The sequence below is a fragment of the Falco rusticolus genome, chromosome 5, assembly GCF_015220075.1.
Source record: "Falco rusticolus isolate bFalRus1 chromosome 5, bFalRus1.pri, whole genome shotgun sequence".
Classification (NCBI taxonomy): Eukaryota; Metazoa; Chordata; class Aves; order Falconiformes; family Falconidae; genus Falco; species Falco rusticolus.
The window spans coordinates 65,199,166-65,343,344 of NC_051191.1; the positions used below are offsets into that span (position 1 = coordinate 65,199,166).

Consider the following 144,179-nt stretch of genomic DNA (forward strand, 5'->3'; position numbering starts at 1 on the left):
GTGCTAGCCAAAACCTGTATTCTCTGCATTCCCAGGTCACACACTCTGGAGTACATTATTCATTCATTGATCCCTGAAAAGGTGTTGAATTAGTAACAGACATTTCTTCAAGGTTCCTGTCCAAGTACTGTTGCAGTCCATGGCTGCTTAACCTGTGAGAATTGATGGATTTGCAGCACAGGGTGAGACAACTTGCAAGCCATCTTACTAACTTCTATGACTGCATTTTTTTTAATGTGCTGCTACAAAAGTCTTTGCTGCTGCAATTGAGTCAATTAAAATTTATCTGAAAAGTCCTGGGCTCAGACTGATGAATTTTACCATGCTGCACATGCTCAGGGAGCCTGGCAATGTCATCAGTCTGGCCTTAAAATGTTAATCATTGACCAGGGCAAAAATGAGCCATTCAAAACCAGGGAAAGCTTCTTGGGTCCGGTTTATGAATTACACTCCCAATCTCCTTAGATCCCAAAGTCACTACATTACTAAATGTGAATGATGTTTACTGCAAATATAGCCTCCAAGAAACCATCCTCAGCCTTCCAAAGCAATTTTACAGCCTCTGGTTTTTGGTATAAAATCATTACATGTTTCTTCTCCTGTATGCAGTAATTTGAATGGAGTGTGGCTGCTGCAGGGAATTAATCAGAGGACATGGCTGAACTTCACTTCCAAATCATTAGCTGAGACTGATAGAATCCGTCACAGGGGTCAGTGCAGCGAGTAAGCCAGAGCTGTACAGCTGTGAGCCCCAAGGACAGGAATCCACTTTCAAAGTTGTTTGGGTTTTGTTTTTAAAAGGGCTGATAAGAGATTCAGAGGGTTTCAGAGTCCTGGCTTAATGTTTGATGCCCACAGACACTAGCAGCATAATTCTTCGCTGTGCTTTATCACTGATTATATTGCAGATGATCTCAGGAGTAAAGACCTGTCCATCACCTGCCAATAGTAGCCTGATGGCCTGAACTCTATTTTCTCTGATTCGTGTAATATTCAGAGTAAAGATACTTCAGCACATTATCACCTTTCTTTCTCCTGTGATTGAAATACAGGGCTAATAGATATATATATATAAAAATATATAGATATAGATATAGATATGTGCACACAAGCACACCGACATCATGGAAGAGCATGAGAACAAACTGTAAAGTACTGGTGAAGCTGCACCTCAAATACTGGGTTCAGTTTTTCACTACAAGACAGACAGTGAGGTGCTGGAGCGTGTCCAGAGACGGGCAACGGAGCTGGTGAAGGGTCTGGAGCACAAGTGTTATGAGGAGCGGCTGAGGGAGCCGGGGTTGTTTAGCCTGGAGAGAAGGAGGCTGAGGGGAGACCTTATCGCTCTCTACAGCTGCCTGAAAGGAGGTTGTAGGCAGGTGGGAGTATTGGTCTCTTCTCCCAGAAAACAAGCAACAGGACGAGGGGAAATGGTTTCAAGGTGCTCCACGGGAGGTTTAGATTGGATATCAGGAGAAATTTCTTCACTGAAAGGGTGTTGAAGCATTGGAACAGACTGCCCAGGGAGGCAGTGGAATCACCATCCCTGGAGGTGTTTGGAAAATGTGTAGATGTGATGCTCAGGGACATGGTTTAGTGCTTGGATTTGGCAGTCCTGGGTTAATGGTTGGACTTGATGATCTCAAAGTTTTTTCCCAACCTAAATGATTCTATGATTCTACCTATGATACTGGAAAAATGTCTCTTTTGAGCTGCAGTCAAAAGAGCTAAACTGAAATTTCAAAAGTACACTTGAAGATTGAGATTGTTGAAAATTTTTCTAGTCACCCAATCAAACCCAAGTCATCAATACGCCATCCTATGAACATGCCCTTTCTTGAAGTTTGTGTCATATAACACAAATCAAAGCTTATATTTTTCAAGAACCTTCACCAGTAACTTTTAAATTTCTGTGTTGAAATCAGTATATGTAGGGCAATGATACCAGTGGGACTGTCAGGTCAATGTTAATGCTTTGTGAAATGTTGCTGATGAGATGCACTTTAGGTAATGGCAAGTTCCTAATTTATAAACAAAATATAAGATTCTACATTTGAAGCTTCACCTGGAAAAAATTAGCTTTGCCACACCAAAAATGGTGTTACAACCTTTCTAGCTGTTGAACCATTTTATTTTCTTTACAAAATATTATTTCAGATCTACACAGACTGGCTTTTCTTTCTGAAGTCTTCTATATCTTGGTTGCTTAATTATGGATGTATTTCTAAGGTTACTAAACTCAGTTGCCCCTTGCCCACTGCCTTTAAAGTGAAAGGAACACATGACAGCCTAGAGCTCCTTTCTGATATATAGGGGTGTCTGCAGATGTTAACCACCAGCACATATGATTTTTATACTAAATGACCCATTTTAAATGTGCCCTATCTTCAACTTTCCTTTTTTCCTTTTTCTGCTACAATACAGTCTATAAAAAGATGAAAAAACTTGCAAAATGTGTGAAATTGTTCCTCTGCAAGTAGCATATATTTAAGTTAAACATCAAAGGGATTTGTACCTCTACTTAGCTAAATAACATTAAATTGCCATACAGCAAGTCAAAAATACATTCATTCTCTTGATTTGTTGTGTTTTCTGTACACATGGGAAAGAGTATTTTTTCTTTTTTTGTTATATTTTTGGGAAGAAGAGGGGAAGGATTTCTGGGCTTTTTTCAGAACATGGGCCAGAGAAGTCCCTGCTGTTGCAGTTTAGTATACTCTTTCTGCAATCCCAAGAAAAGCTGCTATATATATATTTTTTTTTCTTTTTTAAATCATTAGGGGACACTGAAGTTCACATATTGCTATTAAAACTGATGTTAAACTTCTTTTTCAGATCACTGCACAGTGACTAATTCAGTCTTGCTTGGTTCAGTTTGGCTTGGTCATTCAAACCAACCTCTTGAAAACAGACATATCCTGGTAAGCAATATGGATTTGTCTTATGATGCTGTTCCAACAGAAACCAAATTAAGACTCAAGTTCTGTTTGAAGTCCCCATAAAAGATAGCAGCTTTCACTCACCCAGCAACAAGAAAAGATTATATACACTAGAACTGGATAACAAGAGTTTAACACAGAAAATTTAGTTGGAAAAAAGAATGAGGGGAAACAAATTCCTATGACAATCTGGGTGGAATTCAATATAGTTTTGGTTAAAAGCGGAAAGAATATACTTCTAATGAACATTAGAATTTTCTTTAGGAGATTAAATATTTTGAAGAAGTCTTCATTATTTTAAAAAGAAAAACCACAGTTAAATAAGAAGGGAAAAAAGGCTTAGAAGTAAAATATTTAGGTTAACTAAATTGATATATCTTTATAAGTTCATCCAAGACAAAGCATTTCAGAAGTCTTTTCTTTTTCAAGATTTTCTGGGCAGGAGTGAGGGTAGTCATTTATTGCAGATCATTATTCTGTCAATGCTGGAGTCAAGGCAAAACAATTCCTACAGACCTATGCAGGTTTAGTACACACACCAAGAGGAACAGAGCTGCAGCAGCAGGGAGCTCTGGCTACACTGCAAAAGCTGTTGGAATGGGAAGGTGGATTACAGAGCCCACGCTAAGCGCCACACTGCTGCAGGGCTTTGTGGCATTCAGTGCTGCACTCCAGGTTAGCTGCAGCACAGGAACAGGGCTAACAGATGAACAGGAGTGTTTGCTTTTACCTAAGACAGCAGCCTGACAGCAAGAATATATTCTCTAACAAGCCTAATTACAAAAGATTTATGCAGATTTTTTTCCCCTTTGCTTGGGCTCTGAACAGTCTTTTTTCATCCTAATCACCATTTATATTAGTTTTCTTTCCTAGCTTCTTACCTTCTAGACTGCTTTTCATGATTCTACTCATTGCCTGCTAATAAATAAACAATAAACTTGTATGAGAGGCACACTATATTTAAAGGGAGGCTCACAGCTGTTTCTCTTTAGGCACCTGAATTAACCTGCTTAAATTAGGATACTAGATGCCATCAGTTTCTTCTGTAATAGGTGTGGAGAGCTGGAGTCTTCTAGGGCATAATTCAGCACATGCAGGTAAGGATCCCTTACCTAGTTACAGTGAAAGTCTGGAAACCGAAGTTGGGTGTTCTAGTTACTTTTTCTATCTCCTTGGTCACCTTAATTATTTTACTTCTTATGTTTGTGTTATTTTTTTACTTAATAAGGGCTCTCAGAGAGGAAATTACAGTTTTTCAGTTTATAGCTGGGTAGTGGAAGAGTTCAAACTCATAATCTGGGCTACAACAGAGTGATTTCTTTCTCTATAGAAGAAGGACTATGAGTCAAGCCTGATACAATTTTCTGACACCAACAGGATGTGGTCAGGTGCTGTTCCTACAGAGGTGAAAGGCGTTAACTGAGGCAGTCAAACCATAGCTGGGCTCCTGTAACAGGCTGCTAAATAATGAAATGTATTTCAGTTAAAGAGTCATTATTCAAGGAGTGTTAGCCTGTAGTGTGTGGAATAAAACTTTACTTGGGGATTTGATGAAGAACAAAGTAACATATAATAGCAATTTTTGTGTGGCAATAAGATAAGGTAGACAAATAGATGTTACTGAGGTCCTTTGAATGCTCTCCATTATAGTAATACTCATAAAATAACCATGGAGTTTCCTCAAATGGATTGCAGAACTTACATGTCATTGACTTAGTTATAATTAAACCCCTTTAAGGCAACAAGAAGGGGTTTATCACTGTAATTTTTTTAATGTAAATAATTGCTACAACTGCCTAACATCTATTTTTTCTTATTTTTATGGTTTATATGGTTGGCAGGTACATGATGAAATCTGTAATAGAAAAAGACAATATTATTTTTATATGCTTCAATGTAAACCTTGTATATTGGCTTATGTGTAAATCTTCCCAGACAACTCTGAAAGTAAATTCTGATTGCTGAGAGGTAGCAATAACAGATTGCCAAAGCAGTCTGAGATTAAAACTAGCACAGATTATGGTGGTTTATAGCGTACCTCCCACTTGCACGTGTCATGAAGAAAAAATTAAGACTTTTATTATGAGTCTCTCCTGGGACATGCAAAGGCAGTTCAGTGTTGGTGACAGAGGAAGAGGCTGTAGCACAGGTAAAAAGGAAACTGTTTGGGTGGCGTCTTGTGACCACCCATTCACAGGTATGTTAGTTGATGTAATAAATGTTGTAGCTCATGCAATCTTCACAAGGGAAGCCAATGCCTTTTTGTTTTACTTCTGGTGTTGTTTGTGTGGGTTTTTTGGGGTTTGTGTTTTTTTTATTCCAATGCCCATTTGAAATTGTAAAAGCTTCTATGGATCCTAGAACCAATTACAAATTCATTGTCCTATAGCTTTGAAGAAAACGAGCTGAATAAGCTTTAAAGGATTGTGAATTGTTCACTTGCTTTCCCAAACAGCTCTAATAAATACCTGTAGTTAACAAGACGTAGACAACTTTTTTTCTCTGGGTCATACTACCTTTTCGTAGATCTGTCTGATGATGGAATGTTCTCTGACATTCCAGGAATTTCTTTCAACTTCATAATTCTCTAAGGTCTCCTAAGCCTTCCTAACTCTTCCTCTTCTTTCCTAATATTCTTTTGCTTTAGGATGTACAGCAAATTTGAAGAGTGCAAGTCAGAGTGAGAGGAAGCCTTACACTGGGCAAGAAAGGGCTCCCCATGTTTCTGGGAACCAAGATGTCTATTGACTTTACAAGGAAGGACCTGGCTGCAGTTGGACTTCGTTATTGCATAAGCTTGAGAATGAAAGGGTAAAATTTACTGCCACCAATTTTGAAAATGTATACAGTGCTCTAAAAAGATGTATTGAAGATATGACAGCTACTCTTTTCTGTAACTTTTCCCAATCATGTATGCACTGTGGAGTGCTAACAGCAATGTATAGCAAAGAAACAAATTACTGAAGCCCTGATGTTACTGTGGAGTCATTCCAGAGCTATATGGAATGCAGGTCAAGCCACTAGCTGGAGAAAACATCAGAATCTTCATAGGTGAAGGCTATGTTGTTGTTGTTGGGGGGGGGTGTTCCACTTGTTTTCACATAACTGGTGAAAGCTCTTGCAGCAGAGTAGAACTGGCTTTCCTCCTTGATTAATTTTTTTACTCTTAAGTCTGTGTGATGCTAGGAAGCATCGGGGAATGGCCTTGCTTTGCAGATGTAATGAGAAAGTAACTATGTACTTGCAAGGATTAACATTTACTGCCACAAAAAACCTCATGTGGACAACTCAGGAAAATGAAAAAGAAAATATTTCCAGTGAGTCAGAGTTTTTTCTTATGTTATTGGGCTTAATGCCCAGCGATGCCAGCTTGTACCAGCAGAAGACAGCATCAGTTTGTGGTATCAGACAGTTATGTTTCTGCTCAACTGGTAGTTCACCATCCTGCTACCCTCTGTTTGCATATTTTTGCCAGGAAAGATGAATGCAAAATGTTTTCCAAATTGGTGATATCTGCTCCTGCTAAGTGAAAAGATGACACAGGTTACATAGTCATGGTAAATCTAAATCACTGCCTTTAAAGTTAACTTTTTCATTCTAAATTTTTTCAAGTTGGCAAATCAATCTCTAATAATTTTTCAGTTATTTTTCCCCAAACCTCATATTTCTCCTATCTAAATCTCCAGTCTGGCTTCCTGATAACTAGTAAGTTATGACAAATAATTTAAAGCATCATGCTCTTCATGTACAATATGTCTGAGAAGGGTATTCATAATCTCTTGGGCTACATATATTTTAGAATCTCAATTTAAATGCAGATTTTAAAGTTCCCAGTTAAGCATTCATGAGGGACATCTCTCACTTGATTAAAATACCAATAGTGAAAATATTTTGGATTTAACATTTTCTTCCACAGAGTGAACATAGTTAATAGGGAGTCCCAAAGAGGATAAAATTTAATGGACTTTTTTTTTTTTTCAGGTAATGCAGTAATTCTCCAAGTAGGCTCATTTCAATATAACAGAATTCCAATGTACGTACTCACAAAGGAGTCAATACATTTCAGCTAATGCCTAATTCATTGTTCCTTTTGTCATCTAAATTAATATTTACCTGTACAATAATTCTTAACCAACAAGAGCTCCTGCTGGAAATAAAAAGCCCCAAACTGCAGTTTCCTGTATTGCACTCTTTCACACAGCCATGGAGCTAAAGAAGGTACTTGTATTGACAAATTAAGGTGTTTTATTCGTCTGGCTAAGTATAAATGCTAGTTTTTACAGGTCTACTCTACAATTCATTGGCAATTGTAGCCTCTTTCAGAGTACTAACCAATTTTAGGAAGCTTTGTCAGGCCAGCCAGGTAATTTAACTGGGTAAGATGGGTTCCTCTGACACTTGAGACAGCATCTTTCAGGCATGCCTTCACTGCATTGAATCATAGAATCACTTAGGCTGGAAAAAACCTTTTAGGTCGTCAGGTCCAACTGTTAACCCAGGACTGTCAAATCTGATGGCTAAGCCGTGTCCCTAAGCACCACATGGACACATTTTTTCCAAACACCTCCAGTTACGGTGATTTCACCACCTCCCTGGGCAGCCTGTTCCAATGCTTCAACACCCTTTCAGTGAAGAAAATTCTCCTGATATCCAATCTAAACCTCCCCTGGTGCAACTTGAGGCCATTTCCTCTTGTCCTATTGCTTGTTATCTGGGAGAAGAGACCAATACTCCCACCTGTCAACAACCTCCTTTCAGGTAGCTGTAGAGATAATAAGGTCCCCCCTCAGCCTCCTTTTCTTCAGGCTAAACAACCCCAGCTCCCTCAGCTGCTCCGTGTAAGCCTTGTGCTCTGGACACCTCTCACCAGCTTTGTTGCCCGTCTCTGGCCATGCTCCAGCACCTCACTGTCTGTCTTGTAGTGAGGGGCCCAGAACTGAACACAGCATTTGAGGAGTAGCTTTACCAGTGTCTAGTACAGGGGGATGATTGCTTCCCTAGTCCTGCTGGCCACACTGTTTTGGATACAAGCCAGGATGCTGTTGGCCTTCTTGGCCACCTGGGCACACTGCTGGCTCATGTTCAGCCAGCACCCCTGGGGTCCTTTTCTGCCAGGCAGCTTTCCAGCCACATTTCCCCAAGCCTGTAGTATTGCAAGGGGTTGTTGTGACCCAAGTGCAGCACCTGACACTTCTCTTTGTTGAACCTTCTATAATCTTGACCCATCGGCCCAGCCTGTCCAGATCCCTCTGCAGACCCTTCCTGCCCTCAAGCAGATCAATGCTCCCACCCAGCCTGGTGTCACCTGCAAACTTAGTGAGGGTGCACTTGATCCCCTAAATGAATATATGTGTTACCAGTGATAATGACTGACTCCCATAAGGCAAGTAATTTGTTAACTGTTTACAGGTTTGAGGGCTTGGATTTTTAAAAAATCACCGAAAAATATTTAATAGAAACTGGAGTTAAATACAGCTTTGTTTCAGAAAGCTGTATAAGTTACAAGAACCCAAGGTAAGACTCTCTAGTAAGACTGAAAATTTATCACTGTTAATTCTTAGTTTATCAATTGTATTACTCTCTAAAACACATTGAAGTCAAGTGTCTTTCATACAGTGGATTGCCTAAGCTGATCTACAGAGCATGCAGAGAAGCCAAGCTGATGTGGATTTTCTTTTTAAAGCCTAACAAAGGAACACACTGAAAATAACAAAAATTGGTCTTTTAGCACATGTTTCTCTGAAGCCTTCATAAGTGGGCTGATAAGAAACAGAGGGCTTTTGCATGATGACCTGAGCATGCCACAAGCTATATAGATGTGTCTCAGAACAGGGAGGTTTCCTTCCCTTTCCACGTGGCTGTGTTCAGTCTCAAAGCAGCCCACTGAAGGACTGCTGCCCTCGTACAGTAAAGGCAAAGGCTCAGTGGCAGTGATGGACCCAGATCACTGTGCAAAGCCAATTATTCAGGCAACATGAATTTGCTCCTGGCCCCAGAGATATGAATTTAAGGCAAGATAGGAGAAATGACTGCTGACAGACATGGATGCATAGCATATAAGGAAATATCACTCAGCATAATGATCAAAAGGGAAGGCATGCCAGCAGCCAAACGTTCCTCTAGTCTTCCTGAGGCCAGAAGCATTTCAGTGAGGAGGCTGAAGGAGATAATGAGACACTCTGAGATGCTTACAAAGAGCTCCTCTTGAAACTGATTGGCTCTGCTAGTCCTCTTAAAACATTGTGTTTGCTCAGTGTAGTTCCCTAGTTGTTCGGGTTTTTTCAGTCTTAAGTGGATGTTATTTAAATGTTATTGTTTTAGAAAGAATAAAATCCCTTCAACATCATAAACTTTACCTCAAACACAGTTCCAGGGAAATTTAGATCATAGCAATGAATATGACATGCAGCCCTACTTATTCCTTTTGAGGATGAGTCATATGTCCATCCTGGACTCTATCTCAAATGACTCATCAGCAATGGAAGTTCTCATTGACATTAATTGCAAGATGCCCAGACTTCCTCTGTCTCTCACTGTCACTAACTCTATTTCTGTCCATCTGGGGTAGCTACCTAATACATTTAACCTCTTGCATCTGTGGTAGAGAATATGTTTTGGTTTACTTTTTTAACCCCACTGATGATGATGACGACCAGTAATGTCATAAATGTCACAACAGTCAGAGCCACATGCAGCCATCCTATCTTGGTTCATATTTTCCTGCTTCCTAAATATTTCTTGATACATCATGCACTTTTTTCAGAAGTGTTCTGGAATTTGTTTTTTTTCCTTCTCGTACAGTGATTCATTTCTCTGTACAACTGTCAAGCTTATTCTTTCATATGTCCACATTATTTAATTGCTAGGCTTGTCAGAAATATTTTTCCTTGTAAGCTCTAGTCCATTCTTCAGAATTGTTTTCAACTTCCAGATTCAATCTCATACCATTGTAATAGAAATATTGTTGTAATAAAAGTAATAACCTCTAGCATTCTCCTACACGTCAGCTCCTGGCACAAAACTAAGAATTAAACTAAAAAAAAAAAAAAAGTGTCTGTCTTCACTTCTAACCTTACCTAAACCCCATTCCCAAATGTCTCAGTTCAGCCTCAGTATCATACTACCTAAGAGTAACGTGTCGTTACAAGGACAGCTTGTGTGGGAAGCAACATCAGCCTTGTTTAATCTTGTTTGCTGTAGTGTAAGCTAGTCCCCAGGAAGTGTTGAGCACATCTGGATTCCACTGCAGTCACCCACAAATGCAGGCGCCCTGCAGTTACTCTGATTTTTAGGATCTGATTCCGCTGTAGCATTAATGCTTCCTTTCCTTGAGACAGAAGAAAGGATGTTTTCAAATCCTGCTGTAAGACTTCATCCTGCTCAGTTGTTTGCCTGTGATTTTTCATTCCTATTACCAATAATCTTTTCTTTCTCTATTCTCCAACTTCATCTGAAACATGTAATGATTTTAATTGAAATCACCAGGTACAGTGGATTTGGATGACTAGAACGTTTTCATGATGCAGTACCTCAATCTTCTTTGAAAAGAGCAATTGGGGCTCAATACAACGATGGAACTGTGGAAAAACAAAGCAGGAAGGAGGAGTTTAATCACACTGCAGAGAATTATTATACAGTGCAGCGTGTTGTTTTTAAACTGTAATAATAGGAATATATAAAAGTGGAGATCAATTTTTTTCCCTCAGTTGTGTCAATTCCATTAGATTTTCTTTAACCTTTTTTATTAGATTTTCTTTAATTAATTACTTAATTTTAAATAATTGTGGATTGGTGATGGTGGTGATTATTTTGAGACTAACAAGAGTCTCCACCTTATTCTTAGCTCAGAAACTCCATAGGAGCCAGTTGACATACACTGCTGTGTGGCTTATGTTTGTGTGGACATGGACAATCAGAAAGAATAAATTTTATCAGATCATCCTCTAAACCTTGTTTGAAAGTCGGTTTTTGTTTAGTTTTCATGGTGGGAGACTGGATAGCAGAATGGTTTCTCCAGATGCTGAGGGGGTGTGGGGGAATAGCAATACTCTATTAATACTGCTGACGTGTCTTTCAGCTGAGTGCTACTCATCTTGAAAAACCTTTGGAGCGGTCAGCAAGACCAGGTAAAAAACTAACACTAGTTACAGATAAGGAAGGAAACGCACAACACCTCAAGTCCTTTTTTCAATCCAGTCCCTGAATCCCTCAATATTTTTGAGTAATTTTGAAACAATTTCATCTCTGCTCTTGTGAGAGTAAGGGATGATTTTATTGGGGTTATTTTATGTGCAACATCGTCTTTTCGACCACAAGCATTCAAGCTCTTCTACCTGCCTAAGGTCCACTGAAGTCCTGCAGACTGAAATTAGCTCTACATAAAGAATCGGCTGGGAAGGCAGCCCTTTCTCCTTTTCTTTATTGTGACTTTCCTAATATTTTTTATTTCTGTAGCACTCAAATTCTAACACAAACTAGGAAATGCGTATGTATCTTCTGTGTGGTTTCTGGTATTCCAACGTTACTTTACTCTGTCCTGTCACTTGAGTTACTGAAGCTTGCTGCCAAGGGCAAAGATGAGATGTATGGCAAATGCTCTGTTCCCAGAAGCCTTCTGGATTTTCCAGCCTGCCTGCCAAGCAAAGTGGTTTGTGTAAACTGACTTCGTACTGGATTCAAACTGCAATAAAACCTCCAAGTTTCAAAACTCCCTGGAAAGTGAGACTGCAACACTTCTCTGAAATGCTCCTTTCCAAGAATCTTTAAAACAAAAGCCAACATCTTCATATAATCACAAAAGCCACCCTCATTTTCAGTAAGTTATAAGCCCATCATTTGTCATTGACTCAGAAAATGCTGGAAGTGTGGTTCCTAATGATGGAAAAAAAGGGGACTGCAAATGTACTCAAGAAGTATTTACTTATTAGAAAAATTCCAGGAGTGTGAATACCTTAGATACTTGAATCTTCTACAGTTTTCAATTGTTCGGGCTGTAAACACAAAGATTTCACCTTCTGGTGACTTTTACATCAGTCCATCATTGTGCAATGATTAGGTGACCCAGCTGGAATTCAGGAGAACTAGTATTACTTTTTCCCTGATACATCCGTGGTCCCAGAGCAAGCCCTTTAGTTTTACATGCAAAAGGATAATAGCATCTGAATTTGACATAACTGCTTCTGTTAATACTCCTTTGCAACACATGGATTTTTAAAAGCCCCTTCAGCTGCCACCTAGATTAGGAATTATCTAAATTGTTATGCTTTTTTCCAACAAGCGTCCAAGGTATCTGAACAGCTTCTTATATCCTACATGCTTATTGCTCTTCCCCTGTTTTTTCACATGATCAACTGCCCAAAATTATAGCTCTGCCCAGAGCCCATGTACAGGATTGGCCCTCAGCACACATAGACAGCATACGGCAGCAGGGAGGTGTGCTCTCCTCCTCAGCAGCCTCCTTTCCACCTTCCTTGTTCTGCTGCTCCTAGGGAAAGGTCTGATCCGATCTGTGAATAGTCCACATGTTCCAGGCCATCAGCCATCAGATGACCTGAGGTTGGTCCTTATCCCTTTTGAAAATGCTCCAGATGGAAGAATATCTAATCATTCGCTGGTATTTTAAAGCAAGCCAATGACCCCGTAGCCTGTTAATACAGCCTCAAGTGCAGCAACAAGAGAGCTCTGTGTGGTGACCCTGTGACAGCATTGAGGCATTACTCAGTAGCATGTTAATTTTCTAACAGTCAAAAAGGCAAGCATCATGAATTTGAATTGACTTGGATTTAATTTGGGATAAAAAAGAAAAATCACTGAAACTACTTGGATGGCTGGAGAATTTGCCAGGAACTCAGAGGCCTTGGTTTCAGTGCATTTTCCAGTATGTCCCTAATTAAAGGAAATGTTGTTATATCAAGGACTGAGACTTATGTTTCAGAAATACTAGACCATTTTGACTGTCTTCCACACAGTTGTCCCATCTTGTTTTCCAAAACCCTGAAGAAGATTTAGGACTTCCATGGAAAGCAGTTTTTCTGCATTGCAACATGTGCTATAACTTTAAGAGTATCTACTCAAAGAGCGGCCACTATGCACAGAACAGTTGAGGTAGGAAGGGATCTAATGAGATCATTCAGTCTAACCACACTGCTAAAGAGCATCACCTACAGCATGCTGCCTGGGGTCATGTCCAGTTGGAGTTTTAATATCTCTACCGATGAGGTTCCACATCCTCTGTTTGACCACTTTCATGGTAAAAACACATTTGCTTGTGTTCAGATTGAATTTCCTGGTTCGTAATTTGTGTCCATTGCCTGTTGTCCTGTCACCGGGCACTACAGAGGAGTCTGACTGCCTCATCTTCCTTCCCTCCCATCAGATATTTATATACATTGACAAGAACCTCCCACAAACCTTCTCTGCTCCAGGTTGCTGTTAGATTAACGCTCAGTCTGCTGAGCTACCAGGGAAAAATCTGCTTCTGGTTTTGCTTCCATTTTCTGAGGAGTCTGGATGCTCCTGCAAATCCCAGAAAAACTCCTTGAACATTTGATAAGCAGACTTAAAGAAAACTGCTGGGTTTTGTTAGTCTATGAAACTCTCCAAGCGCTTTGCTGGTACTTTGAATCTTGTTCTCAGTCAGCTCTTCTCCGAGATCAACCTGCAACTGAAATGTGGTTTCTAATACATCTAATAAACCTCTGCGTGCGTGTATCCTTATTTATATATTCACAATCATCCTGATAGAAAAAGGCTATAATTCCACTAAAAAAAATGTAATTACATTTCCTAACTGTTCCATGAACTAAAACAAAACCCAGAAGATGTTTGCCATAAATATTTAATCTGTCTCTACATGGTTGAGAAATCAGAAATAGTAAGAAGTGCTGAAAGAAGGGTATTTCGTATTATTTAAAGCATCAATACGTGCTGCAGTGCTACGCAGCAGATGGCACACAGCTAGAAAGAGAGCAAAGAAAATGTACTTTTAGAGTTTGCTAAATTTGTGGCAAAATCAATCACAGTAAGCTCAGAATTTGATCCTGCGGTTAGAGCAGGAGTTGGCGTCACTCACACATACACTGTCATGGTCTGCTGGATCACCGATCTCTTGATCCAGAACCACTAACACGCTCTCACTGACTTCAGTTAGCTCTGGGAATAAACAATTCTGTTGAGCAGCTCAGAAGTGGAATAATCACAAAATATCATCTGCAACTGATGAAAGGGAGAACGTGAGAACATGTTCCGAAAGTAAAAAGGGATTGCGATGGCTTTGTCCATACTGGGCACATTTGCTACTGGAAAGTTGGAAAAGAAGTTCTTCAACTATCGTAAACTGACTTTCACTCTCAGTTATAGAATATAATTTTGAAGTAATTGGACAGGAGCCATGTTTTTGTTATCCATGTGTCTGATGCTAGAATCTCACCCATTTTGTTGCTAGGCAGGCTGCAATTGTGCTGTCCCTTAGAGGTGCGGTGTGGTCTATGCTGTTGCTCATTGAGTCACTAAAATACATGGTTTAATGTTTCTGCTTTCCAGGTATCTGACATGGTTTGAGACACTGTAAATTAATACCTAGTTAAAGCCAGGGCTATATTTATTCCTCAGCAAAACTGTGATTGAATTCCATTACAATTATAACCTCAGTGTCAGCATGGGTGTAACTTGTGAGAGACCTTCATTGTGTTGGAGGCTGTAGTCTCTAGGAGGCTGACATTGAAAAGGTTAAGTGACTAAGAACAGAGTGAATAGAAGGGCAGGTAGCAGGGATAAAAGGGATAATTGAGTAGCACTATATTTTATGTTTAAATCAGCAGGAAAAACTGTAAATGAAGCAGCTGTGCTGGGAAGTAAACACAAGCTGGGGAGCAGCAGAGGAAAAAAAAATGGACATGGATCAAAATATTTTGTTTTCATAAAAGAGAAGTTTTTGTTGTTTTATCCTGGTGTCAAGCCTTTTATGTAGAACAACTATGTATATCATTTCCAAATTTCTATTTTGGACGAAAGAGCCCCAAATATTCCAACAGCATCAAACCAAAAAATTACAACGTTACTAGAGTGTATAATTTGGGAAGAGAGGAGGTTCCAATTGAAATGTCAGCAAAACTGACAGCTTTTAAACATGTTTCAAGCAAAAAGAAGAAAATCAGTTCCAGTATATCCACTAGCTAAAAAAATCCTGCCAATCTAGGGTTTAGTCTAAGTCTTCATCTGTAAAGGATGTTTATTAACACCAAAGTATTTAGAACAAAAGCAAAGAAACTCAAAACATCTGAAGCTTTTCTATTTTTTGGCAAGGTGAGAAAAGAGTATATACAAGTACCCTTGAGTTTTATATTTCAATTCTTAAAACTGAGCTGAAAGTGTTGCTATGTGTGTTCTCCAGGAGGCAGTAATACAAATTGATATCTGGTCCCTTATGTGCCTTGCCTGGTAGCTGTAATTCATAAGAGCCTGTAGACTTGTGGAACTATGATCCAAATTTTTAAAGACATTTCCACATCTAACACTCAGGGAATTGGAATGAGGCATCTAAAAGTCTTTGAAATGTGTCCCATATCCTTTTTTTGCTCATACATAGCCCAGGCTTGCATTGTAAGTGCTCCATTATGCAAGTTCATGTTTAAGTTTTGCCTATGAAAAAGCCTCATGTTTGTCAACATAAACCCACAGCATTCCTCAAAATTGCAGGCATTGAACTTGTACTTACTAAATGTTATAGAAATACTTCATATTGATCTAGAAAATGTAGGGAGAGGAGCCCTCATGTTGGACTCGATGATCTTAAAGGTCTTTTCCAACCTAAATGATTCTAAGATTTTATGTGTATCAGAGCCACAAGATACCTGCGCTTGCACAGATTTCTCCAAGGATTTGTAGACCGGAATTCAAGGAGCTGGATTTCCAACTGTATTGCATTCCCCTCTCACAAATCCTGCCTGTACAGATATAGAAGTGTGGCTTACCTACTGAAAGCAAAAGCAGAGCTCACCATCCTTCAAGCAGGCTGGAAGGTTTTACGTTTTCTCCCCAGGACACAGAGGCAGGTGAAGGCTCTGTGAGTGTGGGGCCAGCAGGAAGAGCCCCAAAGGTTGAACCTCCATCACGTGGCTGAGCAACCTTGACCTTCACAAATGTTAACATGGAAAACATTCTGGATTAGGATGACAATTATAAAATTAAATAGGTAAAATGGAAAAGCAATGCTTTTCCTTTTCGAAGTGCCCCCTTCTCAGCCTTCACTCCTGGCAGCACTCAACACAATGCCTGAAAACCCCTTCAAAACAAAGGATTTCCCAGTGAGATTGTGGCCCAGTGGTAGCAGTGAACATCACCATCAAATAAGTTGTTCACATAACAGACAAAAAGAGAGTTCGGTTATGGGAGAATCAGCGTTTGGTGTGGGCCCTGGGGCAAAGTGAAGCAGTGCAGAGCCCCAGCTGCCGGTGCTGCAGACAAGGATGGAGCAGTGGCTTCACTCATCACTTGCCAGGATGCTTAATCACACTCACCAAGCCACTGCTGCCAACTGGAGGTTAAAACCACAGTGAGTCTTAAATATAACAGTGAGCAGGTTTACAAATGTGCAAAGCTGTCAGAGAAGGAGAAAGTGCTGTTGGTCTTTTTTAATACCCAAGCTCAAATGGTTTGAAGTACAACTTTGGGAGGAATTGGGTTTCAGCCCAGACTTCACAAGGTTCTGGTTATCCTCTTACTTCAGCAGAAGAGAAGGAGGAACCCAGTTTGATGCCATGCTTAATAGTGAAGTTGTGGTCCTTGTTTCCTTCCATAGGCTGGCCTATACATGCCATATTCCGTGTGTTGCTTTCCTGCACTCGCATCCTTTTGGATGATCCTTTACACTCGCAGTCCCCTGCTCCTTCTTTTCTTCCTTTTTTTCCCATCCCATTTCTCTGCCTGCTATCCCCATCCCCAGGTCTTACATGCTAACTGCTCTGTTGCTGCCTTCTGATATACACTTGCCCTTTCTGCAGCATGGCCAAGAAACCATGTCCACTAACTGACTGACACAAAAGTGCTGCATTTACTGCTCCTCATCACAAGAGCTGTCAGAATGTGAAAAATGTGTACAGGTCAAATAGGGAGAGCAATGATGCTTCTCCTAGTCCACCAACAAAATAATTCATCTGATATGTGTTCTGCCTTTCTTTAGTGAATTAAAACAAATTAAAACAAAATATTAATTATTTCAGTCTCTGTTCTCAGCAAGGCCAAGGTGTGTGGAAAGGGATGGTATTGTGAGAAAAGCCAGAACTAGAAAAGGATGACATGCATCCCTAGTCATGACTGTAGTTAAAGCATAGCTCAAGTTGAATATATGTTAGGGCTTTCACAGAGTTTGGAACTGAGACATGGTGGTGGATACATCAAGTATGTGCTTTGGTATAAACTTTCCACAGAGTTAAGATCCTCTTTTAATTAAGTGTACCTAATTTACGTAAACAGGAGATTTCAGGCTACAGAGTTTATTTGCTGCACTGAGGCAAAAACAACCAAAGCCTTCGCACTAACACTGCACAGCAATGTACAGATCCCAGGTCAGCTGCTCCAACATTTTTGCAGACATATTCATAATTCGATCTCTGTGTGTCAGGCCAGGTTTGGAGGAAAATGGGAGTACATCAGAGTGGAGGACAGGAAAGAGGTGTAGTCTATTCCTTTGCAAGGGGCAGACAGTCAGCATTAAACAAAGGGGAAATCAATTCTGCTGGAAAATGGCTTGTGACATTTCCTTTCCTGTGGGAAATGAAGAAGTGTTAAATGCTGTAGTAGTGGTAAAAACTGTTTCACCTACTAAACCATACATCATTTCCTCAGAGAATCAGACATTTGTCTTAATCTGATGTTACCACAAACATTATTTTGGCAACATCTACAAAGAAAGAACGAAAAAAGCATTGGCAGAAAGTAAGAACAAGGCTACAAACCGACATATAAACATTCTTCTGTTTTTTCAAATCTTCCAGATTTTAGGGGACATTTTAAACATGCTGCTATCAGGACATTAGGATATGGAAATAGGAGGTAAGCAGTAGTAAGACTTTTAATGAATGGTGATCTACCTTTGCTGGGAAAAGCCTTGCTCACTTCATCGCCCTCCACTGCTACTCCACAGGCAACAGCCTGAGAACTGCTCTATAGCAACAGCCATAACCTGAGCCGTGAAAGGAAAGGAGAGCATATGGGGCTTAAAAGATATTGTTGCCTGCTCTCCATTCCTTCCCACATTTCTTACTGTTCCCATGGCCAGCTGCATTTGTCCCTTGTGCAATTTGTCCTTTGCTTCAGCCTTTAAATATTTCCCTGGTGACAGAAAGGACTGAGGTGGGGGCTCTGGGCAGCCTGGGTAGGTTGAAAAGAGCAGGTGGAGAAAAGCTCCGAGGAGAGAAATGTCCTGAAAGTGCTAAAGATACTGATTTCATCCATGCCTTAAATGAATTAATGACTGAGGGGTTTAATCCCTCCACCTCAGTTCCAGATGTGCATAACAAATGCTCCTCAACTTGCTGAGATGTCACACAGCTAAATTCATGAAGGAATGTATAAACTTAAGTTAATGGAGTGAGTGCATCGTAAAAATTCCCCAAGGAAATTAATAATTCTGTATATATTGAAGGAAGGGAGGGAAGAACTCAAAGTATCCCATCAGGCAACAAACTATAAAAAGTAAAAACTGAATTAGTATTAGGTCCAGTCACTGAGCAGCTCTTTTCTTCTTTAGGATTTCCCATGGAAACAAACCTTACTGCAAGTACCAAAACTGATAAAGCCTTCTTTCTTCTGGATTCATGTCTCTCTTGATTGACATTTTAACTGAATTATAGCAACATTTTCTTTTATCTCCTGTTACGAAGCTGAGGTAACCTGTTTTCCCTTCTCTTCCCCCTCCAACTGTCCTCCTGTCCTCTGGCAAAGAAGAAAAGAAAATCTCTTTGTCTACTCAAGCATTTCAAGTATTAGGCCAAAGTAATCTATTTCCCCTACATTATCTCTCACTACCTGCATGTATATGAGTAGTGACAGCCAAGGGAATGGAAATCTACCCAGGACAAAGTTACGTGTGTTTATAAGTAAATGTTTCTTATACTCCACCATCCATTCTTCAGCAAATCTAGCAGAACAGAGTTACTTTTGAAACCTCTATATGCAGAAGCTGATTGAAATTCCCCACTGGATATGGAAGTTTTCAGGAGGTGATATCACACCCTGGTAGATTTTCTAAGCTTTGTTTCCATCAAAATTAGCATAAAAATAGTGAGCAATTACATAAGAAGGCATGATGTAATAATGCATGCACACAAAGAAAAGAAAAATAAGCTAAAGCAGGAAGTTTTTTTGCTTTTGAGTCTTTGAAGTCTTTGCAACTTTAATATTTAGTTAATATAATTTTGACTCTATCTCTTTCTCTCTAAATATATTTAAAATGTACATAATCATATGTTAAGTGTGTATGTTTAATATATACACACATATATATGCAAGGCAATGCAGTCATTTATATATTTACAAACGTGCAGTTATATACCACTGGATTATAATATTTGATTTTATTATTATTTATGCAGCTGGAGTAACTGTTCTTCAAAAACTATTAATTCCCAGCAATGATCTATAATTTTTCTCCAGGAAAAACTGCAGCACAAATGAAGAGGCTTAGGCTTTACTACTGTTGCCTGCTGTAACAGAAGTCCTGTTAATTGCATACTGGGGATTCCACTATTCAGATTTCAGTAATTGTTATATCACTCGAGAAGTAAGTAATAAATCTTCTTTGCCAAAGCAGCTTAAGTGACAATTGTTCATCTTTACATATAGAAAAGATATCTGCATGACATCAAGTAGAGTGTTATTGCAGTTAAAAAGCGTTCTGAAGAAAGCTTATTTATTTTAGCCTGTGAAGAAAACACAAGTAGATGACTATAATGATCACAATCCATTATTTAAATGATTTAGGTGCAAGCTGCACTGCTCAGACATTTATGAAGATAAACCTGTCTTTGCCCCAGAGTATATACAATTATCAGTCTTAACTGAAATAGATGAAAAGGTTCTGATGGATATTGGACTGGGATGCATGAGCAGGAAAGGGCAGAACTGAAGTTCCATGCAGCTATCAAAATATGCACCAACTATTCAGAACTGTAAAAGCAGAACTGGACAAAAGCAGGATTTTTCACTGCTTGCTGACCCAGACTGCTATCTTTTCCACTTAGGCGCTGGGTGTTTTTTTTCTTCCCTCATTGAAACGGTTAAACAAAATACTGCTTCCAAATACTTGAAACAAAAGCCGATGAAACAAAAGGACAAAATCACAGAACTCCTGGAGAGCTTACATCTAGACTCCCACTTTTAGGCACATTTTTCTACTTCTATAACTGAGTAGGTAGAATCCTATGCACCACTGCAGACCCATTCAAGTTCGTTTTTAAGGGCTTTGGTGTAATTAACCTGCATTTTGCTTCACTTTCCTCCAGGTACATTTTATCAACAGTAATATAAGAGTGAACAATCCTCTTCTGTCTCTGTGAAATCTTTTTATCCTTTTCAGGGGTTAGGGATAGGAAAGGGGGGAAAGACTAATAAAATAAACATAAGGGCTCAAATTTTTATAGGCTACATACTGAATGCAATGCACAATTTGTCCTGATGACTTGTAGTGACTTCTAGTATTTCCAATAAGAAGGTTAAGTCCAAATGTTAGATTTTATTTTCATCTTAGTACATCATGGAAAAATATCATGTAAGTCACAACAGTGCCTACAATAGCAAATTAAAATTTTTAAAATCTTATAATAGGTCAATGAATATTTAAGTAGTTTTTTCTCTAATTTGCGGTAGATATGTTGTTCTATTTTTTATGAGGTGCATCCAAATTAATACTAAATAAGGTTATGTAGGTGAAATAACAAAACTAGTAAATTTAAAAAGCCTTTTCCTTTAGCACAATGTTTTTCTGGCTGCACTGTGGGTACTGGGGACAAAAACAAACCTGCAAACCAGATCAGCTCCAAACTGGGAGGATAGGCAGGTGTCTCAAAGTCTTAGCCATTCCTCTTTCTACTTGTGCTTCTGAGTGAGAAATTCTGACAGACTTCTTCAGTACAATTTCTTACAGCCTGACTTTAGTATAGACATTGGTTATCCTAAATCACATACTTATTTTTAGGCTTCAGTTAAGCTCATCTTTTCAATTAACCAAACATGTAATGGGATTCAGGCTTGCTTTTAAAGTAAAGCATATGTTTGTTTTCCCCAAATTTATTGTTTAAGAAAGACTATTAATTCCTAGGAAATTTGAATTACTTTTATTCATAGAACAGAAACTAGATTAATACACTGATGACCAGATCCAGAGATGTGTTTAGGCACCAAAATAAGAGATAGGATAGAATGGGATAGAATAGGATGGGATAGAATAGGATGAGATAGAATAGGATGAGATAGAATAGAATGGAATGGAATGGAATGGAATGGAATGGAATGGAATAGAATAGAATAGAATAGAATAGAATAGAATAGAATAGAATAGAATAGAATAGAATAGAATAGAATAGAATAGAATAGAATAGAATAGAATAGAATAGAATAGAATAGAATGGAATAGAATGGAATAGAATAGAATAGAATAGAATAGAATAGAATAGAATAGAATAGAATAGAATAGAATAGAATAGAATAGAATAGAATAGAATAGAATAGAATAGAATAGAATAGAATAGAATAGAATAGAATAGAATAGAATAGAATAGAATAGAATAGAATAGAATAGAATAGAATAGAATAGAATAGAATAGAATAGAATGGAATAGAATAGAATAGAATGGAATAGAATAGAATAGAATAGAATAGAATAGAATAGAATAGAATAGAATAGAATGGAATGGAATAGAATGGAATGGAATAGAATGGAATGGAATGGAATGGAATGGAATGGAATGGAATGGAATGGAATGGAATGGAATGGAATGGGATAGAATGGGATAGGATAGGATAGGATAGGATAGGATAAGATAGGATAGGATAGGATAGGATAGGATAGGATAGGATAGGATAGGATAGGATAGGATAGGATAGGATAGGATAGGATAGGATAGGATAGGATAGGATAGGATAGGATAGGATAGGATAGGATAGGATAGGATAGGATAGGATAGGATAGGATGAAGCTGAGCACCTATAACTTTTCACGGGTCTAGGCCACTCTAAAGGGTTTTATATCTGAGTTAATATCTGCCCCCAAATTAAATTCAGCAAACTGAGCATCTTAAGCCATTTTTAAATGAATATTTTGGAGATATTTGTTATGCATTTTAAGATTACATAGAGGTAAACCAAAGCTGATAAGGTGGATTGTTAAATCATTCTTTACCTCATTTTTACATTTCTTTATTGCTTGCTTCTAAACACAGTGGAAAAGTATATTTAACAAGGCAAACACATCCATCTTTCATTATTATATTTCAAAGTTTTTCTTGCAGCTACTAGGATAAAGGGTTAAAATGAGTTTCTGGCTGCCCTTTTCATTACCTTTTTATTAGAAATTACCACTGTGGGCACAGTTATTTATACATGTCTGTTTTTCGTGCAATAGAAATAGTACTCAAGAATATGTTGTCCCTGAGAAAGAAGAAGAAGAAAAGAAAAATTATGGAGATTAATACGTGGCAGCATTTCTGATGCTGAAGCTAAAGGGATGCTGTTCAGTTGATTAGGCCACAAAATTGATTTACCTTTAAAGATGTTTCATATTATAGCTTTTTACTTCCAGACTCCCAAACGTGGTTCTTTTGAAAATCAGTCTTCATTGACAAATGTTTATGACAAAGCAATAACAAATGGGGAAGGGAATGGCTCCAAAGGGTATGCTTATTGCATTCTTCTCGGAACACCCAAAGGCACTCTTAAGACCTGCTTCATTGTCTTTGCTGATAGTAAACTTGTCAGCCCAACTCCCTACTGCAGTTTCAAAAGCATCTTCAGGAGCACTCAGGACTCAAATTTAAAGCCATCACTGTTGGTTTAATGCAGCTTGCGGAGACATAAAATCCTGCCAAGCATTCCTGGTCAGGCCACCCATGAGATAACCATTTTTGTGGGGAGTTACTGAAGGCTCCTGGGAGCTCTTTTTATAAATACAGTAGACTTAGCCAAACAATTGATGAGGAGCAATAAGAGCAGAAAAGTTATTCAAAGGCAGGAATGACAACTGTATATCTCACTCCCATTTACTTTCTGTGGAAATTAGGCATGTAAATGACATCTGAGGCTTTGAAAAGCTCCACTAGATAATTTTAAAGCATGGGATGGTAGCATGTTGTAATAAATTACAAAGCATGTCATTCTGAACAAAAGACATCTTGGACTACTAATCTGCTGCAAGCTCATCAAAGAAAAATGTCATTGGAAAAGCATTCATTGAGTTAGTGCATAGGCTTAGTTCTGTTGTCTTGTAAAAGCTGTGGTTTCTGCTGATTGGTGAAAAAAATAAGAAATACATCCCCTAAAGCCATAGGAAAAAACCATTAGGCAGGACTCTTCATGTGCATAAAGGCATAAATGGGCATAATTTACAGCTGCTATGTGAGACATCTGGGCATTTCGAAGAGTTTCTGCAACAGGCTATTGCATTTTAGAGCAAAGATTTTCCCCGTGATCACAGGCTTGCTCACCTTACCTCTTTATCCCCATAAAGCAGGAGTGACTTACACTAACCATTGTAAAGCTGCCTATGAGGGTTAGCATATTACATCAAAATGTGTTCTCTCTGCATAATCTGACATGTGCTGGGAAAATTACATGACAGCATGATGAATTAGGTGCACCTGTTGTACGAACTGGAATACATGTACTCATGGAAGTCTTCAAATGAAGCTAAAATGACAGCTGCGATCCTGCGCATCTTGGCATTTACAAACCTATACTTCACTTGTTCTAAAAAGGAAAGCAGCTATAAAAGTTGAATTTCTATAGATAGTAATGTTAAAGGCAAAAATTAAACTCCACAGAATAACAGAACTGGGAGTACAGTCTGGAACATGGCTCCTAACTCAAAGGTGTTGTGCTCAGTTTTCAGTATATTATATAACAGGAGAATTAGTATGACATTACATAGACATGATTTCATTTTCTTTGCCTCCATGGAAAGAAGTGAGGATAAGTGTAGTTCCTTTTGTGCTGAATTTTCTAGCAGTTGTGTTAAATCAGACATGCTGAGGCCTGCACAAAAGTATGTTCTTGAAAAGACATGGCATATGTGCCTTCCCATCTGCTTTTGCATTTCTGCAGCCAGTAAGAAAATGCTAGTTTTGTAGGCAACCTGGGAACTGAGAACACATTTCTTTCTGATGGAACACCGTATGTTGTTTTTAGAGATTTGCAAGCAGTCAGATGACACGTCAATAGTGCAGAACTCCTAAAGAACTTCATAAAATAGAGTGACAGTATACAAAAGTGTTTTGCAGGAGTCTAGATATGTGTTTTGCAATGAATGTAAGGCAATGAACCTAGGAAAAGAGTAACCTGAGCCATGGTTACAGGGTACCAAACTGAGAACTGCCAGACAGTTCACTGAAAAGATCACAGAAACAGCTGAGGCCATCAATTCAATATGTAACAACTGTCAACAAATCAAAAAAGCAAAAATTGACGTAATTTGGAAAGATACTGAGAACAAGACAAAGGGCATTATTTTATTGCTATTTAAAACACACATCTTGAGTCCTGTGTGATGTTCTGGTCCCTGCAAGTCAAGAAAGATGTAGTAGAGAAAGAGAAGGTACAGAGGAGGGAAGGTAAGATGATTACGGTGATGAGCAGCTACTTCATGAGAAAACACTAATAAGGCTGGAAGCCTTCAATTTGGAGAAGAAAAAGATGACAGAAGGTGAGATAAAGATTTAAAAAATAATTAAAGCAGTGGATAAAGTGAATGAAGAACTATTATTCACCATACCACAATACAGGAGCTAGAGGATACCCATCAAAACTATTCAGAAATCAATTTAAAATGGATAAAGGAAAGTAATTCTTAACATAGAGGGTAATGAGCTTCTGGAATTTGTCATCAAAGGAACTTGTGATTTTAGATAGTGTATCAGCAGGTTAAAAAATGGTTAGGCAAAGTCATGGATAACAGGTCTCTAAGCAGATACCTCTAAAAACCCTAGTACCATAATCCTGGATGGGTAGAGTATAAAGCGAACGTACTGAAGCAAGCATTAAGGCTGACAAACCCTCTCCAAACAACACCTCCTAGTGCCAACCATCAGTCTGAGTTAGCAGGACATTTTTCACGTCCTTATAGTCTCAAATATGGAACTTCTGGGTAATAATATAGGACTACCTATATGCAGTCATGGCATAAATATTGTAGGTTACAGTAGGGATATTGCCCAGGTGGTTAGTCACTGTACACTTACAGTGAGGTATCACTGTGCCCTACAGGAACTTACTGACTGAAAACTGATTTGAGGTTTCAGGAATGCATGCAGAAAAGCTACACAACATATCTAGAGGAGACAGGGGACACACAGCACACTCTCCAGTGAGAAAGTGGCAGGCATGTTGCTAGCTTCAAGCACCCTAGCTCCAGCAGATAACAATTACTCGCCTGACAAAGCTGGCAGACTGCAGATCAAAAGAACTTCTGAAGAAGAGAAGGAAGGTCAGTTATGGTTGAGGCTGCTCCTTGAATACTGTGTTCAGTTTTGGACCTCTCACTTCAAGAGGAACATTGAGGTGCTGGAGCGTGTCCAGAGAAGGGCAGCGAAGCTGGTGAAGGGTCTGGAGCACAAGGCTTATGAACAGCAACTGAGGGAGCTGGGGTTGTTTAGCCTGGAGAGGAGAATGTTCAGGGGAAATCTTACTGCTCTCTGTGGCTACCTGAAAGAAGGTTGCAGGCATGTGGGGGTAGGTCTCATCTCCAATATAACTAGCAACAGGACAAGAGGAAACAGCCTCAAGTTCTACAAGGGGAGGCTTAGATTGGATATTAGGAAAAAAATCTTCACTGAAAGGTTGGTCAAGCATTGGAACAGGCTGCCCCGGGAGGTGGCAGAATCACCGTCCCTGGAAAGTATTCAATAAACCTGTAGATGTGGTGCTTAGTGATACGCTTTTGTGGTGGACTTGGCAGTCCTGGGTTAATAGTTGGACTTGATGATCTCAAAGGTCTTTTCCAACCTAAATGATTCTATGATTCTACCAGAACTGATGCCAGGCTGACAGGCAGAGTCTGTGGAGAGATCCTCAGGATATTCAGCCTTCTTGGATCCAGGAAACATTAGGAAAATGGACTTAGGAAAAAGAGCAAGTATATACACATTCTGGGTTTACTGGTTTTGTAATATACTTCCCTTAAAAACATTTTGTTCCAAGTAAATATTACATGATTTTTAGAAGAGACCTTGATCACTGTACAGGTTATTGTCATTGCCCCAGATGGGCGAGTGCCAGGATCTCTGCTTGCCGAGGAACTCAGTCGGGGAGTGAAAGCTAGATCTGATTTGAGGGTGGGAGATGATCATGATCCCATGGAGAACCAGGTGATGGTGAGAAGCCAGAGGCAGTAGGGTGGGGAAAGTTGTGCCCTTCCTGAATTGAAGGTGGCTATGGGTGCTTTTCAGCTGGCACTGCTGACAGGCACCCTTTGAATATAAGGCCTGATGTCTGCTACTAAGTAATTAACTTTACCCACAACTCTGACTGTTAAAACAATCAGCTTCTGCTAGAAACAGTTTCTACCCATGAGGAATGCAGAAAACACAGGTATGGTAGCAGGTAACCCATTTTACACATGGAGAAGACAAACACAAGGAAGACTTGTCTAAAACAGCACAGGTGTCTCAGCCAGAACTAGGGACTGAGCCCCAGATTTCCAATTCCTTATTTGAACCCTCAAACCCAGCACCTCTTTCCTGTTAACAGTAATACTGTCATATTAGGCAGGCATACACCCAGCAGGACAAGTTACTGCATTGTGTTAGAATGACTCTATTCTATCAATCAGCTGCAAGTGAGCATCTGGCATAAGATCTTCTTGCTTTCCTTTCCTTCTGTTCCTTTGCTTGTTTCCCTGGCTGGTGATTCCTTCCTTTGTAGAAAAGCTTCATCATTCTATCTCCAAGTATTAGCTGACACAGAAAATTAAAACAGGAGCTTGCTAGTGCTATGATGTAATCTCTTTTTACAGAAAAAGCTTTAATAAGCTAGCCTTTCCATGCCTTCCTCAGCTGTCACACATATGCAACCCCTTTATGTTACCACAAGAACAGAACAAATGAGTGCAAGAAAAATACCTACTGAAGCTCATTCATAGTTGTAATGAAATTCACTTCAGTAATGCTTGTGCATCTTCTTGTTTTTGTGTTACAGAAGGACTTCAGCCAGCCGGTTTACTGGCACTGATGACTGGGGGTGAGGAGGGGGAGAGAGAAAGAAAAAAAAAAAAAAAGGGGGGGGGGGGAGGAAAAATAGAGAGATTGACAGACAGAAAAGATATCTTCAAAACAGGATAATTAAATATAAGCTACCAGGCAGGTGGATAGGATACCCAGAAACTCAAATCAGCCTTCTCTCAACAATTGTCTCACTCATCCCTCTGGTAATTTTCATACCCATATAATTTCTTTTTTTTTTCCTCATGTTTTCTTCATATATATACACCAGTATTCACATTTAGTCTACTTAGTTTAAAAAGGCAGGGAATGGAGGAGGAATTGTAGGGGAGAAATCCTAAAGCTCTAGGCATGCTGAGTGCCCCATCACATTTAGAATGAGATAATGGAGGCAAAAGAGCATCCCAAGGGTCAGAAAACACAAAAATGCCTACACTTGTATGACCAATTACAACACAGTCTGTGTTTAAAGCACTTCTGTCAATCACAAGCTTAAAAGAGAAAAATTCCAAAATGCATTCTTCAAACTGAAAAAATGGGTACATGTAAGGAAGCTACAATTTGCTCACAGATATTTCATGATCTAAGAAAAATGCCAAGCTCATCAGATAAATTGTTTGCTATGAATTATTCAGTTGGGTCTAAATTGCTACTCTTTCAGGCAAATACAATGGAAACCTGTGACTCTGGCATCAGATTTGCTACTCGGGAGCTGTATCACATTCACTGCTCTTAGCTAAAAGGGTTTTGTATGACAGTTAGCAATATAACAGTAACAAAAGGATTTTGTTACCTTTTCCTCCTGTTGTTAAATTACCTTCCTCCATATTCATATTCATATTCATATTACGACTTTACCTTCACATACAGACCCTGATTCAACACAAGGTTTCAACTTCCTTGCTTGTAGTTAAGCAAAGCTGAAGAAAGATCTTAAAATAACAGAAGAAAGAATGTATGGCAAAGGACACACTTATTTCCCCTGCTGAACTGACACATTGGCATGTTTTCTAACTGGTCTGAACTTTACATTCCAAAGGCAAATATTTTTGTCAGTTAATCTAGGCACAGCCAGCATCTGACAAAGGTCCTGTTTTTGCTGCCCTTTAAGCTGCAGAAACCTCAGAGCCCACCAGAGCGCAGCCCTTTCTCCTCGCATATAAATATTTGGCATTGCATAAAGAAATGGTTGTGCTCTTCAAAGAAATATTGTAAGCAAGCAAAACAAAAGACTACACAAAATAACCTTATTACTAACAACAAAATGTAGAGAAGCGGTAAAAAAAATATACATTAAATGTCTACAATACATTCACTCAAAAAACTTAGGTTCAAAATTTGAACCACCTTCTCTGCTTGACCCATCCAGAAACAAACAGCTCATTGTTTTCAGTTTAAGAACTCTGGCTTCCTCTCCTGCCCGTTATATATGAACACACCCACACGAGGCAGTTTTTTTCCCTTCTCAGCTCACTCCATTATGATGAATAATGAACTTAAATTCCATTGCCATATCCTTGCCAATCTCCTTCAGCATTTTTGAAAAGGGATTATTTAAGTTGCAGAGTGCTTAGAATGGTACTTATATTTTTATTTTGTCCTGCTTCAGTCCTTTGTCTTGAGATGGATGACTCAAACATAAAGCAGTTACCATAAAACAGTGTACAGCTGATGCACTATAAATCTGCACATCTCACTGTGATGAATAGAGATAGGGGTTTTAGCCAGTGATTGTACTAGAGCTGTTGGTGGAAAGGGAGGAAGAAAAAGAGAATCAAGAAACCATAGCGAAGAATAAATTGTGCTGGCAAAAATTGCAATAGATATATATTAAAATGTTAATTATCTGCATAAGATAAATAGCAGGTCAACATTAAGAGAATGCCATATGCAATAGTGAAAAACAGGACAGTCCTTTCTTACCAGGTAGGAAAAGCACAGGGTGTCTTTGGCCAAAACAATAGTACAGAAGTGCCTGAAAGTGTTGTGGTTTTGGACTGTTTCCTCAGATAAGTACCTTACTTTCCCCAGGCCCCTACCTCCTGACAGGCAGGAGGCTGAAGGAGTAATAGCACTTGAGGAGCAAGAGTGCTCTCTTATAAATTAAAATCACAGGTGTAAGTCTCTGGATACATCAAGATATAATTAGGGTCATATCCTGCATATGGAATCTTCTCAGGCTGTTTCATCCCAAGTTGCTTGAAAAACTACCATTGATTTCTGGGCCTTCGATTCTAGTCATACAGCATGAGCCTGCAGCTGCTGGAGTCTGGGGGAAAGTCCTCACTAGGTACAGTGAGGAAGAATCCCCTGGAGACACTGTCCTTTAGCTGCCTTGTCCTTCCCCAGCTCAGCGCTAGCCCTGCAACACCTTGTCATCTCTGGAGTGAGATATGGAGACTGAAAAACTTTCACTGAATCACTGTAGCATCAGATGCAACAAACTCTGCTGCTGAGCTAATGACCCACTATAAAGGAACATTTCTTACCTAAGTAAGAAGGATTACTATTTTTAAAAACTCTGAAGTATATCAGGTAAGAAACAAATCATCAAGCATGTAAGTTTATCTTTTGGTTGAGAAATTCAGCTCAAGATAAAACTAAATGTCATGGATCACTTCGAATTTAAGAAAAAAACCCCAAACTTAGTGTGGCTTTTAAAGGTCTGAAGAAGGGTTTTAAAAAGGTGACCTCCACTAGCCAGTGAAGAGAGTACTGGACTGTTAACAATGATCTGCACAGAGGAAAGAGAAGCCATTCCTGCCTCTCACATGTTCTTTCATGTACAGTGAAAAAGAGAGCGCTATCACTGCCCCAGAGCACCAAAGTATTCCTTCAGAAAGTTACCAAATAACATTCCAGCAAAGCATGTAATGGTAACTTAGAGAAGCTACCATGAAACTAGATAACTTTTCAAATCCGTTTATCAAAATAGTTACATTTCTCATTTCAAGGCAACTGGCAGATAGTAAATATAGATCAAAGGAAGCTAGTCTATATAAAATGTTGTATTAAATGAAAAATTTATTTGCAAAATAATAACATATATTTTATAGCCTCTTCACAGCTCTTATTTATAAACCAAACTTTGTTTTCTACATTGAACTTTTAACAGCTATCATGTCACATAGCTATAACATTTGGGGGAAAAAATCCCCACAGATTAAAGTTCTATAGACACTAGAGACGGTTCCAACCACAGTCCAGAGGGGAGATGTGAATCCTTTCAGATCCTGAGGACACCTAAAGCGAGACCCCAGGTTGGAAGCAGACAAATGCTTTTGTCAAGCAAATGCACACTAGAAACCAGGTTCAGTAAACACCTTCAGCTATTCTGCTGCTGAGCACATGCACACCTCCCAGACTTCTTTTTCTGGGGATCAAGAGGGAATGCTGCCTCTTCCCATCAAGTGAGACACATTTCTGGTGCTTCAGGTCATGCAGCTGGGAAAAGCCACAGCTCTGGGCTGTGGCTGCAGATTGTGCTGCTCAATGGGACAACATTACATGCCAGGTCTGACCAGTAACCAGCTCCTTGGCAGCAACATGGTATCTCTGTTTCTTCTCCATGTCATGACCTCAGCCTATGACCTCATAGGCATCTCCTTCACAGTTGCCCTTAACAGGGGTATCGGGTCGATATGCCAAAGCCAAGCCTTGCCAATATGGGAGACACAAGCTCTGGCAGTGGGGAGGAGTGAAGGAGGCACCAGGTGAATGAAGCTCATGCTAAGTGGCCGAGACTTGACAGATGTGTAGACGTACTCATCATTCCTGCTCTTGGGACAAAATAAACCGTGGTGTCAATAAAACCTTCATACTCACCCTGCATGTCAATCCTTTGCAGTCCACAAGAAGTGACAGTGACAACACAAGGTGTTATTTTCAACTTCCCCAACTAGTTTTAGTGAATTGGGTCCCTTCATGTACAAAAACTCCTCTTTTTGTACTTGACAGCAAATATGTATTTTTCTAGAGAGCAGAAGTCTGCCTTTTAATGAAAAAAATTGCCCATTATTGTAGATTTCATAATGTACCTTGTCACTGCTGGCTATTTGATCTCCTTCCATTCCTATAGTAAGAATTGAAATGTTACCACAAAATTGTGGAAACTCACGCAGGGATGTTGCATTCCCTAACAGCTTGGGGACGTTCAACTGTCAAATTTGCACACAATTTATTTGATTACCTAGCATTATTTTAATAGACTTATTTTTTAAATGTCAGATGTCACTTTTTCATTTTTCAGGATAATTAACTCCTTGCACATGAGTACATTACAGAGAAAATTTTAAATGTTCTATCCATTCAAAAGCTTACACCTGAAATTTTGTTTAGAGTTTATTTGTAGTGCATGGAGTGAAATCCTAGCTTCTGATCTGGAAATAACATGAAAACTGTATACAAAACTGCATGAAAATCCTATAGCTTTTCAGATCTAAAGGGCTTAATGCAAATGCATAATTTCCACAGATCTCAGCACTGCCTCCTGCATTTGAAAGGCTCAGTTAGGAAAACATGTTTTAGACACAGTTTAAATAGGAAATACTTAAATAAAGCAAAGCCAGGCAACAGCAAAAAATGTGCATTTGTATGTGAAGTAAATGAAAATTTCCTAACTGGAATGCCAGGAGAAAAACAGGGAAAGAAATGAGAATACTATGGGGTTAGTTACTCAGTCTTTGTGCTAGCAAAGCTCTGCATAAAGCCATGTTGATTTGTCTGTGGTCCCTGCAGAGGGATGCAAGTCAAAAAAGACAGTGCATTACTGAGAAATTCAACCTGCTTTTTTCCGCTCTTCTGAATTGGTCCTGACCAAGAAACCGCTGCATGTTTGGGAGCCAGCGATCCACATGACAGCTAACCTGCACAGGCACTAACCAGCCTGTGCTGTGCTTCATGTCCAGCCCGGCCCTCAGGCCCGTTGTGCTGCAGAGCATCCTCAGCCATAGGACAACCTCAGCCAGATCGTTACAGATCCTTCTGCAGCTTGATACTGATGCTGGCACCACCTGCCTGGCCTTGCCTCTGTCGAAAAGTGCAGCGAGTTCTCATAAAAACAACCTGTAGGAGCAATTGTTTTCTTGTAGGGAAATGATACATTAGCTCAAATGACAAAAAGGGAGAGCTTCTCTCCACAGTGTGCTGTGAGAAAATATACCCAAGCTCCTCCCCACAAACGTAGCGTGCCCAGCATCTGAAGGGACCTAAGATTTACTTTCTATGTATAGTCTTATTATTATTCTGTCTTATTAAAGCAGTTCTCTTATTACAACATTTGTTGTTGTGTTTCTTATTGAGGTTCAGACAGGACCCTATAACATTCCTCTCTTCCCTCATTTCCCCACCCTGGTGCAGAACAGCTTCCAGCTGAACTCAATCACCACCTCATTAAAAAAGGTACAAAATCACTATGCCATTCCCCAAAAATATCTCCAAGCATTCCTCCCAGTAATGGCTCCTCCAAAATGAACACTCTAACATTTCGTTAAGGACGGGAGTATGAGATAACTGCTGCCTCCATCCACTCTGATGGGAAGGCGATGCTGACCTTGATCTATTTGAAGATGGCCCAGGCAGTTTACTGGCAGGATAGCGATAAAACCCTTCATCTGTAATCCATTACAGGTACTGTGATGACATCCATAAATTAACTCTTTCTGTTTCCTTCAATTGGAATCAGTCCATGAAGGACAGCAGTGAAAAATGCATGATTCCCAAATAAAGTGTCCTTTATCTTTCAATGAACGAAGGGCAAGGGAATAACATGTTTTATTTGAAGTTTACTAGTAAAATAAGCAACTATTTAAAAACATCAGTGTAGGTTAAATCCCATTCTTAGAAAGTGAATTTACAGTACCATCAAACCCAACTGTTTGGATACCCACTTCTGCTAGCAAGGCTAAAACTGATTTTATCCTTTTCCAGTATCTAATTCTTTACCTCAGAGGAACTGTGAGTGATGATTTTAATTAAGGCTGCCTGCTCATCATCCCAATTACTCCTAATTTTGCTGAATTTTAGCCACTGGTAAATGGCTAAAGTGGACAATAATCAGTCTGGTACATCCTAATTTAGAAGTGCTTGACCTTGGCAATCTTAATCTACTTTCATTAATAATGATCTTGAGCAGGTAAAGCCTGCTTATCATGGTCAAAACTCTGCACAGATACTATATACTTAAATCACATAATTTCCTGGTTCAGAAATTTTTGACAGAACATGTTTTAAATTACTAGCCTAAGGCTATAGAAGTAAATAATATCAAAACTGCCAATGGATGAGAGAAGTTTCTTGCCTCCAATCTCATGGTTAAATCCACTAATATTTTTTATTAAATAGTTTTAATTCAGATTCTATTATTTTGATATTCTATTATACTGACTTGAAATACTAGTTATAGCTCTTATTTTTATGTCAGATGATCACAGAGTAAATTCCCCTAACCATAAGCACATAGAACTGTTACTTGGTGATGGTAGTATGGAATATTCCACAGGACTTTCAGTTCAGCTCCAAAACTGCAGTTTACTAAGCTATGCTTCAAATACCATGGCTGGTTCATTGATCACACAAGGTGCAGTAACAGCAAATTTAATTTAAAATTTAATCTATTAAAGCAGTAGTTAGTACAACAGTGACAGGCTTCAGAGAGAAACAAAACAAAATAAAAAATCTGTTTACTGTTACTTAGAGTACATTCCTACACTTTCTCCTGTTTACTTTTGCCACTTGCATAGAAAGCTCTCAGGTGATCTCACATTTGTGCACTGAGATTTTATATCATTACCCAGTCTGGTGAGTCTTTTCATCAGAACCCCTTCCTGAAATACAGGAATGCTTCTCCTACCAGTTTTAGTATCTGTAATACAGACAGCAAACATTAATATCAGGCTAAAAAAAAAATCTGTAATGTCAACATTTTGAAGCAGAACTGCTTACGTTAAAATCATTACCAAGAGAAATTGGCATATGCACTGACATTAAGCATTCTAAAGGCACATTCATTCTTCTAGGAGCAAAGCTATATATAGTGGATCATTTTTTAGAAGTAGATACACATTTAACAACAAGATTGTTTTTCTATTAGCACAGCAAATGTAGCCAAAAAGATTCTGGATGGAAAAGTGCAGCATCATCTGGGAATTTGGTGGAGCTGAGCTGCTGAGATACAAGTCACTGCAACAGTAGTGTGATTATGTGCCCATTCATTTCTCAGGTAACTTGGTTATTTCCATGTCTGTTCCAGTGATTATGAATGATTTATGTTTCATCCATAGTTTGTTATTGCAATTGTTAAGTAAGCAGACAGTTACGTTTAATACAAATATGACTAATGCTCAATGGAAAAACAGGTTTGGGGACAACAGATTGATTTTGCACCCACTGAAATAGCTTTACAGCATACAGAAATCTGCATGCAGATTCAGCATGCTAAAATATGTACACATGTCTGCATAATCTACATGTACATGCATGCATATAGGCATGCTTCATAATTACCTGCAAAGAGGTAAGATATATGACTACAATGATGTCTTCATTTGATTTTACACGCAATAGAGATAACCTTTGAGTATATAGGCATGAGTATATGATGAATACAATGCACTGAGAGTACACATACCCTTACATAGATGCAGAAGATGTCACTGCTTCTTGATAACATCGGGGCAGGATAGCATCTCTTTTGTGCCCTACCTCTCACCACTGGTAGATCAAGTCTACCTAAATTCATGAAAAACTTAGCCATAGATCTCAAAGCAATTTATGAAGTTAGCTAGGTATTATTTCAACACGGATGTGCAGAAGATATGCCTAAGCTCATGCAGTGATTCTTCAATCGTGCAACTAATTATACCATCCTTCATGCAACGACTTTAATTGATGCCTGGTCCTGGAATCCCATTTAGTTTCTCTGTGTGTTGCACCCTCTTAAAGCTGAGGTAGTCTTAAATCTGTGCTCACCCTTTCCCTTGACTGCCAAACTAAGTGAACTTCATCAGTTAGACTCAATTCATGAAGATAACCACCAGAGGTCAGGCAGGATATAATTCATGGACACAGCGAGACGAGATTTTTCGGAGCGCAGTTAGCAAGAGAAATGAGTGATCAGACTGACTTACATAAGATTCAAATACTTGCTACTTTTCACATCAGAAAGCAAAACTACTCTTGAAAACGGATGTATCCAAGGCAGATCATACAGACCGGTACGAAGGTAATGGTGAGGAAATAGCTGCGCAGTTAAATGTGGGTGTCTACATAAATAGAAGTTGGTCACAGTAAACATCTCAGCAAGTATTCAAATCTACCCACAGTTTGCTTGCTTACTGGATCAGTTGCCACCTGAAGCAGTTTTTCCACATTGCTTTCATTATATAATGGTGGGGGGAGACTATGAAGTAGAAAAACACTATAATACTCTGTTTTTCTTGGCTGAATGAGAAACACAGTTCCAGCCTTCAAATACATGCAGAATATCATACTGAAACGTGCAAAATAGTTCAGCACCTACTCGCCTGACTAAGTTGTCGCTGTGTTGGTGAGCTCCTCAGGAACATCTCTTCCTTCAGTGGAAACAGATGAGTTAAGGTCAGTGGCTGCAAGGTGACCACTTCTTGTTACAAACCCAGTGGCACCAGTCAGCGGCAGAGCCGACCTGCAGCTGCCAGCGTCTCCTTTGCCTCACAGGCTTTTATGTCCACAAAAGTGCTACTTCAGATCACAGTGTTTCTGCCCTTCAGTGTACATGCCCATACTCCCTTGCAGCCAATACAGGGCTATAAGCTCAAAGGTTAGGTAGCAATTTGTACTTCACAGAGTATGTTTTAGAGAACTCCCTCAAACAATCATGTTTTTTTACCCCTGTACCCCTTCACTACCTGGTGCACTCATCATCCTGCCTAATTTACAGCTGAGTGCTCTGACAGCACTTCTGTACTTCTTGGAAGTTGATTTTCTTGGAAGCATTTAAACTAATTCCACCACCACTGACATTAAGGTAGGCTCAGTTATCCAAAACCAAGGCTACAGTGGTTTTGTTTTTCTTACTTACTTGTAGATAGCTATGTTTTATCAGGTACCGTACCCAGGGTGAACAGATGACTGAAAATTTGGTAACATTTACTAAGCTTCGCATCTAACTGTATCTCCTACATTCCTAATTCAGTATAGATCTGTAAATCTATACTTAGAGATCCTGTCTCTGATAGTTCTGTCAAAACAGCACATCAATCAGAAATATCACTTTATTCAAATTAGCCAAAATCTGTATAGGTACTTGACATCTGCTGGACTGTGAGAGAGTTCTAAGTATCTAAGTCCTTAGAAGTATTAGGCAAAAAGAGATACAAAAAATTTAGACCTACTTGCCACAATATGTCAGGAAATAAAAAAAGGAAAGACATGCGTAATATGTGTTAGTAGTTAAAAGAGAATCTGCTAATTTGTAATACTTGTTGATTTCTGATAAACCTTTTCCTCATATGACAGCTATCATCTTTAACTGATATTTAAAAATAAGTCCTACATCTTCTATGCAGCTGCTTCAATGTCAGAATTGGCCTCACACAAAATGAGAAGAACTGGGAACCCTTCTGTTCTGGATTTGTATCTGAACTGATTAACAAAAATTAATGTCTAATTGCTACCTGTAATGGTGTAAATTTGTTTCTGCAACTGTGGCTCATACTAACTTGCTTATTTTAGTAGGAGTGATCTACCTCTAATCACTATGAATAGGGACTCGAGAAGTAACTGAAAAGTGGTACAAGTCTTCTGTTTCTTGTGTCCCTATGTATTTTACATATGTGGCATTGCTGTTTTAATAAATCTGTACCATATGCATAGACAAATACCCATGTATCCTTCAGTTTACTTAGACTCCTTAGAGAGAAGGGGGGTGGGGGAGTGGGGGCTAAGTGCTCATCAGTTTCCATGGAGAGGAACAAGGAAAGATAAAGACAGGAAAACTCACTGTTTGTCTCTTGTTTTTATTTCAACCTCCACTGCAAAGCCCTGAATTTCACATGACATAGCAGTTAGGAATTGGAGAGTAACACCTGGTGGGTGGAGAGAGAAATAAATGTCACAGCTCTGTGCACAGGACAGTTCAACCTTTATTATTAGCATGTACACAATGTAATCTGCAATTGCCTTTCCAATGGGAATTGTGAGAAAACACTCTAAACGCTCAATAAGGTGCTATTAGTGATTCTGCAAGTTAACAAAGACCATACCAGAAACAGAGGACAGGCATGGAATGAGGCATACACAGTATGTGGTCGGTTTGTAACCATTTATCCAGAGAGGCTGTATTGACCCGCTGCTGCTGTACTCCATCCCCTTTGGCAGAAGCAGAGGAGATAGCATCACAAGAATTGTGACAGAGCTCCTGAGCATATTGGCTGAATGTAACAAAGCATGGATAACGAGTAGCTATGCAAACTCATGGTGGATGAGCACAAAGCCTTATAAATAGCTATAACTGCAGAAATATTCCGGGTGTGGGACTATTGCTCTCCTTTTCTGTGTTATTTTAGACTTCAGAATCTCATGAATCTGCTAAGAAATTAAACAGAAGTGTTCATTAGTGCATGCATGGTTAATTGAAAGTACGAATAGACTGAAAGTGGCAGAATCAGGAGGGGCTACAACAGTCTTCCATTATCAAGGGTGATGCAGACACTTTGGGAGGCACTGGACGGTGTGGTGCAGGGGCACCTGAGCTGGTTCCCCTGCTCCAGCAAAGCAGAAACTAGGATGACAAAGAGCAATGCAGATGTCTCTGTGTAAAGGCTATATGGGCAATGGAAGTGCTACAGCCTGTTAACAGTAGTGACGGCTGTATACTATGTCACTGTACCTATCATCACAAACATTAGCAGCTATGTTTCTGAAGTGTGACATATACAGGACATAAACAATCTGACAGAATACACTGAGCATTAATTAGCTACCCAGTTGAGACTACTGTAAGGCTCTTACAGTATTCCCACACACAGTGTTGGAATAATGCATGTTACAGGTTTGCCAAGCCTTCAATAACTGCACTATTAAGGTGAAAGATATAATTTTAAGCTGTTTAAAGTTAGGAAGTCATTTATTCCTCCCACTGCCTACTAAGACTATGGAGAATACAGCAAAAACATAGCTTGGGAGGATGGAAGGGACAGCATCGAACATAACATTGCTCCAAACTTCTTTACTGGAGACCCTCACCAAATGGAAAGCAAAATGTTTCATAATCCATATAATCCATATGATCCATGTAACTAGAAGAGATATACACCCACTCATGGAAGCTATTCCCTTCTGGAAAAGAAGAGCCTAGCCCAAAATGTTACATAAATAGATTATGGTAAGAGCATTACCACAGTTCTGCCTCTGTTAATATGAAGGGATAATGAATGTATTAAATAGCAAAAGGACAAGAGAAAGAGAAAAAATATGGAAACAAATAAATAAATCAAGAATGAAAAGGACAAAATTAAAAGAACCTTTGAACTAGCGAAATGGTTGCTGATGGAACACCAAGTCACATGGGTATCTGAAAAACACTGAAAAGAGATCTCAAGAACAGCATTTTTAGTTGTTATATCCTGTGTGCATTTCTACAAGACACAACTGGAGATACGTTTGCAATATAAATGATGTAAGAATATGGATAATTATTCTGAAAGGAGAGCATTAACAAAAATGCAGAAAGCCAAACTTTTTCAATGCTATACTGGGAACAAATATCTGCAGTGGGGTTAAGGCCTTTCTTACATCTATTTCCAAACATAATTATTTTTTTGACACAAACAGTCTGCAAAAGCAGGGTATGTTCCATTTTTCTAAAAAAAAATCACCTTTGAACAAAATTTCCTAACTCTTCTCTGCTTTAAAATTCTTCTCCAAAGATGAGTTGTAACAATCATAACTGATTCCTTACACTTAACTATTCTGCAATTTGGCCTATGATTGTCAGGAACAACGAGACATTTGTAATATTTTTGCACTCTGAAACTCTCAAGACTCTTTACAATTGTAGAAAAGTATTAGATTATGTATGGGAAACTGAAGGCATAGGAAGTGATGGTTTGGACAACAGTGTCTCCCTGTGGCACTGTAACTGTTATTGCTTGTTGTTTGTTAAATGTCACTAGTAAACAATGTAAAACCCAAGAAAAAAAAGTTATTCTCCTTGCCCTTATATTTATAAGGAGAGATTCAGTTTATGAAGCACATTAGAATATACAAAATACTCCTCAAAGTATTAGAATATTTAAATCAGCACAAATGTACATAAGTGTGAATGGGTTTTGCTAGATTATATTTATAGTCTTGTTTATCCTCTGATGGTGACAGGACAACCAACATACTGGTGAACAACCTACATAAAGCCAGGACCGTAGTGGTCTGAAATGGTATGTGTCAGCGTGGAACCAGTGGTCCCAATTTTATTATGGTACTGAATAGAATATTAATATACATGTTTCATCAGTGTTTTTAAATATTCAAACACTAAATTTCCTATATAAAATCTGTTTGATTAATTTGAACATTCTAAACTTGAAAACCATGGTTTTCATTAAAGAAGATTTATTCCATACTTCATAATCACAACATATGCACTTCCTAGCTTACAGTAAACACACAAGCTATATACACTGTAAAATCTGCATACAATACTTAGGCAGTTGCATTTGTTTCTACTGCTTACAGCTAGATCCATAACTATTGTTCCATAAAACATTCAAAGAGCAGAAATACAGCATATTTCAGCTTTTTTATGTGGGTGATATAAATGTTCATGTTTAAATTTCGTTTTGTAAATTGGGATGCTGAACTAAGGTTGTTCATTTTGTGATTTGGGTTGAAAGTGGAGGGTTTCAGACAGTGCCTAAAGAACTAAAAAAAAACTATGACTGTTCAAAAATGAACAAGAATTGGAAGGCAGCAGTCAATGACTCTCCTGGTTGCAAAATCTTGCCACCGTGAAAAAAGAGGGTCCCAGGAAATTCTTAGCTGAGTAAGGGTAAGGAAACCCTCACACATGCTGAAGTACACAGTCCATATGTGGAAAACTGCAGATGTAACAAGCAAAAGCTCCAAAAGCAGCTTTCTCTGCTCTGTAGGAACCAGAAGGTTCCACAACGTCTTTGTAGATTTTTCAGATAGAGCTCTTTCCTACGAAAAGCAGACCTATGACTATTCTCTAAATAGAAAACTGGAAGATTGCTCACAAGTGTCTGCTATCTCAAGGCACCGACCTGGATGGAAATGCCAATGGCAGCAAAGAAAAGTTTAAGTATAAAATGCTTTATTCTGGCTTCTCTTGAAACCTCTAAACATGTTTTGCTTGTCTGTCTGCTCTACTTCTGGTATTATGCAACGTCTCCACTCATTCATTCACCCAACCAACATATAAGTTACATCAAGTTACACTCACTTTCCAAACTGTAACTTTCACACAGACATCTTCTCTGAATTAGGGTAAAAATGCATGAATAGATGTAAAGTTTTTTTTTCTCAGTGGCTGTCATTTCTACAAAAGGCAGAATTTTGCGATCTGCAATTCTTCCCTATAGAGATGGGCAACTTCAGTTTTCTAACTTTTTCTAAAATCCTAGCATTCCACCTACAGTATTATAATTTAGAGTTATCTCTATACAGCTGAGCAAGTTCAATAATAATTTATTTTCATTTAACTGGAAAATCACATTACTATCACTTCTAGTAGTCAGTTGTTTATTGCTTTAACGAGTACTGTGAGAAAAATGTTGCTTATGTTTCCTTTTTGTTAGTATCAGTCCTTAATGCACTCAACTGTCATTTGCTTACTAGCAAAAGATTTCACCTTTGTCAGCACTGCAAAGCCAATACTGTTGTGAAAAAGCAAACTGCAACCTATTCAGATTCTTGCACCATCAGCAAAGCTTTGGGCTAAGTTCTCCTGATTGTGATGCTCAGCTACACTGAACAGTCCCTTGCTTTGGAACAGAGACTGTGTTGTCACTCAGACCAGCATGAGCTCTCTGGTGTTTAACCCTTCATTGCAGCAGTTCGCTTGAAGGCAATTTCAGCTTTCAAAGGAATAACCAGTAATGATTGATTGACCCTTTCCAGTCATTACTTGTGAGGCTGCAGATAGAGCACCGCTTCCAGTTTTGGGGTCCCCAGAGTAAAAAGGACATTGACATACTGGCATGAGCCCATCAGAAGACAACCAGGATGATAAGCTGATTTAAGTACATGACATACGACAACAAGCTGAAAGAAAGTGGCTTGTTCAGTCCTGAGATGACAAGGTTAACGTATGGGGAGGGAGACTTACTGCTGTCTTCAACTACCTCATGAGAATACAGAGAGAATCATAAAAGCATTTAGGTTGGAAAAAACCTTTGAGATCATCAAGCCCAACCTTTAACCCAGGACTGCCAAGTCCACCACTAAACCCTGTCACTAACCACCACATCTACAGGTTTATTGAACACTTTCCAAGGATGATGATTCTACCACCTCCCTGGGCAGCCTGTTCCAATGCCTGACCACCTTTTCAGTGAAGAAATTTTTTCTGATACACAATCTAAGCCTCCCCTGGTGCAACTTGAGGCTATTTCCCCTTGTCCTATCACTTGTTACCTGAGAGAAGACAGAGGCAAACTCTTCTTGAAGAGGTAGGTATAAGATAAGAGGTAACAAATACAAAGTTATAACAGGGAAATTTTCATTAGAGGTAAGGAATTTTTATTTGGTTGGTTTGTGAAAGCAGTCAAGCATCAGAACAAGTTGCCAAGAAAAGTTGTGGTTTCATCACACTTTGAGACATTCAGAACTTGACTGGAAAAGGCCCTGAGCAACTTCATTCAAGTTAGCCCTGCTTTGGGCAGGGATTACATCAGATGACTTCCAGAGTTTCCTTCCAACCCAAATTATTTTATGTTTCTATAATTTTATTCTTTTAATACAGAGAAATAACTAACATTATAAAAAGATGATTTCTTGAACTTCCATTTCCTATATACTACTTCTAAAAAGAGAAATAATGTTATAGAAAAAAGTATCTTCTGTTGCGTGAAGACACAAAGATTTTAGTTCATTTTACTCATGGAGACAGTAATAATGACTTATACTCATATTCTTTTAAATAAAAGAAGAGAAGGTAAAGAACTTAAATGTGAAATAAACAAAGAAAACAACAAAATCTACTGGCATCTACAAATGATACTGAAAGAGAGAAGGCCTACAGCCAAAAGGAGATTTGTACTCTGTATTAATAAATAAGTCCAGCCTGATTATTTATGGGTCAAACCTCCAAACTGTTATTCACCTTCTGATCTTGCTGAGAGTATTTGTCAACACTGATACACTCCTTGCTTCAGTTTTCAGAGTCAACCCCTTGTTTAGCAATTGCTAAACTGACAGCTAGGTTGTGTTTACTGAAGTGTCCAGGGAAAAGGCATTTCCACTCCATGGGAAGATGCATCTCCACAGAATGACTTCCTTCTTCACTACCAAAGGCTGGCACCCAAGTTACTGCATTACTTTCCAAGGCCCAGCCTCATTGGGATTCATGAGCATGTACCAACAGACTGGAGCTATATGTCTGATTTTGTCTGCTTCCCCTGCTGTTTCAGGTACCATGATGAATACAGTCAATAATTGCTGGGTTCCCTGTCTGCAAGCCTTGCTTGACCTTGGGAGAGAAAAAATAACTCATTTCCCTTTCCTTTCCACTCCCTTTTCCTTCAGACACTTCATATCACAGACACACAAAGCAAAACCTGGTCCTCTCTGTGTATTTACCTCTCAAACATTTACACAGATTTTCTAAAGGTTCAGAAGAAAATTATTTGCAGTAATGTCAGCAAATACTAAACTATTTCACCAAAGATTCACACAGCTAAAGAAAGAACTCCGAGAAAGAGGAGATACTTGTCTTTCATATCCTGTACAATAAGGTTTGAGATACTGTCATGTTAAGAAGGTGGGGTTTCCTCAGACCTTTGTGTCCGACCAGCCTGTCCACAACCTGCATTTTGACAGCCTACTGTATCAGAGGGTGATTTGACTAACCTGTTCAGGGACCTTCGCTGACAGTGTCAAATCCCTTAACACAACTACTCAGATCTCCAGACTTATACCAAATGAACTTCAGCTGAAGATTTTTATTATGAAAAATACAAGTTTGTGACAGACTAAGGTTCAAAGATTGCTGGTGATAATACACTGACTGCAAAACAAGCTTAAAACAACACTTAATAACAGCTAGCATGAATTAGTCATAGAATAAAGTTCTTACCCAACAGGCGTCCCTATGGGGAAGAAGACAGGTTCAGCCTGTCAAATGATCCCAGAAGTTATGATGGAGTCTTCCCTAACTTCTCTCATTCATAACAGCTTTAGAGAGTGGCTCAGCTTGACCTAACTTCTTGCATGGATGTGTTTAACATATAGTTAAACACTAAATCAGTGTGGTAATTCAGGAGTCTAGACAATTCCCCCACACAACCCCCTCACCTTTGGACTTATTTCAGTCCAGGACCAGTTCATTTTCTTAACATCTAGGTGGAGCCTGACTGACTCTAGTCATACATATTTTTGTTACTGACTGGTATCACATGCCCAGTGAGGGTGTACCTTGGAGGCAGGTAACTTTGGGAAGGAGGTATGCGTCTGTATTATAATGAGATTATTTCATCTGAGGAAAGTAATTTTGCCACAGCAGCTGGCTCAGTGGTGGACATCTCATATATTCTTCATGTGACAATTGCTATACAGCTTATTGGCTGCATGGTACAACCGAATTCCCATTCCTGCAGGGAGTACAACAGAGCTTGGCCAGGGGGTCTCCACTCTGCTCCACCCCCCGTTACTCCTGTCAGTAGGTGCTGAGCTGGCAGGAGGTGTTGAGTAGCGAGCTGTGGTAAAGCAGATTCCGTGCATGTCAATCAACCTGAAAATGCTAGCTGTATTTTACCCTGAAAGGCTTTTTGTAATACTATGCTTCTCTAATTCCACCCCCCATCCCCCAAGTAATTTTCCCACAGATGCATAGAACAAAACCTGAAACTTTTTTGGCTAAGATGAAGTAAAACTGTTGCTGGATTCAAAAAGTAAGAAGAAGATATTAGTGTTTCTTCTCTGGTAATCTCCATGGCAGGCAAACTTCATCAAATACTATATGACCAACTAATAAACAGAAAGCAAACCAATTCTCCAATTTTCACCTGTTATTCCTAGATCTCTTGTGTCAGTTCCATAATTTTATTTAGTCTGCTGTTAACTTTATTATTTTCTCCTCAGTAGACTGAGTTCTATAGGATGATATTTTGTGCTTGGCTGTTGTTGCTGAATATAACAGCTGTTGTGTACAAACTCTTCGGCATTACCAAAAGGCAATATACTAAATATGAGATCAAGCACACATTTTTTAATAAAACCTGCAAGGGTAGGCGTATGTATTCAAGTCTCTTTCTTGGGTTTTCATGTCATTCTTTTTTTTAAAGTTTGGATAGCTAAATTCATTGGACTGTCTTGTATTCTAGGCTGTGTACTGCGTTTATGATTTATACAGACATATGCATTATATTATAGAAACATTGCATAGCTGAATACAACAATGAATTACCATTTATTTGTTGAAACAGATAAATGAAAAACTACATTTATATACAAACATATATAGGCAAATATATGAAGATATATGCAAAAAAATAATGTTTATACTCCGTAAGTCAGATTCACTTACAGAAGTGAAGCTCTGGTCAGCAGAGCATGATGAGTCTATGGGACACTTTAGCAGTTATGTAGGTCTTCAAAACAAGGCTTAACCAGTAAATAGCTAGATGAATTTTATCTCAATGGGAATAACTGGGCTAGAGAAGGCTAGTTTGTTGATCTAGCAGTCTTCCTACACCTTAACTCATTATCATTCCCTGTCTCCTCCACCCATTCAAATGATGGAGATATGCACCTCGTGCTTCTCAAATTTTCTGGAGGATGCAGAACAGAAATAACCAGTTTTTAATCAAAAAATGCAGCACAGATTCCTAGAGAACATACAAAGATACGCTATGCTGACTGGAATAATGTTTGTTCTTGCTTGTAATACATTTGGATTATATCTCTATCACAATACAAATGGCACTTTAGTTAGGGGTCACCTTTATACTATAACTCTTCTGGACTGTGACTTGCATGTTGCAGTGAAACTTCTGCTGATGAGACTAAAATAGTGTTTTGAAGTGGGGGACGTTACCAGGTGAAGGCCTATATTCCAGAAGACAGTGTAAACTCTATGGCTAACCATTAGGACTCCCTCCCAATGATGCATTAATTCTCCAGTGAAATTGCAGCTGGCCTAGAGCTTTTCCTAGTATGGTTAAAGACAGTACAAAGAGGAGATACTTTCCACAAGTGGAAAGTGAATCTACTACCGCTTACAAAACAGACAAGGTAAGCAGAGAGGTGTGTAAAATTCCCTAGTTTATGAATTATAATCAAATTCAGGTATCACAGGCTTTATATGTTTAGTACTGCATTTCTGTTCAATCATCTGTAACCTTATCATGCTTTCAAGAGAAAAAATTGTTTAAGGAATTTCTTTGCCAAACATTTATTCACTGCATTTCTTACACTTTTTTTCCAGATTCATACGTTTAAGAACCAAAAACTCTTAACTGCAAACAGACTTCTAGGAGTTGGAACTAATCTCAAAAAAAGGACAAGATAAAGAAAGAGGGCTAAGGCAGTGCATGCAGCTTTGAAGGCACATGTGACAACATCCCGCAGTTAGAAAATGGGTATGGGTTTTTATTTCTGGATGCATGCCTGAGAGATCCAGTATTAGTCATTAAGCAGACAAAAGCCATTTAGAATTTGGGCCTGAAGCTAACTGATGAGGATTCCTCTAGAAAAGGCATCTATCGGGTAGGAGGGGGGGAAATGCCTGACTAAACCATGTACTTAAGGTAACAGAACTTGTAGAGAGAAAGGGAAGTGTGAAAGTTTTTCTGCTTTAGTGATGGGATAGGATTAAGGATAACAGGCAAATTGTTGATAAAATGGGAAGATTAGATGCATAGGCTAGTGAGCACAAATATGGCAACAGAAGCATGCAACATTTTAAAAAATGTGGTCACAACTTGGCTCCTTGAAATTTGATTCAATTTATTAAAAAAATCCATGCTCCCTTACAATTTCTTCAGACTGAAAATTTAAGCACTGAAATATGTGTATTTATGCATGCGCTGGGAGTATTTACAAAACAATGCAAAGGCACTTGACAGTTTGTCTTTCACAGTTTTTTTGTATTCTTTTTCTTTAATGACATTAGGAAAACGAACAAGGACAAAACCCCTGTGTTCTGAAACTTCACAGTTTGTAAGTGAAATCAGTAATTAACCCAGCTTGAGAGGTTGTAGATTTTTACTTCCTTGCAAGTAACATTCTAGGTATTTCAATTAAATACCATTTAATCCCTGACAAAAATCTGCAAATCCCTACATATTTAACATTTCTGTGGTTCAGAAATACAAAGAAAACCCAGAAAAATCACGAGTTGCGTGGTAGCACCACCCCTCCTCACAAATTTTCTTTGGCTGTACGTGGAGCGCTCCCTCTGCCTCATTAATGAGGGATTGTTGCCCTTAAAGTCTCTGTAGTGGCCCCTCCGCCTCATTAATGAGGGTTTGTTGCCCTTAAAGAGTTATTTGTGCTTTTTCAAACTGTTGTCAGCCTGGGTGCAGCCCCGGCGGAGCAGCTCTAGCTCCAGGGGTGTTGAGGGCGATGTTTGCCGGAGGGGGTTACGAGCGGCGGCTGCCTGCCAGCACTCTGGCATGATTCACGGAACAGGCCGCATGTTCCTTACGCAAAACATGTGGTTTCGAAAACCAGATGCAACCACCGAGTGCCAACATATTAATTAATTATCACATACTTCCTTTTATGTCTCCCTGCTCATGTTTGGGAAGCATGATGGTAATTATTCACAGCACGTTCAGTGCCCCAGGTTTTGTGGAACAGCTATTTAGACACTGGGTTGCCTCAGTGGGAAAAGATGCCTAAACCGGCAGTTCCTCAGCCGCTTCGGAGGAGGGAGCCGGCGGCCCGCCGCCCCACCGAGCCCCGCACGACCTGCTGCGCCCCGGGCCGAGGAGCAAAGTCCCACGCAAATCGACTACAGGGTGCCGGGCACCGGGCGAGGCTGTTCCGCAGGGCTCGCCCCGCAGCCCCAGCGGCCCCGCCGGCCATCAGTCGAGACGGCTGATGGGGCCGGGCGCAGGCCACGTCACCATGGCAACCCCGGGCAACCGGGGGCGGGGCCGCCGGCGGGGCGAGGCCGTGGGAACATAGAGCGCATGCGCCGCCATCCCCCCCTTCCCCCCTTCCCCCCTCCCCCCCCTCCCCCCCCCCCCCCCCCTCCCCCCCTCCCCCCCCCTCCCCCCCCTCCCCTCCCCGTGGTATCTCCGGGAACCCGGGACGCTTTACCGCGGGCGCATGCGCCGCCCACCGCCCCCCCCCCTCTCCCGCGCATGCGCCCCGCTTCCCCTTCTCCCGCGTGGGTGTCTCGGTGGGGTGGGCAGCGGGTGGCGGGGGAGGGGAGCTGAATGGGAACCGGAAGCGGAAGCGCCGCGCGCAAGTAAACCGCTTTTCCCTTCAGTCAGGCGGCTTCTCCCGTGCTGCGCCCCGCTCGCGTGTCCGGCCTCGCTGCGCGGTGCCGAGCTCCCCCGCGCCGCCCGCCGCCGCCCGCCGCCGCCCGCGGCCCCGCCCAGCCGCCCGCCGCCGGCAGCCGGGGGAGGGGTCCCGCCCTCCGCGCCGCCGCCCTCGCTCCGTGGAGGTGCTGCCGGCCCCTCGCCGCCTCGCCCGCCCGCGCCTGTGCTAGGCGGCCGCGATGTCTGACAAGGAATTCATGTGGGCCCTCAAAAACGGGGACTTGGATGAGGTGAAGGATTATGTGGCCAAGGTAGGAGGCGCCGGGGGCCCGGGGTGGGCGAGGCGGCGCTGAGGAGGGAGGGACGTGCGCGGGGCCCGCTTCGGGGCCCTCCGTTCGGGGGTCCGCCGCCTGGGGCCGGGGGGCAGGACCCGCCGCCTGCCGGGGTGCGGGCTGCGAGCCTCCGCGGCGCTGCGGGTCCTCCCCTCCCCCTCCTCGCGGCCCGCTTGGGTCCTGGGCTCCCTCCCTGCCCCTCCAGCCCCACGGTCGACCCTTGTGCTTGCTGCTGAAGTTATTATATGTCAATACGCGAAACTTCCTGAATTAACAGCCTGTGTCCTAGTACTGCCCCGCTGATCTTATGTGTGTGTGTGTGTATATGTATGTGGCCTTGGTTTGGTTATCCTTCCCCGCAGTGCCTCAGGGCTCATCCTTAATAGGGTGCTACTAAGCTGCCGGGTGTGTTGAGGCTTAATTCATTAACCTTCTGTGAAGTGTTTTGATACCTTCTTAGGGCAAGCGCTACAGGAACAGTAGATACCTGTGTAAGGGGTGAAAAGTATTCAGGTACACTGTAGTATTTGGAGGTTGGTTTATGTCCTTATTTGCCATGGCTTGTCAATGAGGTTTGTGGGTAAAGTGCATGTACATAAGGGCAAGATGCTGCTTCGGTGAATCCTTAGTGTTGTCTAGAAACTGTTACATCAGAGCAGAAGTTTGCATGTAATTTAGCTGTAATTACTTAGATCTCTGAACAAGTTAATGATTGTCTTTGGGAGCTTGACACATGCTGACATATCTTGCTGTGATGACTTAAGTTCTTCCTACTCTAGTTGTCGACTTCGGTTGAAAGTTACACAAACTTGTAGCACTCTTGGCAGAAAGAAATGTGTGTGAGTACTTAACAGCTGCTTTAGTACAAAGTCCAACAGTTTAGCTTTAATAGTCTTCTCTGACAGTTTCAGCTAAGCTACTGAACTTTGCATCAAAGTGGCTGTGGACTCGCATGCTGTGCTCTGCCTGTAAAGTGCTAGTGGTCCTAATAAGTAGGCATAATATAATTATCCCACTTAAGCAGTCTGTTAAGGGTCACATATCTATGTCTGTGTAATACAGTTGAGTATTGCATTGACGTATCTTATTTCTTCTCAGCTTTGGGGCCTCCAGAGTGTTTCAGCAGCAGATTTGGATTCTTGATACACCTTTTACAAGAATGCCATATTTATCTAGACAACTCACTGCACACTAGTGAGTAGTGGATCCTTGTGTATCTATTGCTGAGGCAAAAACTTTGGCAGTAACTATCTTCAGTCAGTTTATATCTACAAGATCACTGCAGTACTAATTACAAAGCTTTTCTATATTCCCACTCTTCCTGAGTGGCACTGCAACTCATGTGGCAAATGGTTTTATGTGATCACTCTTCATCCACTTCAGCATAAAGTCAAATACTTCGTTCCATCTGCTGCTGAAAGAGGCTTGAGCCAGCCAGGGTGGTGCTGTAGTAAAGAGGCTGAAGGGCACCATCTAACTGCACTAATGAGGTAGAAATCCTTAAAAGAGAGATACTGTCTGTGGTTAGGTGATTACAGTAAAAGAAGCCTGCAATCCTTGAACAAGCTTACATTTTAGCACTGGCAATTGTAGAAGATGAATAAAGTGTGGGAATTTTCTGCTTATTTGTGACCTTATCTTGTCCATTCTTTTCCCCCACTTGCAAATGCGCTTTCTGTCATCAGCTCTTAAGCATCCTACTTGCCAGTAACACAAGAAGTCTAATGTTTTCTTTCCAGTTGTCCATTATGTTTTCTTGACAAATTGTGGGCTAGTACCCAGGCTACCCTGGTTTCATGTAGAGACAAAGCTTATATGAGCAAATTTTGACTGACACCCTTCCTAATGGTTTGTTAACTTGTTTGGCTAATTTTTGGTAAGTTTTACAGTGATAAACTGGTGGGTTTTATGAAACAAAATGGAGGGAGGTACCTTCAGGGAAGAAGAGTACAGGAATGAGCTTATGTTTATAACAGGAAATGTGCATTGAGGAGGGGCAAGAGAACAATATGAAACCTCTGACTGTAGGAGAAGCCTCCGTTGGAACTTCACATTCTTGGTTCCTAAATTAATTCTGTGAAGGCAAATCATACTTTGATAGTTACAGTTCTCAGGAAAGTGTCTTTTCTGGACTGCCTGTTCTCTTTTGACTGCCTTCCTTATCAGTTGTATGGCTTTCTTGTCCTAAGTTTACTTATATGAACTTTGCAGTAGTAGAAATTTCCTCTCCCTGTAATGTGGGAGGCAGTGTTACATATCTTAGTCTGCATCTTCATAAAATTCTTTTTTGTCTGCCTTCCTGAAACATTTGATTTCCAGCTTCTCATTTGTGTTGTTCCTTGTTCTAGTCTTGTTTCTTCAATTGATTGGAAACAGTACAGCTTTTAACTATAATCTTGTAGTTTTGCTGCCAATTACAACATAAAGTGTTTGACCTCTGATTTTGTTTCCTATCTAAATAGCAGAGTTTGAAATGCTAACTAGATGACCCTGGGCACTTCAAAAATAATAGTGTAAATGGATGTCATCAGTGAGACTGTAAGAGTTGAACTCTGACAATGTCAGTCCTGGCTTTTCTTCACCTGTGTGAAATAAGCTGTAGAAGTTCTGTCTTTGGAGTCACTAGTATTTATTATTATTATTATTATTTAATCTCAGATTTGGCTAGTAGGTACCAAAAGGAAGGTAGCTTAGTAGCACTCAGACTTTGATTCAAACAGCAGGTGAAAAAGTATAACGTGAAAACCTTTCTTTTCGATGACAGTTTATTTTCTTTAAGTAGAGAAAGCTTCTGCCACTTCAGCAGTTCTTGGACAAGGGATACAGAGGCAGAAGGAAGGGTCTCCATTTGTACTTTATTTATGTCTGTGTAAAGAGGTTTTTCATTCTACTGAAAATACTTTTTCAGAAAGAATCTTTCATGGAAATAGTAGTTCTGAGGGGTGGCAATGAAACAAACAAATGTCAAATGATACTATTTTGTTGCTTAAGAAAAGAGATCTTAGTGCTGCCAGTGTGTGCATTCAGAAGACTTCTACTTGACTTCTACTTGATAAAAAGTTGAAAGATTATCTGTATAGTTTGAATAGTCCTGTAAAACTTAATACTTTTTTTGCAAGAAACATCTTATTAGTCTCCTTTTCTTGACTTCTAATCCTGTCAACTTTTTCTTTAAGTTAAATTATAAGTTCTACTGAACTACTGTCGTTAGTGTGTTATGCTAGCAGTTAAGTATGGTGTCATCTATTTTTATGACTAGATTAAGAAGTAATTTTTACCATTCGCTTTCTTTGATGTTGTCTATTTGAATATAGCCAGCATATGTTAGCTTCAGAGGTGTCTTTGCACGAATTGAAGGGACTGAAGGAATTCTGCACTCTTCCTACATACATCCACTCAAATTTTTAAAATTCCCCAAGAAAACAGAAGCTTTCATGGGAAGAGATGAATCAAATGTGCATTTAAATGGGTGAGGAGGACCCACGCAGATTAATTTGCTTCCCTCGAGGAAGGGAACAGGGGGCTAAAAAGTTTCAGTTAGAAGAAGAGCAGGGTATATTAAGCCTGCAGAACTTCTTAATGTGAATGGCGTTTGCTCTTTTACCTTCTCTTTATACTCATTCACCAGTGGAATGAGATAGGCTGTACAGTTGCTTCAAAAGACCATCAACATGTACATGTAATGTTTCCAGTCAGCAGTAGTTTTCTCAGGTGAAGTATAACATCTGTTCAGTCACCAGACACAAAGTTTTTGGCCAGATAAACTTGGATTGGTAAGAAAGAGGTTACAATAAATCTTTTTCTAATGTAATTTCACCTCACATAGCTTAACTGAGAAGTCCTCACTTCAGGAGCTGCTGTAGTCCCCTACATCATTGCTTCCTAAACATACCACTGCTTAGTTATGTTCAATAAGTCAACCAACCTACCGCCATAAGAAGATAGGACAATCAACCAAACTGGAAGCACCAGATTTTTACTGCTGAGAGGACTGGGAGTTTGAGGTGATGGTACGCTGTGAAACTAACGCTTTCAGAAAGTATGCATATGCTATGCTTGCCTAGTAGGCATTTCTGGTGTGGATTTTTAAAATATTTTTTTAAATAACAAAATAAACAAAACCAAATTCCTAGAGGACCTTCAATAACTCTGCTAGAAAACAGCAACTACCTATGCATCCTTCACAAAATTGTGATATGACAAAGTCTTGCAGTTCTTTGGGATATAATGACATTTGAATACATGTCTTGAGAAATGCAGAAAACATGACTACTGCAAAACTAACTGGAGAGACTAAACCAGAAACATTGTTTAGAAATACCTTTTTGAAATGGAGGGAGCAGTCAGGGGTATAGTTAAGGTTTAAGTGTTGTGAAAAAGAGAAAACACTTAAATATGTCTGTGAGAAGATTGATTAGAATGGAGAAATAATAGGTTACCCCTCAAAAGTTTAAACCTCTATTCTTTTGTGTGTCCATTGAAATGACTTATTCAGGAACAAACTAAATGAAAATAAACACTTAATTAAGTGACCATTATATATGGGTGGATTACTTTTAGTTACAGATTAACCATACCATGGTTAATTGAAACCATTGAAATTTACCTTGTCTCACTATGTTGAATACTGAAGTGCACTTCAGTGTTACAGCTACATTGATAGCTGGATTGCCTCTGGGTTGGAAAATGTTTTCTTGCTTTTCAGTGACAGGGAGCCTGAAAGCCTAGCTGGATTACAGTGCAGTGTAAGTATACCTCAGTAGTTTGTCTAGAGGCATATCAAGTCTGGCACTGACCTGGGAGCTACTGGACTGAAGTTTATCCCCATGAGAGCCTCTTGGATATCTCTGTACTGTAACTCCTTGGTGTTATGCCAATACTTGTACTGTGTGGGTTTTTCTTTATCTGGAGATTCTAGGCCTTCTGTTATTTTCTCTTGATTACTGTTGAGCGTGTTGGAATGTGATTCCTAAAGATACAGTTTTGTTTTACTTCTTAGTTCTACTTAAACTTGGTGTTCAATTTATATTTTGTAAATTTGAACATGATGACCTAAACCTTTACTTTATGAAATGAGACAGTTGCTTGCTACTGGAACCTGCTGCTAGCAGGTTCCATGTTCATGGTAGAATTACTCTTAACTATAATGACATGAACAAACTAGAAGAACTTTCAGAAGTACACAACGTGGCAGCTAGTTTTTAGTAGTGCGTACAATAAGATGTATGAGGTTGATGAACAACACCTTTTCAGGATGGCTAATTAATTTCCCCAGTCTGATCCAAAAGAGTCTGAGTACATGTGGTAAAGAATTGCTCACAGATATTTACAGTTTGTGCACCAGTTTTTTAAGTAGTTTATAGGAACAGCGTGGAGTAACAATCTTGCCTGTAAACCTGGCATTATGGTGGAAAGTGTGAAGTTGCTAGCTGAATGGACAAATCCTCAAATCTGTTCTTTTGGTGAAGGTACAGATATAACTGGTTTTGAAGCCATTTTTGTCTGAATTGTAAATGAAAGTCATGACAAGACTGATCACAAATCTGGAACTGCTAAACATAGTAGTATCTTTCTGAAATGTTGATGTCAGGCCTATGATCGTTTTGTTGGTTCACTTGACTTCTGTGCTCTGAAACTCTTGGTGGCTTTAAGAGACTGCCCAAGTCTGTGATTTGTGTTTGACTTTTTCACGCTTAAATAAAAAATTAAGTATTTATTTGTTTGGGCTGTTCTTATGCTGATTTGTCCTGTGTCTAATTGATGTTTGCTGCAAAAAGTAAAGAGAGTGTGATCAAAATCAGATTTTAATAAAACATTAAGTTTAAACTTTTGTTGCCGAAAGATTTACTAATTATAACATTTCTTAAACTGAAAGGAAATTTTATTTCTGCTGCAAATATATCCTGTTTTGTCTGAGTTTCTGGTCTTTAGTGTATGCATTACTAAGTATAACAGCACAAAGTTAGGAATAAGTTATGAATAACAGGCAGAGAATCCAGTGGTATGAGGAAAACACATCTAGTACTGTTCCTTTTCTTCCCACCCTCCCTTATTCTAACCTCAATTTTTCCTCTTGTATCTGTTTTATCTTTACTAAATCCTTGTTCTTCAAGCCTAGCTCTTGTCTTCCAACTCAGTTAGGTAATTTTGATTTCCACAGGAAGGCATACGGAAGATGAGCTAAGCTTTCTAAAATTCCAAGAGAACAGTTCTTCAGTGGTTTGTATTCTGTCTCCATTTGGAATAATATGTGGAAAGTGGTGCTAGTTGTGAAGGCTGTGCAATGAACGTTGACTTGGGTACCATGGAATTGGTGAGTCATGCAGGCCACGTGAGTAAAAATACTGAATGAATAGATCTTGTAGCAGTGTCAAAATGCATAAATAAGGAATCCCTAGATAGGTCACAATAGACCAAACAACTTCTTTATGCTTGTTCTGAAGGAGCATATGCTTAGCTGTTAAGATATCAGGACCTGAAGGTCAAATATCCTACCCAAATTTAAGCAGAACATAGTGGACTCAGAAATGCGGGGTTCTCAAGGCCGAAAATTTTCGAGACTGAAAGGCACTTAAAACATGTAGGTGAAAGGTTGGAAGAGAAAATTTAGGAAAGATAAAGAAAGCCAGGGGAATGTATAAAATTTTATTGCTTCAGTCCTGTACTCATTTTTTTCTTTATATGGATCCCCAGCCAAGTGTTCTTAGCTTTTTGAGGTTTTTTTATGGCTTTATGTTTATGCTTATTTGAACTTGAATATGTGTCCAGACAAAAGTGCAAACAAAGTCACTTCTTTGTAACTAATTTGCACACTTGAGAAATGGAAGGTTTATATTAAGTTGTTACTAGTTTTAATTCCCCCCTAGCAAAAGCTCCACATTGAATGTTGTGTTTACCAGCCAATACAGTTCTGTGGAAAGAGGCAGTTGTCATTTGTGTAGACAGATCTTCTATTGCTAGAACAAAAGCGTTGACTGGAATTAATAAGTCCCAATAACTGACCAGTTGGTTATACAACAATTGTTTTTCTTAAAAGTTGCAGTTTCAGCAGTTTTGAACAATTAGATATTTTTCTGCTTTAGCTTGTTATCAGAAGGGTTGGGAACAAATTAGCACAGTTCGTAGTAAAGAGTTTGAAATCTTTATTGGGTGCTGGATATGCTATTAGTTGTTTTTATTGCAAATTGATGCTAAAGCTTATGTTGATTGCAACCACCAATGGCAAATTCGGCAATCATGTGCCAGAAACGGGGAGGGATACAGTAGCTTTCTTTAAATGTTTAAGGGACTAGTGTCTGTGTTGCTTTCTGACTTGGGAAGTAATTAGTATTAGTAAGTCCTATTGAACAAGCTACAGTTCTTAATTCTTAGTTTGACTGGAATGTACTTGTGTGTGGGTTGTTGGGGTTTTTTTTCGTGGTGCTTTTAAAACAAAACAAAACCAAACCAAGAAAAGGACAGAAAATAAATTGGTATTATCCTGAAAGGAACTGAAGTCCTGGTGAGAGAAAGTGGGAAAGGACAGAGAAACATGGTCTTGTAAACTCGTAATGCATCTGCACATAAATATGGCTTTGAGGTAGTTTGGGGGTTTTGGTGCTTTTTTGCACTTTGCCCGTTTTTATGGTCTTTAGTCTTTTGTCTGTAGTATAGTTCATAGTTCAGTACAGACTCATAATATACTAAGCATTATTGCATTTCTCCAAAGAAAGAATTTTTGTAACTTTCTTGCTGCAACAAGGATTAGAGTATGGTCTAGATTTTTGTCTTTTCTTACGTATATTGCTGCCTTCCTCTTTGGTTACAGGCCAAAAGGGAAATGGTAAAATCATTTTACTTCGCCTTCAGCTACACTTTGAAAATAAAATGGAGTAATTGCACACAGTGGCTAATAAGCTGAACAGACCAAAACATCACTAGAAATGTGTTCTGGGCATTTGCCTGTCATGCTTTCAGCCAAAGTTCAAAGAATATTCTGAAGTGTATCTAATTATGGAGTCAGTTTATAAAACAGAATCGTGTGCTCAAAGTTTCTTATGAGCTAAGATCAAGTCTTGATAATTACTGTTGAATGACTGATACTTTCTTTCCCCAAACTCCAGTAATTTATGAACTTGCTTTTTAACACACTTGTGGCCTATAAATTAGTGATTAGCTTCAAGGAGGAAAGATGAGCTGGAAAGCTATTTGAGACAATAAGATAGAGGCTGTCCTTAGAACAGTTACCATCAGCATCTGTCTTCTAAACTGATTTGTTAATGATGCTGTGAATACAAACACCATAAGCAATAAATGCTTTAAAACGATTTTTGTTTGTTCTAAAACACTTCAAGTACTTGATTCAGGTGTGGAATTGAAAGGAGGAGGTTTCAAATCTTCATATAAAAAAGACTGGTCAGGAGAGTCCCTGTAGGGTGAGATCTGCATTTCTATCTATGCCCTGTATAAAAAAAATAATTGCAGGATCCTTTGTATTTTAGTGAGGCGTTTGGGAGAACCTTTGTTTCTTGGGTTGCTGACTTTTCAATAACTTCAGTAATACTATTAACTCTTCCTTGGCTAAAGGGTTTTTAGCCTGGTTAAAAAACTTGAATTTGCTCTGTAATAAAGCATTAATTATCTGTTACTTAAGTTTACCTTGTAGATAATAACTCAACAGTAAATACACTTGATTTCAAAATATGTTCCTTCAATTAGACTATAACATGAAATACAGTCTTCAGTTCTGTTCCTGTGACAAGTTAGTAGACTGTATTTACTAAAGTATTTTCAACAGTAATTCCTGTTGAAATCTGGAGAAAATAGCTTAACTTTTGTAGATGGATTATTTAAATTATAAAAATGCAATATCAGTATTGGTAACTTTTAATGAAAGTATTACAGTGGAGCTGAATACTCCAAGTGTATGTAATTGGTTTACAGAGCCATTCTGTGGATGTTAATGCATATTTTTTAAAGTATATACTGCTTAGAAAACAGTGGTTTTTCTGTGAATTTAAAAACAGCTTTTATGTTTAAGTGTTTTACTTCTGTGTTTTGTTTTGGTGTGATTTGAATCAAAAACAGCTTCAGCAATTCAACAAAAAATGTGTTAAGGCACAGATCTTCTAGAACTCATTAATACTGCTTTTGATATTTCATATCGTTTTATGCATTGTTGTGTGAATAAAATGTAAACTCAATTTGCACAGCAAAATAATGCCTGTTAATCTCATAGCAAAACTTACTTAGAAGCTAAGCTTGGGTGTAACAGAACACTTGATCTTGCCTTGGACATATCCTTTGTTCATATTCTAGAGAAGTAAGTAATGCTTATGATATTAAGCCTCAATTATGACATTGAAATTCAGTAGTTTTTTGAAATTATGCCAGTAGTTTTTGAAAGATAAATTCATCTTCCTGTTTATCCTCTCCTATCTTCATGACTGAGTACAACCTTAAATTTGAGAACTCATATTTAGTTGCGGGGGGAAGGATTGGTGTTCTTAGTTTTTTAGATTATGCACACAAGTCGAAATATTAAGGTGGCATCTGCTGAAAGAGAAACTCAATATCTGGTGTCTATTGTTCTTCTAGAAGGAAAAGTCACTTCCTGTGCATTCTTTGGACAATGTGTACTGAGGATTTTAATAGATGTTGATGCTGGGGCTTTTACAGTGACTGAAAGTTCTTTAATTCAAAGCTAGCAACTAAGTGCAGATTGGATGGTAATAGCTTTTATTCTTTGCTCAGCTGGTTAACTTTTGGAGCAGTGATCTGATGATGGAAATAGCCTGAATCCTGTTACTAAACCTTTGGATTGCTTTATCCTTGAACTTAATATCGTATTCTAAAACAAACTTAGTGCACCAAGGAAGAAAAACGTGGCACTGTATTTTTATCTGTCCAAACTTGATTTCATAATTCCGTGGCTAGATGATCTGACATGTTAAGCTTGAGTTTGTGTGAAACTACATGAACAGGTGTTCTGTGTATTTTTCTGGTTTGATAGTGTCATCTGTTGTCAATCTGCTGATGGTATAGTACTGAATTACTGAGACCTTATCTGATTTCTGGTTTAAGTATGGCTGATGTCTGCTGTTTAGCAATCATCTGGCATCCATGTGGGCTGGAATATGTTCTGCTTGGTATAGTCTTAGAGTGGGTATCATCCAAATTGGATCAAAATGCAGCAGTGTTAAGATGTGGAGTCTGGCAAGTCATTTCTGCAGGAAATACAATTTTAGGTCAGCTCAGTGTTGCCTGTGAAAATGGACCACTGCTGTGTTGATTGGGTACAGTACTTAACACGTCTCTTTAGACTGAACATTAGTTTTATGTCAAGTTAGGGTATAAAGTCATTAGATCTGTCTGTGATTCCTTAAGAATTAGTAGTTAAATGGTTTTATTTTTGGTTGTGGCCACTGTATCATGTCTGATAGACAAGCCTTGGTGCCACAACTAAAACATTTGAGCTTTAATTCCAAATTCTAACAGTTCTAAGCAGAGATAGCTCAGTGTGTCTGATCACTGACTGTTTCAGTTCAGAATCTAGAATGTTTAGCGCACTGACATTCATTAATTAGAAGTAGTACTCTGAACAGAGTCTCTTGTTAGAAGTAATAATACATAAAAATAAGCATCAGTGTATTCTGTCAGAACTAGTTGCTGCTGTTACTCTGAGCTGTTGCTTAACTGACAGGTGAGTGCTTTTGGACAGCTTTTAAATAGGAATACGTAAGAGCTGAGAGAAGCTGCAAAACTGGTCCCTTCATTCCTGTTTCATCACTTGCTAATGCAAGTAGTGAGTGGTTTCCCCTGTTTCTTGCTCAAATCTTAGATTAAGGATTTTGGGCTGGGGGTGGGGGAGGTGAAACAACTGTTTTCAATAATGCACATACTGACACAGCTCTGAAGCTGGGATTGTAGCATGAGTTTCTAGAAGCTGTAGCTAGGAAACAGTAGGTTCATTACTGTTCTAAAGAACAACTTGTGTATCAGGTTTGTTTGTCTCTAAAAATGCTGATACAACTGAAGCACAGATGGCTCAGTAGTTCAGTTTATTTAGCAGTTGCTTCTGGATTTGTATTCTTTTGACTGAGACAAAGGATTTCACATTGCATTTGATTATCATGGATAAACTAGGTATTTTTTTACCACTAACAAATAAAACCTGAAAATTACGCTTGCTAAGTACCTTATTGGCTTAAGCCAAAATAAGTGTAGGGGTGCTTATAAAAGCTTTTCAGAGTACTTTAAATACCATATCAAGACAGGCAAAATTCAGCATGAGGTTCATAATTAATTTTCTTGTGTAGAGCAAGTATTAGTGTTATCATTAGCAGTTGAGGCTTCTATCAAAGCAGAGAACTGCAAAGTAGATACTAATTTTAAACATACATGGCCATCTACATCTGTCTGCTCTGGCCGTAGAACTTGCTGCAAAATGCCGACTGGAGAGACCCATACTGTCATCAGAACATATACCTCTTTTTGGTAAATGGGTGAGGGTCTTTTAGCAGGAATGTTATGCTGTAATCCTTTGAGTAGCCTTTTTTCAACTTTTAAAAAAATGGTCAGATGGATGTGGCATGCAAAACTAATAACAAAGACTAGATGTGGATCCAGAACAGCAATGACAAGTTGTTACTGATGTCCGTAGCCTCTTCCACATAGCTTTAACTTTCTGTATTCAAGAAGTTTCCATCTCAACATCTGTTAACTTGATTTTGCTTTTTGATAATCATCTACAGGGTTTCTTGTGGATGTTTTTGCTGTTTCTGTCTGTTTCAGGAAGACGTGATAAGAGGAAGGTGTAAAGACAGCTTGTCCCAAATATTCTCCAAAGCATACACAGCAGAAAGAAGACGGCTGGGAGAAAATACCTTGTTGCTCCAGGCTATGAAATATAGAGGACAGGGAATAAAAAAAACCTGTCAGTGTCAAAAAGGCATTATTAAATATCTCTTGCCATCAACACAAAGATCATCAGTAGAAAGGCTTAGCTAATGTAGTCCCTCTCAGCCATTAAACAAAAACCAAAGAACTTCTAGATCTTCTGAAATACTTGAAGTGGAAAGTAGTTATCCCATACAATATATCTAGGTCACTTGCTTCTGTTCAGTTGTCCACAGACAACTGTAGTCCGTGCTGGCTACAGTTGGAAAACTACTGGAATGGTCAGAATTTGCTGAACCACTGAGCAATAGCAGCAGTAGTCTCTCTGTGGCAGGCTGGATGAGACTGGATTATGTTAATTTACTTAATGGGCTGAAAATAAATAATTTTTGAAAATATAGAGGATTCAAATGAAAACTTGGACCCTGCACAAATTTTTTGCAGTTGCCATGGGAAACTGCCTACTTGCAGTTACAATGGGTTGATTTCTCAGCTTTGGCAGGAACTTACTGCTGGTTTTTAACTGAAGAAATCTGCTTCAAAATCATAACTTATCCACAAGTTACAACACAATGTTTTTCCTTCCCTTTCTGCTCTTTGGACCTAACACAGCCTTTATTAGTTACTTCACCATGTTCCACTGTTGCTTTTAGGTTGAATATTGACCAGGGGGCAACAAGGTCATTGTCCTTGTGAGTCAGAAGATAGAGACAAGAAAACTTGAGACTCAGTAATCTGAGAATAGTAAAGCTGAGCAGAATATATAGAAAAATGTTGCGTCTCCTTAGGCCTTCTGCATTGTTTGAGTGTTTTTTTAATGCATCAAGTTAGGGCAAATGTGGAATTTATCTTTTTTGACCTGCTCTGCCCAATTGTTAGTTCAGCAATCCATGTAGCATCATGTGTCAGAGCTTTTTCCTCTTACACAAAAAAATGTACAAAAGTTAAATAATATGCTGCACTGACTTGTGTTATGAGCTGATCACTTGAATTTTTCTTGTTTCTAATCAATAAAAGTGGGCAGGAATTGAAAATAGCATGTTAGTCTAGGCTTATGATGAAATACCCAGAAGCTTATAAAAATGGTTTCCTTGTCTAAAGTACTAGACAAGTGATTCGGTTATAGTCAGGTTTGTGTTAAGATAGCTGATGTGAGGGTATGTCTACTGTAGCAATTTAAAACTGAGACAGTTTCAGTAATGGATGCAGATATCTAACCTCTCTGCTCTACCCAGCAGAAACTGCTTCAGGCTAGTGCTCCACGTCAGTTAACTTGACAAAATTTCTAGAGAAAATTGTATAACCGGCTTGGAAGAAGAGATCGTTTTATTGTTCCCACTACTCAAAGGTGTTTTCAGTAGCATAAATTTTAACACTTGAAAACTAGTAATAAGTTTTTCAGGAAAAGCCATTAGGCCCAAATTACTGAATTCATTTAAGAGTGCTTCTATCGGTAACCTCCAAGGACCAGTGAAAGTGCTAGTGTAGACTTTGGTTAGCTAGATCAGTCTATATTTTGGCAGGAATGAAAACTACTTTAAAGTCAATGCTGCTTTTTAGAACCTGAGGCTATTCTTGTAGGGGGGAAAAACTCGGTTGAATTACAGCACCACTTCGAAAGACGAGTGTTGTGGGGTTATTGAACTGAAGGCCTAAAGTGCAGACCAGGTGAATACTTTTACATAGTGAGCTCTGTGGTTGGGAACTGGTGTTCTATAATGCTGTCAGATTTCTTCAACATGTTTTATAGAAATGCAAAAGACACCTACAAATCCAACTTTGAGTTAAGCTTAGCAGTGCTTGAATCAGCTCTTTGGCAGTCCTAAGGTGAGAACGAGGGTTACAGAATGGTATACATATGGAACCACTCCAAAGGTGGACTGAGGAGGATGAGAGCACTCTCCATCAGGTCATATGAGGAATCTGGGCGCTCTGTACCGAAGTCCAAGGAATGTTTCAATAGTGAGAAAATGTCAATAGTAAGGAAACTGAAGTAGGAGCACTTGAATTTTCAGTGGTAAACCTCAGCTTTTTGTGTTGGCAAAAGTAAAAAAATGAGAGTGTTTTTGTGTTTGAACTTGTAGCATTCAGTTTTAGTTCTGAAGCCTTTAGAAGGGTAATTGAAAACTGGGATATTTGAGGCTCCAGTTCTGTCCTTAAGGAACTGATCGGTGGAAGAAGAGTTCAGAGGAGGCAAGCTATAAAATTTTGTTTCTAGGATGGAAGGTCAGATTGCCCTTTTTTTTTTGTTATTTGAATATAGATGATACTGCAGCCTGGCTGAAGAAGGTTAAGATGCTTCAAGGGCCTTTCTGTTCAGGGACTCACTCATGACAGAATGAGAAATGTTGAGTTGAGAGAGTGCTTTTCAAGGCTGTTACTTGGACAGACAACTTACTATTTTGAGGAATTTGTAAAATACACAGAGTTACACAGAAGGTGAAAGCAAAATGATCCAGTGGAAGGAATGTAGAAACATTGCACAAATATGCAGGGATGGGAGTATGACAGCTGAACTTCAGTTGAAGTTGAAACTAGCAAGGAATCGGTACTAGTGGTAGAAGGAGCTAGTGACTGATTATGAAAGGAAGGCAAAGGAAGATCTGGAGCTACTGCTTTGTTGAGCAGAGGACCAAGTGATAAAATACATAAAAAGCTTTTTTGCCCTTCTTATTGGTAAGGCCTTCCAGGGCCCTCCACCTAATAGGAGAGCCTTTGGTAATGAAGCACTGTCTGTGGTAAAGGAAAATGGAATTAGGGAATTCCTTAAGTAGCCTGGACATACGCCAGTCCATGTGATCAGGTGGGATGCATCTGAGGGTGCTGACAGACCTGTATGATGTCTTTGTGCAGCTGTTCTGTCATCTTTGAAAGGCCTTAGTGACTGGGGGAATGTTTCTGATGAATCCGAGAAAGCAAATGTCTCACATATTCAATAATGGTGAGAAGGAACACCTGGGGAACTGTAGGTAGGTCAGTTTAGCCTCAGTCTCTGGGAAGGCTATGCAGGAAATCCTTTTCTTCCTTGAACCCATTTGACAAGACTTTTGCTGTAAGGATATAGTGGGAGATCAAGTCAAAGTTTGCAGTATGTGGACTGTAAGGTTGGTGGAAAATTGACTGGGCTGTTGGACTCAAAGGGCTGTGATTAGCAGTGTCACCTCTAAGTGGTGCCTGGTTACCAGTGGTGTCTGTCAGGGCTTGGTAGTAGTAGTATTGCTTAACGTTTTTATTGGTGACCTAGACAATGGGATGTCTTTATTGTTCAGGACAATAGGATAAAAAGAAGTGAACCCATGCACCTGTACGAGCTGGGGACTAATTGGCTAAGTAGGAGCTCTTTAGAAAAAGTACTTCAGGGTCCTGGTAGACATCAAGCTGCAGATAAGTCTGCAGCATGCTCTTGTGTTATTGAAGGCCAGCAGCATACAGAGCTGTGTTAGCAAGAAAACAGCCAGCAGGTTGAAAGAAATGTTTCCCTTCTTACCACTTCTGAGGCTGCATTTGAGCACTGTGTCCAGTTCTGGGTTTCCTAGTAGAAGAGGGACATTGACATACTGGAACATATTGAGAGTCAAGAGCTTGGGGGCCATCAGGATTGCTGAGGACATAAAAAGAGATGCTGTTTACAGTTGTGGTGATTTGGGTTTGGGGTTTTTTGTTGGTTTTTGTTTTGATTGTTTGGTTTTGTTTTTTTTTTTTAGGGAACGTTTTATTGTCTTTCTCTACCAAGGGCAGGATATAGAGAGGTTTGTTTAGAGATGCATAGTGAAAGTGTTAAGAGGCAACTGTTCAGTCTGAATGTGAGAAATACTTCACTGTGAGTATGATCAAACCCTGGGAAGGGTTTGTGCCTACAGAGCTTGTGTAATCCTCAGTCCTTGGAGGTGTGTGGAATTCAGCTGGGCAATGTCCTGAGCAGCCTGATCTGTTTGGACCTACTTTGAGCAGATGTTAGGACTAGAAAACCTCCAGAGTTCCCTTTCAGCCTTAAATAGTCTGTGATTCCATGAGTCATTAGGCTTACAAGCTTGTAGAATTAAACTGTCCTTATATTTTTAGATTATTAGTCAGGTCTCAGGAAGTGTGGTAGTTGAGTTTTCCTTCATTACTGCTAGTGTTTATGACCCATGGATTAGTTATGTAAAAACATCATCTTATGTTTTTACTGTTACAGCAAAGAGATTAATGACAGAAGTTTTTATTTGACTTAATTGTGAGCTTAATATTTTATTTTTGGAATTGTAGGATAATTGACCTTGAGGAACAGAAGTATGTAGAAAATAGGGGTTTCTTCATTTGTTTCTGTTGTATTGTTATTAAGGATTCCTAATAAAGATATTCAGATCTGCAGTGCTAGAGAGGTGACTTTTGGATTAGATGAGCCCCAGAGCTGACATGTGACAGCAATAAACAGTTGAAAAGTCTATGAACATACAACTGGAACACGGTTTATGCAGTGAACTTTGGCTTAAATACTTAAAATACAGCCATTTTGAGAATACAAGTAGGATGACAAAGATAGCTGAATGTATTTTTATCGTCAGAGTACTTAAGTTGTGGGCGGTGGTTTTGTTTGTTAAAAAATCTTTCCAGAGATGGATGAGTCTGGAAAAAGTTATACTGGACAGTGATTGAAGGGGTGTGAGCTGATTCAAAGTTTGAGAAAATGAAGGAGAGTGTTAGGGGAAGATTAATATATATTAGTTCCGCTACATCCCCCACATTCCCGTTGTGGAAGTGCAAGATTGTCGGCTAAACCCTGTTCGTGTATGTCATAGTTTAATGTGGCAGAGTATATGGCTAATAATTTTTTACAAGGTGTGGTTTGTCCAAACTTGCTCTCCTTTCAGAAGACTAAGGAATACAGTGCTCTTAAGTGATTTAAAACTCAGGTTATCTGTGTTCCACTTAAAACCATAAAATTTACTATTTCAGGCAACTAGGTGTAAAAACTAAAAATTAGTTAGGTTGGAAGGAAAGATTTCCTTCAGTGGCTACCAATATAGTTTCAATTATGGCAAAATGTCTTCAGATTGTGTCCAACATTAACACATAAATTATAGTTTACTTCTCCCAGTTTCATTTTACAAAATTAAATTTAAATTGGGACACCTGACCATGGCATTTTCAATCCCCCTCTGATGGAATGAAAATACCATGGTCAGGTGTCCCAATTTAATTTCTGGATTTCCGGATTCAGAATATCACAATGTAAGAAAGATTTTTACATTTCAGTTATACCTCTGATCATTGTTATTGGGTGTATCAAAGCTTACCTACCTATCTACTAAGATTTGTTTTTTAAAGGCAACTTATGAAGATGAATATAGAAAGCAGATGCTACACTGAATTTCACTTGTTTCCTAATGTTTCTTCTGGCATAAATTCCCAGGAGGATTTTGTTGTTGTTGTTACACTATGTGCTTTAAAAGTGAAGAATGTTGCTAACAGTGCATAAATGAATATTACGCATGATTCTTCTGATATAAAGACCATGCACTGAGATGTGACAAAGAAACAAGAAGGTACAATACCTAAATTTTTCTTTTCTCTTTTGTCCGCACATATTTGCGTATTGTTTCTACACCTGAGTAATATAAATGCTCAAAACCTGAGATGCTTTCCATGAGTTGAATTCTTAACACCTTTTGCTATAGATCTGTACAATGAGATTGGTTTGAAATGCTTCTCATGCCCTGTGTCACTTGATCTCTTTGCTGAATTTTTTAAAAAAACAATAAACCCAGTGTGAACAAAGGCCTACAGGAAGGTAGTAAAATATGAAGTGTTTGGAGGTAGTATTCTCAGTATGCAGTAAGATAATTGGAATATCTCATCCATAGGACTTAAACTTTTCTTAATAAAGAGATTTTTTTTCATTGTTCCTCTTTCCCACTCAGACAACAATAAAGGTATTTCTATATTTAAAATGTCAGCGTTACCTAATAGACTGTAACAATGGCTATCCTTTGTATGCCAAGAGATATAAGTAATGCAACAGTTTGTACAGCGAATTCATCTTTTTCCGGAACAATGGAGATAGGAATTACCCAGTAGTGCAGCTCCTGTAGGATGCTTCCCTGTGTTCCAAGGGCATCTGACTGCATAGAATCAGGTTTCCTTCATTAAAACTGGAATGAAAAGAGTGCATGAAATAGGGAGATGAAGTTATTTCTGCATGGCAGGATAAGTACAGATGGGAATATGGAGTTGTTTCTAAATTTGAAAGAGCATTTTAATGCCACCAGTATTACAGATACTGCTCTACTAATACAGTTAGCCTATGCAATAGGATTTAATGAGGTCACAATTTTCAGCTTCTATTCCTGTGGTAGAACTGCAGTGTAAATTCCAGCTACTTATTTCTGCTGTGTACGTGTGCCAAGTGGTGAGTCAGATGAAGGAATGGATTTAGCTGGAAAGGAGAAAATTAGCAAGTTAATTCTCATACTGATTAGTTCCTTCATTGGATTCATTGTTCAGCCACTAATTCTGATGCAGAGGTGAGAAGGATTAAACTGTGGATAAGAGTAGTGATACTGTAACTGCTACACAGGAGAAAATCGGTGCTAAACTGATGGGTGAGCTGTGACTTTAATAGCATGGCAATAATATTCTAGAGCAACACTACTGGCAAACCATGGTGCTCAGGTGAATAGCTGGCTCGGATTTGGTTGTGGTTGGTGTGCCACTGCAACGTAAGCCTGTGATTGAAGCACACGGAATATCCTGTAGAAATGCTAGAGTGGCACTAGATGAAGTTTGGTTCAGCTCATTTCGCTTTAAGTGTTGATGCCTTTGAAACTGACGGGAACTGGGAAAGCAGGGGGTTAGCAGGTAAAGCTAGATGAAGGGGTGCATAGAATACAGTCTGTGTAATAAAGCCTACAGAAAAGGTGGGGTCTATTCAAGGACAGTGTCAGTTTGGTGTGATTAAATAATATGCCCAGTAAATAAAGAGTTTCAGAACTTGTAATTTATGACTAAACTTGTTTATTCAACATTTCCATTGAGCTGACGTCATAATGTGCATTAGGGACGAAAGTCAATGAAATCTGATTCATACTTTCAACTGGGCTGCAAAAGAATAAGGAATTAAATTTGGCAGAATTTATTCAAGGCAGCTGTTAAGGTGCAGATCCTTCCAGATTTGGGACATCCAGCAGGAGGGCAGCTTGGCTGTCAGGGGACTCCTCTCTGATCTTAGGTATGAAAAGGGGGAGCATGAAAAGTGGAATTGGGGGTGGGTAACAAAGAAGAATGTAGGCACTTTCTCAGAGTGCACAGGGATGGAACTGAATTCCAGGCAAGCTTTGGCTTTTTTAACTGTAAAAGGACATGAGATACAGCCTGGCTTGTGTAGGTATGTTGGCAGAAAAAGTGGAGCAAGGAAATTGTGTGAGATAGAAGTTAGTTGAAGAATTAAGTTTAAGAAAGTTCAAGAGTAAATAATTTTGACAGCACTCACTTAAGAAATTAGTTAGAACAGATCTTTTGGATTTAATTGCTCCATTACAGAAAGTGGGTGATAGTTGCATTCGGAGGATGCTATAATGAACCCTACTATTAGTTATTTAAAAAGCAGAGAAAATTCTTGAAAGTATTTAGAGCTGAGCTTTGAGTTTTTATTTTCCTGTCCTTCACTGAAAAATTAATATGACATTTAAAGCCTTTCTAATTGAATATTCTGCTGTTATCCATGTATGTGCTATTTCTAAGTAGGACATAAGATTAACATGTTATAAAAATCTTCTCATGCTGTCTTGTTTAGTAACTGGAGATTTACAGAGAGGCTTTTCGTTACCTGTAATCAGATTTTAATAGAGGGGATTAAGGCAGATACCTGCTAACTGCTGGTTCTGATGTTTCATGTGCGGAACTGGTTTTTAATGTTACTGCATAGCTGGTGCTCTAGGTCGTTGATCTGCAAAGAAAAACATTACTGATGTAGCTTATACCAGACATAGCCTTAAATGTCTGACTAAGTAAACTCAGCATATTCTGGAAGGTTGTTAAAAGGTGTTCATGTCTTTCCTTTTGCAAGGGCAAATTCTTTTCTGAGGCTTTGCACAAAGGTTTACACAATTCTTAGTGAATTTGTAGGTCCACTCTAGAAAGTGAAACTAAGTAATCTTTCATGCCTTTGAAAATATATTTTTATTTTGAAGTTAATATGATTCTTTGATTCTGGCTTAACTAAGTCTCCTTCAAAGTACCCTCGTAACAAATACCTACTTTGCTGCTATGTTAGATTCTAGAAGATGACAAAAGTCCCTTAAATGTTCCTGGGAAAATTTTCTATCACTTTTTGTCTAATGTACGTAAGATTTTGTTCCTACGGGTGTAAAGGAAAAATCATGCTCTTTGGCAGTTCATGTGTGTTCTGACCTGTGCAGAATATAGTCTTTTAAAAGAAAACCTTTAGCAGCTATTTAATATAGTCTGAGTTTTATCCTACCAAAAATCTCGCTTACTTTGCTGTCTCCAAGTTCAGTACTGAGAAACATCACTTGAAAAGATTGCTGATAGGGAAGTTTATAACATTCAGTATAATGTCTCTGGCCAATATTATATGAAAACACAGCAATTTCACAAAACTTTACATAGAGAGAACTCTTTTTAAGTCTTTACTTCCTGCACTCTTTCCTGCCTTTGCCTGTCATAGGGCTTCAGAGACCACTTTGTCTTGTTTTGTTGACATAATTAGCCACACCTTGACCAGAGCTGCCTTATTTATGAGGGGCTCAAGTCTTGACCTTATGCTTAGGTATTTTTTTATCATATGAAGAGGTGAATCAGCATTGTAGCTATGGCTACTATATAGTATAATTTCTTTGCTAATGCGAATGCTTGAATTCTGTAGTGCATAGTCAATCACTTTTTGCATGTCACCATATAGAGAAGATGCTTTTCCTATACAAAATGTGGTCTGTCATGGCTGGCCAGGCTGTCAGAACTGAGAATCCATCTGCCCATGTAAGTAAACATCTCTCCCTAGCTTAGCTAAACAGAATACTTACAAGTTGAAGAGCAAGAGAATCCAACTTGGAGTGCTCATCCAGTGAAGACAAAAGTCAACACCCACAGGATTGTATATCCAAAGCTCAAAAGAGAACAGCAGCTTGTTTAGTTAATCTTTAATAACCTTATCTAGGGTGTTAGATGTTTCGTATCACTGTCTAGCCAAGTAAAATGTTTATTGTTGTAACTGGTTAACTACTGTCTTTCACCTGTGTATTACTAATTTGGATCATGAGGGTTCAAGCAGTTTCCTGACTTCCCCATTTTTATAGGTGATTTTATATGAAACTTGTATCTTAGAGACTTATTTAAGCATATAAATGGAAGCTGGTGTAGATAAAGATAGAAAATGTTAATAGAATTTCAATTAAAGATATGAAATCAGTATTTTCATGTCTAAACGCACTTTCTCTTTGCACAAGCAAAACTGTAAAGATGTCCTTGTGAATTTTGTGACAATTGGTCTTTAATCTGCGTAACTTGTGTGTAGGGGTATGGTTTACGGGGGGTTTCAGTTTACCTATACAACTTCTACTGAAACTATTTAGTGTTACAGCATGAAGCTCCTTCTGAAAAAGAATTAAATTGTTGTTCCCATGGATACCGATAGAGCTCTATACCAGTAGCCTCCAAAACTTTTTGATCATGCACCTCATCAATAAATAAATTTCCAGCATGTTCCACCAATATCTCTATATTTATAAATAAATTTTATACATGTATTATGTAGTATGTATGTTATAAAACATGCTCAAAATTGGAAATTAAAGTTGAAATAAACACTATTTTACATTTTATTAACAGTGCAAAAATTTTTTTCTTATTGTACCCCAATGGATTGTCCTGCACACCTGTCTGGGTTTTTGCACCCCACTTTGGAGACCACTGCTCTTCTATGGGGAGATGCCCCAGACAATACAAATAAGAGATCTAAAGGCCAGAGGAAAAATTACTTATGAAGAGTCCTGCGAGTTTTCTGACATACATGTGTTAGAGACTGCATTTAAAGCAGGTGCTTGTGCCAGGGTTTGATCCCTTTTTATGAAATGGGTTGATTTTTCTTCCCTTCCTATTTCTATATGTCTTGAACCAGGAGTAGAAAAGACCCAACAAAGTTTTATAACATTCAGCATTCTGTTTTACCGTGGCTTTTCACACCCATGGAACAACTGGATATTGGACAGTTTATTGCAGAATCTAGGAGTACTTGCTTTTTTTTATTATTTTTGTAACTTACAGGGTATCTTGGTTCTGTTAATTCAGACTGAAACACTCTGATTTTGAATGCTGCCAATACATTTTCTCAATGCTAGTATTCAAATTTGTGTAATCTGTGTTTGGGACATCTTTGCAGACTTTTTGCTAGGTACTCCCCTGTAAGCAAGTTTTCATCATCTTTAAGAGAAAATTCTGCGTTCAGGTGATGTTTTTTCCTTCCAAAAGTTTATTATCCAGCAGGAATTTATTCTACAGCCAGCTTAGGAGAGAACAGAGGGGGTCTGTGGTATATTCTTTAAAACAAAAAAAGAAATAATCTGATAATGTAAGCCAATGGGAGAAATATTTATGACCTTAAGGAAGGGGGAGTTTTGCTAGGCTGGTCTAATCTTTAGACATGATGATTCTAAACTTGTTCTTGAATTTGAATGCTCTAGCTTTACTGTGCACTGGCCCAGGTATTACTTGCTTGGCCTTCTCCCTTACCCTCTTACTTGCCATGTCTTAGCATGTGTCAAACATTACAGGAGTTTTTAAAGCCTTCTTCAGAGTAGTGATTGCATGGCTTTTACATGGTTGGCTTGCTAAAGCTATGCATCCCAATCCTTAATGTATCTGCAAACATTGTGTGTTATATTTAAATGTCAGCTGTTTTTTAAATTGATGGGAAGTGGCAAGGTGCAAATAAGAACATGGGTAGAGCTTAGCAAAAGGGAAGGGAAGTTTACATCACAAAACTATCTGCAACAATTTTACTGGTAAACAAAGTTAGATCTTCAGTTAGTCATGTTGGAATTTTACATTATAAACTGTTGTACCGTGTTGGTAGCCCACATAGCTAAAAGCGCGGTGGACTTTGTTTAGAGGTACAATTTGTTGCTGTTCTGAAAATCATAGGTAAAACTGTCTTTTTCCTGATATCCAACATACTTCGGAAGCCATATTTGGGTCAGTAACAGCAGTTGCAGAGTTATTTTCACTGTGCTACTTGCAGCTACTTTATTCTTCTCTGAAGCCAGAACCTTCAATAGTGTAAGAACTGGGTCCTGACCTCTGAGACCACAGAATGCACAGTGGTTTAGTTAAATGCTGTGGTGTTGCTTTGACTTTCAACAGAGTGTGTTATGAGAATTTAATATCCTGCTGCTAGGAGAGAATTCAGAGATCATCTTGTTGTTTGGCCAGTAGTATAAAACTGATAATACAGAACATTAGATGCAGAATAAGATTTCCTTCTGACAGTCCTCCTTCCATTCTTAGAAGGGAGGTAATGTCTAGAAGATGTGTCAAGCCCTCTATTCTGTGGACTTTCTAGAGATTTGGGGCAGGACTGAGAGAACTGCAGGGGCTCTAGAGAAGTATGAATTGGTGCTGCAGTTGTAATTCTTTTGATTGTTCTTCTGTGGAGATATGATGCTAAATTTAGCCACTCCCTAAAATACTATTACTTGCACATACAAACAAGAAGGAACTCACTTACCACATAGCTTGTCAGTATTTGGTTTCCAGTACCACCTTGTCATTACTGAAGTGCAGCAAATCAGTTTATCCTTAGTTGCCCAACCTAAGGTGAAGAAATAAAGCTGATTAGGCACTCACTGAATTAAATTTTGTTTACGCCTTGAGAAAGGTCTTGATTCACTAGTATGAGTGGCATTAGAATACAGCTTCCTGTGTCCTGATTTGGTTGACTGTTCTCAGACTTTTGTGTCGTGTAGAATTATTGGGTGCTATTTATAAAACAGAATGGGCAGTTTCGTAATTGGGTTTTTAATTATGGATGATCTGTATTCACTTGCTAATAGTTAACGATGCTGACTTATTTCTATGCATCTGGTTTCTCAGTGTGTGAAACTTCAGTATGTGTAGAAGTAGGTAAAGTAACTTGGCCAGATAACTAGGGTCCCAGTTCAGGCAAAGAAGCAAAATGTGAGCATTTTTTTACAAGCTCTGATGGTATTTTTTTTAATAATACATGTTACCAAGTGCATTTGGGTACTCAATACACTTGATGCAGTGTGGAAGGAGGGACAAAGATTGTCTTACATTTTTAAATGCGTAGATGATGGGAAGGAAATCAAGCAACTTAATTTTCAGTTTTCTTGGGCAATGACTTAAATATTTTGATGGAACATTCTTCAGCATATTTGAAAGTGTTGGACTTTTTGTCCAAGCTCTTGGTGTGTTAGCTCTAAAATTTTGCTTATTAGATTATGTTTACATTGAAGGGTGAAGATGTCAACCGGACACTTGAAGGTGGGAGAAAGCCTCTTCACTATGCAGCAGACTGTGGACAGCTTGAGATTCTGGAATTTCTGCTATTGAAAGGAGCTGATATTAGTGTATGTACCTCAACTTGCAAACAGATGTTAGGGTCTTCTGCCCCCACACACAAGGGATTGTTATAAGTGCTAAGGTTACTGAAGGACTTAGATTAAGAGAAAAAATTGGATGCACTTAATTTGTGGTGGGCTTCTAGAGGTTAGAAGCTTAAAATTATTTTTATTAAATGTTTTTATTCTTTTTGGACACACTAGGAAAAGCTGTTTGTAGCTATAAAAAGTTTAAACTTAATTTGACCATGTTTAGAAAAATAAATGGAGTCGTCACATCTGAATGAAGTTTACATGGAATACATACTATATATTTGTTGGAAGAGACTTCAGAAGGCAGTGCAATGCATCTTTGGCTAGAGTAGAATCAACTGTTGTTGGTGTGCCTTTTTTTTTTGAGACTTTCTTACTTGTACAAATTTAGTCATGTTGCTGTATCTTGACAAGCATGGATCTTTTTGTGAAAAGACGTGCTGGGCTGTATTGGCACTTCAAAATAGTGTAGTTCTCCATAAAGTGAAGTTTCAAAATTTTTTAACCATATACCCCAAAAACTACGCTTTAGAATGCTTCTCTGAAAGTTTATGTGTAAAACCTCTTAGACTTAGTCCGTAACAAAATGGCTTGGATTTTTCCATTGGTGTCTGAAAAGACTGTCTCCCTCAGACGTCCTTCTAACTGGAGAGGAGTAAAAAATAGAGGGGAAAAGAACATTGCAGTTATTTCATTTCTTGTTCTTTCCAGGATTATAGTTTAGAGAAGACAGCCCAAATAATGTTTCAGCCAAAACTAGCTTCTGAAGTCAGACTGGCTGGGAAATGGAAGAATTAGGAGTAGTGTTTGTAAATTGGTCAAAATTTGTCAGCTGAAACCCCACAATTTCTATTATTGGCCTAAAAATAGATATATTTGTGTGTATATATACCTAGAATATATATTTATATATAGAAATAGAATATATATTTATATATAGAAATAGAATATATATTTATATATAGAAATAGAATATATATTTATATATAGAAATAGAATATATATTTATATATAGAAATAGAATATATATTTATATATAGAAATAGAATATATATTTTTATATATATAGACCTAGAAGACTTATGGAAGAAACATCTTGCTGTTACCTTTTTTTTTTTTTTTTTAAACAATGACCATTCTTTTTACAAAGAAGAGTAAAACATTCTTGAGGGAATAAGTTTCTGGATATTTTAAATCCTTACCTTCAGTTTTCTGTTGACAAAAATAATTCAAAAGTGAAACCTTTTAATGCTGTGTGAAATTGTGTCTCAATTTACAGGCTCCAGACAAACATAATATCACACCACTCCTATCAGCAGTCTATGAGGGCCATGTTTCCTGTGTGAAATTGCTTCTGTCAAAGGTGAGATACAAATGTTCAGAACAAGTTATCCGTTAGCAAAGTATATTACTATGATTATTAAAATAAGATTATAATGCTTGAGGTAAGTTCAGAACATCAAACGAATGCTGTTTATGTTGCTAAACCAGAGAGGTGTCGTGTCCTGCCAAGGAGGTAGGAGTGCCTCAGATTTGGTGACTCTGTTGGTTGGAATAGGATATACACAATATCTGAAGTCTGTAGGTAAACAAAGACTTTATTCCATAGTTAGGCTCGTTGGTAAACAATTGGCTAGTAGAAATGCTTATCAATCACCATGTGTATAAAGTTTTATGCCTTGTGTTACTTACCAGGAAAAGAGAAGCAGGGGAGGGATCACCAGTCCTGGGTCTAGCATCGGTCCTGCCGACGGGGTGTTTCTTGTAGGAGCACTCATCCGGAAGTCACTTCTTTTTTCTTATTCCCCCCCAAAATGGTACTTGCCTTCCTTTTTTTTATTCTTATCCTTTAATGTGGACTACCTCTTACTTAAATCAGCTTTGCTTGCCATGTAAATTAGCACACATGCTTCTTTGGGGGGCGCAAGCAGGGCACGTCCTTTGGCATTGAATTGAGCCCGTGGTTGGGATCTCCCCTTTCCACATTTATCTTCCCCCAGTTATTGCAGAAAACTTCGGACTCCGCTGCTTCTTGGCCCATTACCCATCCTTCAGCAGGCTATTCTCTCTTATCAGTCTTTAGTTCCTCTTCAGGGTCATACAAAGTAAACTTTTGTTTGATCTTGCAAGTGTTTGAGACCTTCCTTGGACAGGCTCAGGGAATCTCCACCCCCTGTTCTATTAACGATTTTCATCTCCTGCTGTTGTTCCCACCCTTCTGGGCTTTCCTTGGTGTTAAATTGTTTTTTCCATTTGGTTGCCTACAAAAGGATACACTGATTATGGAGAAGATAGCTGAAGAAGAAAGTTCCAGGACTTTTGTAGTGTAGCAGTAGTAGTAGTGACCACTAAAAGTACTATGCGCTCCAGCTATAGAGCAATAAACAACAAATCAGGCAAGAAAAAAAATGTTATCCTTCATCAGACAGGGAGGAGTGGGATTTAGCTTTGGCAGCTGTTTAAGTGTTTCATGTGATGGAATCTCCACTGTGAAATTGCTCAGAGGTGTGGTTTCCCTCCTGCTTTTGCCAGATGACTGAAAACCCATCTGGGTTGGCAGAGTGTGGGGAAGTAAAAAGTAGGAAGACAAGTTTCTCTATTAATAGTGTTTGTAAATTTTGTCCTGGGGAGAATAAACTTGATCTGTTTCTGTTCTCCCTTTGATTTGTATTACAAAGGTGATCCATTTCACGAAGCAGTAGTTAATTCAGGCAATGTTTTGTCTCCATTCATATGTGCTCCTTCTTGTTAACACCTCACTTACATTGAAAAGAGGTTAACAGTGCGTTTTCAGTATATGAACAAATTTAAATAATTTGACCAAAGGATTTCATGCTGCGTAATGTTTCCATATGCCACTTCGAAGGTAAAGTTTCCGTTAACTGCCTTAATGCTGCATGAATTGCACTTTTCTTCACTTCTCTGATCCTGTCTAATGTTAGTTATGCCTTTCTGTGAAGAAATACTGTGTGGGTTAATTTAGGATTCAAGTGGTACATCCAACTTGCTTAAACTTGTTGTGAGGACTGATCCTTCATTTAGGATCATTATATACACATTACAAGAAAAGTTACCCTTTTGCCATGTTGTATTTCTCTCCATTTCTGTTCTGAAGTGTTTTGTGTTCTAAGTTGCTCAATTAATAAATAAGATTCCTCAAAACTTGAGTTCACACATGAATTGTCAGGCAGCTAGTAAGGGTTGTGCATTCATAGTAGTCTCTGTCAGCAAGGGCATTAAGGATTAAGGTCCTTCCTGAACCAGCTGTTTTTCACGCAGCTTGTGAGAATGTATTGATTTCTGTACTTGCTACAATTTCAATGGCATTGGTTAAGTTCAAGAGTCATAAAGATCAGGCAATATTACAAAGTGTGCAGAATGTTAAAGTAAACTTGGACTAGGAGATGCAGGAACATTTTTCTAACCTCAACTCAGTAGTTTGGGAAAGCCTATATTACTTTCAGGTTTCTTCATGCAGAGCTGAATGTTGTACTACATCTGATTGCTTCCATTCACATGGGCTAGCTGATGAAGTATTTATGAACTGAAACTTTGCTCATCAGCTCACTCTGAGGCAGATCGTATATTAAGAGATTGTTCTTTCTCTTAATACAATTATCCTACGACCCTTGTTTGAACATCTGTTGTCACACAGTTTGTAACATCGTTTGATTTTCAATGTTCTTTGACAGGAGATACCTTGGAGTTTAGGTAGTTCCACCTTTGTTGAAAGTTTTAAAAATTACTGTTTAACTTTGTTCAGTGTTTTTCCTAGTTACTTTTGGAATGGGTATATTTTATTGTAACTCCAAATACAGGAAAAATATTAAGAATGTCTCATGTTAGTGTATGTAAGTAATGGAACTGCAAATGAAAAAAAAAAAAAAAGGACCAATCAATATATTTAAGATTTCTTCAAAGCTGTTCTTTGTTGCTTTTGAAATATTACACTTCTATTTACTGCTAAAAAGCTTCATTATTTTACATGTACCTACTTTCAGCTGCCTTCATTTACCCTGTTAGCTGATCTCTTGCATACATGGCCTCTGTCATAGCATATACCTTAAGCTTTTGGACTAAAGTCAGTAACCTCCTTAACGTAATTTAAACCGGAAAACAAAAATAACGAGTATTATTTTGTACTTTCATAAGTTCTGAGAACCGATTAACACAGTGATGCGTATCTCCTTAGTGTATGTGCATATTACAAATATAAAAAAGCTAGCAGTTTGATCAAGTTAAAATTTTGTAAGGAAGAAGAGATTGTTCTTCTTGATCTGATAAGATTAGATGTAATATAAATAATTGTTGGATGCAGTTGTTGATTTGGGAATTGAATTGTTTTAAGTTAACATTCTGTACTGCCTTCTAGTACTGTGAGTTGTGGGAATGTTCATAAACTTTTCATGTGAGACTCTTGAACTATTGAGAGGAGGAAGGTCATTCCAAGTAGTGTTTCAGACCTTAATTGAATATAAAATGCAGAAAATGTACCTTAATAAAAGTATCAATTATGAAAAAGGTTAGCTTAGTCAAGATGACACTGTAGGATTTTTGTAAACTCTGTTACTGAAGAAGATTCATTCATATGATGGAATAAGCTGTTTACTCCTTCACATGGTGTGACTGCAAAGCATTTTTTAAACATTCTTCCGCTGAAAGCAGTAAACCCATTAAAAATAATTGGGCGTAATTCACTTTCAGAGGGTAATAAATACATATAGAGACACTGAATCAAGATTCTAAGCTCTTAAACTGACTAGAATTATTAGAATGGCCAGTTGATCTTAAATTGAAGTAGTCTGGGCTGCTGCAAACCTGTGCTTTCTATTGTTGATACTGGTGATCATGCAGTTGCACAGTAAAACACAGCCGAGCTTCTTCAAAGCTCATGTTAGAAACACGTTACACTCATAAGGGCTTTACTTGAAAGACATTGGGGGACCTATCCTGGCTCTTATCAGTTCAGTCTCTACAAAAGTTTTCATGTACGCCACGTGACTTGGAATTTTCTGTAGATTATACTAATAGTTGAAGACATTACACCAACTGTTGTCCCTTAAAGCAACCATTTGTTTTATGGAATTTCAACTAACTTTCAACAGGACTTTCCTATGATAAAGCAGTTTGCTCTTGGTATTCCTCAGAAAGGACTGTTTCATTTTTCTTAGCTAATGCTTATCACACATGGAATTTGAATGCTGTGATGACGCTGTGTCTAAAATACAAATGACTTTTTTTGGAATAGTGAAGGCTGGTGGTTTATCTGGGAATCGCTGGCCATCCATATACAGCTGAACTGATAGAATCATAGAATCATTTAGTTCAGAAGAGACCCTTAAGATCACAGAGTACAACTGTAAACTGGCAAAGTCTACTGCTAAACCATGTTTCTAAATGCCATGTCTACGCACCTTTTTAAATACCTCCAGGGATGGTGATTCCACTACCTTCCTGAGCAGCCTGTTCAAATGCTTGACTATCCTTTTAGTGAAGACGGGCAGCCTGTTCAAATGCTTTGACTATCCTTTTAGTGAAGAATTTTTTCTTCGTATCTACTCTGAACCTCCCCAGATATTGAGGCCATTTCCTCTTCTCCTCTCATTTGTTACTCAGGAGAAGAGACCGTCACTCACCTGCAAGAGTTGAGGATTAGGATTTTTTTAGACATGTAGTTATGACATCTGAGCTACACAGCTTTTATGAATCCATTGAAATCTATCTAATCCACTGGATGTGATGTGTCAAACTGTCTTTTATATGCATTGCTCTTTTAGTGGTAAGGTGGGAGAAATGACATGACATAGTTCTAATTCTGTTCCCTATCACCCTTTTCAACAGAAGAGAATAAACACTATAAAGACAAGTAAAAAACCAGTTCTTCCATTGGTCTGGAGAGAAGATGCTCCTTTTCTCCTCAGAAGCTGTTATTAATTATAAAGCTGGTGGACCCATTTGGACTTATATAGAGCAAGAGTTGTTATGCTAATTATATGCATTTATTGAACACACAGGTGACATTAACTGTGTTTTCCTTTCTTACCAAAAACTTAAGTGTTAGACTGTATTTGGACTGACAGCAGGAGGAGCAAGACTAAAGACATTGTTCCTACTCCTAAACTAGCTTTTTGTCCGATTGTTTTCTGAGAAGCAGTATAAAGCCAATTCCAACTTTCAAGTAGTGCTTCCAGCCATTCTTGCTATAGTCACAACCAGCTAACCTGTTCTTGTTCACTGGGGTTAGCAATGCATCAGAATCAAATGGCTTCACAGCTTCTGGGGAAGCAAGATTCCTCTGGGAGCTGACCATATGTGAAGTTTTATGTGAAGGCAGTAGAAGGAGAGATGTTTCAAATTCTCAAGAGCTCCCTGAAGCACTGATCTGGTTTGACAGTACCATAGCAGGGTGATACCTTGATAAGCACTCTGTCTCAGAAGCAGAATTTTCTATTTTATTCTGCAGTATTTGTTGGAATATGTTGAGGAAAAACTTAAATCAGGTTCAACCATATCTAGCATGCGGATTAAATAATTTTTAAAAAGCCTGGAAGGGATCCCAAGAGGTTATCTTCAAGTCATTTTTAAGAATGGCACTGTTGTAGAGTAGATGACTATCTGACTTGTCCTTGAAGGCTTTCTATCAGCCAACTTCAGTGTCTGCCATTCCTCAATGTATTCAACTTTCCATCATGCTGGTGTTCAAGTCTGGAATAGAACTGTACATTGTCAGGTCAAAATTATCACCACCATTCATTACCTGTGGCTAGGTTTGGTCAGCTGAGTAAAATTACTGTTGCTGGGAGAGTTGTTGTGTTGCATGCCTTATGTCTAAATCTTGTGGCTTTCAAGGACTTGAATGTTTATTAAGTTACATAAATGAGCTTCTTTCTGAAAATTCAAAAGATCTAACTATCAACCTTAATTCTGGAATAATTTCGTTCTGGGCATTCATGGCTGCATATCCTGGGATAGAGTTAATTTTCTTCTTAGTAGCTGGTGCAGTGCTGTGTTTTGGGTTTGGTGTGGGAACAAAGTTGATAGCACACTCATGGTTTTGGTTGCTGCTGGGTGATGTTCATACCAAGTCAATGACTTTTTAGTTTCTCAGGCCCTGCTGGCGAGAGGGCTGGAGGGGCAGGGGAAATTGTGAGAGGACACAGCCAGGGCAGCTGACCCAAACTAGCCAAAGGGATATTCCATACCATATGATGTCATGCTCAGTATATAAACTGGGGGAAGAAGGAAGGGGGGACATCTGGTATTACGGCGTTTGTCTTCCCAAGTAACTGTTATGCCTGATGGAGGCCAGTTTTCCTGGAGATGGCTGAACACCTGCCTGCTGATGGGAAGTAGCGAATGAATTCCTTATTTTGCTCTGTTTGCGTGTATGGCTTTTGCTTTACCTATTAAACTGTCTATCTCAGTTCATGAGTTTTCTCACTTTTACTTTTCCAGTCCTCTCCCCTATCCTGTGGGGGGCAGGGGGGAGTGAGCGAGTGGCTTTGTGGTGCTTGGTTGCCAGCCAGGGTTAAACCATGACACTGTAGTAGGGAAATATAATTTAACGTGCAGCTGTCTGAAGAAACAAAGTGGAAAGGTGTGGTATATGATCTATAAATGGCCCTTTCCTTGGGCAATTTGAAGTATTCTATTATTAAATTAGCTTTTGAGGCTATAGTTTGACAAGACAAAACATTCAGTGGGCTGAGGAGTCTCTACACTATTACCAGTCCCCTAAAATGGATTTTGTATGGCAGCGTTTGGAAATGAGTGAGGAATCTAGCAAGACTTTACAAAAAAAAACCCACCTCGGTAGCCTTGTAAGGATTGATAAGGGTCTGTGGAGATGGAGGGTGACCTGATTAAGTAGGCATTGCCACTGGATGCTTTGTAACGTACAGCCAATGTGCAGTCACATTTAAATCTGCTCAGCCAAACACCTGAGCTGTCTTCAGAAGTTTAGTTTGTGGTGTCCTGTAGTGGTTTTAAATTAAAGTTCTGTTGTGGATTTAGCTCCTTGTGTTAGTTTACGGAATTCGAGAAATGCTGGTGCCAAATCAAGAGACGGAACGGAGGTATCATCAGTTTCACTTCAGCTGCTGCCTTGGAAATTTTTCTCAGTGCTTTTGCAATGTGACCTGCCTGTTCTAGAGGGTGGCCTCCTGGGTTTGATTACAGTTTTTGCAGATGTATGATAGAACCTAGTTTCTCTGTTTTACTGCTCACCTGATCTCTGTGTTGTTTCCTTGTAAATGGCAGGTGGTGTTTGCTTGTTGCCACGTACTAAATACTTGCTCAGCTGACTGTTCTGACAGTTTCTGTAGGAGATGAATGAATTTCAGATGAAATTTGAGAATAAGAGACATGGAGCGGATGGGAAGGATGAAGTCCCTTTAGCTAGCCCTGTAGTGTCCCTTATACCCACACTTGCTTTATACTATTAATTGCAAAGGCACAACTGGTCTGTTTCCCTTTATTACCATACTTCATGTTTATTCTTGAAGAACTGGGGAAAATATTTTGCAAGCCTGTTTGTCATCATCATTTTGAAAGCCTGGTTTGATTTTTACTAGTTTCAGTAAACTAAAGAAAGCACTAGCTATTGTCATTTGACAGCAGGTAGCTGAGATATTGTTGTATCTGAGGGATTAATGCAGCCTTACAACTTTTCTTCTATGAAAAAAAAAATAGTCAAGCTAAAGGTTATTTAGCCCTTGCATAACTTTTGCCACAGCTATATTCCTTTTGTTGTTTTTGTTTTGTTTCCATGCAAGTCTGAATCCCTTAGCTGTGCAGTATAAGGTCTGTGGAAAATTAAATTTGTCTAGAAGCTTATGTTGGGAGGGTGTCTGGAAGTACCTGATCACAGGGAATCATGTTGTCGGAATGCACAGTTTCATTGTCTGGGAAATGTACCTGTAATCAAATATATGCATTTTCTAAGAAAAAAAAGCTTATCATTGCTTCATTTTAGCAATGAAAATAAAAATATTAAAAACCTTTACAAAGAAATAGGCAGGGCAAAATCTGAATACCAGTTCAGGTTAATAACAGTGGTTTTAACCTTTGTATGGGAAGTAACATTCAGCTGTAACTGCAGGTAGCATGAGACTTCAAGGAGGTGGGAAGCAAAATAGATGCTTGAAAAAAAGCTGTAGTTACATGCTCAGAGGAGGGGTTTCACTGGTAGAAGTAAGAAAGTCTAGAATATTATACCTGCCAGAACAGAGTATACCGTGCTGCTATACCTCCCTTGTGCAGTTTCAGGGAACTGGAACTGATTACTTCTGGGTAAGTTTAGATTTAATAGATCTTATTCCCTGCCTCTTCCCTCCCACTATGCCCCTAAGAATGCATTAAATTCTGTTTTGCGTCAACTGTGGCTCCAAATTATGACATATTTAACATTTTCTAAACCAGCTGGTGATTCTGTAGAATTTGGCTGCATATTAAAACTGGAGCAACAGGAAAACTGCAGAACTCCTTCCATAATCTTGTCTGTGTTTTAACACTTTAGCTTTTCAAGTCACTGTCTCTGGAGGTGTATTAAGAGCTCCCCAAACCAAGTGATTTAGCTATTAAGTTTCTTCTTAGAATCCTGCAATCATTTAAAGTGTGATCTGTGAAAGGCAAGTAATCCCTTAACATTTGGTTTGACCTTGGAAAGTATATTCATTAAAAATGGTGAATTAAGTACTGAAAAAAAGAACCATCTGATGGAATTTTCTGGTAGGTTTTATAGGAAGTTTTTGAAATGTGATTTAAATATTCATTAGTGGTTGCAAATGAGTACTCCAGCAGTTTTAAGCAGTTATTTTGCAGCTTCAGAAAGCACACAGCTCTAGAATGTTGTTTTCGCTCTGGTAAATCCTTTGTCCAGTATTGAAGTTGTTGACAGTGTTTTAGAGGGGAAAAAAACCCCAAACCCAAAACCTGAGTCTTCACCCATTAGAATGGTTGGATAGATTTGATCCCCAATATTTTGCATTTTTTTCTATTCATGAAGCATAGTAAAAAACATTTTGTTGAATTACAGTTTTATGATTAAAGTACTTTGAACTGTAGCTTCACATATTACAATAATGTCTGTTGGTATTCAAGTTTAGACACTTTTTCCAATATGAAAAAAACAGATATAATCAACATACAGTTACATTGCATAAATAAAACAACTTGCATTGTTCAAAACAAAGTGAAATAGTTATAAGACTTTGCTCTCATAATTACAGTGCATGCACAGGATAACTGAAAAACACCTAACGTAAATCTTCCAAAGGAGTTTCTCAAAAGGGCCTTTATTACATGCTTTCTTCTGAAGTTATCATTTCAGTGAGTTTCCTGATGCCTTGTTTAGATATTCTAATTTTGGAATCAGTAATGCTCAGTTTGATTTATTACATAAGAAACTTAAATGTAGTTTTAAAACTTCAAAAATTGAGATTACAGTTGATCGAGTGGTTTCAAGCACTGCTATTGTGCTAATCGTAGTGATCAACCACAATCAATTACTGCCATGATTTTCACAGATTGGATTCATTAAATGGTTTTCAACATAGCACAGTTGTGGCCATCTCTGGTGGTTCAGGTCTGCCCAATATGAACTAAACTAAAACATCGATAATGTGACAATTTAAAGTTAAAGATTAAAACCAAAGTTTTTGTTGGCATGTTTAAAATGTTCAAGGAGTGTCACTCCTTCCAGATCTATAAGGGTTAAAGCTCCAATGCTGGTCTGAAATCACAAAGTTGTTATAAAACTGTAAAACATTTAAGTGTGTGTGTGTGGGGGGGCGGAATTAAATGTGAGGTTTTACACTTGAAACTTTTCTGTACATTAGAGAAGACTTTACCTTCCATTTGGGCACAAGATTTTGATGTTTAGATTAACAAACAGCTGCTACATGTATGCTAGATCAGCCTCCAAAAAGCTTAATTAACCTACAGTTACCTGTAGGTAATATACAGTGTCATATTAATTCTTAAAAATTGAAAGACTCAGGTACTGAAATAAACAATGGGTGAAGATGGTTTTTACTGTCATCAACAAGGGATAGGTGAATTTAATAGAGTAGAATGAGTTAAATCTTAAGGTGTTATGGCTACCAGAAGTAGTGTAAATGCTCTAAGTCAGAGTTGAGACAAGCTTTTCTAATAAACACTCTTTTTGGTCAGGCTAGAAATCAAAATACCGTATCCTTTAAAACATATCTTTTGAAGAATTCATGTTGCCTATTCCTATAGAACTGCCCTTTTTAATAATTCTTCCTTTTTAAACTATCAAGTCTTACCAATACAGTATATAGCCTAGAAATAGTTCTGGGAATTTGTAGGATATTTTTCAAGTTTATGAAAGTGTGTGTAATATTATACCACGGACATCACCATGAGCACACCTATGGAGGCTGTGATGCCTAAAACTGCTCTATCAGTGTCTGAGTTTCAGTTGAAAATGTTTTGCTCTCACTTACTGTAATAGATGAAAGTAACTACAGTTGGTCTAAAGAGCATTTCCTGCTTAAAGTTCAGAGGTAGGGCTTGTCCTACTACTACATAAACAGAAGTTATTCCTTTTTATTAATCTTAAAAATATTTTTCTAGGAATTTGAGGTATATTAAAATAGTCTTTATAATTTTAAACAGTGAAGTTGTTTGCAGCATGTTGTGACCTCAAAATGAAGCAGAATTGACCGATCTTTTGTTCATTTTTTTCACCTCTGTCTTTTCAGAACTATTAATAATGTTAAGTAACATAATAGTGGACCATATTCTACTACTGGGGAGAAAATTAATTTTTAGTAGCTTTTGACAAAGTCTGAACTGAATTGTCTTCCAAAACACCAAAGTTTTATTTTGCTCATCTTATGTGCCAGCCTTCTACAGAATAACAGATTAAGTAATGAGTACTAAAAACTGGACTGAAGCAACATCACTGTATTTCAGTTTGCTTTTTAGGAATAGCAGATTTAAGGGATGCCTATTTGAAAAGCAAAAATATACAAAATTCAAATTGTTCAATGTTTTTCTTTAAGAATCTTGTTTTTGAGATTGTAATTTAAAAAGATTTTTAGTGTAGAAGCCACTGCGATGTTACAATAAACAAACTGTTTTGAATGCTTCTAATGGAGGATGAGGTTTGTTGCAAAAGATTTGATAAATCACACCCATTTGTTCAGTTTTCAAGATAGTTCTGGGTTTTTTAGATTTTAAATATCTAATGCAATTTGATCTCTGCTTTTTACTAAAAATGTGTTAAAAAATATCCTATTGAGTTAGGCAATTTAGCACTTTTTTTTTTTCCACCTCTGACAGTGGCAGAAGGGATGACATTTGGGAAGGGATGTGAGTATGAGCACTTCTGCTCACCTATTCCCCTCATTCATAGTTGTATTAGGGACTTCAGAGGTACGCATATCTATCCCCTTTAAGAAATGTTATAATTTGTTGTGCCTGAATTCATCCATATCCTTTTTTGAACAAACGGACATCTGCCTTCATAGTTTCATCTGGCAACTCATTCTGAGTACCAATCTTCTACCAGCTTAACTAAGTGCCCTCAGTTCCAGTTTCACAGGGTTTGGTGACAGCTCTGCATTGCCTTTGCTGCCTTCATGTTTTGGGGTTGCTGTTTGTTGGTTTTTTCCCCCTGAACTGCAGTGTTACCCTAGCAGCTATTTTACTGCCTTCAGAGCATGTTTAATGCTTGTGATTTGCTCAGTGGCGTAAGACGGCAGACATTCTTGTTTGTTATCACCCTGCCAAGGAAAGAAGAGTTTATATGTATTTCTGTGTGTAATTTAAGAAAACAACATAAATGCAAACATAATCTGTTAATACTTTTTATTCTGAGGAAGTAGAGAATACTGTAGAATCATCATACTTCTATAACTTTTCATTAAACTTGCTTCCAGGCAGTGTTGTACTTCTGAAAATTAAAGTCCTATTGACCTGAACTTTATTATTTCTTCTCATTATATTAAATGCAGGCAGAAATCTTTCAGCCTAGCTAAGGGGCCGTTCTCCTAATTTATTAACACAGAGTTTATTAAACGGTGTCCTCCTTAGGTAATCATGACCCTCTTATCCTACATTCAGTAAAGCTGTTTTAGAAAGTCAGGACTTGCATATCTGTAACTTTTCTGAAGTACAAATGTGCATGAGGGTGGAAAGCAGTCCTATGTCTAAATTAGCTGCAGTAACTTTAAAGTATGAAGAGAACTTTTAACAGTTACATTTTTTATACCCAAAATGCTGGTACGTTGGTGGAGAGGTTTATAAGTTCTTTAAACTCTGATTCAAGATGAATACAGTTGGTCAGTTACTGCATAGTTCCATTTTCCTTCAAGTCTGAGTTCCTTCGGGTTTTCTGAGCTTAACATCAAAGAACAGCTTTGAAGCCCTTTGATTTCCATATGGATTCTAATTTGAGAGTGCTATCTAAGCAGTAGAAACAACCAACACCTGCAAAAGAAGCCATTACTTCTTTCATGGTTGCCTTTCTTCTAGGACAGCCAAGATGGCAACTGTTAAAATACCTGTTAAATCTCAGTTGTGTTTTTTTCAGGAGAAAAAAAATAAATGTTTCACAAGCGGTGAGTTTCAGTGGTTTCAGCCTAAGTGTGTGTTTACAATGTCACTTCTTAGGAACAGAATGATTCAGCTCATGTTCATGCTGAGTAGAACAGTGATACTGCAGTGTGGAGCCTACTGTTTGGGATGAGGATGTTACACGGTAACAGGAGAGATGTAAATGTTAGGCTTGCACCTGTCCTGGAGTGAATTTGTTGCATGTGCGCTAAATGTTTTGTATGTGTTCTGCTTCCTGAAAGGTACTAGAGAAAATGAGCTGCTTGGAAGGAGTTACTGCAATTATAAATATCCCCCTCTAAATTCTTTACTGGAGTTCCCAATATAATTTCATTTTCTCAGGCTCTTTCCCTGATAGCAGAAGCATGTCTCCCTGCCCCCACAGCTGACTGCCACCAAACACAGCCTTAGAAACCACTGTAAACACATCTTTTTAGAATGGCAGATTACTTGTGAATATTCAGGTGTTTGAGGGAGATATTTTATGATGTGAAAAGTAGTATTGGTAGCAGATCATAGCAATTTGGGGTTGAGTGCACCCTCAGCAAGTTTCATGACACCAATCTGTGTGGTGTGGTCGACACAGTGGAGGGAAGGGATGCTGTCTAGCGGGACCTCGACAGACTTGAGAGGTGGGCCCATGCAAACCTCATGAAGTTCAACAAGGCCAATTGCAAGGTTCTGCACATGATTTTTGGGGCAATCCCAAGCACAAATACAGGCTGGGCAGAGAATGTATCGAGAGCAGCCCTGAAGAGAAAGACTTGGGGGTCTTGGTTGATAAGCTCAACATGGCCTGGCAATATAAGCTTGCAGCCTAGAATATGGTCAGCTTTTTGGGCTACATCGAAAGAAGCCTGGCCAGCCGTTCAAGGGAGGTGATTCTCCCCATCTACCCACTCTCTCATGAGACCCCACCTGTAGTACTGCATGCAGCTCTGGGGCCCCCAGCATATGGACATGGAGCTGTTGGAGCAAGTCCATTCGAGGGCCACAAAAATTATCAGAGGTAGGCTGAGACAGTTAAGAGTTCTTCAGCCTGGAGAAGAGAAGGCTCTGGGGAGCCCTTATGGCAGCCTTCTGGTAGCTCAAGGGGGCCTACAAGAAAGCTGGAGAGGGACTTTGTACAAGGGCATGTAGTGATAGGCCAAGAGGTAATGGCTTTAAGCTGAAAGAGATTAGATACAAGGAAGAAATTCTTTACAATGAAGGTGGTGAGGCAGTGGAACAGACTTCCAAGAGAAGTGGATGCCCCATCCCTGGAAGTGTTCAAGGCCAGGTTGGATGGGGCTTTGAACAACCTGGTCTAGTGGAAGCTGGAACTAGATGATCTTTAAGGTCCCTTCCAACCCAAACCATTCTATGATTCATTCTAATATCAGATCCAGTTTATTAGATTTTTGGAAACAGTTACAATGGGAAGCTTATTAGGCTGAGACTTGTCTTGGGAACAGACGTGGTAGTACGTATGGAAATTTAGTGGGGCTTTAGTGTATAATATTTTATCAGTAAAGAACCTCTGGAAATTCTAGGTCCATTATGTTCTTAAAAAGTGATTGGGTGTCCTTAATAGTAACTATTAATCTGTGCACTTCCTTGTAGTGTGAGAAAGGATTTGTACTTCTTCTACAGAGGGTTTATACATAAAGACAAATCTCTGTAGTACATGCTCTTGAAAAAGTGTGTCTTGTACCCACAGTCTTTTTTCCTGTCATTTTGATTGAGCAAATACACATATTTAAAAGGTCTTACACTTGCCTGTCTTCTCAAGAAAAGTTGTTCTGGAGTCTAACCTTATTTTCAGGAAACATCTCTCTATTTCTGTAGTCAGTCCTGTGTTCTCTAATAATATTTATCCCTTTACCCTATTTACAATCTAATCTGGGTTTTCCTTTTTAGGTATATGACTGCACAGTGCTCAAACATGAGTAGCTAATCGCTCTCTGCTTCTCTTCTTCTGCTGTCCTTCCATAATCCTAGCACTGAGGCTGTGTTTGTGCTTGCTATTCTGCACTTTGTCTAGTTGGTGCATTTCTGTTATCCTCTATACTTCTGTTATCTCCCTATTCTGTTTTGTTGCCTCTTAGTTGTATGCATAGTTCATTCAAAACAAACTTTATCAGTTTTGGACTTGGAGTGATTTCATGGTTTGGTGGTGGTTATTATGTATGTAGCAATAGGGATTTTTTCAAAATGGGAGAGAAGCACAATCCTAGATGGATGTAGTCTTTTATGATATAGAAAGAAAATAGTATGATTTTATATTTTTAATAGAATAATAAGTAAGCACTTCCAGATGTTAACTGTCTAATTTAGCGTGTGAAAAAGCTTTTTGCACCACAGATTTTGTCAAGTGCGTAACGCTGAATTCTTGCATTCATAAGAGTAAAAACAAACAAAAATCCTTCTGTTTCTATCCAAGATTAATTGATAATTTGTTGATATTGCAACTTGCTGTGTGACAAAAGTTATGTGACTTTTTATTTCTAATTGTAAAGTTTGAAACTTAGATTAGCTGCATGCCAGATAGTTTTGTACATGAATCTTGGCGGTTTAGTTTCTAAATGAAAACAATGCACTGCACTAGAAAGCCGTATGTAATTAATATAACTATCCAAGGTAAATAACTGTTGTGACACACTTAATACTAATACAGCCTGGCCTTGTGAATTGACAGTCCTTCTCAATGTCTTTACAGGGTGCTGATAAGACTGTGAAAGGCCCAGATGGACTAACTGCCTTTGAAGCCACTGACAACCAGGCAATCAAAACTCTTCTTCAGTGACGGATGGACTGATATCTTAAATGCCTCTCTTGTGGCCTCACACTGCTGCCTGTCTGTCACTCTTTGCATCTTCCAGCTTCTTCAGCTAAATACTCTGGGGGGGAGGGAAATTCTTCATGAATCAGACTAGTTAGGGGCTTGTATCAAAGATAATCTGTTTGGAGAGGGTTGAAAACTATTAGGAACAGTGTTCCTGTAGCACTTCTTGTCAGTGCACAATCTCTTCCCATTTCTCACGAAAATGGAAGAAGGAAGACAGACCATGATCTTGAATTTTTGGCTTGTAAACCTCCTAGGTTAGTACTAAGATTTTTGTTGAAAGATTCCTTTAGATGGAAGTACTGTGCTATGTACCTGAAACTAATTGTGAAGGAGACAATAGTCCCATGCTATTAGTGTCTGCCATAATCTGAAGTGTAGTAATGTAGGTGGCTGGGTTGCTTTTCTCTCTTCTCTCTCAGCAGGTAGCTTTATTCTTATTCTGCCTAAAGCTTTTGTTGCAGTTTTGAGGACTTTTGATACTAGTTATTGGAGCTGTTCTTTATATTGACTAATTGGATGTCACACTAATGTTTTCCTGACTCAAGTAAACCAGGAAAGATCAGTTGAGGCATTGTGGTGTTACACTCCAGAATATCTGCCAAGGTACTTTTGGATTTTTTTCCCATATTTGTTCTAGTCCAGGGCAGACATTTTAAGCAACTGTTCTTGAGAGAGTTCAAAATGTCACTGTAGTTATTTCCAAAAGGATTGTAAGATAGAATTTCTTTACTTAGTGTCATAAAATTTAGACACGTGCAAAAGCTACAGGCTGGTACACAAGGATAATGAAGTCAGATTTGGACATTCATGTTAGGTGAATATTGATGCTGAACTTTTCTGGTAAACTTTAAAGATACATGTCAGCTTTCTAAGTTTGGGTGGTAGGAACAGGAAGACGTACAAGTAGAAGTCTTGCTCTAACTACCGGAGGAAAGAACCCAAACTTTTAATTCTGCATATCTTTGAATTGGCGTTTTATTGTTGGCTGAAAGAACCTCTTAAAGTTCATTAAGGCATGGAGCTTGTTGTGAAAATTCCCAGTGCAACCATACTACATTATCCATGGACTTTTAGATAAGATTTGCTGTACCAGTAAGTATGACAGTACTATGACAGCCTTGATAATTCATGGGAAGGTATTAAATGATGTTGTAGGGATTCTGTCACATCTTACAGTCCTCAGGAATGTCTGAACTTCTGGGTTTCATCTTGAAAATTTTCATTAGACTGCTGATTCACCCAAAATTGAATAACAAGTTTTATAACAGAAAAGTGTATACCACAAACTGTACATCTTCCTCTTTTTTGAATACAGATTTCAAACTTTCTGATAGCGTACAGAATACAGAAAACAAATGTATATAATGTCTCATGCTGAATTCTTAAACAAAAGTAGCTGGTATTATTTTGATATCGCTGTTGAAAGTGAGAAGTTACATAGAAGTAGGCTAGTGACTACCACTCATATTTAATGGAGACTTAGTTTTACTTGAATCATATGTTGCATATTATGATTGAATGTCTCAGCTATAAAAAGCCTTGCATTTAAACTGTAAAATGAGAGCAGAAACTGATTTACGTGTACACATTCCATAAGAAAAGCAATGGAGAAAACAATCAACTCTGGCCATGAACTGTATAGTGCAATTACTATTTGCTTCTTGGAGATGAGTGGCAAGGAAGAGCAGAAGGGTTGGAAATCGGTGATAAATCAGTCGGTGAGCTGCTGATAAAAGAACAAGCATGTTTGGTGAACAGGGCTTTTAATGACTATTTAAAGAGAACTGTTTAATCTTATCTCTGATCAGTGCTGGATTGTCATGTCATTGTAACAGTGTGAACACAGACTATAGGTTTAATTCTTTATTCAGCTATGAAAGTAACAATCTTTGGCATAAATTTGCCTCCGTATTATGCTACTAAATACTTAGCTATTGAAATACTAGTCTAGAAAACTGCAATCTGTTCTTATGTGGAAAACTTGATTATTCAAGTTTTTTGTGTTAATTAGTGTCGAGTTGTCTGGCCGTAGTGCTTTTGGATTTTTTTGGGTTTTTCCTCTGCATTCTTTCCTGCCCTGCCCTTCAACTCTCATTGACTCTCAATCAACTGAGCATTATAGTAAATGAACATCGTCTTTGTACTAACTCTTCTGGTGATTCACTGAGGCAATTTTGCCTCCCTTTTTCTACAATTATGTAGACACCTGATTTTTTCTTACTTCACTTGAAAAAAAAAATGCAGACTTCAGTGAGACAAGTGTTAATTTGGCTGTAATATATACCCAAGCTGCCTTTTGAGATAGTTAAAAGATGGCATTTAATGTTTGGCTCATAAAGAAGAAATACTTTTTTGCTTTTTGCACTACTTAAGAGGTAATTGATCATTTTGCCCAGGATTAAAAAAAAAGTAATGATAAAAGCTTATGCTTTTTTAGTTGTCTAGAAACTGGGCTTGTTCATTTCTTCCCTTCTTGTTAGCTATATTATGGAAAAATTAATGGGTGGCTGCCTCTGTCTTTGAGTAGGTCCTAACTAGATGAAAATACCAAACCATAAATCATTTTATATTCTATAAACAGAACTTAATACTTTCTCAGACTGGAATCTCATATACTTGGAAATCTACTCTGTTCTTAAACCTTTCTCTTTGAAATTTGTGCTCAATAAGTTATAACCTGAAGTATATTTTGAATTTAATACCCTCTGCTCCTTTTTCTTAAGGGGAGCAAATGGGAAAAGAAATATGATAATCAAATGGAACTCTATCCTTTAACATAAGATTGAATTATTTGTAGAAGAGGCTGGTAAGAATGGAGTGTCCTAGGCAAGCAATTGCAGTGTTGCATGCGAAATTTCAAAATGAACTTGTCTTAATTATATTTTGTAAATGGATAAACAATCATCTTTCTACGCAGTGACAGAAGAAAACTAGTGCTCTGTGCATTTTGATATTTGACTTCCTCTTTTCACCATTGTTAACTGTTTTGACACAGTTGGGTTCATCATTATCATGGTTCATAGACATCAGAATGCTAAATGATACTGTATTTTTAAGTTTGTGTTGCAAGAATGAATGGAATAAACTTGAATTGTGCGATATGAGAATGTAGAGTTTTATTTCCCTCTGCTCCAGTTTTGTTTTGGTTTTTTAATCTCTGGCTACAACTTTATATTTGTCTGGAAGGCATCTAAGCTCCAGCTCATATGTACAGTGATTAAAATGTTCAGATACTTAGAAGACTTAAATGTGGAATGGAAGCTGCTTTGAGAACTAAATATATGAAGTTGTTTTGGGTTTTTTAATTAATCCATTTAAAAGAGGTTTTGATTAATTCTGTGGTCTTTCAGTTTGCATTTCCTGCTGAAATGGTAATGCATAATGTTGAAGATCTCTTATTCATGTTAAATTCCAAGACAGTCTGTAGAGAGAGGGATCATCCTCCCGTTACCTGTGAAAACTAAAGGAATTTATTTTCTCCTTTACTTAATCAAAGAAATTGAATCAGTTATTTACAGAAGGCACAGTTGAAATAGAATTGTATAGAAAACTGTATTCATTATTCCTGTTGCATCTTTACAATGACTTTGTCAGGACGACTTCTTATAACTTTGCTTGTCCATAGAAATTTAAATCCAATTGCTTGAATTGTTTGATATGATTTGTTTTAAAATATACACTTTTAAAGAAAAGTACAGGAAAGTGTTGTGTCAAAGTGGGAAAATATAAATATAGGGAAAAAATTCAAAAGAAACTTGATCTGTTTTTCTGTGCTAAACTTCGAAAACATGGACTTCTAATGCTGTACGCACAACCTTTCAGTCAATTATTGGAGAAAAGGACATGTTCATACCAAAGCAGTTCAAATAGTGTGATCACCAGTGGCAACTCATGTGTGTGCTTCAGTGCCTGTGTGTTCATCTTACTGGGTGGGGGTTTTTGTGGTTTGTTTTGTGTTGGTTTTTTGTTTGAGAAAATACTAGCTAAGATTCAGAATGAAGATTTCTTTCACTCACGTTCCTCAGCGACTGGCTAGCCAAACTCATCTATACATGTAAAAACTCTTCCTAGTATTTTTCTATGGCTTATCTTTTGGAATGGAATTCTCAGCTCCCTTCCAAAAGGAAGTTGGCCCAAGAAAGCAATTTTTTCAATTGAATCACTTGGTTGTTTCTCTCAATTTTGAGAAAATTGCATTCTCAAAGCTCTCTTCTAAATTGTGGTTTACTTATCTGATGTCTTGGAACAGCTTTCAACTAAGTCATGCCACAAACTTGCTAGATGAGTTACCTGGAAAGCACTTTTTCTTGCAGTATCTTAAAAGGCTTCAAAAGCACCTAGTGTTTGCCTGCTTGGGAGGTGAATGATGATTTTTTTTTTTTTTTTTTTCCTAGGAGCAGCATTGCTGTCTCCCTGCCTTAGCAGTCAAAACAATGTTTCTAATAATTTTAAACTATGAAAAGTTGCATTTAGGTACCATTGCTTGCTATTCTGATTAATGTTAATTCAGAGTGCATCTGTACTTTTCAGTATGGGAAAATAAGAGTTTTCATTTTCCATGTCATTTTGCAACATTTCAAAATTAAGAATAGAGGCTTTCTTTTTCATGCACTGAGGTTCATCTTATGGCCATTAAAGTTGAGAGGCAGGACAGTGTGCCAAAACCACAATAGACTGTCTCAATTCATCTATCAAACTTCATTAAAGGAAAAATTCTTACAGTTGTCTCAAACTGAGTGTAAATTTCAAGGATCCAAACCTCGGTCTCGAAAATAATGTCATAACCTACAATATATTCAAGTTTATATATATATAAAGTTATTTACCTTTTAACATTCCTTTGTATGTGTTTATTTTCCTATAACTGAAAGTAATTCCTCAGTGCATTCAAAAGAAGCCTCACTTTGTTCACCAAAGCTTTTGTTCCAAAGTAAAAGAAAACATTTTTTAGAAACTATTTTGGGAGTTTGGAGGTGGGATGTCTTGAAAAGTCTGTAGCTTTTCATGGAAATTGTTGTACTTCCTCTTTCTTTTTGTAATACACTGGTAATTAAGAAATGTAGCCTTTTATTTAAAGAGTAGCAGGATATTGTGACAAAAAAAAATCCAACTACCCATTTCTTTTTTATTTATTTTCATGGAAAACCAAGAAATATGTTCCAGGTTGACACAAAATGTTTGGTGGTTTGTTTTTTTTCCCCCCAACTTCTCAGTGCAGCCACCAAACCAGATCGGTATTTGCATGTCCCTGTGTAATGGTTCAACTTGGTTTCTCTTTAGTGGTGATATCTGTGGGAGAGCTGCATGATGTCCTAGGCTTTTGGAGTGTCCTAACAGCTTCATGCTACAGTCCACTGTAGCACAGGGCAGATGGAGAAGTTTCATTAGGGCTGTGGTAAAGACAGATACCTGAACGGAGTTGTTACTGCCTAATTGAGTTTCTGCAATGTAGAAGACTTCTCAATCTCTTAGCATGCAGAGCGCGAGGGTAGTGGCCATTATTAAAGACTATTAAACAGTAATTTGTCATTATACTGGATGAGCTGTAGTCATCATAGCATGGTAGCCTTCTAGAAAGAGCAAAAAATATCTATGGTTCCCAAAGTATTTCCCAAAGTTTATTCCTGTCACTTGTGTGTATGTATATATTATTTTTTTCAATTTGTCTTGCATGTGCTTTAGGAAGCCTCCTAAACCAAGAATGCTTTTAAGTTTTCTTTCATTGCTCCTTTGCAAAAAGTAAATCCCTGTTGTAAAAGGTAAAGTTACAGTTTTATCTCTTACGTCATTTTGAAATAAAAAATGTAGTCTGTGTGTTCTTATCTATTCTAAAAGAAAATGTGTGCTGAAAGATACATCCCAACTATACTTTTGACAAATTGCTGTGAAAATCTAGTCCTACACCTGATACCAGTATCTACACGTGGACACATCCTGAACAGTAGGCATAAATAGAATACGGGAAGAAATAGTTAAGTTTTTGAGGCATTGGATGAGATGTGGTTAGAACTGGGATCACTACAACAGCAACAGATGCATTCTGTGAGTATGCACAGACCTCTTTGTATTTCGCTTCTCAATAGGAAAACTTAATGTCTTTTATTGTGCACTTAGCTTGTAAGATGATTGAAGGATTATCTCTTTGGACCTGACACACCTTAAAGTGTGTTTGGGGGGGTTTGTGTGTTTTGCAGTCAGTGTCAGTACTGTTCTCAAAAGCACAGAAGAGTTTATTTAATGAGAGATTAAACAGATGGGAAGCACACCAATTTCTAGTGTCGGAGGCTTAAAATGTAAGAACGAAACCCAAGCTTATAAATTAATGAAATTTCTGAAGATAGCTATAAATTGAAATATTTACAAAGCCATATTAAACAATAACTTGAAAGAAAAAAGACCTAGCCTACAGTAATAAAGCTGCATAACCTGTATACTTAATAAGGATGTACTTCTAAGGCTTTGTTCTTACTGTAAAGCACTGAATATATATTGGCCATTCTCTTTTGTCAGTTTAAAAAAAAAATAAAAATTTGGCATTTAGCCGATGGTTGCTTTGGGGGAAGAAAAATCCCTTGTTCCCAATTTGCAAAGTTCAGAGGTTGGGATTGAGGGGTTGGGGTTTTTACTGTCAGAGGTGAGATTTGCAGAGATGTGCAGAGTGAAATGTACTAGGAATTAATGCCAAAATCTCCCTGAGTGGTTTCTAACAATCATGTTCTGTCAACTGTATTTGTTCTTCACCTGCCAGGGCTGACCTGTGACAGGTGCTGCTGTTCTCTCATCCTTATCTACCCTTCCTGAATGCACAGCTTTCAAAAGCTCTACTTTAGCCCCATCTTGGCTTTCTCTTTTTAATAGGTGGCGAGAAAGTAAGCAGAGAACTTGTTCGTAGATGTTACTTGAAAATACTCTATCTGAGGCTGCCTGTTACCTATAACAGGAAAGGAGGAATTAAAAACACAGGAGGAAAGACCGAGGAGTAATCAAGTAAATGCAAGACTTTTTCTATCCTATCCTTGCTGCTGCAGGCTTGTTCTCCACTTTAAATATTATAGTAGCATGTCCCACTTTTTTTTTTTGTCAGATGCTTTATCTTCTTGTGTACCCTGAGTAATTTTAGGACTTAAACAATATGATTTACTTTCTCATTTTTTTTTTTCTGAAAGCTGCTGGAAGACAGATTGGTTGCAGAATACGGTAGTATCAGTGGTGCCACAGAGATCTTTGATGCTACCTGAAATAACGTGGATGTAACACAAGTCTTTTAACCTGCACGTTGTTTGGGTTCTTGACATCCTTTTGACTGCTGCTGTCATAATGCTGATGGTAGGAAAAATGTAAATGACCCTATTTTGTTTCAACCTTGGAAGCAAGATAATTTTCTTAAACCTGCAAGGTACTTAATTTACATACTGAACTGTTGATTGTTAACACATCATACTGCTGGCAGAAACAGAAGACATAGTGTGTGTTGTGGTCCTACTGCTTTTTACAGTGTGGTTGGCCTTGCAACTCCAATTTTCTTGTTAGTTGTGATACAGCATAATTCAAAATACTCCTGGGCAAATGCACATCTCCAAGAGTCAACATTTTAATAGCAGGGTGATTCAGCAACAGACGCCTTACTTTAATTAAACTAGACAAAATGGTACAGTGAAAATCAGGATTTAAAAGACCCTCTGTAATGCAGAAGGGTAAAAAGTTAGACCTAGCAGCCAGAGAGGAGCTGAGGTAGGCTTTGCCGTATTTTAGTTTTTTTACCAACAAACAAGGCAAGCAAGTGAAGAATATAAAAATAAGATCCCCATAGTGACTGAGTAGTTTTTCATAGACCATTTTCTATTTCAAGCTCATTTCTTCAAAATTTCCATTGGATACAAAACCCTTTAATAACAGTTATAAGTCAAGTTTGTAAACACCTGAGCTTCACGCTGGGGAGTGGGGGGTGGAATGCAATAGTTGTTGAGGTGATAAGGCAAAGAAAGGTATTACATTCAATTTTTGTGTTGTACAAACCATCCTGTTTCCCCAAGCATTTGGTATTTTAATGAATAAGATTTGTGTGCACGTTTGAGAGATAATCCATAATCCCAATGACTGAAACTTGTTGGCTTCTCTTATCATTAATAGTTTGACTTACAATGTTCTGTAATACTTTTGTGTGTTCATACTGAAGCTGTTTATTGCCTTCCTGCTCTGAAATTATAGGTGCAGCATGCTGTATGATTTTTTTTTTTTTTCAGAAAAGCTTAGGTGTCATTTGGACTGAGAAATGCTGCTCTACTGAGTGTTGCTATTAAGCAGAGGCCCGTGTTGATGCAGAGCTGCCTGCTGCATGCACAAGCATTTTTGCTGCAGCGAGCAGCTGCGACACATTGTGGACTTCCAAATGCATTTTTCCCACTGGTGGCTGTGAAAACCCATCAATAATTTCTTGGCTATCTAGACAGAAAACTGTCACCTTTTAAAAAAAGGTTTCAGCCAGATTGCTTTACTTTTCATGTAGTGACAACTTACCAGAGCAAAAAAAATATTGTTTTGAAAGAGGTAACGTGAGCTTGATCTGCTAGTGTAAACTTTATACAGAAAAAAGTATATTCTACTGGATCTTCTCCCAAGGAAACTAAAACCATTGCAAGGAAGTGGGCATTTGTGCTAAGATGCACCTACCAATCAGTCATGTCTCACTCATTTCCTGAAGAGTTAGAATATTTGTTCAAATGTTCTGGTTTCACCCATCAGCTTTACAACAGTGGAACACAGAAGTCTAAAGTTGCCTTTATCATTCTTGACAGCAGTTCTAATAATAAAAACAATGATAACTTGCTGTGGATGCATACTGACAGGGTAGCAAGTTTCTTTTTTATTCAGTGTAAGAGCAGCATTGATAAAGCCTAACAGCTACTAAGGGAGTCGATCTATTAAGGTATTTGACTAAATAAAAATATAAAGCTTGACTTAGAGAGGTTTTGAAACTACACTAAAATTATTTCTTGACAAGTTAATAGTAAGAAACATTGTCACTTTTTGACACATTATTGGCAGTTGGAATTTCTTCAGGCTTTCTTTTGTAATATTAAGAAATACAGTCAGCTTTTTCCTTGTATTCACAGATTTGTCTACTTATGATGCTAGAAGAATTTAATATCCTGTCTCTCAGTTCTCTGTTTTAAAGCTGGGATGTACGCTTTGTATGCTTTTCAATTAAAATAGAATAATCCCTTATAGCCTGGGGGAAACATGTATTTGTACACAGGCAGAGAAAATCTAGCATAGAAGTAAATGTTTTTTAAAAAAATATTTTTAGTGTTACTTTGCTTTCTTTTCAGAGAGAGGGAGAAAGAAAGAAGGTAATTTATCTTACTTATAGACTATTGATCACCAGGTAATTGGAGGTAGGACTTTCCCTGATCCCTGGACTTGGATACAATTTTGTAATTAAAAATTGATACCTGTATCAGTACATCTTTGGTGGGTTAGTATAACAAGAACTGATGAAATTTTACTGCCAGTTGAATTCTACATAAATAGATCACATCAGGCATCTTTGTTATCACAACTGATACCTTGTATATAAGAATTTCCTCTTGAGAATTGAAGAATTTGGAGCAATTTGATCCAAACACTTTCTTTGTAATGAGTTAAATGAAAGTGCTTGGTGGCTTTGAGTGGCAGGTAATAAGCAGGTATGGAAATAGCCATGGGAATCTTCCACTTCCTTTGCAAAGGCAAAACAAAAAAAAAGACAAAACAAACATACAAAAAAACCCCAAACCAAAACAAAAAAAAAACAACCCACAACCACAAAAACTAAGAGCAAAAATGACCTCTGTGTTCCTGTCTGAGATAGTTGGGAGATTAATATCTTGTCCACCAAGCTGAGAACTGCAACTTGCTCGGCTTCTTATCTGTGTTTTGATTCAGTAGCATATAGAGGCTCTCATTGTCTCCATATCTATGCCAGTACTAGTACCATCTTCAAAGCAGTTTCCCCAAAGTTAGGTGACTACACCAGAGAAACATGAGAGATGAGACCTCAAGGGTTTGTCTGTTCTCTGTTTTCCACAGTGTCTTCAGGCAAATATTTCCATGTAGTACCATTGCTATTGTTAGGCCAAGTATCTACAGGAGCCCAGGTCTTCTCAAAAACTTTGATCTTTTCTGTTCTATTTCTATGTGAGATATAGTGCTTCCCTTTCTTCAGAAAAATTACGGGAAAATATTAGGAAGAGTGTTAGTTAAATAGTTTCACTGTTTTCATCTGCAGTGTTTAGCTAAACAAAGCTTACAAAAGCTAAAATTGAGCTTTGAGTGTTGTTCCTGTAACAAATTAATCTTGCAGTTAAGGAACTCCGGAAAATACAACATAGTTTAAAAGTGTATGGGGAGAGGGAGGAGGAGTTTATTTTTGATTCTCCAACATATAAACTAAATCCCCAGAAAATACGTACATCCTTCAGTCTCATGGTTTAGCAAGTGACTCCTTGAAAACATTGGATTTGACCTTGGCAGTTATAATTGCCCTCTGGACAGAGATGATTGAAAGTAGGAAGTACTCATGAGTTAACTTGTGTACTGTTCACTGTTAAGCTGTGTAGCACAGCTGCATAGGGTATTGTTACCAAGTTGATGTATTCTGAATTTGTTCTGCTCGCATGCTGAGAAATGGCAATCGTCTGTAAAGTAAAATGTGGTGAAACAGCAGAGCAGCAGCAGGGAGGAATTTTCAAACAGAAGATGTTGAAGAAGTATGCAGGATCACCTGCAATGCATGTGGCTATACTGTCAAAGTAGCTTCACATTGTAGGTGGTGGCTAGACCGAATATCACTTTTTCATGACTTGTGACTCTTGTCACTGAGAGTAAATGTCCTTCCAGAACTAAGGATCGTACCGAGACTGCAGTCGTTCAGCAGTATTCATTGTACCTGCTAGTCAAGGAAGAAAAATGTAGGTTTGAATGAAATGAAGTCTCACTCAGACTCAGTGAGAACTGGCAACGCAGAAATAAACATGATCATCTTGGGGAAAGGATCTAAATAATTTCTTTCTCTTTGATTATGAATTGATGAATTTGGAGGAAATGACACTGGAAAGTAACAGCTGCAGTGAAGGTCTCTAAAGGTAATAGGTAAGAGGGGCAAAGCAGGAAATATACCACGCAACAAAAAGAGCAAAAAATAATGGGAAGTATGCATTGCAACAACACTTGGGGCGGGGGGAGGTGGAATACAGAGTGGCAAAACAGGGCCAGCATTCATATCCATGATTCTTACAGCAAATCTATCTTTATGACCAGGGCAGCAGAAAGAGTTTTTACTGCATAGGAAAGGAAAGCAATGAGTGTCTGTTAATGCATTCACTAATGAACTTCAGGTTGACACAGTCCAATAGTTTCTGCACCAGAAGGCATTAGCTCAGTATAGTAAGGTGAGAGCTGAAAAGGTTTGGATTTTTTTTATGCTGAAATTTGGGAGCAAGCAAAAGAAATCTAAACTTCAGGTTATTAATTAGAACCTATTTTCAAATGAATGAATTATGCTTTTTCATTTAATTTTGGTTTTGTTTTATTTTAGTTGCAATTTTAAATACATGAAAGCTGAATAAGTGAATGTTGCAGCTTTGAAGTTCTTTGGCTCAATCTTTGCTTTCTAAATGGTGCTATTATTTAATCTTGACTTGTAAAACCACTATATTATGCAGGGTTGAAATAGCATTGTGAAATAGTGTTGCAAAAAGCACAGGAAAGCAGTTGTAATATTTATTCCTGAAATAGACAAACACAGCAGCCCTTTGTAAATGCAAAAGTGTGTTTAAAATTGGCAGTATGTAAATGAACAACAGTTACCCAACACTACCTTCCACAGGCTTTCTGCACTTTCAGGCTGTATTTCTCTTCTCATCGGGAATGACCAAGTTCCATTTGTTTGTTTATAGCTGGTTAGAAGTTGTGAAACTTTCTTCTGTTTTCATGTAGATTCCTTATAGAGAAAAGTTTCAGAACCAGTCAACCAATCCAGTGATCTTTAATACAGAAATAACAAAGATAAATGTATATTTGAAAAAAATAAACAAGCACTAAACTATTTCCATTTTGTAATAAGCAATCACAACAGAGGCTGGGAAGTACGAATCTATTTGGCTGAAGGTTAGTTAATCTGGCGTGACAAAGCTTGGGCTCTCCTGCTAGGGTCCTGTCCTTGAGGCAGCTCCCAGTCTTCTAGCTGGCAGTGGCAGGAGTGCCTGTGTAGGTTGGCTTGCAAATGACTTAATTTTTCACAGCTGTCACCTCTAGGTTTGCTTTCAGCACTGTTAAACACATTTTTAGTATATAATCTTGCAGGCCTTGGTTGATGAGCTGCTGTGAACTACAGCAGAGGAAGAAGAAAATGTCTATCCAAAGGGTAATGTATTGGGTCTGGTGTAAAGGATCCTTACACAACTGGCATGAGACACAGTCGTGTAAGCTGTCAGGGCTTTTACAAGTGTGTTGCTGTCATTGCAGCAGTAGTGGGAGAACTACAGATATCCACAGTACAGAAAGACACAGTGGACAGCCGGTAGATTATTGCTGTTCATTGTTTTCCCCTGCTGAGAAGAAGGCTGCTCCAAATGATTAAGTGGTCTCCAGATTCAGGAGAGCAGATTTTCTGATGTGACAGATTTGTTTTTTTTTTTTTTTTTTCTCTTTGGACAAAACATTTATGCTGCAGTTTGATGAAGCGGTTGAAGTAGCAAATGCTGAAAGAGCAGATGTTCCCCCCTTGGGCTGAGCCCCAGTCACTTTTTCTGCATTAGCACTAATGCTTATCTGGTCCTGAAGAGAGCTGAAACAGCAGAAAACATAGCCTAACAGTAATAAAAAAAAATATTATAAGCCTGAGGCAATATTTTAGCTGTTCTTACAGAGAAGAAGCGAATTTTTCTTTCTTAATTTACAGCAGTGACAAAAATTGTACATAGCTATCTGTGGATCCATTACATCTGGCACATTCCCCAGGCTTGCTAAGTCTTTCCAAAGTTTCTTGTAATCCTCACTGGCCGCAAGAATCTAGAATAATCAAGGGGATATAGTCACCTTGTTCACCGTCCCTTTCAGTTGTATTAATACGTGGGTTGAATATCCTTGGTCCAGTCCTAAGGCTTGTCCCTAGGTCACTCTAGTATTAACCTCTGTCAACAGTGAGAAATTGCTACTTGTGTCTAATTCTCTCTCGGTCAGTTTTTAAACTGTGCCATGACTTTTCCCCTGCTGGTTGCCAGGTTTCTTCAATAGCTTCTTGTGAAGGAGGTTGTAAAAAGCCTTTGGAAAGTTTAAACATTTACTATCTCCAAGTTTCTCTATTTAAAATCATCTGGATATTGGGGACAGGGGGGCAATAGCAAAGAAATAATATGGGCTTTTTTTTTTTTAGAAAGCATAGTCCCTTAACAGTAATTATCTTGTAACTTTACAGTCCTTCAGAGCTCTGGACTCTAACTTTAAAGGAAACAGAGGACGCAAGTATCCCAAACATGTAAATAGAAAGGCAATTAGAGTCTAGCCAGAAGTTCTATTTTTCCCCAAAGTCCTTGTGAGGCATCCTACTCTATAAACTGCTCTTTACAAGGGTAAACATATGCTTAGGGGAGAAATTGATTCCTTTTCTGAATGAATTAATCGATTTCCTGCCCTGCCTCTGTAACAAACAACAAATTACCAGCTGCTGTTAAGGCAACTTCGATACACAACTTCATCTCAGTCTAAACTAAGTTTGGATGGATAGTTAACAATGCAGGCCCAGGAACTGGGTGAGCTTCAACTGAAAATCCAAGGTTTGCCAGGAGCCTGATGCTTCAAACAGCCTGTGACAAGCCATCAGACTGTCTTGTATTTCAATTATTTATCATCAGTCTGTGAGTGTACCAGACAGTCCTTTAGAATTCGAGCAAACACTTTGAATTATGTGTAATCTTTGCTGGAGTTCAACACTACATAGACAGCATGGGCAAACAGCTGAAAAATGTAATTAGTAATGTCTGGTTCTTGCACATCGTTTTGCATGTGGGAGGTTTTACAGAGGAAGCAGACATGTTGAGATAAAAGCATCATGGTAAAGGACAGAAATAGAAAAATTCACATCTCCAAATTCTCAGTCTGAAGCTTCACCAGAGCTTACTGCTACCAAACCTATTTAATGTCTTACCATGAGGTCCAGAAGCCCCAGCCAAAGAATGACATCTCTTTTCTTCTGTGACATGCAGCAAAGAGGTGGAAAAGGCTATAGCAAGCTAATGTTTTACCTCTACTGCTACTTCAAATCTCTCTGAGAGATCGAAAGTCCTTAATTTCAGTAAGATAAACACTGAACATTCTTCCCACAGACAGAGGAGAGCAGCAAGAGTGATCAAAGGTCCCGAAAACAGACTCAGTAACAGATGTTCTGATATGTATAACACTTGCAAAGAGGAAGGGAAGATGTCTTTCTCCATGGCTGTGGTAGGCAAGATAAAATGGGTATAAACTACAGTGAGGAGTCTGACATCAAGAAATAATGAAGTTCTGAAACTGATTTTTGAGAAAGTCTATGGAGTCTATCACTAAACGCTTATAAAAGGAGATCATAGAATAATAGACTAGTTTGGGTTGAAAGGGGCCTTAAAGATCAGCTACTTCCAACCCCCCTGCCATGGGCAGGGACACTTTCCACTAGACCAGGTTGCTCGATGTCCCATCCAACCTGTCCTTGAGCATTTCCAGGGATGGGGCTTCCACAACTTCTCTGGGCAACCTGTTCCAGTGCTTTGCCACCATCACAGATACGAGGAATTTATTTATTTATTGATCAGAAATTACTCATGTGAACCTCTGGGACAAGGTGAGGTCTTAGATCGCTTTTTCCAAACCCCTTCTAGGGTTGCAATGTTGTGGTTTCATCTACCTGAGATGTGTATATTTAATAAAGATAAGTGTATCTAAAAGGCATTAAAATGCACATCTAACAAAAAAAATGCATAAAAGGAATACATTTATGGAATTTATATGGATTTAAAATTTTTTACTCATATTGAGAATGATTAGTTAGGTTGTCTTTCTGGGCAATTTAAAGGATTAATTTGGCTTTGGCATCCTCTGGAACTGTCATTCAGTGTACTTCATATGTGGTTTTATCAGATATTTGGCTTATGGAAGGCAACCTCTCTGTACAGCTTGCTGGAAAAAATAATGGACTTTGGAAAGAAAAATCACAAAGGCTTGAAATTTTAAAAAGTAAATTACAAAAAAACCTTGGGGATTGTGTTTTTCTTTCTTTCTTTCTTCCAAGAATGCATCACCTGCAACTCTTTGTATTGTTCCTCAGACACTACTCTGTAGAATCCTAGAGTCACTGACAGCTCAGTCTATGAGAAAGAGATTGCAAACGATCTGAAAAAAAAATAAATTACTGAGAGCCATGTTGGATGTTGAACAATGTCAAAATCGCAAAGCTGTTCCATCTATCAAAGTTCAGTTCTGATGCCTTATGTAGGCACAGGCTACATGCTGGTGTAATTAATTCAGATAAAATTGTGATTTTTTTTTTATTTTTGTTCACACTAGCTATGCTAGTACTTCAATGTGAAAATAACTTACACCAGTACAGTTTATTTCCTTTCCCACTTAAAAATTGTCTCTTTTTACTGGTTTCATGTTTAACTGCATCCAAAGTACTAAGGCTGTGCTTCTGTAATTATACAGGTCTATATGAGGCTACTCCCCCCCCCCCCCCCCATGCCTTTTAAAATAGATTTTAGTTTCCTTCATGATGTAGCATTGCTGATTAATAGATCTTTACTCCCAGAAAAATGGGTTTTATACAAAACAAACCACTTGCAACTGGCTTTACAGATTTCCCCCATTCATCTTAGTTAATTGAAGTTGCAAAATTCTCCAGCTTCTTAATCAGAGATTTCTCTGCAGAGTACCACTTCTGGTGATGCTTCACAGCTGTATATGACTTCAGCAATAATAAAAAAAAAAAAAAATCAAGATAATTGTGTTTACAGGCACCATTAATTTGAAATTACACAGCCTGAGGTATTGTAGTATCCCTTGATAAACACATTTGCGTTGTAAGTAATAGACTTTTTCCTCTTTACTATGAGGCTATTGTTCCATGACTTCCAAAAACTATAATTTCAGGATAATTTATCTTCTATTATTTGTTTGCGCTTAAGGTACAAATCTAATAATATTATTGTCTTTTTATTTGTGACAAATGATGAGAAAAAAACCCATCATGGTCTGCATGTAAACTTTAAATTTTTCAAATGTGAAACCAGATGGTAATTTTGGCTGCAGGACATGTCTACATTATCAGGACTACTAGAAAAATGCTGCAAGAGTGAATACAGCTACAATATGAAATCTGCACACAGAGAGACACACACACACCCCAAACAAACAAACAAACAAAAAACCAGCAAAAGATGGCAAGATTTACTTCATCAGCTTCAATGGCCAAATACATCCATTAGAGATCGCATCCCTCTTGGTTGCAAAGCTGTATCTGCATCAGTTTGCAGTTTGGAATTTCTTATGGAGGTTGGACTAGATTTCCTGGGGTCCCTCAGACCCATAGAATAATTCAGATTATATGTTGCATTTTGAGGGAGTGCTAACATTTCATCCATTTATAGTTTGAATTCATACACACACGGGAAAGAAATAATTCGTAGGATTCTTCCTGATTATCTTAATTTTCCTTCATGTGATGTAGGATGGTATACTTCCCTTTCAGGTCTTCAAGTCAAATGCAGGCAATAATAAGGTCATTAGAGAACTATCCTACTGTTAAAGCTGAGAAAGCAGTCCTCTGTAAATGGGCTGTAGTGGTGCAATTGTGCTTAACGAGTCAGTCAAATGTACATCCAGTTTTAATCTAGGTTGTCCATTTTACAGGTTAAACAATCACAGCAATGACGTTAAACAGCACTTTGCAAGCACAAGGGGCCAGGACCCCACCTGTAGTCTGTTTTTATAGCTCAGCCGTTCAACAGGGCTTTGGCAAATCACAGTGGCTTGGCTGACTGCAGTCATCTGCCTAACTCTGTAAAGCGACCTGAGATTTATTTAAGGGGTTATACAATGTCTTTTCAAAGATTACGTTCCAAGACCCACGTAAAAATGCAAAAGGAGGCAAAAAGGCAGATGCAGAAGAGTCTTGCAAAAGCATCTATTTAAAGCTCTTTGGGAAATCACAGCTCAGCTGGAACAGGCATGCAATAATGTGCAGCAGGTACGTTTCTGTAACTGCAAGACCATTGCACTGGTGCATGGGAAGGTGCATGTGGCCACTCTATTTCCTTGTTAGCTATCCAGGTACTCCCAGGAGAATAGCAAACATACAATACACACATTTCAGAGACTGGGGACGCAAAGTATTTGCAGAGGTATTAGTGCTGGGAATTAAACCCAGGAAGTCCAGAGGAACTCCAGGCAGCGTGGGGAGCGAACAAGAGGAACTAGATGTCTGCGAGCAGTTGCAGAGCTATGATCTCACTGGGATCACAGGGATGTGCTGCAATGGATGGGTACTGGCTTTTTCAGAAGCACAGACCAGCACGGTGAAGGGAGGAGTTGCCTTTTATGTGAGAGGGTGTGGGAATGCGTGCATGTCTGCCATAGGAAGGGTGATGAGCCAGGCAAGAGCTTATGGGTCAGGATTAGAGATCAACATGGGCAATGTTGTGGCGGGTGTCTGTGGCAGCCCATCCGATCAGGAAGAATTAGGTGAGACCTTCTTCAGCTAATTGGAAGAAGCCTCATGATTGAAACCCTGGCCCTTGTGGGAGACTTCAACCACCCCAATGTCTGCTGAAGAGGCGAGACAGTGGGGTACAAGCAGTCCAGAAGGTTTCTGGATATTTTGTTTCTTAAATAATAAGACAAAACAAAAACCTGAAGAGCAACCCTGGTTACAAATAAATATATCCTCACATAAAAGTTGTTTCCTTGACCTATTCCTACTTTATTAGGGAGAAAAAGATGAGCTGTGAATAATCAGAAAGATCATTTCTCCTGTACTTGCAACAAAATATCAGTTAATTCTTAACTTTATTGTGTCACAAGCAAATCCACACCTTTTCTTCTATACTTACTAGGTTTTCATGAAGTTACAAAAGAAAAATATAAATAATTACAGCTTTAAAAATACCTGGAAACATGATAAAGCTTGGACTCTGCAAGATTTTTAACTGTACTTAATTTTAAATGTCTTCTCATCTTGCTTGTCAACCCATAACATGTAAAGCCCTTGTTTCAACACCTAACAGCATCATCACTATAACATATTCCTAGAATGATGATCTTCTGTTCTGTGCTTGCCTGTGACAACTGAAATCTCTTGATGTGATGAAATGCAGCTTTTTAATGTACATGTTCTATATGCCTCACCTGACGTGATCTGAATTGTCAGCGAATGATCTGAATCATCTAGCACTTAGTTACAGATCTCTTCATTCTGAGGCTGACAAGAGTGATGAGGATCAATGGAGAGACAGGGGAAAAAAAGGAGAGGAAAAGAGAAAAATAGGACACCCATTTCCCATAATGTGGGGAAAATGGTTATGAGGCCCTACATCACACATATAGTCTTCAGTGAGCTGAGAGCATTTGGGGCTTTGACAGCAGAACTGTCCATCAGCGGTCGATCTGTGTAAGAGAATGTTTCTTCCAGTATTCTTGGGTTTGTATTTTATTGAACTGTTCCATAATGAAGAGTTAATGCTGTGATATTTAATGTCTGATGGGTCTGAAGTGGCGGTTCTGTTTCAGTTGTGAAATATGCCCTTTCATTTCTAGAGAGCCCTCTTACAAACACACAGGGAAAATCTCAAAGGTACCATAGGTACCTTGTTTATCCCAACTTTTTTGCTTCCCATTAGCTTGGACATATGTAGTTTGTTTTTGCAGAAGGCCTCTGTGGGGGCACTAAAAGACATCAAAGAAGACTGAAACTGAAGAAGGGAACTCCTGTACCTCAAGGCCAAAAAGGTCACTTGGGTAATGGGCTTTAGGGGACAGTAAACTGTCCTACCTGCTGAAATGGACATTTTTTAATATAACTAAGATTAAAAGAAACAAGTGGCTAGGGGGAGAAGGCAAGAGGAAACCTTAAAATACCTCAAAGCTCTAGGATTTCTTGTTTTTAAAAAGATGCAATGTTGAAAATATATTATTGTTGTTGTTGTTATTATTATTATTATTATTAATGTTTCTCTGGATGTTCCTTTAATTATTTTTATTCCTGTAGGTGAAAGAAGATGGGATCGCTTCCCAAAGTGTCTGAGAGATCTCATACCCATATTACCAAAGTAAGGAAAACAAAACCTGACTTCAATATTTTACTTTGTTTCTACAACTCTGTTAGCTGTGTAAAAAAACACGTGGCCTGTATTAATAAGTTACATTTAAAGCAACTCATATTTGATCTGGAGAAGAGTCTCTATATTTGCAGTGCCAGTTATTTTTCTATGCAAGGTGGATCTTGGGTTGCTCTTTCATGAAGTTTCACCACTGCCATTGTTTGGAGTAGAATACCTGACAATGAGTGAACATTGTTATGTTTGGAGATTTCATTTGAGTAAGGTTCCCAAAAGCTGAATCTGATTTTAATCTTCATCTGAATATACTGAGAACAGCGTTGCTCGGTAAGCTTTGGTTTCCAGGTATTTTTGGCTTGGCTAGAAATAGTGTAGCTTATTTTGTATGTATTTCAGCACTTCTTATTTCAGCCAACGCTAGAAATAAGCAGCAAACAGCTATGGGGGGGGAAAAAAAAAAAAAAGAGTTATTTAAAAATTAACCAGCTTCATTTTGCTGTCTCCTTTGCTTTTTGGAAGAGTGGATAAAGCTCCTTTTAAGAGAAGCCATTGTCATCAGTTACAATATTAAATACATGTGAATGACTTAAAAGACAGTTTCAAAACATTTTAGGTAACCTGCCTGCCCCTTTCCATGAATCAGTCACAGCTAGGAGCTTCAGAAGGTATCACAAAAGGATGAAATGGAAAGAGGCAGAACTTTCTGAGGTAAAACCTTAAAATAGTCTTGTTTAGGGCTCCAATAATTTTGCTCCTTTCCCTGCCCCAAGTTGCCTAATCCTGCTCCCTTCTCTGGTCAGATATTGATGCTTGTGTGACAGATTGAGAAGACTATAAAGCTGCTGAGCAGCTAGGCCTGTGAAAACTCTTGACTTTTTGAGGACGCCGGGCAACACTGTTGGCTCCGGATGGCCCAGACACCAGGGCTGTTGCAAAGGGGTGGGTTGGACCGTGTGACTCTGGGTGACACCTCCGAAATGGATCGTGTGGAGCCTTTGTGCAGGTGCACAATGAATTATTTAAGTGCTATTATTAAAGTGGTTGCAGGGTAAGTGTGGATTAGAGACCATACTTCGATTGAGCAAACAGGCATGACATTTAGATACTCAACCAGAGCCCCTAAAGACAGCACTGAAGAACACTGTTAAATAACTCCAAGACTAGAGAAGATAAGGATTAAGGTGCAACTTGAATTGAGCTTCATATTGCATTATTTTGTAGTTTTGCCTAAAATAATCCGTCTGGAGCAGTGGGAGAAAGTTATCTCACACAGTCCTGTACTAGGTCATACAACCACAGCTACATGGTCTAGATCAGGGCTGGGGTTTTTTGCATTTTATGCTTTTTAATCTCATTTTATTTTGCACAAACGTTTATTTGCAAAGAGCACCTTAGTTTCAGGAAAGGCCCTTCCTAGGGCAGCATTTTGAATAACACCATTTATTTCTTTAGTGAAGATTTCAGGCAAGTGGAACACTTGCCTCTTCTAAGGCACAGACCCTCTGGCAGAATCCTTGCTCTGCAGCAGCTCTTTTTGGTCACACACTAGTTCCACACCATCATGGTCCTGTGGATGACAATTTGTGCCATATCCCAAGTGAATCAGTGATGATGAGGGAAAGCAAGTGGGTGCTCTTCCATGCACTTCGCATTTGGCATTCGGAAGGTCCGTGGCTGGGGAGCTAATATACCGGCTGCTGGAGAGCTCTACTCATTTCATTGTGACTTATAGACGAGGAAAGTGAATCTCATTAAAGACCTAACCTGCAGATGAATACAAATCTTGTCTCTCATTATAAATGACATCTGTGAAATGCAGTTTTGCTTCCTAGCAGGAGAAGGAACACTCCAGCTCAATACTAATTTAGCAGCTCCATCCTGTCCTGTGACACACGGTGATCAATTGCTTGTTCTTCAGCTGTGGATGTAACACATCTTCCTTGAGCAAGGAAACACTTTATTCTAATGTGTGGATTTAATTTTCCCATCATTCTTTCTGCTCTGTAGAATACTGTCTAAGCTATGGCAAAGAATTTTAAATTTTTGCAGGAGGCTTTGGCTGGGAGGAATGGTGGAGAATTAGACAGCTGTAAAGAGCTTGTAGCATTAATTGCTTCATGACTTGTTCAAGTTATTCTTTCTGATGATCTGTGACACGTAAGAATTATTTCCATGTGATGAAGTCAGGGGCTGGCTGCAACACAAAACCTCTTTTTTCTTCTCATTCAGGATCTACCCCTGTTGGTGCTGGAAGTTTTTATGCACTGACTGGAATAAGTGGAGATTATATCAACCTATGACTGCTCCTTTCCCTGCAGGATAGCTGGTTCCTCCCTAACATAGATTTGGTAAATTATGAGTCACGTATGCCTGTTACTTTTTCTGGAGAAAGCTTTGATGTTTTTTAGAGAATGCCAGAGAAGAATTTCTCTTCCATGTAAGTAAAAAACTCAATGATGTGGTTAAGACCATTTAAAGGTCAGAGAAAAATAGAAGTCTGTTAAAAAGCATAGAAAAGCACAAAAAAATAGGTGGTCTTTTATGAAGATCAGTGAGACCTAGCTTCTAAACTCAAGTTTCAGTATTACTCAGTAGAGAGTTTGCACAGGCTTGCAGAGGGCAGCTTGACTTTCCAAAAGCCTGTTAAAATTATCTTATATAGGGGAGTGGCACCTTTTAAGAGAAAAAAAGTCTCCTCAGCCTTAGAAGTAAAGCATACAGGTGGGGTTTCCTTTGTGGTCACATATCTCATTTCTTCAATCTAAAAATAACATGTGACAGCAGATTTTGTGGTAGTTGCCAACTTACTCTCAAGTTCAGGCAATTTGCTTGCACTTTAGAAGTGATGGGACACCTTGAAGTGGATCACCTGGCATATGTCTTGCAAACAGATTCTCCCTCAGGGCTGGGAAGCTGGGCAGAAACTGAAAGCAAGGGTTAATTAGGAAAGAAAGGATAATTATCTGGGTTTTCCTTTTTTTTTCCTGTTGCAACCTTCGCTGACCTATAGCTGCTGTTAGTTCATTTCCCATTCTGCACTGATACTTCTGTGCATTTCAAATGGCTTTGCCCATTGTCTCCCTGCTCAAATAAAACCCTGGGGATTCTTTAGCCTTTAAAGAAAATTACAAAAGACTTTGCATATTGTGCAATTACCTTTCCCTTTGTTTTCCTAAAAAATGGGTTCAGCACCTCTGTGGCAGGACACCAGAATTAGCATGTCAATATCACAACATCTTTCCCTGGGAGTGATGTTATGTATGTAACATCCTGGTCCAAGGTTATACATTTATAGGTGAAACCACATTAAAATGAGTTGTTTGCACTAGTTCCTTCAGGGGATGTAAATACTGAGTAGGCTGTTCATTCCTGTCCCAACTGCAGAATCCGTTACAGGTGTTAAAACAATTGTGATTTAGGTCAAGAGGTTTTAGAAGAGGCAACCTCATTGCTTCTCCAGCATCCTACCCACTGCTGCTGCTCCTGAGTCCTTTCACGTAAGATACCCTCTCCTGCACCCTTAACATTACCTGGAAATTATGTGGAAACTGATATCTCTCTTCCAGCTTTGCTTTCAGCACTGGAGCCCTAGCAATCACATCCTCATTTTCCACTCATTTTTCAGCATTTGCATATTTGCTAATTAATGTTTTTTCTGGCAATATATACAATGTGTAGATAGTGAACACCTAAGAAAAAAAGTGTATATATAAATATACCTAACTTCAAAACCATGTGTCATTGTGGAAAATATCCTAGGCAATGATATGACATTGATGTTATGGTGGTTTTGAAGGTTTAATGTTCTAATTAAAGCCTGTCTCCCATTCTGAATCAGCTGACTAGAAGTCAGAAATGTGTTTTTTTTCAGCTTGCATACTGGGAAAAAATAATAACATTGTTTTTGAGAACTCTGATCCTGTTTATACATCTACATGTACTTCCAGAGCAGATAATGCTTTTCTGATAAGGGGTAGGTGAAACCAAACAACGACTACAATAGAGACCAGCAACACCCAGAGTGTGGTGAAAGAACAGTTTGCATCAAGCAGCCCTCCATCTGTAAGCTTTCCATCTCTAACCTCTAAGCCATAGCTCTCCAGGGAGATCAGGACAAGCTTGGGGATTCCTACATTCACAGCATTGCTGCAAAATAAAGCCATGGACTAAATGAAAAAAAAACCTTTACCTTCCAGTTCTCTTTGAAATCATTAAATTAAATATCATAACAAGACTATCTCTTAGCAGGATTGTACTCAGCCCCTTCTCAGCTGATGTAGAAGCATTAGCTCTCTCTGTTTCTGACCTGGCTGGAAATTTGTATGGCCGAGATCTTATTCTTTTTTCCTTTTTTAATGCTCTCAATTATAGAAAACATTTTACGCATCCCTTCAAACCATTTCAGAAAAGATTAACAGTACTGATGACATTGCGGTTTCTGTTGCAGATGAACCAACGAAAGGGAGTTTGGGTTCTGCTTGCCTAACCCTGAACAGCGTGGTTCTCTCCTTTCTTTGCATGAGAGATCAGAAGCAGCTTGAGCAAGCCTGTAGCTGGATCAGGCTGTATATTTGGCCTGGTCATCTCTCCTCCTCCTGCCTCAGTCTCCTCATGTGGAAATAATGGAAATAACTGGAAATAATGATACTAACCTCCACTTTACAGTGCCTTAAAGAGAAGAATTATAGAGAACTACTGAGCTCACCAGGGTCTGTACAAGAAGTCTGGGCACCTAGTTCAGAGGTGCTCTGGGAGCATCACAAAGTTACTTTTTGGTACCCCAAACATTTTTCTGGGTCTAGGTCTGCATGTCCTTGGAAGATTCTTAGTACCTCATCCACTTCAGTTCCTGTTGATCTGCTTGTTCGTTCTTCCTTCCTTCCTTCTCTGCTAACAACTTGTGAGGATGTAAGTTCATTTACCCCTAAACACGTTTCCTCCTCTGCTTTGGTATTTACAGCTTCAGAGGATGCTCAGCCTCAGCAACACACCTGCTGGACCTGCTGCTGCTGCTGCTGCCAAAGGGAATGAGGGCATTGAAACCAATGCATGCGCTGACTTTGTTTCAGCAGCTCCCGGGCGCTCTCGTGGAGGCACAGGCCCCCAGCTGTTGCTAGACATGGTTCATGAGCAGAACCAGAGCGCGGGTGTCCCTGTGCCTAAACGTTCACAGCCTGACCAGGTAAATCAAATCCCATGATGAAAGGAGTGTGCCAGTGGCCATCTTGTGCCAGCGGCCATCTCCAGTTAGCAAATGGAGACACAGCAAAACAAAGTGATTTGCCAAGGACAGAGCTGGGAGTTATCTTGTTATACCTCCCAGGGGAGAGCTTGGTACTACAGACAGAAGATGACGTACGTTCTTGCTGGATGAACAGATACTTTGTGTTTTGAAGTACTTTTATTCCTCCCTGCATCCCTCCCTTTCAGTCTCTTTACCTCCTTCATTCTTTTTTTTTTTTTTTTTTCCCCAGGCCTGCTCTTCATAGCTCTATCTTTGATTATGTTCTCCAGGGTAACTGCTTCTTCCTCGCCAAACACCTGGTGCTTTGTTGTGAATAAGTGAGGACAGACACGCAGGAAGGCAGAAAGGGAGGGAAGCCAGGCCCCGGAGAGCTACAACCTGGCGCCCAAGGGGGCTCGGGTGGGCGCTGGCCTTGCAGCCTCCCGGCTTTGCTCCGCTGCTTTCATGCTGCGTTTGGCATTCTCTCTCTCTCTCTCCAGTCAAGTCACCAGGTGAAATCCGTACCAGCTGACCCTCAGTTACCTCACAGAAGTGCTCACAGGCTGCTGGTGCCAATTGCCCTTTTCTCCAGTAATAACGGCTCCCCTGTGCTACAGCCTGCCTTAGCTGCAGTTTTGGTCTTGCCGGAATAACTTGACATCGCTAGTAGCTGGAAACAAAAGCTACTTGTTTACATCTTTATGTCTCCTCTCTGTGCCTGCTGCTGTTTACAATTCTACCTGCTCTCCCCCATCTTGCGGATATCTGGTCATTTTATCAGCTCACTCACCCGGTGTCCCAGCAGCTGCACATATATGAGGAGAGAAGGAGCCCTGAGCAGGAAGATACAGCGTGGGGGTTTGGACAGTGATATTGAGTAATTTATCAACAGCACTATCCCTGCTGGAAACAAGTCATCAGCAATAAGAAAGGTGCATGATCTTCCCCTCTGAACTCTGGAGCAGCAGCAGGGCCCGGCACTGAATGCTAATGGCTTCGTGCAGGGCTTGTTGTCCTCTGCTTTTGTTCTGAAGTACAAGAAGACATCTGCTTCCACAGGGCAGCGTTCTCTCAGCAAGGTCTGCAGAGGTGTTTGTACAGTCCCACAAAGGGTCTGTGAAACTCCTTCAGCATTTTGGAGCTATTGAGGTTTTCCACCAAAAGGGCTTCAGCCTAAAAACTTCTCTGTGCACAAGGAAGCAGCTGGTGCAGTCTTGTTGCATTGTGCAAGTGTTACAGCTTGCTTTTGCTGTGGCCAGACTCTCTGATGTTGCAGCATTGAGGACCACAGCACTCATGCTTGTCAGCCACATCTCTGAGCCTGCATTTGAATTAAAGCTGTCCAGGTTTCCATTTTAGTCACATGAGAAAAAGAGTATTTTGGTAAAACTTTGTTCCTGCAGATGGTGTGGGGGTAAGAGCCTGCTCCTATTCTTTTGCTAGAAGTACACTTCTGTAGAATACTGCTGATAAACTGCCGTGACTATTCTTTTACCTCATGCATTTCCTCTCCCATAAATCCCATACAGATGTGTCAGAGTCCTTCATTCCAATGCAGCATGAGGCCTGTGTAGCGCAGATATCCAGACACCTTTCCTAAAAGATCTGAGTCCTATGCTTTCATGGATACATTGTCTTTCCATTCCGTACCGCTTGATAGTGAAAGTCTTTCCATTGATTCCCCAGATCTCTAATTGACTGGACTTGAGCTGTCTCAGAGACTTGTGCTGCTTCAATGACCAAAACCAGCCTCTCTGACTAGAAAACAGAACACATTTTTTTCTTCATTTTTGAGAGAGAGAGGTATGTGGGACTGCAAGTCTTCAAAGTCTGTGGTCTGTGGTCCAAGAGCTAAAAACAGTCACAAACTTCTCCACCATCTGGATGAAAAATTACAGCTCATCTTGCTACTGCTTCTTCTTCAGCAGTAAGAAAAAATAGTCACTTTTAATAGGGTTTATCTATTCAAATTTTTCTCTGCCTGTAACAGGGAAGAAGCTTAAAGGCCACAGCAGGATCACAGATTTAGTCTAGCTACCAGATTTACAGTCCTGGGAGGTGTGCACATAACCAAGTGATGTATCACTTAAATATGTAAATAAGTTTTCCGTGGGGAGCTCTCAGACTATGCCTCAGAGGAAGACTTTTGCTTAAATACGCACAGAACAGCTTTGTTGTTGCAACTTTATGGAGCTTGTCCCTTCAGGCTGCTAGTCCCCAAAGCTGTGCAAGTCCTGGCCAGGCTCGTTGATGAGCTAGCAAATGTGTTCAGCTACAGACCTCTCTAACCCTGCCAGCACTCCTCTCCCAGCTCTGTTAGAGGGTGCTGCTGCACTTTACTAATAATAGAGCACTTACATTTTGTTGTGGAAGAGACATAGGACATCTGGGTTGTGCACAGTGAGGGTGATTCTCAAATGATTTTTTCATGGGACTAAATTACAATAATTCAGCTTTTGGCTTGCTTTGAAGTTACTGCAGTCATGCTATGACAGTTGTGGTTCTTTTTCTTACCAAAAATGCAATGCAAGTTGTCCCTTAAAATGGCAATTCTTGCATCTCTGCAGCAACCCTCTTCCTGACAGAGAACACTGGCATTGATTTGCCATTGTTTTTAATAACTTTTCCACTTATCCCTATTTCTTTAAAACAGGTATTTGGAGACCTTCTCTGCCAGCATCAAGAACTAGTTTTAAAGGTAGAATTAAAAATTTTTGATAAATTATTTTCAGAAAATTTTAGAAGCAGATTCATCCCAAGAGATCTAGAGAAAATAGTCAGGAAAAACTAGTCTTGTATGGAACAAAAAAGAGGAGGAGATGGAGGCATAAGAACAGCAGACAAGATAGAAGCAGGAGGCAGGGAACAGAAGCTGGATGAAATCAGCATATAAAAGCTTATTTTAATGTACAGAAAACACCAAGTCCTAAAATACACTTTCCTGGCAACGACCACATTGTTAAGAAGTTTCCCTTTTGGGGCAGAAGGGGTGGACATGCTCAGTGGCATTATTCCAGCCTTATGCTTGAGATATCATTTCTTCTACGCCCATTTCAAGCAAGTGCTATTACAAGCCACACATAGGCGCACACAAAAAACAACCAAGAAAATAGAAACAGGCATTATTTCAGACAATGAAAACGGAGCAAGTTTTGCATGCAGATGGCCGCCTTTGAAACCTGGCTTGTTTTCACCACATGTCAGCATGGCTATGTATCTTTCTGAGTTACTGTGACAAGAGCTGAAAGTGGATGGATGGCTGTTTCACTGCAGATTTTGATAGCAATTTTCAAAGATTAGGACTGTTTTGGAAAGACAAGTTTTAGAGTCTACTTTCAGAAGGTTCTTGAGATTAGCAATTAACTTTAGCTACTCTGATATCTCTTTCAAAGATGATAGAGGTTGAAGGAAAATCGGTCATAAGAACCTGAATTTGGTTTCTTATTGCACTGTGCTTGTGTAGGGAGGGCTTTGTCAGAGGTTTCTCAGGGCCACCTTCATAGCATGAATTTCAACAAGAGAAAGGGCTGTGATCAAGGGAATAAACATACTCCTGAATGTGATACATCTGCATTGATGTAGCATGTGGCCTTGTGCTTTTGTTGAAAAGAAACGGGATCAGGAGGCAATAAAACAGGCAAATTGTCTTTGTGCTTATACCAATTATTTGCTTTTTAACTTTTTTTTTTCTGACCTTTTGTTCCCCTTGTTGGCTGGCTAGTATCCTAGGTTTACCTTCTGATCTCAGCCATTAGTCTCCCTGTCCCAGTGGGAAGTCATTTCATACAGCCAACGTGGTAAATGTTGTGCAGCTGCTTTCACAGAAGAATTATAATGACTGCTGTTAGTATTAACCACTATGTTTTTTAATTAGTTTTGTAAAGCAATGTCTGCAGAAAGAAGAATCATATTGACATGACAAACTGCCATAGCTCTAGTGACACCTAGAGAGAGGGACTTAGCGCTGGCTGGGGTCTCTTATTTCATTTAAGAGTCCATTTCTCTTCCTTCTGACTTTCACTTCTGCTTTATACTAAATAAAATTATGCTTTCTGTCAAGCTAGGGTCACATCCACTGAATCCAATGGTAATTGAGGGAGTGAAACTATAAAAGGCATGTTCCTTAAACACTGCTAAGAAGAGAAAAGTCAATGTGCCCACCAGCAGTGGATTTTCTTTCTCTTATGCTATTCACTAGTGGTAAAGGAACTTCCCCAGGCTTCACTCTTTTGCTAATTTGTGTTGTAAATCCTTTTGTAGATAGCTACAGAACACTATTTCCAGGAAAGCAAGATTGGTAGGAAGTGGCGGCATCTTTTACTAGCCTTGCTGATATATTCAGAAAAATCGAGTGTGCTGTCAAATTCTGAGACTCTGCAGGTCACTCCATGCTTGAAAATGTTTTGTATCATCTGCTCTGATGAATGATATTAGCTCTGCTCCAAGCCTCACTTTCTCTGGCCATCAAAGCTACAATACTGCTGCTATTAAAAAGCACACAGAAGATCATTCTTTCCCTCCAGGCTTCCGTAAGCCAGAAAATTGATTATTTTATGTACCTTAAGCTGGTGGGAGGGAAGAATCAATGTTTTCTGTATCAGTGGGCAACATTTTCTCTTCAACTGTTCCCTGCCATTGTCCTTTGATCACTCTGGCTGTACATCAGTTGTGGTATCTCAGCACTGGAGCTGGGTACTGAATCTTCCCACTCACTTCTGGATATAGCCCCCATGCAACCCACCATCAGCCCAACAGCTTATGTTCTGTTTAGACCAACAATTCATACACACCTTTCATAACTTCCAACTTTATAGACATACAAAATAGCTTTCCTTCCCCCAGCATCCATATGCTGAACTGACAGATTACACATATGCCCTTTTTTAAAGTTCTAATTCGTGAAGTTTCATTAAATTGAGAATGAACTGGAAATGGGAATTAAATCAGTTATCTAACAATTAAATCACTTATCTCTCTTAAGCAATGCTATGCTGTTATACAAACTGTTTTCTATGACTTTGACAAGTCATTTTAAGGCTGGGTTTACCCTAGGTAGTGCCTGGTTGTGAATCTGCGAATCCTTGACCTAAAATTCACTTTGCATTTATATAGAACTAAATGCCCAAATGGACTTTCAGAGGAATCTTTGTGCTTAACTTATTCAACTTTGATTGTATACCTTGCATACTGAAGGGAAGCAGAAGACGTGAGAGAAAACAGAGGCCAGAGAAAGGCAGCAGTCTGGCCAGGATCAAACACAAGCATGGAATCATAGAATCATTTAGGTTGGAAAAGACCCTGAGATCACCAAGTCCAACCATTAACCCAGGGCTGCCAAGTCCACCACTAAACCATGTCCCCAAGACCACACATCTACACATTTTTTATACGCTTCCAGGCATGGTGATTCCACCACCTCCCTGGGCAGCCTGTTCCAGTGCTTGACAGCGCTTTCAGTGAAGAAATTTTTCCTGATATCCAATCTAAACCTCCCTGGTGCAACTTGAGGCCATTTTTTCTCCTCCTATCACTTACTGCTTAGGAGAAGAGAACTACCCCCTGCCTGTCTACAGCCTCCTTTGAGGTAGCTATAGAGAGCAATTAGGTCCCCCACGTGCCTTCTTTTCTTCAAGCTAAACAACCCCAGTTTCCTCAGATGCTCCTCATAACACTTGTGCTCCAGAGCCTTCAGCAGCTTCATTGCCCGTCTCTGGACACACTCCAGCACCTCAATGTCCCTGAACACAAGCATTCGAGGTGTGGTCTCACCAGTGCCGAGTACTGGTGACAATCACTTCCCTAGTCCTGCTGGCCACACTAGTTCTGATAGAAATCAGGATGCTGTTGGCCTTCTTGGCCACCTGGGCACACTGCTGGCTCATGTTCAGCCATTCAGAAGGTGGGATCCAGGGCAGAACTGCACCGTCTCAGCTCCAGCCATGTACACCGGGGACTGGTTTTGAGCTGCCTCCCTCCCTCATATTTTTTAACAGCAGATTACCGTGGCTTCCCAAGCTGGCTGCCTGTGCTTCTGCAGGGTGAGGGTATGTGAAAAAGTAAATACAGGATTGTGAGATTTTCTCACTATAAACTAGAAGAATAGAGTTTGTGCTTGAATTTATATTTATTCATGACAAATTTTCCACAATGATGTAATGTATTAAATGCAAATGTTTATAATAATACACTTCCATAGTTCCACTTAGACCAGGAAGATGAAGAATGTTTGACAAATCTGTTAGCTGGCTATGGCTGACATTTTTCTCTGAGGGTTACCACAGTGAGTTGTAATGTTCATTTAAATACCAGCAGCTAACCCATCTAAGACAGGCTGGCATCCTGACTTCACTGGCCTCCTGTTCACACCAAAATCAAATGGTGCACATAGGCCTTGCTATATTTGCACTTAACCTAGGTGCAGCTCTGCTGCTGGAAGAGAAGTGTGACACAGCTTAGAATGTTTTTGGCCAGTGCTATACCAAGCTGTACCAGCAAGCATAAAGATATATCTTCTTGATATTTTGATCAGTAGGGCTATAGCTATGCCAGAGCAAAGAAATGGTACAAAAATTACACACAAGTACAAAGCTACCAAAGCCAATGTTTGCAATGTGGGACAAATTTTATTGACTTTAACATATGTTAATTAACAACAGATGAGCTAGCAGATCTGCTAAATGTTTCATTTTTCTTTAGAGTAAGCAATTGAAAATCTCAGTGTTGGATATGTTCACATTTCTTGTCCTTCATTAGCTGCCCTGTGCATGGACCTTGTGAGTTTTGCTGTCTATCACAGTAACAGTAATGCAGGATGGCTTATTAAAAACATGAGTTTGCATGAGCAGAGACTATTTCTTGGCCTTTCTAAAGTTTAAACATTGAAGTCTTTTTTGCTGTGCTTATGCGTCCTGAAAGAAAAAGAATGTAACATCTGTGAACAAGGCATTCTTTTGCTGACCTTGTCTTCATCCCAAGTTGATGAGCTTTTTGACTGATTGGCCACCATACTTCCATGTTTAGATTTGACATCAAGTTAGGGCAGAGAAACAGCTCAGGTCAAGACCGTCTCCAGGCAGAGTCATCGGTTTTCAAGCTGTAAGATTTCAAAAGTTAAAATGGATTAATCTCTGAGTACTGCTTGGATGCCATTTTGTGGTAGCTTTATAAAAGGATGACTCAGAGCATGTAATTAATCTGTAAAGCATTTCAGAGTTTCGCAACAAATAGGACTTCACAAAAATGGTGAAATAATCTTATTTCCAAAACGGCAGAATGAGTTCAGCTGTAACTTTTCTGCCCGGGCTATAGCAACATGTTTATTTCTGTGCCCAGGGGAAAAAAAAAACCAAAACACCACCACCAATAAAGATGGATGAATTCCACTTCAAAGCAAGGAGAGAATTGTGAGATCCAAAAATATCTCTGTGTATATATAAAACGTTTATTATAGACTTATGTAGATAAATTTCCTCATGATTTCCAGGGAGAAGAGCTGGAAGATCTACTACCGTAACCATTACTTAATGGGAGAAGACTACTGAAGTTCTGGCACAGTGAGCACAGAATTATCTACACTGCTTGAAGGTAAGTATCCATATTGCTCTCAAAGTCTAATTCATTGAATATAAGAATGTCAGGGCAGCATCAGAATAAAGATTAATTTAGGTAATTTGCTGTCCAGGGCCAGCAGCAGATGCTTAGAAATGAGCCCCAGTTTATGGTTTTATGATACAGCTTAAGCCAAGATAACAGCTCACTACTGCTAAGAGGGAAAGGTCCTGCTCCTTCTTCCAGCTTCTGCACCCCCGTGTCCTGGATTCATAAAGCACAGCTTGCCTGCTCATTTCTGGTGCTGGTTCAGACACACAATAAGCCAATTCACTGAAATGGCAGAAAAGTCACTTAAGAAGAAGAGGTGCTTGCTTTTGTCTTCGGTGAGTTGAGCTCATTTGCCTTAAGCTCGGTTGGGTCGCAGAGCCAGGCAGAGGGGTCGTGCACTTGGGGTCAGTGGATGTGGGAGGAAAGATCAGAGAAGTCTGGATAGGAGGAGGAATTAAGGAAAGAACTAAGAAGGGGAGGCAGTGGGGAGTGAGTCCTCCCGGTTGTGTCAACACTGAGACATTTATTTGGCTAAACCATCTATATTTGCCTGTTTGACACCTACTGGAAAATCATCTGGTATTCCCAGAGCAGCATTTACAGTGGGTGGAAGAGCTCTTTCCTGAATGGAAATAACTAACTTACAGTTTATTAAAAAGTCTGTACAGCTTTGTGGGGTTTGGGGATTTTTTTTCCACATGTACATTGCTTTACACTTATTGTCCTTGAGTGTCATTGGCCATTTTATGGCTTGGTCGTTCAATGTCATGCACCCTTCTGTGGCAGTTCACTGGCTCTGTGGGAGCCAGAGCTGTAAGTCACAATAGATCTTGGTATCCAGAAACTGCTGTATCATCTGAAAACTTTGCCATGTCACTTTTTAGCCTTTTTCATGTTCTTTTTTTATATGTTGAAGAACACAGATGCCAGTACTTGAACCTAGGAGGATCATGACAACTGCCTTTCCGCTGTGCAAACTGTATATAGTTCAGTGCTCCCTTTCCTACTTTTTGAGCAGTGACCAGTCCTTGAGGGAATCTTTCCTTCCAAACCAATAAGCACCATTGCCACCTTTTCTGAAGGTGACAGACTGACCACTTGAGCATTGTATCTGTCCACATGATTGATGACTTCCCTGAACAAAAGTCATGTTGATACATATATCTTATTTACTATTCATTCCCTTTGGCTGGGACTTTTTTCTGTGATTTTCACCAGAGACAGGGAGTCCTTGTTAAAGATCGGTGCCATACTACCACCTTCCATTCCTTTAGCACTTCATTGGTGCTAAGCTGTAGATCACACATCATGGCAGTTCCATAGCTGAATTGCTTTAAGCTCTTGAATAAATATCCTTTGATCTGTGTAGTTTTTCACTGTTTGGTTTCTCAATTTGTTCCAAGTCATCCAGTATTGATTATTAAGTCGAGGCAGGTTTTTTCTGATGAAGAATATCTCTGCTGTAGGAAATTCATGGATGTTTTTAGGGCCATTAGATGCTCCTGAAAATCTCCAAGGTTCTTTTGTAGCTTAGTAATATGTCCAATCACAACCATTAAATAAATAGTCATTGTGGTAGGCAAAAAAACCCTTGTGAATGCAGGGCAGGGGTTTTAAAGGCAGCAGATAATTGTGTGTGTGTGTGTGAATGTCCAAACACCCCAGCTGAAGGAAGATCTTGGAAATGGGGGGAGATATAGAGGCAAATGTTAGGGGGTGCCCAGGAACCAACGTAAGGCTGCAGACTGACAACTGCAAGCAGCTGCTCAGCAGGAGCCAGCCTGACTTGCAGCCTGACCTTCCCAAGCCAGGAGGGATTTCCCATCTACAGAGAGAAGTCAAGACCTAGGGAAGATAGATAGCACTGGTCAGAGACTGTAACTGTGTGAAATAATTAGTTCCTTCTTAAACAGAAGCCAATATCCAGATCTACTATGGGTGGTTGTTTGCTCTTTCTCACCCATGACAGGCGTGAGTCAGTCCCACTGTATCTTTGCTTGTCTTTTCATCTACTCTGTAACAAGAAGTTGAAGCTTCTTTTTGTCCTTTATGTTCTGAGTCTTGACATGCACTTTGATCGTGTTTTCAACTGTTGCTTCTCAATTAATAAGAAAACTGCTATTAATTTAAGGAAGGGTTGTATGTTACTCTATTTACTCCATTCCCACAAATGGAAAATAAATGAAAAGCTTCATTGTTATTCATCTTGCCATAAAAGTTGAAGAGCTGCCAACAATGGACAGAGAATACAGCTATAAATGCAATCAGATCTGGCACTATTATTATTTAAGCTGAAAGTGATTTCCTGGGCTGAGTACATTTACTTTATCTTCATTTTAAATTCATGATGTTTTATTCTGTGCAGTTAATTCTCAACTTGTGAGCCAAACTTATATTTATTCTATTGCAAAACTAATCTTTAGAAAAATGGTACTGCTTTTTCCTGACTTGAAATATGTAACACAATATATATAGAAGTTTAATATAATTACCTGTTTTTTTATTAAGATTTCACTTATTGGAATTATTATAAGAGATAGTTCATGATCTTTTTTACTCTGACCATTAGATTACCCACTTAATATTTTTTTTAAAGTGCCTCTGAAATTTGGACACTAAATGCTGATTTAGAAACACAACAATGCTACATGACATAGAAAAATGATGAAAGTTTACAGTTTCTGTTGCCTTTCAGCCTTTTTTCTGTAACTCAAAGCCCTGTTCTTGCACTTTGAACAGACAGGCAGTCTCTTGTTTTACCCAGTCCTGGAAGCAGGACAGGAACTGTTTCATTAGTAGCTCTAACCTCAGTCAGGTGCTATCAGTGGTCAGCTATTCAGCATGCCAAGGAAGGTAGGATGTGTTCCCTAGACAGCCACCTTGTACCCCAGAATCTTTCACTTTGAGCTGCTGTTCCCGAGGCTGATAGGCACCTGTCTTCTAAGATTAATGGTGGGTACCCAGAGTCATAGGCAGCCTCAGAGCATCAGTTGTTTTGTCCTGATAGAGCTAAACTGGAATGTCACTTTGATTTGTTAGTTCATTACCAGCATTTTGCTTGCTTTTTTCCTTGGAACATTTTTTGGGTTTGGTTCATACTGACTTACAGAAACTGCTTACTCACTTGTTTATCTCTTAGTTTTCTTCCAGTCAGGAACATAATGCATAGCAGCCAACATCACCGTAACAGTATCTGGGAATTAAATTTAGGCAAGTTCAGGACAGTGATAGCATACTGATTTTAATGCTGGGAATGACTGGTCATTGAAATATCTTATCTGTTGATTGGAGTGGATACCCTGTAAACTAGAAATATTCAAAGCAAGTATGCACAGATTTTTGGAAGGATGTACTTGCTTTGGCCTTAACAAAAATTGTTACAGAAGAGAGTGATGGTAAGGATCAGATTATATTACCACAGATTTTTCTTTTGGTCTTAAAACTCTATGAATTTTATTTCTTGGAGTGGAAATGTTTTCCTTTTGAATTATTTACCAGTTTACATTTTTATCATCTTTCTTCACATCTCCACTAACACAGTAAAAGAGTAAGTAAACAAAAGGTTTGGGATTTTTTTTCTGGAGGGCAGAAAAGATTGACACCTGTAAAGTCACAGTCAGCCTCCCCTCCTCTTTCACCTCCTATTAGTCACTGATGAGGACAGATACATTCCCTCTCCCCAAGCATGTGCTGAGCTCAGAATATTGCATGTCTCATAGCTATCTTTGGAGATAACTGTTGTATGCCTAAATGCGTGGTGAAAAGGCTGGATTTTTATTGTATTGCGTATTTTTTCTGGACAGCAGGATTGGTACAAAGGGTAGCAAACCAAACAAAATTAGTATGAACCTTAAGATGGAAATAACCTCATCCAGCAGACCAAACATCTTTGGTTTTCTTCAAGTCTCTTTCAGTGGTGGGCAGGGATGCTGAAGTCCAGGTAACAGCTCTAGGACTTTTAATATGCTTAGACAATTTTACTTCTGTGTCACTACTTTGAACCTATGTCTAGTTCAGTGATTCACCAAAGGAAATGCTAGTTTCAGTTCATTGCCTAGTAAAAACACATACCACCTCACACTACCAGCTATCGCAACTAGTTAGCACCCTTACCTTTGATCTCTCCAAACCTGCTCAACTCTTGCTGTTCCATGGAAAGCTTTGTTTTCATGCTGAGAAGTATGAACATCTTTATAAGGATTTACTTAACATCTTTATAAGGGTTTACTTAAATGAACAGGATACTGCTTCTGTACTTGTTCTGTGAGTGGTTTTGATACCATTAGATGTTTCCTTTTCCACCAATTTTATGTTTACAGTGGTCAGCTCTTTGCCTTCCAAGATTAAGACAGCTCCTGGAAGGCAGCACACAGCATGGCAAATGCCACCTTGACATATTAGCCTGATTCTAGCTCAATCTAAGCTCATACCAAGATTTTCCAAAAAACTGTGGTTTTCACTGGTCAGTGTAATTTGAGTTACTAATTAAGGTTGCATCCCTAAGACGTTTTTGTTTCAACCAATTTTTCCTGGTCAGAATGCAAGATTTAATCAATAGGTGCAGTGTTAAAGAACATGCTGCCTCCCTTACCCTTTTGGCCCAGGAGACTAATCAAAAGATGTGTCACACTATACTTCTGGTGGCAATGAGTGATGAATGTTTTTTCACATACTGAATAAAAAATGAGGAGGTACCCATATGTGCACGTTTTCACACAGGTGGTTTTCAACAGTCTGGATCTCTAACCAGCTGTTTTCTCTGTTCCATTCTTGTGGCTTTTGCAGCAAAATTGTTGTTCTGAAGATTAGAATTTTGATGAGGGAAAATGGGAAGTCCCTAAATCATTGTTTTCCTGCAAGCCTGCGTGGCTGGCTGGGAAGCATAAGATACACCTACTCAACAACTTAGTGTAAAGGGGCAGAACCAACCAATTTATTTTCCACTGACACCTGAAAACCTCTGATTTCTGTCCTTTTCCTGCCTGCCTTGTCTATACTTCTGCTTGCAGGGGTCATTGCAAACTAATTCTGACTGATTGCCAACAACTGTGCTATTAATTACTTTATTGGCCATCACAGATCCCACAGGATCCCACAGGTAACACTTTTGTTTGATTTTCCATGTCTTATTTATGTTTCTCCTTCTCCCTGCAATGAGAATCAACAACTTTCCCAATACAAGAGGTAAAATTTTAAAATAAAAATATATTTAATTGCAAGGGGAGGTTTGAGGGGAAAAAAAAAAAGTCCAGTGCTCTCAGACATGCTTTGGTACTTTCTGAATTACAACCTAAAGGATGGCATTTCTTCACCTATTGCCTCTACAAAACATCATAGTCAGAGGGTGGGATCATGGTGTCCCCTGAAATTGTGTGTTTTATATTGATCTCTGTCTTACATCTCCTAGAAAGCCAAATTTTATAGGCTTACACAGTTATGAAGTCAAGTATTATAGGCTTGTTATAGGGACAAGTTCATGAATTACAGAAGGCGTATGGTATAAAAGCAGATATAAAATGAGATCATAACTTTAAGGCATTCATTCATTTGAATGGATCTGAGGAAGTACAGTGTTGTCAGAGCTCACGCTGAACATGCCATCACTGTGTGACTGTGTGGTTAGCCACCTTAAGTTTGTCCCTATTTCTACTGTCTACATAGAAAAATCTTGTACCAGTGAGCCAACGCACCCTCCCCAGGAAGGCAGTGGGGCAGGGGGTGGCTACCTTCTGTGCTCCAGCTGGAAGCTAACTAGAAACCAGTTAGGAAGCAACAAGGACGTAATTCACCAACGACTTATGTCCCCCAGAAAGACAGAGAGCTTTTCACCCAATTAATAAGCACTGTATCTGTGTCTGTAGCACCTGCTTTCAGAAACACAAAGGCTAACTGCTCAAAAAGGGATTTTGCAAAGAGTATGTTTCTTGCCTGTATTTTGCTGCTGAGGGTGCTGTGTATCTGTGTTAATATTGATTGTAGATTTCTGCTTGAGATACAAGCCCCTTTCTAAAGCCTCTGTTCTCTAGAAGCGTAGGGCAATTTTTTCATTTAAAGAATAGTTGAGATATTTTGCAAAGAAAACCTTTAACATAATAATAATAAAAAAACCCTCTCTACATTTATCAGTAAGTAGCTGAAACTAGTAAGTCAGAGTACCACCCACCCTCTTCTGGTACTCTCTAAGGCAAACTCCTTCCCAAACAAGAAAAAAGGACCTTTGAGGAACCCAGCAGAGCCTCCTGGTATCTCCATGCCTGGCTGAAATAAAGTTAAAATTTTCCAGAAGTGATAAAAGGGAAATGAAATTACATTTCCTGAGAATGACTAGGATATCTTAACAAGACTGCTTAGAGTGAAAGATGGTGATAAAGCTTCTGGCAAAATGTATTGCTAAAAATGTTGCTAAGGGTATAGTAAAACATAAGAATAATTTGTCTGATTGTTGTGGCATGCCCATTACCTGTAGTTTTTAATAATCAGTTAGATAAACATCTGTCAACATTGCAGTAGCACAGTAGATCCCGCCTTGGGGCAGATGAATAAGCTAGTTACTTAGACCAAGGTCCCTTACAGCCCTAATTTTCGATGATTGCACACCATCTCAGGGAAGATGGCTGCTGTACTTGTCACCCACGCTACGAACAATCGAGGTACTTGGCGCTGTTCTGTATGTCTGATGCCTTGTTATGTCCCCACGTAATAAATGGAGCAGTGAGGAGGTGAATACTGGTTTTGCCTTGCTAGTTGTAGTGGCAAGAACAGGAAGACTTTAGAGACAAAGCTTTCCTCTGTATTTGTCTTGGGTTTACCCTAAACGTCTGGGAAAGGATAGTGAGGTACCTTGCCTGATGTGCTTGTATTTCCTGCTGATGTAAGTGAACCATGCAACCACCACAGCCTTCTATGCTGGCTCCTTTTCTGCCTTACAGAGACAACTCACTGAAACCAGTCATTTGCTAGAACAGAAAAATGAGGAAATGATTGAGCTTTGAAGTCTTTACCTGCTCTGCTTTCCTCTTGTTTTGCCATTCTACTAACTGCACACAGAGCTCTGTGTGGGAGAGTCCATACCACCCACAAAATACAGCAGGAAACTATATTGATAGCATTGCTGAGGTAGTATCGCTAGGGGTATGAGGACCAGTGGAGGTGTGGAGTCAACAACAAATGGGTGATGGACAGGGCAGGCTTTCTCTTTAAATCTTATTTTACTAGGAGCTTTAGCAAATATTGAACTTTAAATATGAAATATCTCATTGAAAACAAGGTAGAATCCTGAAATGGGACCTTTGTCCACATAGCTATTTATGTAAGAAGGCTTTCCAGAGAGTGCAAGTGAGTTACTGCATGCAGTAAAACAGATGAGCTGGTAGCTTCTGGCTCCCAGAGGGGAATAACTTACTATCACTGCATGAGTCATGGAGACAGGCAGCTACAAATACTCTTGTTAGCTCAGAGGAATAAAGTTCTGTTCTCGGAGATCAGCATTCCCATCAGGCCACCACCCTGCCGTATCTTGTACACATTCTTAGTTCAAAGAAGATAAATAGGTCATTTGGGAACAATGGACTCCAAAGAACTGCAAAATAGCAGTAAAGGGCATGCACTGTCACACTACTGATTTTTTTCATTACTTTCAAAGATACTGTTCAAAGGTTTGGGTTTAGATGCAATGCTATGTCTAATTCAAAGTAGAAATACTGAGGTAATGTAATAGCAACCAAGTGAAGGGTTGTGCCCTTTCAGACAGCTGAATGTGGAGAGCCATTCAGGAGAATAATTGCTTGCTCTTTTTCTCTTGTTCTCTGAAAGGAAGTCCTTCTAACTCCTCATGGAGGGTAGAGAGAAGGAAGAGGCCCATAATAAATACTTAAGAGTTTATTCTCTGAGGTTTGGTCTGGTTTGCTGTAAGTAAAAATGTACAAATAACTAACAGGTTACAACAGTAGCTTGAACTAGGTGTTGGCTTCCTCTTTTCAAGTTTCTCTTTTTCCTTGGTTGTTCACATTACAGACAGGAAATAAGTCCTCTTTCAAGAAAAGGAGAATCCTGCCTCTTTTTTTTCAATTCCTCTGTTCTTCTGGGGCAATGAACTTGCTCTTCAATCACACTCAATACCTAACAAACGTAAAGTACAGTAACATAACAGAAACAGTCTTGTGCTGTGCAATTTACTATGTAATCCCTTGAGTACCATGCAGAATATTTCAGATAGGCTGGCTTCCATTCCCACTCTTCCCATATATCACATTTGCCCTAGAAATGTTGTTTTGAGATTTACTTTCTATTACTATTATACCCCTGATTATGAGAAATGAGCTTGATTTTTACAGACTTAATATTGTTGATATTTTTTTCGTTGTTTTTATAAACCTTATTTCTTTAAGGGATTTATCTGACTTTTCACACTCCTCAAAAAATGTGTGGCACCTTCCTGAATGAAATAACCAGGGCTTCTGTCCCTGGTAACAGCAAAATAAAACTAAATAAAACAAGGCCTAGACTTCTAGCTGTCCTTAGTGAAAGCTTTCTCTATACTATTTCCGTGTGCTATTCATGGAAGGTAGTAGAGAAGTGGTAGTCAAAAACCACGGCATCCTTTAGAATCCTTGACTGTTGTTAAATTCCAGGGAAGAGTTTCTCCTTTCTCTGGACAAATAAGCTTCCAGTCTCATCAACATTCATTTGTCTTTGCTGAACTGGCTGTAAGAAGAGGTGGATTTTCAACACTTACCTCAGCCTGAGCCAGGCAAAGGTTACCGTCTCTTTGAAATACCTTCTGACAGTCATGAATTCTAATTAGGCACAGATGATTTTTCATTCACTGAAGACTTGAACCAAAAAGCAAGAGGTGACAAAGCTCAATCTTGCTAATCTCCTTTCCTCACATTGTAAACTTAATCAGAAATTGCTGACACTGACCTTTCTTTCCGTGACATCAGGAAAAGGATGGTCCTACTGAACTCATCCTTTGCAGCCTGATGAGGAGGCCTACGCTTTCAGTAAAGTGTAGGATGCAGCTAAGGACATGCATTCCCTCTAATGGTCAAATACAGGTGACCCTGTTGACATCATTTGTGAGGTGGATAAAAAAAAGCCATCAAAGTGTTGAAGTAGAAACAAAGTGATCATTACACCTGGGCAGCTCTTTCCCTGCACCTCAGGGAAAAGGGAAAAAAAATCTTTAAAAATTATTACAGAAAGAAATTATATTCTGAACATTCTGGGACTTTATCTTCTTAGGTACTTTTTCAAGCCTGTATGGAATACGTGCATTTTTACATATGAACTAACACTGAGTTTGGCCCAGTTCTATGTGATGTGGTGATTCAAAAAAAGCAGTGTACATAAACATGTCACATGTTAGCAATATAAAACCCCTGCTGACCTGCAACCAGGAACTGCCGGTGATGGAAGAAAACTCTTGTGACATGTGTCTTGCAAAATGTTATAATGTAAGCTTATAAGTGGAATTAGCCTGACTTTGAAAAACTTAATTAGTTTTAATAAAACCTGGTATTCTGAGGTCCTTCTTTATTCATAACAGACTCACTCTCAGATAAAGATATCTTGTTCCCTTCTCTGGGATGTCTGGCAGCTACCTAAAAGACCACAAGACCTCACAATTAGGGAAGGAACAAGGTAGGAGAGAGGGCTGAAACAGGCTTTGAAATAAATTTGCATTCAAGAGGAAGCAAAATGCCCCTGAAAGATGGAAATGAAGACACTGGGATAACTTCTCACTCTTTAAGGTGGTAACCTGGAGAAATAGTATTTATGCATAGGAATTCTATGTGAGTCTAGCATAGCTGCTCTCCCCCTGCTCCCCCTCCCCAAAAGACATAAAAGCAAGCTAAGTCAGGAGATTGAGCTATATTCTGAGTATGAGCATTAACGGGTTTTTCTCCTTTAGATGTGTCTTCAGCTTTGTATATAAGAACATTGAGAGTCTGACTTCATAGTGACAGCAAATCTGAATAAAGACTTGTTGCATGGGAAAAGGTTTTTTTTGAGAAGCTTAGCAAGCCAAGACATTTTTTATTATTATTCCAGCAATTGGAGAGCATTGCCCATTAAACTCCAACTTGTTTTGGTAGCTGTTGTTGCCAGGATTCAGGAAAAATCTTCCTGAGAAATACTACTTGTAACTCTTCCATCTATGAGCAACAGAAACAAGGCTACCAATGGCTCAGGAGTAATCCTTACTGACACATCACGTTTCTATCAGGTCCAGACATCTTATGTGGGGTTTCATTTATGTTGTTTACAGCATAGACGCTTATGTCTGGGCTCTCTATCTAACCTCCCTGTGAGGTTGAGAGAGAAAAAGACACTAATTCACTTAAACTTCAGGGGACTTTTAAGAAGAACAAGACTATTTACCCACTAAAACTGCCAGTTTCTGACCAGCAAATATAAAAAGAGTCTAGGGTGACTACCTGGCAGGCACCTAGACCTAAGCAAAATTAATCCCACCCTTCACTTTAGCAGCTGTTGCATAATGTAATAGATCACAGACATAGGAATAACCAGATCATGTCCCCCATATGCTTCCAAATACGCCTGTGTGGCAAAACAGTGAAAATATTATTCCATTGTTCCAGTATCTCTTCATGTTTGTGCCAAAAAAGCCCCCATCTGCTGATGCAGCCGTGAAGCACCTTGCTTGCTGCTGCAGAGGAGGAAGTGAACAGTTGCTGGATGTTTGTTGGCTCCTGTATTCTTTCTTTGTGGCAGCAAACCAAATGGAGCACAGAAACCCAACAGGCTTTTTTGGCTTGTGGTCAAACTATGAAATGGTCCTATAAACTGGGCTATAGCCAAGTCATCTTCTCGTGTCAGGTGTCCAGGGAAGAAATCAGTCAGACCTGTAATTTGTTTTGTCTTACCTATTCCTACTCTCAAAGACAGGCATTTTTCTTTTGTCACCTTTCCTGCCCTGCTAGTGTGTTTTTTCCCCCATATTAGAGTGTATATATACATATGTGTGTGTGTATTATCTATCTGTCCTTTCTCAAACATAGCAATCTGAGTATTATTAGCATAGAAATGACATCAAGAAGTATATGAAAAAGCTATATCCTTTACCCTCTCCTTGCAATTATGGTTTAACTGCTTCAATAAACAACAAAATCATTCCTTACACACATCATTACCATTGAAAAGATTAAAATGGTCTGGCTATCAGAAAGAAAGAAAAAAACCAAACCCCACACAGAGCAGCAGCTTCTGCATGCAGGCATTCAATCCAAATTCCAGCACGCAGCCCCTCCTTGCTAAGAAATGTCTCAGGATGCTGCTTCCCTCCCTCTGCCCAAGCAGCCCTGGAGGTGCTGAAGAAAGAGGACAGAAAGGAAAAAAAGAAGTAATTAAAAAAGAAACAAACAAACAGCAGTGAAAAACTCTCTACCTGCAACCTGTCTGAAGCTCAGGAAAATCAAGCCGTTTCTAATCTGATTTCTAAAACAAGGGAAGAAGCTGGGAAGGGCCAGTACTTCAGTGCCTGAGCCATTTTTCAGTTCAGCCGTCCCTATGTTATTGCACATAAGAATGTGTTATGATTTGCGGTGGGGAGTGCTAGTTTATTTTCCCAAAGAATGTGTTGGACAGCTTCATTACACAGACAATAGATTAATATAGCTGGTGCCTACCTTTTGTGAGTTTTAAAAGCAAGTTTTAAGAGCAGTCTATTGCTTCCTGTACATTTGATGAAAATACATTTAGACTGTTTTCTCTAAACATAGGTTTATTTATTAGATTCTATGTCCTAATTATAACATTTCACTGCACATAAAATTGAACTCAGAAAAGAGCTATTACCCCTAGATTGTTCGGTGCTTGGTACAGCAGGGTCACTTTCCTGATTGAGGCCTCACTGCTCGATTGTAATGCAAATTATGTTAGAATAAGAATAGGAAAAGTGTTTCTCATTGATTATGAAGTTTAAGCTATTTTATAAGCCATATATGATAGTTTGCATCATGTCTTATGCAGCTATACACAGACCAATTGCAATAGTACCTTTCTTATGCATAATGCTATACATGAGGCACACTGTTTTTCTTGAGGCTGTGGTGTCTTTGTGTGTACATCTACATCACATTATAGACACTCATTTGCTAAAATAACCCCGGACATCCAGAGCTATGTCCTTGGCAATCTTATGTTACTGCTGAAAGCTCTGTGTCTCTTCTGGCAATCTTTGATTCTGCTCTGTGAGTTCCTAGCTTGCAGGGGGATTGCTGGCTGGCTGCAAAGTAGCTCCACCAGCACTAACAGAACACTCAGGCTGCACATGAAGGACTCTTCAGACCTGCACATCTGAGCTTTGCTGGCACAAGTCAAAGCCACACAGGCCCCAGTTGTTGGGGACTCGCTGCTGTGTCTCACATTCTGTCTGCCTCTTTTTCTCTTCTTTTTTTTCTTTTTTTTTTTTTTTTTTTTTAAAGCAGCAAGATAGTGCGATGAGTTGGAAAATTTCCCCTGACCTCATTCGGATATCAAGGCCAGCCTTCATATCCGCAGGCAACTGACAAGTATGTGGGCTGAACATGCTGCTTAACACAATTTGTCTTCATGAGAACACTTGACTTGTCAAAAGTAAAGACTTGCAAGAAACTCTTTGTGCCCACTATAATTCCATCACTAGACTGGCCCTATTAAGTACATTATTAAAAAAATTATGTTGCCTCCCATTAATGCACACTGTGTTCACAACTTGTGTCTGTCCTATATTCTTGTCCCAGTGTAGTCACAAAACCTGCAACGTTAGGAAACCCAACTATTAATGTGTTAGGCTAGGCTAGGTTGACTTGGAGGTTTGAGGGCTTATTTTTCAGCCCGTTGATAACTTGACACCTTTTTCTGTATTTAGAATGGTTTTGGGAAATGAAGATGAGCCACAAAGCTGAAGTTGGAAGCTTGGTTTCTCTGCTTAACCATCATGGCCAGATTTGTTTACTTTCCTGTGATTGCAGAGTCTCTTATTATTATGGCTGTACGTCAGAAAGGATTTGATTTAAATTTTATATCCCAGGTTATAAAGGGATTAATTTAGAGACAATAACTGCACAAAGCCATGTTTCCGTCACTCTGCACATGCAATTTTGTCAGACTGGTGTAAGAAACAGGCACAAAAACTGAATCATTCAGAATTTAAGGTGATTGTTCATCACCAAAGTGGTGATAAAACACCACTGATTATGAGGTTCAATATTTGTGCTTCCAGAGAAGGTAAAAATATTTTCCAAGAAGCTATTTCTGTGGCAATGATACATTTTCCCTCAATAATATATTGAATAATACTTCCATACAGTTGTTTGTGTTAAAGTTGTTTAAATGTCTTAACCTTGTATTTCTATATAAAATTGTGTTAACTTTTTAAATACAGTTTACAATGTGAATTTCCTGGGTCTGAGGAGAACTACAACAATAGTACAATGATTTATTTCTAAGCTTTTGGGTGCCAGCCCACACATTCGGTTCTAAACAAAATGTTCTTCCTTTAGGTTTTTTGATATAAAATGCTCACATTTGAACACTTTAAAGAGCCTGGCAAGATGCATTTTATGTCTTAAATATGACAGACACCTGTCAGCATTTCTAAGGATTTGCCGATACTTCCATTAGTTTCTAAATCTTCTTTCAAACTCCCTTCTAAGAGCAGAAGCCCCTGGGTTGTGCAAAGTCAATGGTACATGGTGGCCAGTGAAAGGGAGTTCCCAGCATCGTCCCACCATGTGAGGAGCTCAAGGCAGCCAGTGGTGGAGGTGCTGTGCGATTTGCAGTCGCTTTCCTGTCTGAGTAGGCTTTGTGGTGGGGTGTGATAACACAGTCATTTCAGGAGTAGCTGCGGAGGTGTAAGAAGTAACCCCATCTGTGCTCCTTAGCCTCTCAACATGAAGTTTCCTCCTCCTTCACAAATAAGGTCTGCAAATGTCTCTAATCCAATTCGCTGCAAAGTCACCTGGGTTATGATTTGCCCTTACTAGTAACCTACCTGCTATTACACTGAAATGAAACAGAAGCCCTTGTGTGATCCTTCACAGCATCTTATAATCTCCAGCCTGGTAATGTCTTAGACCATTCTGTCTAGACCCAGATAAACTTAATTAAGTGAGAGTACACTGTGTAAACGAGGTCAAAAGAGCACATATGCCTCGGAACCCTGTGCTTTAAAAACTTCACTCTTCCTACCGTAGCTCTGACAGTTCTACCTTATGCAACCAAATACCAGTTACATGAAAGATTGTGATAACCTTGCAAAAGCTGACAGAGCTCTGAGATGAGCTTTTGTAGTAGTAACAATGAGCAACACTGACAATGAACACCACTTTCTTTCCATTAAGGAAAAAAGAACAGTTCAGCCTGGACAGCTTTGGAAAGAAAAGCATCCATTGTGCCTAGCTTAGAGCAATAAAGGTGCTTATGAGCTTTCTCTGTCCTGGCCTAGGAGACACAGGCATCAAAGAAGTTAACTTCTCTCCCATTTTTTTCTTAGTGCCTCGCTGGTTTGGCTCCATCCGGAAGACAGAGGGGAGACAAGATCACATGTGTGTTCACATGGTCTCGCCAGTCACTATGTAACACAGTAATGCCCTGTACAGGTAGGATGAATTTTTGCTATGGAGAAATCCCAGTTTGGCAACATAGCAGCAACTGATTCACTACTAAATACTTTGTTGTAGTTTTACCTTCAGCCTCTGCAAGAGCCGAGGACAGGGCAGGGAGTATCTGAAGATGATGTCGTTAGCACGCCTAACACCTGGAGTGGGTGCCTATCACCTGGAAATTTTTCTGTTTGATTCTATGGACTTTGAGCAAAAGCTTTTAAGCTTCTCCCAAGACCTAATCAGTTCTCAGCCCACAGCAGCAATACTTATCTTTAGTCAAAACCACTGCTGTGCTCTGCCATGAAGACTCAGAGACACCAGCAACCACAATAAAAAATATTGCTTCCCTTAGAAGGTCAGATTGCTTAGACTTGGCATCCTCAAGTGTTAATGTAACACTGCTACAAAGCAAAGCTTATGTATAACCAGTTAATGGCAGAAGAAAATAGTTGGGGAATGTGCCTTCTTTCTCTCCCTCACACTTAAATGGACAAAACAACCCCCAAAACAGGGACAGATATAAGCAGCCTCCTGAGAGTGAGACAAACAAAAATCACAGCTATACCCAAGGTCTTCTTAAGAAATAGGTTCTTGCACTCATACATGGCTTTAAAATCAACTGCTTCTGCTGTGACAATTGGTGACTGACCAGCAGCCCTGGGTTGCATGGTACAGGCTTGCAGTTGGTTCGGGACAGTGACTGGAACTACTGTGCCTTAACGAAGATGGCGGTGGTTCGCAGAGTTACTTGGTCTCTCTCCAGTCTTCTGTGTAACACTCTGGACTACCATACCCAATCTTTCTCAGCACCTTCCTCCAAAACGCTGTGGCCCCAGCCCCAGCAACTGCATCTCTGTGAGTGCAAATGTTCTTTCTCATCTTGCTTTCTGTCCCCAGGTTCCTCCCTCTGAAGATCCAGCAACATTGAATCTGACCTTCCCCACATGTTTCCTCTTCCCATTGGTCCCAGATAAGCAATTTGTTTCTGGGAAGCTGGAACTTTCAGGATGGAGACAGGAGTGAGCAAAGGCAAAGGCAAGTTGGAAGCTTCCTGAAGCTTCTCACCTTCCTGCTCTCCAATGCCCAGGATGCATCTTGAGCTGCTCTTCCTTTACATCTCATGTGCTTACTTGCTGACTTTACCATATTGATCCAGTCATCCAGTCCTCTAATCAAACACTTCCAATCTCTTTAAAGGTAAACTCTGCCAGGAAGCTGTCTCCCTCCAGATTTCCCTCCACCAATGTCTGTAAGATAGGTTTTTCCTGCCTTTATGCTGTCCCACTCCTCTGACATGCATCTTGTTGGACACTGGGCCTTGCTACAAACCTGAGGTGATAAGGAAAAATGATGAAAGAAGCATTAAAATAATAGTTTGAACTCCTCCTTAAAACAGTTTGGCATGCAAAGGCCTCCCATTGCATAACTATGTCACAAGATAAATTCTGCAGAAATCCACTCAAGCTGCAACCCAGCAAAACAACCCAGAGCAGTGCAGCACAGGCTATAGAGGGAACTGTTACGGCACACACAGAGCTGTCTATGGATTTCTTTGCAGCTGCTTACTCTATCAGACTGGTTTTGTCTACCCCAGAGCAGGATGACTGGACTGAAATGTGTGACTGAGATATGAATTACCTTATGTAGCATACCCTGACTATTCTTCAATGAGCAGGCACTCTACATAATAGCAAGATACCACTGTAGTGTGAAAATACACTCATGGTCTTCACCCTGTGTAGAAGAGGGAGTTTCCTTAACCAGGCCTTGGAAATGGAAAATGCACTAAGGCCCTTTCACCCTCCCGAAAGAAAGAAAGAGAGAAAGAAAGAAAGAAAGAGAGAGAGAGAGAGAGTTGTGATTGTGTATTTTTCCTTTTAATTTAAGCCCATATTTTAAAGTTACCATAATGACTTGGGTACGCTGGGCTCTGTCTGCTAATTGTTTTCAATTCTACTGTGTTTAAGTAACTGTACATTGATTCGTGGCTCAGCTGTGTGTACCTTTATTAGCAGGCTCACTGGATCTGTGGCACGATTCATACTTACATCAGCCTATTGACAATTTTCTTTGTGTTTCTCAGTGCCGCTAGCTTCATCTTTAGTTAATATTGGTCCAGTAATCATTGCTGCAGTTCAAAGTCCTATGTTCTTTTTCTCTTCTGACAGTCAATCTGTCACTCATTTTTTAGGCAGACCAGTAGCAGAGGTTAGAATCAAGTTATTTTTAATGCTCACTGACAGAGCCAGGTTGGATCCTATCTCCTTTCAAAAGTGGAAGTATAAAAGTTATACAGTGAAACACTCTAGAAACAGACAGAAAAAAGTCTTACTTTGCCTTTGTAGCCCTGGTTGTGTGATATCTTCTCTCTTTCCAGCAGACTCATAACCTAACTAAATACCCACAAATTCTCAGCTCTGTGGCATAGGAACTTGTTCTGCTACACCAGCTGAGCTGATGCTATTCATTCTCATTTGTGGCTTTGTAGGGAGATGCTCTCAGCAAGTCAGAAGCCCTTATCTTTGTGAATAGCAACACCTCAGATAACTCACATTTGATTGTCCTACTGTCATTTTCTGCAGGTCCTCAGCCCAACTTCTGCCTGTGCTTGTACTTTGTTGGCAGTTCACTAGTCCGTCTGCACCAGTACAGAGCTGTGTTTTACAGTAAGACCAGGCTGAAGAGCTTTGTGTAGCCATTTCAGAGCGCTCTTAAGTAATTTCAAATCATATCAAATGATGAAAAATAATTTCAACCTATGTCAGACTTTTTTAGTGTTGGCTTTCTGCAGGTAGACTACATAGCAAATTTTCCTGTAGAAATATTTCTAGTCTCAATGCATTTTATGCACATTTACTCAATTTTCAGCAGGGACAAAAAGATATATTTTTCCTATGAGATACTTAACGTGGTAACTGATGTAAACAAAATCTTTGCAAAGTCAGTTCTGTCTCCGGGTGCTATTTGAGTTAGTAACAAACATTGATACTTGGTAGGGGAAGACATATTTTAAACCCGCCTATGAATTTCTACAGTAATTATAAATTGACTTGTCTTCACCTCAACTTTTATCTCAAGTTACTTCCTACAGTCCAGATAAGAAGGTTGTTTGGGTTTTATTTTCTTCTCTTTCCTCCTGAAAAGAAGACCTTATATTCCCCTTCTGGAGTTGTCTGAGGGCATGCAGGAGGTCAACAGCAAAGTTAGAGATTATTCTTCTTGATTTCTTCTGGAGTATCCACCAGATTCACTCAAAACCTACCACAACAGGCAGCTCTGCCTTTAAAGAGATCTTAATGTAATCTGCTGGCATTCAGCAAAATGTCCTGTTAGCCTACACACTCTGAAGATGGTGAGTGTTGAATTCTTAAAATGCAGGTTTTTTTACCTAAATTGACATTAATGAGAAAATACGTATACTGACTGAGCATCCAGGAGCGCCTAGCAGGATTTGGTGCATGTTTGTTACCTGCTGTAACAATAAGTAAGGGGTACAATTCAGTTGCCTACACGTGTCCATTGCCATTTAAGGTTCCATAGGATGCTTCACTTGGCCTCCAGTAACCTGTCCGTAAAGGCACAGGTTTATGCTCCCGTGCCATATGTGCCACCCTTTGGAGGATGTCCCCACTACCCTAGAGCATCGAAAGCCTGTCTAGTCCCAGTGTCCAGATTTGCAATAAGCTTTCTGGGAAGCAGATCAGAAACTACCAAAACAATCCATGCTTTCCAAAATCATACAGCAAGCTGTATATGCTAGAGAGTAGCATATACAATGCTAGTCATTGGCTGGTGGCAGATGGCCCATCTGATTCCTGAAACCACAGTGACTGCTGTTTCATGCAGTGCTCCCAGTCACGGCTTGCTTCCCATTCTCTTCCCCTTGTATTTGCTTGCCTGGCACTCTTTCCTGAAGGCAGCCTAGTCCAAAACAGCAAACATCTTATGTGCAGAAGAATTACTTCCATGCTGGAAATAATGATTCCACTTGATGATTTTGTCAGATTGAGGCCAAAATACTCAATATCTTCAAGATTGTCATTGTCCTTGTGTAATCCATGCGGTTGCTGATTAAATCAAGGGTCTATTGCAATTATAATAAAGAATAATATTTTTGATTTTTCACAAGGAAAGATAGGAGCTGAATAAATATATAATAAGCAGTGAGGAGTCAGAAATTTGCCTTGGGCCTAATTGCTCAGTTTTAAGTATATCCTTGAAAATGCTGGCTTTCAGTTCCAGATTATACATCTCCAAGAAGAGTAACTGCTGCCTGTCAACACCATGGAGCCTGGAGAAATCCTGTTTTCCCTCCTATCCTATTACTCAGCAAAGGGGTAGTCATAACTGCCCAAAATAAATGTGACTTTATATTATAAGGCCTTCACTATGCCTTGCCATCCATCTCTCTTTCTGGATTATTTCATTATTTCCTTTTCTACCTTCTTCTTGCAGCATACTGATTTTAAGTGACAGTGTCTAAAGCCACACATTCATGCAAAATGAAAAACACTTCAGGCTTTTCTTATTTTTTTTTTAAGTGAATGAGAAACTGCACAATTATCAAATTTAAAACAATTACTGGAAGCAAAACCCCTCACCAGGAAAAATCAAAAAACCCCAAACCCAAAACACTGTTAGTTATTTCTTGCTGACACCACCATTATTAGTTTTTGACCATATTAGCAGAGGAAAGCAAGTGGTAAAAACTCTCATTAAGGAAACAATAGGATAAATACAGCCCTGGAGGTGAAGCCCCTGACTTTTCAAGAGGGATGTCAAAGGCAAACTGCAGTAGCTAGTCTCTTTGCTTTTGTGTGTGCTCTACAAGAGAGCAGAAAGCCTGATGTCAATTCCATTCCAAAACATAAAAATGTATTATTTCTCTGGAATTTAAAGGAAATATTTTTTGCCATAGGAAAAATCACAGCGTATTTCATTTTAATATGTAATTTTGTGTGCTCAGAATTTCAAAATTACCATGGAACAGAAATATGGAGTTTTTTACCATTGCTAGTCATGAAACATAAAGTTGTTCACTGACAGACAGAGCTGACCTGAGTTTCAGGAATGAGAAATTTGAAGACAGGATATTGATATATTTTGATATCCCACTTTACGGCACCAGAGAGAGATAAATTGCTGCATTATCCTGGATATTTCTAATATAAAAAATCATAAAGAGCAAGAATTTCAAAGCCCAGAGCAACTTTATCTTCACCAGCACATGAGATATTCTCACTTCCATAAGATTTTCACCATGGTTTCTGTAATATTGCTAGATTTTCCCCACTGGGACAGTAGAAGACTGGATTAGCATTTGGGCTGCAGTCTATATTACTACATTAGGGATGTTACAATGCAAAAGATTTGCTGCTACACCAAAACCTTTTTTTTTTTCTTTCTCTTTGGCTGAATTAGTTCTAGAAAGATAACTTTGGGGGAAAAAAAAAAACAACTCAACCAAAAACACCCAGCCAGATGGAACATATTCTTGAATGTAAAACCTAACTTCACTATAATCCTAGTTCAGAGCAGCTCTCAGACTGAGCATCTGATGGGAACAATAAGAAGCTATATGGCAATGCATGTTCCTCAGCCTATAGAGGGAAAGAGAAATCAGAAATGTGTACACTTTAAAGGTAAAATCCACAGAGAGAAGTATTAGCATTTACATTATTCCTGTACCCTTTAGTTGAGATCTAAATTTATCCGACTAAATTACCATTTTTAGATAATCTATTTTCTATGTAAGTCTGAAAACACTGTTTTATATGCCAAATACAACATTGTTTAGCCATTAATGTTCATGACAAAGCCAAAAAGTCATGACATGGTTATTATTTGACAAAATTTTAGTCTCCTTCCTCTCAAAGTTAGAGTCACACAGGAAAAATTAGGGTGGCACTTGGGCGTTGTCTGTTTCACCAAGTATCCAAATGCCAAACAATAAACTTCATATAATGCCAACTTTATACAACTTGACTCAGCACAACCAGCGTTCGCAAAAATTTCTTGAAGGTGCATGTCAACACATCTTCCTTCCAGATAAACACAGCATGTATAGTAATTAACAACCATCAGTGATGTAACATAGTACTCTAAATGTGGATCAACATTTCACTGCTCCAGTGATTTTTGATTTGCCTCTGAGGTGCTGATGTGACTGTGGAACTGCAGTTCTTCCCTTGGGACAGGAGTTCCTGTGCCGCCAGGTGGTCATCCATGGACTGCATCCACTCATCTTTTACTACAGCATTGCCCAAATGGGCCTACCAATAATTTGTCTGAGTGAACAGTGCCTGCACTTGGAAAGTCAAATAAAATGAGTTTATCCAGTGAGGTCTTCCCAGCTGTAAAATGTAGTCATTAATTTAGCTACCACATTAGATTATGTTTTGCACTCTCTGAAATCAGGTTTCATAGTCCTTTCTGCCTTGAAATTTAGTATTTAATTTAGTACTCTGGATGCTATGAAGTTGACAATGCACCATTCATGCTCCATGAGACTGCCTTGAGACTCCTTATTTCTTCAGCTTGGCAGAGTCTACTTCATTAAGTGCCTTTCGGTGGTGGAAATTAGATCTCAGCATGGACCTAACTCTTCACCCTGCAAACTGGCCAGAGGTCAAGGAGCTGCTCACTCTTCTTTGTGAAGAAGAGTGTTTAAGCATTTCGTATCTATAATCCTATCACAAAGATATTTCCTTCTTATACTATGTTATTAAAATCAGCAAGGTGGTCTGCAGTTGGCTTCCTCCAGCTGCAGGGAAATTACCAGATCTAATGTCATAGATACAATTGATGGCTGCAAGAACCGAAGCCCCTACTACCCACCATGCGGGATGAAATCTTACAACTCTGTGTTTGGCATCCCTGAAGGCAGATGTTAGCCGTGGCTCCTTTAACCCCACTCCTCCTTTTGAACTCACTGGCTCATTTAGCCCATTGCTTCCTCCTCCCAGTCCAGCTGGCATCAGTGGTTTGTCAAGAGAGCCCCTAGCCCAGCTCTGCTGCCCAGACCCTGATGGGAACCAGCCTTTCAGGTGGAGTTCACGGGCCGCCTCTCACAGTCACCTTGGATGGCCAGGGTTTCACTGGGAAGGCAGGCTGATAACCAGGGAAAAGGTGCTATGGCAAAGCGTCTTCACACCTGCAAGTGCTGCCTACCGCAAAGGCCAGTCTTGCTGCTAGCCCTCCTGCAGGATCATCTGTGTCGTACACAGTCTTTCTTTTCTTGGGCTTGGGTAGGTACAGAAGGAAATCAGAAAGGAGGTGACAGTGTAGCAGCATGGGCAAATGACAAGGACTAGTAGTGTGTGCAGAGCTGGAGTCCAGGGGTTACAGGAGCACAGGGGCTTTCAGTGTGCCTGGCAGACCCCCCCTGCAAAAAAGTGAAATGTCTCCCTGTCTTTCCCCACCCTGAAAATAATAACCTTGCTCAGGAGGAAGCTTGCTGCTTGTGCTTGAGAGACAGGAGACACGATACTACAATCACATTCATTCTTTTATCTCTCCATGACTTGAATACATTTATATCCCAAGTGAATAGAATGAAAAGCAGGAAGAAATGATTGTTTAAAGTCACTTAAAAAACTCTGCAACAACCTCTCTTTAATTCAGATACTTTGAAAGAAAATTAAAAATGGCATCTCATCCTCTCCACAGCCACTGTTCTCCTCCACTTGTGGTGGGTTGACCCTGGCTGGACACACAGTGCTCACCAAAGCTGCTCTGTCGCTCCCCTCCTCAGCTGGGCAGGGGACAGAAGGTACAACAAAAGGCTCGTGGGCTGAGATAGGGGCAGGGAGAGATCAGTCACCAGTTACTGTCACGGGCAGAACAGACTCAACTTGGAGAAATTAGTTTAATTTATTACCAATCAAATCAGAGTAGGGTAATAAGAAATAAAACTAAATCTCAAAACACCCTGCCCCCACCCCTCCCTTCCTCCCAGGCTCAACTTTACTGCCAAATTCTCTGTGTCCTCCTGTCAAGTGGTGCAGGGGGATGGGGAATAGGGATTGCAGTCAGTTTACCACACGTTGTCTCTGCCACTCCTTCCTTGTCACTGGCAAGGCTCCTCACACTCTGCCCCTGCTCCGCCATGGGTTCCCTCCCACGGGAGACAGTCCTCAATGAACTTCTCCAATATGAGTCCTTCCCA

General features: G+C 39.1%; 1 protein-coding gene across 2 annotated transcripts; it reads left to right on the top strand.

Annotated features, from left to right (window-relative positions):
* Window positions 1-47,961: 47,961 nt before the first annotated feature.
* Window positions 47,962-92,335, top strand: MTPN (myotrophin). Of its 2 annotated transcripts, none has more exons than XM_037388835.1 (4): window positions 47,962-48,317; window positions 72,686-72,799; window positions 74,103-74,186; window positions 89,106-92,335. In XM_037388835.1, the coding sequence occupies exons 1-4, from the start codon at window positions 48,246-48,248 to the stop codon at window positions 89,190-89,192; spliced, it is 357 nt and encodes a 118-aa protein (XP_037244732.1). In that variant the 5' UTR covers window positions 47,962-48,245; the 3' UTR covers window positions 89,193-92,335. The 2 variants fall into 2 exon arrangements, with proteins under 2 accessions (XP_037244732.1, XP_037244733.1); XM_037388836.1 differs by lacking the exon at window positions 47,962-48,317 and adding an exon at window positions 54,523-54,651.
* Window positions 92,336-144,179: the final 51,844 nt, after the last annotated feature.

Excerpts from the sequence above, each read along its gene's own strand:
- MTPN (XM_037388835.1), top strand. The coding sequence starts at position 48,246 with ATGTCTGACAAGGAATTCATGTGGGCCCTCAAAAACGGGGACTTGGAT. Across the intron at positions 72,800-74,102 it reads TGAAAGGAGCTGATATTAGT|GCTCCAGACAAACATAATAT; the intron begins GTATGTACCTCA and ends CTCAATTTACAG. Across the intron at positions 74,187-89,105 it reads TGAAATTGCTTCTGTCAAAG|GGTGCTGATAAGACTGTGAA; the intron begins GTGAGATACAAA and ends ATGTCTTTACAG.